General features: G+C 38.1%; 1 protein-coding gene across 1 annotated transcript; it reads left to right on the top strand.

The window, feature by feature from the left end:
• The first annotated feature begins 13,722 nt into the window (after positions 1-13,722).
• LOC108704677 (solute carrier family 12 member 9-like) lies at positions 13,723-128,420 on the top strand. Its single transcript, XM_018241357.2, has 13 exons — positions 13,723-14,006; positions 23,341-23,475; positions 30,676-30,813; positions 35,968-36,261; positions 38,376-38,483; positions 39,027-39,138; positions 68,468-68,625; positions 82,186-82,268; positions 93,565-93,689; positions 111,735-111,927; positions 118,935-119,109; positions 121,258-121,404; positions 123,671-128,420. The coding sequence occupies exons 1-13, from the start codon at positions 13,829-13,831 to the stop codon at positions 124,483-124,485; spliced, it is 2,661 nt and encodes an 886-aa protein (XP_018096846.1). The 5' UTR covers positions 13,723-13,828; the 3' UTR covers positions 124,486-128,420.
• Positions 128,421-133,167: the final 4,747 nt, after the last annotated feature.

The following is a 133,167-nucleotide window of genomic DNA, read 5'->3' as shown; positions in this document are numbered from 1 at the left end:
ATAGCATAGACTGTCTTGCCAATCAAACTTATGCACAGATTTCACATACTATAATTGTTTGAATATTCCACTGCTCACTATCTGAAACTTGGTTTAATGTACTTTGTAATATGCCATGGGTCATCACTAATTTGGTTAAGGCCTTCACTGCTTTTGGGACACAAAATGTATAGAAATGTATGTACTTATTGGCATCTCTTTGATGTCAGTCATCTACTTGACTATGTGGGCTTAAAACTTCATAATAAGGTCACAACTGAATGAAGATAATGATCACTACTGATGTGTCATATTGATCATACTGAGGGGATATAATAAGAAGCTTTTAACATTCAGCTTTATTTCCAAAAGATATTGGGTTTTGCAAATCTAAAATCATTAGCTACTGTAATGGTTACATTTACTGTAAGGGTTAACTTTTGTCTAGCAGGCCTGACTCAACAGAGCAAATTCATGTGCCTCTTCATTAGTCAGTACTGTTCTAAGTCGACTATCAAGGACACAGTGAAGCGGTTACAGATTACCTCTTCATTGCTGTACCACTGGTGTAATATCAAAAGAGCGGGGTCTTATCAGTACTATGTATTGTTTAATTGTTTCATGGTTGTGGGGCCCAATTGGTAGGTACAATTCCCTTCAAGGTTCCAATGTACAGCTCCCACACCATTGTTTCATCATCACTGTTTTTCTATCTTGTAACAGTGTGTTGTGTGTAGGGGTATAAATCCCCCACCTTGTTTTTTGTTCTGTATTCTGCCTCTTGCGAACACAGAATCCACGCAACTTGTGTCAATAAACTTCACTCTTTCCCTCAAGTGACCTCTTCTTTCTGGTGAATTCCCATGACACTGCCTAGCATTATCTCATAAATATGTAATATATGGCACTCCGATATTTAATATGCAATATAAATGGTGCAAAGGTCTAATGACCTATAGCAACCAATCAGCAGGTAGAATTTACTGGTCAGTTGTTTAAAAGCAAACATTATTTGTTGCTATGAGTTACTGGCCAAACATGATCCCTTTGATTACATATGGGGGACAGGGTTTCATATAGATGTAATGGAATGTCTCATAAATCTCTACCAATTACATATGTATAGATTCAACCTCAGATAGCTGAGGGTAAAAAAAAATACACAATGGCCACACCAACAACCCAGAAATGCCAACCACGATCAGAACTCATCCAGGGTTCAGGCTACAATGTCTGACTTCATCCCCCATCTGTGCTCCCTGCTCAGCTTCTCAGCTTCAGAGGATTTCATGTGATGTTTCTATGCATTTCAATGGAGTGGGTAGATAAGGATTTGGGTGCCTATTACTCATGAAAGGTAATAGGTCTGTTAGTGTGTGTGTGACTACTAGTGATGGGCGAATTTATTCGCCAGGCGCAAATTCACGGTGAATTCTCACGATTCACCGCCGGCGAATAAATTCTCGAAACCACATCGATAATTCGCCAGTGAAAAAAATGGACACTGGCGTCGAAAACGAGACCCTGGCGCCATTTCACCAAAATTTTGCAAAATGCCCCAAATTCGCCCATCGTTGATGACTACATGAGAGAGGATTAAATTGGGGTGACTCTGGGAAATGCCGGTGACTTGACATGCGTGACATCTGCTTGACCAAGTAAATCCTATGTAGCTTGCCGTTGACTTAGAGAAAAGTCTGAAAATGTTTAAAATTGCCACAGAAGTGAAAGGAAATTAATTCCTTATTAAAAAACGGCAGTCCCTGAATCATAAACTTTAAAAAGAGTAACTTTGTATTTCCTTACTTGCTAAAAGGCATCCCCCAGTTTTTTGCAACCATTCCATGAATCTTCCAGTAGAACCAATTCAGGGAGAGTAATCAGATTAAACCTCCTGCCTTCTCATTTCAAGAGATGCCGTTATGTCCTTTTGAAAGATCTGCTTGTGAATAAAGCATTTTTCCCATTAAACACTTTTTCTCCAGTGTAAACAATCACAATTTAGCCCACCTTTATTTATAACTAAGCTCTTCCATACCCTTTATCTACTTCTCTCAATTTTCTCTAGACACTCTCCATTTTGGTTTATATGAGTATGGTGCTCAGGGCCAGCTTTGAGGGTGGACAGTTTGCAGCAGAAATGCAAAGAAAGTACAGTGCATAGTATACATAAGGTGGAGACATCTCGTACTTATTTACTATACCCACAATGCAACAGGTGGGAGCATGGAAGATCAAGGTAATGATGTTTATTGAATACATGTGATTTTAAAGAATTATTGTTTGTTAGAAAATCAGTTTGGGAAGGAGTGTCCTGTCTTATAGTGTGTTTTGTGATTGTCTATGCAGGCTATAGCTGAATTGTGTAAACATGCAAATTTGCCAGGAGTTACAGCAGAATATGGGACCATATTATTAGTGTTGGAATGGGCCAGCAGGGCACCAGGAGAAAACCCGTAGGTCTGGCCCAGGACTGCATCCTGCACAGGAATGGGGATCAGATTTGCGGCAGCTATATTGGAGTGGTAGGTTGGGTGGGAGGGCTTGCTTCAGGTGTAGGAGGGGTTTGTAATGGGAGTAGGGGGGCCTCCTCCGCAGCTAGGGTGGTTGAACTCTAAGAAGATGGCCCCAGGACATACCCAGTCTGACACTGCATACTTTTCTTTTATTAATATGTGTAAAATTACACTGCATTTTTGAATGCATTTTTTAATTCTTTCTATAGTTACATAGTTACATAGTTACATAGTTAAATTGGGTTGAAAAAAGACAAAGTCCATCAAGTTCAACCCCTCCAAATGAAAACCCAGCATCCATACACACACCCCTCCCTACTTTTAATTAAAATTTTATATACCCATACCTATATTAACTATAGAGTTTAGTACCACAATAGCCTTTAATATTATGTCTGTCCAAAAAATCATCCAAGCCATTCTTAAAGGCATTAACTGAATCAGCCATCACAACATCACCCGGCAGTGCATTCCACAACCTCACTGTCCTGACTGTGAAGAACCCTCTACGTTGCTTCAAATGAAAGTTCTTTTCTTCTAGTCTAAAGGGGTGGCCTCTGGTACGGTGATCCACTTTATGGGTAAAAAGGTCCCCTGCCATTTGTCTATAATGTCCTCTAATGTACTTGTAAAGTGTAATCATGTCCCCTCGCAAGCGCCTTTTTTCCAGAGAAAACAGCCCCAACCTTGACAGTCTACCCTCATAATTTAAGTCTTCCGTCCCTCTAACCAATTTAGTTGCACGTCTCTGCACTCTCTCCAGCTCATTTATATCCTTCTTAAGGACTGGAGTCCAAAACTGAACTGCATACTCCAGATGAGGCCTTACCAGGGACCTATAAAGAGGCATAATTATGTTTTCATCCCTTGAGTTAATGCCCTTTTTTATGCAAGACAGAACTTTATTTGCTTTAGTAGCCACAGAATGACACTGGCCAGAAGTAGACAACGTGTTATCTACAAAGACCCCTAGATCCTTTTCATTTAAGGAAACTCCCAACACATTGCCATTTAGTGTATAACTTGCATTTATATTATTTTTATTTTTTTTAACCTTGCATTTATCAACATTGAACCTCATTTTCCAGTTTGCTGCCCAGTTTTCCAGTTTAGACAGATCACTTTGCAAAGTGGCAGCATCCTGCATGGAACCTATAGTTCTGCACAATTTAGTATCATCTGCAAAAATAGAAACAGTACTTTCAATGCCCACCTCCAGGTCATTAATAAACAAGTTGAAAAGCAAGGGACCTAGTACAGAGCCCTGCGGTACTCCACTAACAACACTGGTCCAATTAGAAAATGTTCCATTTACCACCACTCTTTGTAGTCTATCTTTTAGCCAGTTCTCTATCCAGGTACAAATACTATATTCCAGGCCAACATTCCTTAATTTAACCAGTAACCTTTTGTGTGGCACTGTATCAAATGCTTTAGCAAAGTCTAAGTAAATCACATCCACTGCCATCCCAGAATCTAGGTCTCTACTTACATTCTCGTAAAAAGAAATTAAGTTAGTCTGGCAAGATCTATTACGCATAAAACCATGCTGGCACAAACTCATAGTATTATGATTTGCTATGAAGTCCAGTATCTTATCCTTTATTAACCCTTCGAAAAGCTTTCCTAATACTGACGTCAGACTAACTGGCCTATAGTTTTGAGGCTGAGAACGGGATCCTTTTTTGAATAGAGGCACCACATTAGCAATTCGCCAGTCTCTCGGCACAATGCCAGATCTCAATGAATCCTGAAAAATTAAGTAAAGAGGTTTGGCAATCACAGAGCTAAGCTCGCTAATTACCCTGGGATGAATACCATCTGGCCCTGGACCTTTGTTAATCTTAACATGTTCAAGTCTCTTTTGAATTTCTTCATGTGTGAACCATGCATCATTAGTTGTATTACTAGAATTGGGAGTGTTAAGAAGGAAACCTTCACTTACTGGTTCTTCATTTGTGTAGACAGATGAAAAATACGAGTTCAGAATCTGCGCTTTTATTTTGTTTTCATCAACCAGCTGACCCCCCTCTGATAGTAAGGGTCCCACCCCTTCCTGCTTCATTTTTTTACTATTGACATATTTAAAAAATAATTTTGGATTATTTTTACTGCTTGCTGCAATATCCTTTTCTATAGCAATTTTAGCTTGCCTTATAGCTTCTTTGCATGATTTATTGGCCTCCTTGTACCTTATAAATGTTTCGGCTGTACCAGCTAACTTGAAAGCCTTAAAAGCACGTCTTTTCTTACCCACCTCAACACCAACGCTTCTATTGAACCGAAAAGGTTTTGCTTTGCAACGACGTTCCTTGCTTACAAGTGGAATATACTGACAAGTATATTTATTAAGCAGCATTTTAAAGACTTCCCATTTTTGTTCTGTGTTTAACCCTGTGAAAAGCATTTCCCACTTAATATGTTGCAGAGATGCCCTTATACTGTCAAAGTTTGCACGTCTGAAATTTAGTGTTTTAGTTACTCCCTTATAGAGTTGCTTCTGCAACAGAATCTCAAAGGAGACCATGTTATGATCACTATTCCCTAAATGCTCACCCACACAAATGTTAGAGATGAGTTCAGTATTGTTAGTTATTAGCTATGTTTATTTTATTTTTTGCAGTCTCCTGGCTTATGGATTTATACAGCTATGATGTCTGAATCACAGAGTAACAGTGATAACACAGCTGCCAGGGCGATGGATTGCAACACTTGGGTTGCCTGAAAAGAGGAAAAGAAAATGAGAACTAAAGTAAAAAATTGTATGATGAAATGCTAAACATTCCCTGCTTCTGATTTTCTGTGAACTTAAAAAGGAAATATTGGCATGTCAAGCATTTTAACATGTATTAATGAAATGACTGACCTTTAAGAGCTAGAAGAGTCACGAATAAAAAATCCCTGAAAATCTCCATTTCACATAATGCATTATATATAAAAATAATAATAATTACTTTTAACACTGTAGTCATGGGTCCAAGCCACAAATATATTTGTAACCCTGGCCTGAAAATCATGGTTTTGAGGAACACTATGATCCACGGGAAAAGCATACTTCAGCACCCTACTGCACTATGCTCTGTACCCCAGCATGTTGGGGCCAATAGGTTGGGGCTGCATACAGCTGCACTCTTTATGTTTTTTTATCCTTATTTTTCTTTTAACTCCTTTTGGAGTCACCTCGGCACTTGCACTTGTGGCCATTAGGCTCCTTCCCCACATGAAACCTGGTCCTGCCAAGGGCACATTATGTTGCCAGGATCTCTTTAGATTTCGACTGGTTTATCCAGACCCTTTATAAGTCTTCAGGCTGGAGGGGGAATGACAAAGGGACCCCTCCTAGCCTTGTGGCAAAGGGAGTCTGAAGACCCATGCTTCCTACGTAGGTTTGCCACCTGTCTGGTTTGGACCCGGACAGCCAGGTTTTTAGAAGGGCTGCCCAGGTCCAATCTGCCTGCCCGGTTTTCCAAATTAGGAAATCTGTTCACACCTGCCAACCCTACTCCTGTAAGCCTTTTGGCTGGGGAGGTTGGGGATAAAGGGGCTCTGGCGAAGTGGAGTCGGAAGACTTTTGATAATTTTTGTGCCTTTTGGTTAGGTGACCCAGAGTTTGGACTTAGCCATTTTTAAACATGGCAGCCCCCAACCTAAGTAGCTCTGCCTTTAAAACTGCCTATAATATAAAATTCTCTGCCTTTAAAATTCTGTATACATCTCCTTTAAATTATGCATTAGTGATTTTGAGGAGTGCAATAATAAAAATAAATCTACATGGTCGATGCAGGATTTGTCATTTTAGAAATCCCATAGAAATTTATATAGAGTGGCAGTTAGTGAACTGCGATGAGTTCTATTTTCATACTTTAATAAATATGCCTCTAAGTGGCAGATGATATTCAGTTTTGATTAATGAAAGGTTGTAAATGAAAGGATGAAGTAAAAATAAAACAAGTAACATGTACAACAAAGTCTGTTGTGTCTTGTTTTTCACTGGAGATTAAAATCAAGTAACCTGTGCCACCCCCTCGGCCACCTGTGCTGCTGTAAATGTATTCAGCTGCCAAACTGCACCTACAGCTTTTGTGTGATTGTAAATAAACAAGGGCTGGTAGCTATATTAATTTGAATAGGCAGGTATCCTGCTACGTATAGAGGTTACATGATTTCAATAGCCAATTAGAAAAGGGTAGATAATAAATATTCATTTGGTTGATTATCTACTCCATGGGAGGACAGGGGACATTCTGTTTAGAAAATGTAATATGCAAAACTGTAAAGGTGTCTTCTACTGGAAACTACAGAGAGAATGTTATTCTAAGCAGCTTTCCAATATTTATTTATTTATATAAGTTAATTACAATCCTTCAATGGTTTTAAAGTTATTTGTAAATGAAATTGTCAGTTTTTTCCAGGTCTGTTAATCAGCTGGCTTGTAGAAAATGGAAACAGCAAGACAGATAGTGCTTCCCATAGCAATTACACTTTTTAACCAGTGAAAAAAATGTTATGTATAGTTTTTTCAACCAGTGAAAAATATGTAATCCATATTGGAAAGTTGCATAGAATTACATTTTCTTTCCATTTGAAATTGATAGCCCTTTAAGTTGTTAATAAATGGTTGGGGGGCATTATTAAAGGAATTGTTTAGTATAAAAATAATAACTGAGTAAATAGAGAGGCTGTGCAAAATAAAAAAATGTTTCTTACAAAAATGTAAGCTATTAAGGCTGGAGTGACTGGATGTCTAACATAATTGCCAGAACACTACTTCTTGCAGTGGCGTAACGAGATGTTACTGGGCCCCACAGCAAAATAATTTTAGGGCTCCCAAAATATCCAGTGGTTGCCCTGTATTAACAATATATATTAAAATTCCTAATTAATTAGAGCATTATGGGGCCCCCTATGCCTCTTGGGCCCCCCTGCAGCCGCAGGGTCTGCTTCCTCTGTAGTTACGCCACTGACTTCTTGCTTTGCAGCTTTCTTGCTTTTGAATCTATCCTGCATGCTAAGGATCAATTGCAAACTCACTAAACAGTTATGTCCCATGTGGCCCCACTTAAAGTCTCTGACTAGTTAAAGAGCTAAAAAAGCAGGAAGTTGAGTTCTGTTCTGTTAGGGATGAAAGGCTATTTTGAGCACCAGGAAACAGAACAAGTTGGAATTGTGAAAGTGTGTTTCAATACTGTACGGCTCAGAGAATTGTTTTTGATATAAACCTGTGTTTGTTTGTTAGAAATCTTGGCAGTAAAGCAAATGCGGACTGTACAGGTCTTTTATCCCAAGTCCCAGATGCAAAGGTTTTGCAGTACAGACAGTCCCCGGGTTATGTTCAAGATAGGGTCTGTAGGTTTGTTCTTAAGTTGAATTTGTATGTAAGTTGAAACATATACATTTACTTATTAAATGCAACTTAGACAGATTGTCTTAACATAGTTTTTATTTTTACCTTTCTGTGCTCTGCAGTAGACAACACATGCCAGAGGGGATTGGGGCAGGTGGTTTATTAAAGCTAAATTCTAATAAAAGTCAAGCAAACCACGGTACATTACTGTAATTGCCTCTGTTTGTAAGTATGAGTTGTATGGAAGTCGGGTGTATGTAACTTGAGGAGTCCCTGTAATTCAGACATTGGAGGAGGACTTCCCATAGATTATTTTATGCTGAGTCAGGTATTTCATCCTCACTGTGATCCTAAGACAGGAGAATCTACCCTAAAGCACTATGTGCTAGGTAAACACAACTAATAACATGTCCTAAAGTTCATGAATATGCACCTTGGAACTACAAACTAGGTTATTTAACACCCATATGCAATAGCTGTGGCAGAGAAACACCCACAACTATAAACTACCAATATTGTGGAACAATTGCTTCTTGTTGTTCATGGTAGTAATTTATCACACTGTGTGAAATGATTCACACTGGAAAAACAGTCAAAACAGTGGTGCAATGAAATTGGCAGATTAATATTATAAAGGTTTGTATTTTATTTTACACAACCCTATCATTGTAGTTTGCATAATTATTGTACACTGAGTCCTATCTCATATAAACCATTACAGTCAATGGGAAATAAATCAGAGAAATCCTGTTTAACAAAAAGCAGCAATGGTGAACAAAGTTTTTTCAGAAAAGAAACCAAAATTTGACATGATTGCCTAAATAGGAACGTTTTAGAACAGCACCACAGAGTATTAGGGCATCACTGCAATGTTTCTGGCCATGTGGCCTTTAAAGCCTCTTGCCCTGAAACATTGCTGTGATGCCCTAATACTCTGTGGTGCTGTTCTAAAACGTTCCTATTTGTGATGGCAATGGAAAGTGGCCATTACCAAGAAGTTATAACCGTTGTGCTGACTGCTTGTTTGCCATACATGATTGCCTAAATCCAAGACACGACTTTGTAAATATGTTGTCTTTTAGACAACTAGGGGCAGATTTATTAAAGGTCCAGTTTTTTTTTCCATGAAAAATTTGAGTTTTCGATGGTGTTTTTGAGTCAAAAATATTTTGGGTCAAAAAAACTTGCATTTTTGGAGATTTATTATACCCCAACCTTGAAAATAACTCAAATCCAAAAAAACACCATCTAAAACCTGTTGAGGTCAATGGGGGAGGTCCCTTGAACCATTTCAAGATGTTAATAGCCTTCATGATGTTCAAGTTTTTTTCGGTGGGTTTCACTCAAAAACTCAATCAATTCGAGTGATTCAAGTTTTTTTCCACCAAAAACTCGATCAATTCAAGTTTATTGGATGTTAACCCCAATAAACTGATTTGAGTTTTTTACATTCAAGTTTTTTCTTAAATTAAAACCATTCGAGGTATAAAAAGGCTTACATAAAATGTGACCTTTGATAAATAACTGGCAATTTCAACTGGAGACTAGACAAAGCTAGAATTGGAAGGCTGATTCTTAAAAACCATAAAAAAATAATGACCATACTAAAATCGTATTATTCATTTTGTATTTTTGTATGGTAATTTTAGTTCCTCTTCCAACTATATTTTAGTTTCACTTGGACTAAATTGTGTTACTTCCTCATTTAATTGCAAACAAACCAGGGGAAAAACATTTTAAAGACATGCTATGTGGGTACTGTGAATTCTGTGAATTAATAGTACTAACTTTATTATGAGATTGTGTGCTTGTCTTTATGAACTATCGTTGGTTTCTAAGGTGTAGAAGAAGCAGACAGGGAATTGATTGCATCCATTAAATATGGAAAAGTCAGTGGTGTGCGAAAGATGTGATGTTACCAGCAACCCATTATCAATAAAAAAGCTCTGTATTATTGGATGGCCATCTCATTAGGGTTGACACCTTTTTAGCTTCTGAACTCTGGGCAGGGGCAGGTCAGTGAAATCATGGGGCAGGACTGTGACAACAGGGGTTAGGCTATGACGTGAAGATTGGCGATAACCAAATACAACGCAACCCTACATCTTCCATAGACTCAATTTTAATCAAATAATTCAAATTTTAAAAAAATATTTCCTTTTTCTCTATAGTAATAACAGTACCTTGTGCCATTACTGAGCAGAAGGAGCATCAGCAGCCCTGTACTTACTGCCTGCTAAGATATAATTAAGCTTTATTGGAGCCAGAACAATCCTATTGGGTTTAATTAGTGTTTAAATGATTTTTTTTAGTACATGGTATGGAGATCCAAATTATGGGACGATCTCTTACTCGGAAAACTCAAAGTCCTGATTTCAAATGCAAGGCTATGTACCAGGGGATACAAGGCTTTAAGCCTCCTGTTTTTAAAGCAGTAAAAAAGCAACCAGATAGCTACTGCCATTCCAAACGTGAGAGCTGCTTTAGAAAAAGCTAAATCATTTTTAAAAACTGCAAAAAATAAACTGCAGTTCCAACTTGTCTTTACATCATATTGGAAGATCATTTAAAGGTGAACTACCCTTTTACAAAGCCCAAAATAGCTAAGAAGAGACATGTTGAAGTGTCCTGTGTGCCATTACTTTAAAGCAGTGATCCCCAACCAGTGGCTTGTGAGCAACATGTTACTCACCAACCCCTTGGATGTTGCTCTCAGTGGCCTCAAAGCAGGTGCTAATTTTTGAATTCTTGCCTTGGAAGTAAGTCTTAATTGCATAAAAACCATGTGTACTGCTAAGTAGAGACTCTTTTAGGCTGCAAGTCTTCATAGGGGCTACCAAAAAGTCAATCAAAGCCCTAATTTAACATGCCATGGGACTTTTTTCATGCTTGTGTTGCTCCCCAACTCTTTTTGCATTTGAATGTGGCTCATGGGTAAAAAAAAGGTTGGGGACATCTGCCTTAAGGCTACAGATTCAGGGTGCAAGAAGTGTTAGTGCATTACTCTACATAACTCTGTCTGCTAAATTATGTCAGACTTTGATACTGCCTATTATTTTATTTTTGGGAGATATCGCTGGAAAAAAATGTGAAAAATCAGGAAGATAAAAGCGTATTCTTCAAATACTTAAAGGACCCATACATAGGAGTCATTTTGAAATGCAGCATTAAAGCGATACTGCCATCAGAAATGAAACCTTTTTTTTGTCTACCATAACATTGTATTTGCATGCTATTTATAATTTTGCTATAAAAGTATTTGCCCGATGCTTTCACATTGTCTATTTGATCCCTCAAGGACAGTCAGGCTGGCAAAACAGTCAGGATAGGAACTTTAAATAAAAATTACTTACAAAAGCAGCCCTATCAGTGAAAAGCCTTCATCATGACCTATAGGTTACTTTTATTGGACTTTTAATGAAGAATAGTTTTTTTAAATATCACTTTAATGTTACATTTTGGGGGGAGGCATTTGCATGGCCTATCTGATGCTTGACAAAGGGGTTTTATTCCCCGAAACGTTGCATTTGCATTCCGCTTTGAAATAAAATTTGGAATTCCTTCAGTCCTGTGTGCCAAGGATTTTGTTGTGTCATGGCCTATCTGTCACATGCAAAACCTAAAGCAATAAGTGATTTGTGCAGACTAATTAGAATTGACTATTTAAAGACAGAATCATGGCATAATATGCATCTGGCTAGTATTTCAGACCTCTTAATTGTATTAATTACAGAGCTGAAAACTTTCAATGCTCATTTCTAGGGGCATGCTGCCGAAAATATTCTGAACCCAGAAGTGACGTAGGCGAAATGACCTTTCCTGAAGCCAAAGATTCTGTGTTGTGCATGCACACATTGCTCCCGCTGACATCACTGAAATGTTCTGCGCATGCATACATCGTATTTTCACCACAAATCACCACAAATCGTGGAAAATCATCAGAAATCTGAATGCTTAAAAGTGAAGGGAGACAGAGCCCAAAATCTGCTAACTCCCAATAAAATAGGAGGGTTGACAGGTCTGTAATTATAATAAGAGGCCAAACAGCCAACATGACAAATACCCACTAAAATGCATTATAATGCATTATAAATATTTGGGACCACAAAAAAACATTGTAAAATGCATAAAAAGTTACAATCAGGGAACGTAACACTGAGGTTTCACTAAAGGGGTGGTTCACTTTTATGTTAACATTTCATTATTTATTTTTCATAGTTTTTGATATATTTTTAGTTTTGATATATATATATATATATATATATATATATATATATATAATTTTTCTAAACAGATCCTCTCCTATTCATATTCCAGTCTCGTATTCAAATCAGTGCATGGCTGCTAAGGTAATTACCCTAGCAACAGGGTTGCTGAAATTGTTAACTGGAGAGCTGCTGAATAAAGAACTAAACTCTAAAAATTGCAAATTGCCTCAGAATATCACTCTCTACGTCATACTAAAAGTTAATTTAAAGTTCAACAACCCCATTTAAACACTGTGAGGTTAGGACAAAGTGCTGAAACACTAGCGCAAGACATCTGTAGAACTCATGCAAACTGGTAGAATAGTCAGAAGAGAGTAAGGTGCTTTTTTAAGGTGCTGGTAAGGCAAATCAAAAACAAAAGTCAGGAGAGACCAACTGTTTGGTAAAAAAGTTTAAAAGTAAAAAATCTTTATTAGGACACTCATTAACCTAAAGGTGGCCATACACGGGCAGATAAAGCTGCCGATATCGGTCGTTTGGACCGATTTGACAGCTTATCTGCCCGTGTATGGGGGCTTCCGACGGGTCTTCCCGATCGATATCTGGCCACGATATCGATCAGGAAGGTTGGATTTTTACCCGACCGACCCGTCGGAGCCGCTTGGCGCATCGTAATTCGATCGTTCGGCCATACGCCCGAACGTTCGAATTACCCCCGATATAGCCACGCAGTTTAGTGGCATATCGGGGAAAGATCCGCTCGTTTGGCGATGTCGCCAAAGAGCGGAACCTTAACACGTTTTGTGCTGAGGTGGGCACTTACTCATAGGCTGTCCTATGACAGTAGGTCTCTCCCGACTTGTTTTTGATTTGCCTTATCAAAGAGAACAAACACACTGCTTGCCTCAGACCATGAATTGACAGGCACTGATTGTACAAAAGTTATGTCTGACAAATAGTAGTGACAGTCTCCTGATATTGTCAGATGGGCAATACATGCAGAGATCTGATTGGTAGCCGTTATAAATTTTTTAACCTGTTCAATGATCTGAATGACTGACTGATCTCTATGGTATGAAAAATGTGTGGACACACACGGTCCAAAATCATACAAACCTTCCTTTCGTACAATAGTATCTTTGCGTCTATAGCCAGCTTAAGATATGAGCACTGGTTTATTTTATATACTAAATACACTGTTAGTAATAAAATTGCCTCTATTTTGACCTGCAGGATGCCTGGGCATAATAGTCACGGAAATGGTATTGTATTTCATTCAACATAATCTCGGGCTATTATTTAGAATCTGCATTGTATTTATTCTGAAAGCATTTAATCCAGTTTCCTCCTACACCCCAAAGAAATACATACAGGTGGAAATATGTTAATGCTATATAACTAAATACTAAGACTTAAATGTGTCATTGTGCAGCATAAATGGAACTGGCAGTATATTTCTTCTGTCATAGAAGTTGGAAGGGGCTATTGGACCTGCATATATGCAATTTTCTTGGTCTTTAAGCAAAGAGTTAACACTGAATGTGCCACTTTTAGTTACTATATACAGAATATTGCTTTAACTTTCCTCTGTATACAAAAGAAATCTCCCTCCGCCTACGGGGATGTCCCAGCAAGAGGCAGGGCTCTGGTTACTCAAACATAGGAGGTGCAGGTTTTACTTTCAGAAGTACAGAAACCCAGTGAGACAGGCAAGTGCAGAAAGCAGCTCTTGCCTGAGAGGATTATTAGAATTGGAACCAAGTGGTGGGTGGGGTGGAACTATGTCTGAACGGAGCCCACTACTTACCTATCGTCTCAGCCTGTCAACAGAAGAGCCCCGTCAGAATGGGACCAAACGCAGTGGAAGGCGCCCGACTACCGGAAAACTCTCCACCTTCCTGGGGGTGGTTGTGCCCACCTTGCTGGCCATGTTCAGTGTGGTGCTCTTCCTTCGGATTGGTGAGTGCACACTCTGTCCCTTACTTCCTTATGTGAGGCGCCTCAGCTGTGGTTCTATGTACTAAGGTCGTGCTGGGACAGCCAGTGGCATGTAATCATCAGGGAAGATGTTCAGCCTGTACTAACTACCTCTGCATTACAGTTCATTGGATTCTGGGGGGAGTTATGTTACAACTGAAGGCTTGCAGGTTGGTCAGCCAAGGTTGCTCACCTTTAAATTAACTTTTAGGGTAAGTGCACACCTGGAAATTCGGGGAAATTTAGTCGCCTGGCGACAAATCGCCTCTTCTTTGGGGTGACTAACCTCCCCAAACGGCTTCCCCCTGTCTTGTGCCAGCCATAAACAAAAGTCGCCTGTGGCATGGCACTTGCGGCGATTCATTTTCCAAAGTTGCCCGAAGATTCCTCACGAGGAAACTTCGGAATATGAAGCCCCGCGTGTGGCATGCCTTTGACTTTTTATTATAGCCGGCGCAAGACAGGGGGAAGCTGTTCGAGGAGATTAGTCGCCCCAAAGAAGAGGCGATTAGTCTCCAGACGACTAAATCTCCCCGAATCACCATGTGTGCCCTTACCCCTAGTATGATGTAGAGACTGATATTTTAAGACAGTTTGCAATTGGTTTTCATTATTTATTATTTATGTTTTTTTTAAGTTATTTAGCTTTTTATTCAGCAGCTCTCCAGTCTGCAGTTTCAGCAACCTGGTTGCTAGGGCTCTAATTACCTTAGTAACCATGCACTGACTTCAATAAGAGACTGAGTTATGAATAGGAGAGTGCCTGCATTGAAAGAAAAGTAATAAAACTTATCAATATCAATAAATGTGAAGCTTTACAGAGTATTTCTTTTTATATGGGTTTAGTGACCCCGTTTGAAAGATGTAAATAGCCAGAAGAAGAAGGCAATTTATTAAAAAACTATAAAAAAAAAAAATGAATAATGAAAGCCAATTAACAAGCTGCTTAGAATCGACTATAACATAATAAAAGTTAACTTGGATTATGTTAACCCTCGATATTCGACCCAAAATAAATGTGCCCCTAAAAAGTTAACTTAAATGTGAACCGCTCCTTTAAAGGTGAACCACCCTTTTAACTTTTACATCTTCATTTTCTATTTTTAAAAGTTAATAGTTTGACAGTATGATTTGCCTTTTTCTTCTATGACTTTCCAGCTTTCAAATTGGGGCAACTGACCCCAGCACCCAAAAAACTATTGTTTTGAGCCTGCAATGTTATTGTCATTGTTACTTTGTATTACTTTTCTTTCTATTCAGCCCCTCTCCTATTTATAAATCGGTCTCTCATTCAAATCACTCCCTTGTTGCTCAGGTCATTTGAACCCTAATAACCGCTGAAATCCCAAACTGGAGTGCTGAAGAAAAAGTGAAATAATAAAAGACCACCAATGATAAAAAATAAAGGCTAATTGCAAATTGTCTTTGAATACACTCTCTACATCATCCAAAAAGTTAATTTACAGGTGAAAAACCCCTTTAATGATGTAACAAACTGACATGTTGTGCTCTGATGTTACTTTGATGCCGAGTGCTGGAAATGATGACTCCTGAGAATAAGAAATTTCAATGCACACTGCAATTTTGATGTTGAACGCTGGACGTGACATTACATCCCGACAACAAAAATTTTCTTTTTAATTGCATTCGATTTGTGGCATATGGCAACCTTTTGGCAACAATTCTACTGGAATTAAATATTGCGCTTGGAGATTAACCATTATGTCTCCCAGGCTTAGCATTTACATTCTGGGGCCTCAGTCCTGGGTTACAGGTGTATTTTCTTATTTCCTGGAGTTTCTTATTTTCCTGAATATTCTTTCTTATCCACCCCTCCTGTATTATCAGAATATGTTCTAATTGCTCCTGTGCAAATGAACTAAATAGAGGATCACATAAGCAAGTTCAGGGTCTTCACTTTATTGTATATCAGGGTCACTTTGCATTCAATATAAGTATAAAAAGATTACAGGACATGCGTACTGTTGTGTTTATCCTGCATTTGGGCCACATTGCATTTACACACCTTATTTACTAATGCAGAATAACCTATTGGAAGTTTAAAATGTTTTCCTTTTTACATTTTTTTACACATACGCCCAATTTAAGATTTCTTTTGTTGATGAGATGAATTGTCCTTCTGTTCCTCCAAATTTGAAGTAAGAGCATGTGCAGTGCAGGATACTTGATTCAAATCTGGCACTGACCCCAGGAGGGAACCTGATAGCTACTGTAACTGGATTGAAAACAGTTTGCAGACATGTAACCTAAATAGTATGTAAAGTATTACAGCTTTCCTTTTGATGTGTAAAATGAGTTGTTTTTTGTTTTTTCTTTATCCTTAACATTTTATTTCCACTTAGCAATAACAGGGTAGGGCAGCATGAATGAGTTTGTTGTTTGGCTCAGCAGGAGTTAAAATTGTCAAACAAGCAATTTGTATATCAGTGTGAGTACACATTGTTTCAGTCTGTACTGGTTGAGTTAATGGGATGATTTTATCACATGACTGGATGCTCCGCATTCTTAATGTATTTTACACAAATACACAACATACCATCATATGCTGCTATATATACTTGTGTTCACACATACACACACTGCAAAAATGGTATAAGACTGAAGCTTTTGTTTTCTGTGCTGCTGCTGATTTCCATGTGCAGTCACACTGTAAGAGCAGGGGCACGTGGGGTGATCTTAATTTGTTTTTTCTTTGTATTATTTCTTTCTTCTACAATTCATACAGTAAGGTTTACATATAGGCCTTTTGATTCAATAAATACAGGTTTACATGGTATTGACTGCTATATTAGGATTCGTTTTTAAGTTGACAGAGATTCTGGTAATGCTACCGTATCTTTTGAATAGCCTCCAACTACAGAAGCCAAATTCTTTCAAATATTGTGGTATTCCCCTGGCAAGGTACATCAAGTTGATCAATGGAAGCTAAACACAAGTCTAAAACACCCCAAATCACCTTTCTTTTCACTCTGCAATGATTTCCAGTTAAAGGACAAGGCACAATCCCAAAGTAGACACCTAACAGTGTTGTGCCACCATGTTCGGCTGCTTTTCAATGGCCCATGATTATGCACAAACTATACTGTGCAAGTGTGCAGACCCAGACAGCTGAAAGAGCCAGTGCTGCACTTTTTTACCCTCAGTATTTTTCACTCTCTTTGCCCTTTAACATGCTCTAAATACCATCTCAGTGCATCTTTTAGCAAAACATGGAAAACACCCTGCCTATGGCAGACACTGGCAGTGACATGTAGGCACTGCTCAGAAATGCTGATGCCCAGTGGTGCCCAGTGTCGGAACTAGGGGTAGGCAGAAGAGGCAGCTGCCTAGGGTGTAATGATAGGGGGCGCTGGGCAACTACCTTCTAATTCTTCTGCCTACCCCTAGTCCATGTTCGCACCCCTCAGTGTTACTCCCTTTCCTTCCATCTGTCACCCACCCCTCCATCTTTTACCCACCCCTCCATCATTCTCCCATCCATCCTGTCAACATCCCCTCCGTTTCATGCCGGGGAGGGTGTGGCCGACTGGGTTGCCTAGGGCGCCTGGTGGTCTGCCACTGGCAGAATCTGCTATAAAGGACTGCTATCACAAAATTTTGGGCCTTAGTCTACTTGATGGGCTGGAACTAGGGATAGGCTGACAGACGCATGTAGGGTTGCCACCTTTTTAAAATATTCTTACCGGCCAGTGGGGGTGGTGACCCAACAGGAGGCGGGGCAAAGAAGTAAAGGGGTCTGATGATGATGGTAAGGAGCAGGGCGATGACATCACCAGACATCTGAGAGAGTCTTTGAGAAGAATGAAGAGCAAGAGACAGGTACGATTTTACTGGATGAGGGGCTTAAGGGGGTGGGGCGGGGGCTTAAAGGAATGGATTGAGGGCAGACCAGGGGCTTCACTTCGGGGTGTTACAAATTTACCGGCAACTACATTGCTGGCAACTTGGTAATAGGGGCCCTGGTCCTGGCAGGTGTTTTTCCGGCTAGGCCAGTAAAATACCAGCCTGATGGCAACCCTAGGCTCATGCCTAGGGTGCAAAGGGGGGGGGGTCTGGTTGCCTCTAGTCTGTATCCCCCTCCTCCGAAGGATTATCACACACCCAACCTCATTGAAGGGCCCACCTGTGATTTGACCCAGCCCTGCATTACCTGCCCAGACTCACAGGGCTTTAGACTCTGCCAACTATGTATGGTAAGGCCAGAAGTAAAAAAAAAAATGGTGGCCTAAATATTGCTACATTCAACCAAGCCCCATCCATTCCACAAAAATCTCTTTTTATAGGCTTGAAAATCAGGATAAATCTGAGCACCTCGCTTGCACTTCACAGCTGATTTCGAGAATGCAAAGTCTGTTGTGTTTCTTTGCTGAAATCAGCCTTGTGTGCCTGCAACCGATCTGGTAGATCAAGAGACTAAAGTGCTACTGGAATACAGATTAAGCAAGTAATAACTTTGCTTGGTTCTAGTATCATTTAACCCTCCTATTTGCAAACTTTATATATTAAAAGAAGTCAGGAAGGAAATCTCACTGGCCCTCCTGACTTCACAGGTTATCCACATAAGGATAGGTAAGCTCCTGGTTGCGGGTATAGCTGTGGGTTTGCAGGTGTAAATAGAGGCCAAAACAGCCCAGTCCAATATATAGTGACTGTCTATGGAATTTTACAGCGGTAGCCCTGGCATTTTCCAAAATCTACAGATTGCCAGTCCAGGCCTGCTGACAGGGGGGCACCAGAAAACTTTAGGAAGTGTGTGGCCCAGGTCAGGTTCTTCAGTGGGCCATCCCTTGCACCAGATTTCGATAGGTGCAGGGCTCTGAATTCCCTTGAATTCCCTAAAGCTCCTTTCTTTGCTTTTAAATGTTGTGTCTGTGAGCAGCAGCCATAGGTAACATATAGGGGCATAGTAAGAAAAAATATGCCTCATCTTTTTTGCATTTTGCTCTTGCCCCTACAGCACATGAGACCTATAGTTTGTTGAGAGTGCTGAATATTTCTTCTCTGTATCAGATTTGGAAAAATAATTTTTCTGTTTTTCTGCAAATCACCCCATTCACACATGTTCACCCCTACTAAAGAACGAGTCTTCGTCTCCCTGTAATTTTGCAGTCAAGTCAGTATAAAACATTGCCATTGAAAAGGCTTCTGTATCCTCAGGCAGAGTTGGACAGAATCTGTGTGTGGCCAAGACTGAAAACTTCTTGGTTGGCATCTCTGTAATAATTTTTGGTTTGAGTGCTAGCCTGCCGATTAGAGATGTGATACTGTGAATAACAAGTTGGATAACCAGCAGCTGTATATCTTCTGATCTGTGCCAGGTAAAGGGTTACTACATCAAAGGTAATTAACACAACAGCTTCAATCCATATGAATAATATTAATATTAAAAAATACTCTGCAAACAATATGTTGCACGCATATACTGTTAATATTAAATATGAATGCAAGATAAATATTTTACATTTAGGTGTGTATTTGAATAAACTGAATATTAACCATATGCAGTCTAACCTGCTATACCGGGTGGTCTTTTAGCTTGCCTGTAAGTGCTGATCTGCAGAATGGTCTGCACCAAGAGACACTGCATTGGCCTGGGTGCACACACATGGAGTTGATTTCAGCATTTGTCTCTGTGCCTAAATCTGCACACTGTCTTTTGGTGCAGATGCTGAACTCTGCGGAGCGGAGGACTGGTTTCCTGGCCTGCACTTATACCCAGTCTGAGAAACTGTCCTGTGTAGCCAGGCCCAGATTTATTGAAAGGCCACCAAGGCCTGGGCCTAGGGCAGCAGGATTTTAGGGGGCGGCATGCTGCCTAACTACATCCACATTGGTTCAGAAACACTGGGGATGCACAGGAGATAAAACAGTTTTTTAGGTTTCCCATGGCCCCGATGATGAAACTCTCCACGAATAAAAGGGAGGGGATGGGGGCGACGAACGTCAGCAGGCCTAGGGGTGCCCATTATGTAAATCCAGACCTGCTTGTAGCTTAACTACTTTCAAAAACGAAGGGCTTATAGAATGAACTTATAGAAAAGATCCCAAGGTAAAAAACCTAGGTTTGTATCTCACCAGTAATATGTGGGGACTGGGTGCTCATGGAAAAGCGACTTTTACTGAGTTTAAAACACAGTTAAGATGTTTTGAGGACACTGAGAAATACAGTGTCAGCCCAAACACTGTTAATGTAATGCAGGTCAGCACCCCTGTTACAACAGTTAGGGAGAGAGGCAACATTAACCCTGTCTGCTACAACTACGACCAAAAGAGCCAGAAAGCTAACGCATGCCCAAGCAAACTAAATAAAAGAAGGTCACAGTGGTGTAATTATTGCAAGAGCCCGACACAGAAAGAGACATTTTGCAGATGTAAGGGGCGAGACAAAAAGCAAGCAGCTAATGGCACAGAGCAAACATTTACCTTCAATATACTGTAAGTGAGAGGCAGTCAAACAGTTTAACACCAAAGGGACTAATGGTGGATACAGGAGCCACATCACATATAATTACAAACATTAAAAAGTTTAAAAGATTTGATGAGACATTGCAATGTATCCCCCCACATATACACAGGACATTTTCTCTGTTGAAGCAGCAACAAACAACGGTGCATCTGTTCAATTTCAGCATGGTGGGAGTGAACTGATCCATAAAAACGGTTCCAAATTCACCATCAAGAAATATAATCGACTTTATTATCTGAACACTTTAGATGAGACTGGTGACAGTTGTCATGCTTGTTATAATATTCACACCTGGCATGAAATTCTCGGTCACTGTAATTATGATGATCTTATAAAAAACTACTAAAAGTGAAGTTGATGGAATGTAAATTACGGGTTGATATGTCTAATTTAAATTGTGAAATTTGTACCCAGGGAAAATTTGTTCAGAACTGAAACAGAGTCTGACACCCGTGCCAAACAATCACTTGAACTAATTTATCACTAATTTAACACTAATTTATCAGGCATCATAGAGCCAATAGCAAAAGATGGTTTTAGATATGCCATAGCATTTACTGATGATCAATCTGGTGCAGTATTTGTGTACTTTCTGAAAAATAAGAGTGATACAGTATTAGCCACAGAAAAGTTCATTGCTGATACTGCGCCCCTATGGGACTATCAAATGACAGAATTCCAGTAACTGCTCAGTAAGAAGAGCATAAGACATGAGACCTCAGCACCTTGCTCATCTCCTCAAAATGGGACCGCTGAGAGAAATTGGAGAACACTATTTAAGATGGCAAGGTGTATGTTACTTGAGAGTAAATTGACAAAAGAGATAGGTGTTTTAACAATTGTTTAAGGCAAACTCCATACTACATGCTAACTGAGAGAAAACCTAATCTATCAAAGATGAGAACTTTTGGGCCAGAATGCTTTGTATACCAGTACGACAGAAAGAAACTCGTAGTGTAAAAAAAGGGAATTTTTGTAGGATATGACAAAAATAGTCCTTCATACCTGGTGTATTACCCAAGCACTGGAAATTAATTTAAACACAGGCTATTTCAGTTTATCACAACGAGCGTGACTCAGAGGCAAACTCAAACTGATGTGTTAGATGCTGATGATAACATTTATAGGGAAAGGTACAGAAAATGTAAGGAGAACTTAAAACTTGAGGCATATAGTGAAGCTAATTGGGCCTCAGACCTAAATGACAGAAGCACAACATGATATTGTTTTAGTCTATCCACTAATGGTGCACTGATTTCTTGGAAGTCTGTGAGGCTGAATATATAGCACTGTCTGCTACCATACAGAAGAGTTTATACCTTGAGCAGTTACTCAAAGAAATGGACAGTGAATGTCAATATGAGACAGTAAAGATTTTTCAAGATAATCAAGGTTCAAACGCTCTCACAAAGAACCCAGTTTTCCGTCAATGGTGCAAACATGTTGATATCAAATACCATTTCCTTAGATCTGTACTAAGAGAGGGAAAAATAACTCTTGAGTATTGTGTCACAAATAAAATGGTAGCCAGTAACAAGGTTTAAACTGGGAGAATTTGTACATTACATATTTGGAGTATAAACCAGCGTACTATACATTTATGTTAAATATGTTTTTCTGTAATATGAGAGCAAATGGGAGTGTTAAGATATGTATTAATGTGTGTGCTCTTCTACAGATCCCATAGTAATCTGATATTGATACAGTATCACGTGACATGATCTTTGTCTACTAATGCAGAAGTGTTAATAAAGTTTTGTCTTCTTGAAGCAAGAGAAGCATGGTGTCTGTGTGCAGCTTCTCCTCTGTCTAAAGAAAGCTGCAGACTCAAGTGAGATTTAGCTACTGGTTATCTCATCTCTTAAGCAGAATGGTAACACATACACCCAAGCATAGTGAAAAGATGTGGCTGAATGGGGGGGGGGGCAAAGGGAGAGAAAATCTGGTTGGAAGAGGAGTGTTTGTAGCAGAACTAGTAAGGAAAGAGAAAATTGCAATGGCCATGTGAAAGACAGAAAAGTAGAGTAGAAAATTGGGAGAACAGGGTAGAATTTAAATTAAATTTTAAAGGGAAATATAACCACATTTTGAACCGTATTTGATATATTTTCTCCCAAAAGAAGTGTTCCACACCTGAAAAATAGGGTTTGTTCCAGTAAAATTCTTTGCTCTATGAACTGTATCATCAGCAGATAAAACATTTGTTTAAGTAGATAAGAGGTGTTACATACTTGTGTTACACACTTTGTGAGAGGCTCAGTTTAGGGTGCAAGAGATCAAAATGGACTATAGGACAACATGGTGCAATGTGTAATTTGCAAAAACCTGGTGCGATGGGAATTGGGAAGGCTTCACTTGAATTTACCACCACATGCAGGTTGCAGTAAGTTCAGGATTTCCATGTGGAGTGCACATGCGCACAATTCATCAGAGCAGGCTGGGCATTCTGTGAAGTACAAGAAGTGCGTTTGGGCTCAGATACCTTTTATAAATAAAGTCAATGCTTGATCAATTTTTTGTGCGTTTTAGTGCGCTGAGTTTGCATTTGCATTTTTAAATGGGCCCTTAGTCTGTATATAATCTTAGTGTGTTTCTGCGCATATATGCAGTGCTTAACATTCCTATGGAGGAAGCACACCCGCATTGATGTGGAGAAACAGGGCCTTGCTATGTATACATCTGTGCAGTTTTGTCCGATAATGCCCTTGATTTGTTACAACCATGACAAAATGTGGACAAAAATATTGTATTTACATAATGTAACACAACATCTGAAATGGTCTGCTTATTTTCCTGCTCTAGTTAAACTTTTTTTCCTGTCTCCTGCAGGATTCGTGGTAGGACAATCAGGACTCTACGAAACAGTGGGAATGCTTATACTGTCCTATTTTATCATCAGCATGACTGTTCTTTCAGTCTGTGCCATTTCTACCAACGGGGCACTGGATGCGGGTGGAGCTTACTGTATCCTTCCAGAGAATTCAGCTAATCAGTATGAAGTTATCTGTGTAGCATAACTGGCTGTATATACTACAGGTGCAAGTGTGTAAGCACTAATGTTGTAAGACTGCACTTCTTAGAACGCAAAGTGCAGAGATGTATTATGATGTACAAGCAAAGGGGTCTCCAAGGAGTTGTTACTCCCCAATTGACATAACCTAATATGGGCAACAAATAGTTGCAAAAATAGCTGTACACTTTTGCATTGCCTCTTTTTGTAAAAAGCAATTTCCTCCACTGTGTATATATGCCCTTAGGCATGCTGGAGGATTTCTTTTTCCCTCCGAAAATAGTTAAGAAACTCTGAGATTAACTGATCATCTTATTTTAGCTTTGTATTAATGGGATGAGGTAGGGCCATAAGATACAAAGTTTTTACCTATTCACTGTAACTTAGGGTTGTCAAACCACAAATGATATACTTTTATATCAATTTCTTCTAATTATGTAACACAGGCATAACAAGCTCCTCAGCAGCTCCTCATCTCGATGCAGAAATATATAGGTGTAATTTAACTACCATGGGGCATATTTTCTAAGATTGAGCGTTAGAAATTAGAGTATTTTCACCAGAAGTAGAAATGTGCCACCACATCGCCAATATACTAAAAGGAAATTATAAGAAGTTTTTGGCACATAATAAGTTTTGTTTGAATTGGCAAACATTCACATGCCAGGTTATATTCTGCCAGTGTGAAACTGTGACTATACGCCAATTTATCAAGTGCACAAGAATTCATTTTCACAAATAGAAATTTCACCAGGTTCAGGCTGGCAAACCATTATAATATATATATATATATATATATATATACAGTATATATATATAGATATATATATATATATATATATATAATAGAGTAGCCACTTTTAAATTTCATTATCTACATACTGTAACTCATTGCGCCACCCAGCCGAAGTGAATTCCATGATGTAATTTTCTTGTAGGGATGCACTGAATCCACTATTTTGGATTCGGCTGAACCCCTGAATTCTTCACAGAAAAAAACATGTACTGTAATCTATTATATAGCTTATGTATAAATACAGCCCTGAAATCACCACCTCCATGCTTATATCCAACTATGACATTTCTTTATGGCTTAACTTCTCTAGAGAATTTTCCCCACTACAACTGCATGGGAAAAATGTGTTATAAGAATTTTCACAGAATGTACGACAGCAACATTTCAGCACAATATGCATGCAATGGCTTTCTTTTGATTTTTAGTAAATATGAGATGTTGTGAATAGAAGCCTGGTGAAATTAGGTGAATTTATTAGGTGAGGAGAAAATTCACCCATTAGTAAATATGTCCCCATGTAGCTAGTGCTTCCTCTTAAAAAATAATTGAAGCCATTTTGTGGCAGTATTGTATTACTCCATTGTACCACTAGATGGGAATCTCCTCTTTGAAGTGAAGTTTGTGTTTCATGTTCAGGATTAAAAAATCCACCTTTCTGTGAGATTTTTAGTCTCTGCAAGTGCATTTTTAGAGCTGTTCATATGCATCTTTGCTTTGTAGGAGGCTCAAAACAGTATACTACAATACATTGTGATTTAAGTTGGGTTGACAGTTAAGTTGGGTTGAAAAAAGGCCAAAGTCCATCAAGTTCAACCCCTCCAAATGAATCCAAATGAATCCCAGCGCACATACATACACACACTCATAGCAACCCTCCATACACTCACATAAACTATGTATACCAATATCTATACTAACTGTAGATTTAAGTATCACAAAAGCTTATGGTATTATGCTTGTCCAAAGAATCATTCAAGCCCTGCTGTACTAAAGTTAGAAGAACTAAAGCAAAATTTAGATCAATTGCTATATGTCCCTGGGTTAAAGCCAGAGCTAAACTGCACATACAATGAACTTCTGCACTAAATGGATTCCCTAACTACCTGAATGAACCTTTTCTTATCTGACCAGTAGGGGACTCTAGTTGTTTGCATGCTTCAGTGATGAGGCCTGAGTAGACAGAGAATTTGTTCTATTACTGATTAATTTCAGCAATGTTTGATGTAATTTAGTACCTTATGCCTGTTTTGCTTCTCATTGGCAGCTTTATATTGCACTGTTTGTACAGGCTAGTTGTGGCCCCGCATGCAGTACACAGGTCCCACAGGTCTCCGTCCCTTAATAATTCTACCATTTATTCTTTATTCACAGCATGTGCCACAGCATCACAAAACATAACAACTTAGTGGTGGTTCGAAATTGGTTTTTGATCTGCACTTCCATATGTGAGCTGGTATAATCCTGTGTTCTAGCTTGCTTATAACTGATTTGGTTTGTTCTGTACATCAATCTAATGGCATGTAGGTTCACTTCCCTCTTACAGAATAAACAGGTCCTCTTAATGTGCAGTGCTAGCCTGCATCTTGGCCATTGAAAGAACACATTACTTAGGGGTAGATTTATCAAAATGTGATAAATCTAGAGTTTACCACCAAAAACTATCCACATTGAATTCATTCCATGTTGGATTTTAGAAGCGTATTCTCACATTAGGATAAATCTGCCAATTAGTATGTAGCTGGAGACATCAGCAGCATAAATGTGATGCTTGTATAAATGCAAAATATTCCTTAAATGTGTGTATATATATATATATATATATATATATATATATATATATATATATATATATATATATATATATATATATATATATATATATATACTGCTGCTAAGAAGTTTTCTCCACCCATTATCGCAAGCATTATTTTTTTTATGGTAATTCCCATTTATGACAAATGATGTGTGATATGGGACATTTTGACCCACCTCAGTTATGTGATACACATGTAGGGTTGCCACTCGGCCGGTAAAATACCTGCCAAGGCCGGGGCCGGTATTACAAATTTACCGGCAATGTAGCTGCCGGTAAATTTGTAATACGATCAAAAGGAGCCCTCGGCCTGCCCCCAATCCCCTGCAACTTACCTTTTTCTTTGCCTCTTCTAGCGTCCACGGGTCTCCGTCGCCCCGCCCATTTTGACGTCACGCCCGCCCCTTTTGAGGTCCCGCCCTCCAGCAGCCGGTAAAAAATTTTATAAAAGGTGGCAACCCTATACACATGGGATAACTGGATTCTCGTTCACTGTGATGGTTCTTGACCCAAGACTAAAGCTTGCCATAGACGCAAAGATTCGATCGTACGAATTCCCAATTCGTATGATTTTCAGATCATATGTGGAGTGTCCCGACATTTATCTTGCCATGCCGATCGGTCGATCAGACAGATTAAAAGATTTCTGTCGGCTGACGATCATATCTCTGCATGTATTGCCTATCTGACGATCTTCAGTGGGAGACTGTCACTGTCAGCTTTGTTGGACAAAAACTTTCCTACGATTGCTGTGAGGCAGAACATCGCCTGATCTGTTCTTTACTGCTTTGTTTGATCTGAATGGTTAGTGGCAGGTCTGGAGATGAGGACATACGATCGTTCGTCCGATATTGCAGGGAAATCTTTGCGTCTATGGCCAGCTTATAGGGACTTGGTAGAATAAAGTGCCTAAGGCAGGTGCCTTTTCTGCTTTTTTTAAGTCTTATAAAGAATATAAACTTTCTTTTCAGTTACATGTGCCAAGATAGGTAAATAGGCTAAAACTATTTCAGAATTATAAGTGTTGAAAAGAAAGAGCACAAATGGTTTTTGAATTACAGTGTTCACCACTCAAGTTATTAAATTGCACTGAATTATCAGCGTTGAGTTAAACCCTTTGCTATCAGCTGCAGATGATTGAAGTATAAAGGATGACAGGCGCAGAGTCCACAAACGGGTTAAGCTGTGTTTGTCTTTTAGTTAATCTTGTTCTATTATTTTCTTCCATGGTACATTTGAAGGAAAGCCACACACTAGCCTAGACAATAGGTCCCTTCATATCATATTCTCACTACAGTAATATGCAGAGGATTTATTTCCATGAAGCTCATTTTCCATTCTGCCTTTTAAGACGCGCCCCAGAGGGAATGGAACAAAGGAAACCCACGGTGTAAAAACCACACTGTGCTCTGTAAAATTGAATCATGAACAGAGATTTTTGCCCTGTACTTTAATAAGATAGAGCTGAGCCTTATACCTTTATTCTGGATTTAAGAATGAACTACCAACAGATTTTTAAGGCTACACGTCTCACAGATGTACTGAGATGACCATTCTGAAAGGCAGCTCACACACAGCAGTGTACTTTAGCAAGACAGATAAAGGCTTAAGTAGAAAGCAAGCTGAGCATTGTTTGTAAACATTTAATGCAGGAACTTTTTCTGTAAACATTCTTTTCCCTTTAATTTGTGATCTAATATTGAATTCCCTTGATGTACATTTATTATTTTATGATTAATTATTAAGTTAATTATTGACACCCTCCCTATTAAGGAGCATCACATTAGTGGTGATGCATAAAATCAGTTTAGGATGAAATGTGTGTTGTCCTGCACCATGCATTTTACATGTGCAGTATGTCCAACAATAAGATTAGTAGCAGCTACTTAGCGCTGGCTAGAAATGTTCATTATTTTCTGTAAGAAGCAGCCACTCGTTTCTTTGTGTGATGAAAACCTTGTGTTTCTGCTTTTTAGATATTTCTTTTCACACTTGCACTTTTCATAATACTTTTCCAGTACAATGCATACATTTTTTACATTTGGGTTTTTACTTTGCACTTAAAGTTTCTTAAATATGATTATAAAGGCAGAAGTAAAACAGAACTTACATAGGACGTGGTCAGAGAGAAGCGTGGCCCCTGTATGAGCATGAAGGGAGCCTGAAATAGCTGATGCCAAAAAAAATTGAGAAGAAAAGCTGTATGTTTTGGGATACTGGGGCTCATTTATCATCACTGGGCAAATTTGCCCATGGGCAGTTACCTATAGCAACCAATCAGTGATTAGCTTTTTAAAGCCAGCTGCAAGTAAAACAATCAATGCAGCAATTTGATTGGTTGCCATGGGTTACTGCCCATGGGCTAATTTGCCAAGTCTTGATAAATGATCCCCACTGTGTTTAGGGGAACCTTGTTCCACTAGAGATGACGTTGCATGATGCTGTGCTGGCTGTTTCTGCATGCACAGGATACATGCACATGTATAATTAACTGAGATGGCTGTCCATACACCAATATTAAAAAGAAAATCATTAATTCTCCCCTACACTTGAACAAAATGCAGATATGTTCCTTGATTGTTGTATGTTTTTTTTATCATTATAAAATACACTTTTATGTAAATAATTTAATCAAGGAAGGGCTTGTCACACTAGACCTTTTGTAAATGTTGAAAGAGAGCATATTCTGCATTATAGCCTTCCCTTTTTCCAGTTTCGAACCTAATATTATGTTAAAACAATTTATTCTAGCTGAAATGGTTAGTAATTCTTCAAATGGTATGCCTTGTGCTCATCCTCATACCTACTTTTCCCTTCCCATGCCATTCATCAGCAAAGATGATTGGTAAAAATATCCTCTAAATAAAGAAGCACATTATTCTCTAATAATTTTTTAATCAGCCTACAGTTGTACTTTCCAATCATCAGGAATCTGCAATTTTCTGAATTATCTGGCACTTCACAGATTTCTGAAATGTAACTCGCTTGGTTAATTAATTTGCACACACTATGCCATTTTGTACACAATTGTATTTCTATAGAATATTTCTTGAATTCAAGATAATAAATTGTGTAGCTCTGAAAATGCCTTTATGTTAATTAAATCATGTACATGAAGGACCAGCTTTTCAGCCTGTGTTTTAAAGCAGCATTATAAATATATGTGCTCTCCTGTTTTATAACTAGTAAAGGCATTCTGTAATCCCAATACCCACTAATGAGACACTACTAATCCAGTGGTAAGGTTAAAATCGGCAAATCTGCCTAACTACCCTGTATCTACTTATTTCAATATTTAGGGAATATTTTACAGTACTGTATAGAAACAACTGTAGCTCAGAGAAGGTATATTATTTGTTAAAGAAGTATCAGAATATGGGTTAAAGAATCCCCTTGGATTGCGGCTGCATCTGTTCATTTATGCGGTCCAGCGATCTGACCGCCCGTATTGGATGCATTATTGCCAAATGAGGAGATCTCTACGTCTATGGCCACCTTAAACTTCGGACGGAAAGGCCCACAAACAAACAGCAACTGAAAGCCGCTGCAGTAAAGGCCTGGCAGTGCATTAAAAGGAGGAAATCCAGATTCTGGTGATGCCCATGAGTTCAAGACTTCAGGCTGTCATTGCCAGCAATGGGTTTTCAACCAAGTATTAGAAATGGACAGTTTAATTTCAGTTTTTTCATTTGTCCAATTACTTTTGAACCCCTGAAATGAAGTGATTGTGTTAAAGGACCAGTAACATCAAAAACATTTTTAAAAAAATTTGTTACACGAAGACAAATTAAATTTTAAAATCCCAAAGCCTTTATTAAGAAATAACTAACCAAAACTCCTCTTCAGAAAAGGCGACACGGGGACAATCCATCGTGCGTCGCTCGATTTCTCCTCCCTGGCTATCTCCTATAAGGAAGGCAGAGAGTAGAAATGGAGCGTCGCACGATGGATCACCCAATTGCTTTCTGAAGAAGAGCGCAAGTGGAGTTTCTGTAAGTTAATTCTTAATTTCTTAAACTTTGCGATTTTAAAGTTAATTGGTGGTTTTTTTTCGATGTATACTAACGAATTTTTTTAATAAAAATGTTGATGTTACTAGTGCTTTAAAAAAAAAGCCTTTAGTTCCTCACATTTTTATGCAATCTTTTCGTTCAACCCATTGAATTAAAGCTGAAAATCTGCAGTTCAACTGCATTTGAGTTGTTTTATTTAAAATTCATTGTGGTAATGTACAGAACCAAAATTGGAAAAAGTTGTCTCTGTCCAAAGATTTATGGGCCTAACTGTATGTATATTTTTATTAAATAATAAAAAAAAATGCAGAAAAAAACTTTATTTTTTCTCAGGGGATAAAGAGGAAAAGGATTGAGATGTTTCTCTAAACTTTAGTAAATCATCAATAAAGTAACTCTAATACTTTGCATTCTTTAAGTGGATATCTGTAATTTTGATCTTTCTATTTATCTATACGTAATACAATTAATATACAAATATGTTAATATAATATACAAATATTTCTTGCAATTTCTTAACTACACTTTTTAGATATGATCAGCCGAGCTCTGGGTCCTGAATTTGGAGGTAGCATTGGAATTATGTTTTTCTTGGCCAATGTGTGCGGCAGTGCTTTATACATACTTGGTCTGGTGGAAGCCATTGTGGACATGTTTGGCTTCTCACCCGGTAAGAAATAGTACAGTTTTTATAAGACCCTGTTTCTTTCTAAAGCTTTGTGACCCAAAAATCGGTGTATAACTAGGCATGCTCCTTATATTAATTACTGTATTCTGTATGTGCTTCACAACTCACCAATATTTTTACCTAAATTGGTATTTGCACAGATTGAAGGGGGCAATCATTATTTAACTGGGGTAAGAAACACTCTAGATTTGCAAGGGCCAAATTGAAGGCCCCAGTTGAGGAGGGGGGCTTGGGTTTCCTGACCGTTATGTATATGGTGGTTCAATTACTGTATTCTGTAGGAAACTTCACGTTTAAAGGGATTGTGGGGATTGACCCACTCTAAATAGTATGGGGATGCATGCACAGTTCAAGAATCCTGTAAGCAGAGACATTATGAGCTGGTACATTAAGGGCCAGATTTGGTCGAGGTGAATTTTTGAATGAAAAAAATTCGAATTTCGAGCTATTTTTTTGTGTACTTCGACTAGGGAATAGTCCAAATTTGATTTTAATTTGAAAAAAATTCGAAAACTCGAATATCGTACTATCTCTTTAAAAATTCGACTTCGACCATTCGCCATCTAAAATTTTCCGAATTGCTGTTTTAGCCTATGGGGGGACCTGAGTCCTAGAACCCATTTGGAGTCAATTGTGGACTTTGAAAAATCGAAGGTTTTTTGGGGAAAAGCTTCTAATCGAATTCAATCGAATACGCTATTATTCGATTCGTACGAAAAACTTCGACTTTCGGTTGGTCTTTTTGAATTCAAGTTTTTTCAATTCAAAATTCGACCCTTGATAAATATGCCCCTAAACATTCAAACTTAATAACCAGTGTAAACAGTGGTGCTAACAAGTTGCTATGTCCCTATAATGGAGTTGATTTATTAAGGTGCACTGTCAGAGTTTCTCTATACGCTAAAGTGCTTTTGCATCAAAGTTACAAAATTTCTGTTGTCCTTTGGTTGCACTTCATCAATCATTTTTGTAAAATGTGTGATCAGGAGCTGCACAGAGTGGCCAGTATCAGCCTCAGCACTCATGGTGCTTGTATCTTGCAACTACATTACAGATATATAGTATCTAGTAAAATGAAGTCAAAGGCAACTGGACATTTAGCGGGTTACTTGCTAAAATCTGATTTTTATCTCATTTTAATAAAAAAAAGAAACTTCCATACCCGATTTTGCCTTATTTTTCATTAAAATAATTCAATTAAAACCGGATTGGGAAAAAACTCAAAATCAAGCGAAAATCGGAATCATATAATTACATTGGACTTTTCTCCCGAATCACTTGATTCTCCAGGATTTTTGCCTAAAATCCCTGAAATTTTCAGATTTTCGGTTATACCCAGCGCAGATCATGATGCCTTCAAATTGGTTTAGGGACATCACCTATTGACTTATATGTGACCTTGACAGGTTTGAGATGGCAGATTTTTGGATTCTGCCTTTTTGCAGCATTGGGGTATAATAAGTCTTGAAAATTTTAGGGTTTTTTTCCAAGAAAAATTTTAGTTTTTGACCCAAAAAGCCCAACCAGTTTTGTTTTCCTTGAAAAGGTTTCACTTTTTACTGAAGAAATGAAGAAGCCACTTGGATGAGTGGTGAAACGTGTTCAAGGGAAAAAAATAACTCCCAGTCCAGTTGCCTTTGACTTTATTTTACCAGATACAGTATATCATGACCTGGATAAATGAGAATCTTCATAGAGATATATTACAGATTTGAAGGTCAGGTTGCTCACTTAATACAACACTTGTTCACAGATTTATCATGCTTTGATGCCTTATTCATAAAGCTCATAAAAAACCCAGAACCTACACCATTTATTGTATAGCATGTGTTTTTTGTTTAGACTTTTCATACCAAGAATTGTTCAAACCTCCCCCTAGTGATGGGCGAATTTGCGCCGTTTCGCGAAAAAATTCGCGAAACGGCGCTGGCGTCTCGTTTTTTACGCCGGCGCCCGTTTTTGAATGCCGGCACACGTTTTTTCGACGCCAGCGCCCGTTTTTGACGCCGGTGCCCGTTTTTGACGGCAGCGTCCGTTTTTGCGGAAATTTTTTTTGACCCGGGCGTTTCGCGAATTTATTCGCTGGCGGCGAATTTATTCGCTGGTGGCGAATCGCGGAAATTTGCCGCAAATTCGCGCCTGGTGAATAAATTTGCACATCACTACTCCCCCCCCTTAGCTTATAACATGTCTAGTGATAAATAAAACATTGCTCCAGTGTATATCTAAAGCAGTGTTTATCCAAAGGCCAGATTCCCTCATCCACTGCTGCAAAGTTTTGGAACTTCTACTGTAAAGACTAGCAAGCAGTAGATAATAATGGTAGGATAGAGAATATGCTACTTTTCAACCAAATAATCGTGAACATTTTGCTATTTCCCAAGGGAACAGTGAAAGTGGCATATGTTGATCTAAGAGCTGAAGAATGGCTGCTGTTTTGTATAATAGTGCACTAGATCAGATATTTCCCATCCAGCAGCTCTATTTCATTGCCAGCTCAGTTTGTGGGCTCCCGGTTCTATACAATTTGCATGAACAGGAAAGTCTCCCTGAAGTGAAATTTTAGAAGTTGCTACTGCTACTGTTGCCCCTGCTCATCAGCGATTCCTACGCCTTGATGAAGATGCATGAGATAAACACACTCACTGCTTCTCTTCCCCAGAGACACAAGCACAGAGTGCTCTGATCTGCTCTCGGAAATCACGGCTCACTGTCCCTTCTTAAAAATGTTGTTTACTCTTAATTTTCCACTTATTTCACGCCAATCTAGAGGCGACCGCTCGCAATCATGAATAAGATGCTGAAATGCGAGCACTGATGGCTTTGCAGCTGTCAGACGCAGCTCTGCAGAGTGGCATATTAACGCCTTCTCTACTGAGCCTTCTATAGATGGACCTTACAAATGAAGTCATTTCCAAATAGATTAATATACTGTGGGCTCTTACATTGTATATGAAGACTGACTGCAAACCTTCACATCTGCTCTCCCTGTATGATGGCTGTAATGCATAACTAAAAAGAAAAGTGCCATTTGTTACATTACTTCTCCTTTTGCTTATGTTGTACATACAAAGACAGACCTGCTGCTTATGTCCAGCAATTGTGTGTGGTGAAGTACCCAGCTGCCACTACACAAATCACACACTGGTGCCCAATTTGTAACATAGTGGAACAGATAAAATCGTTCTCTCCTCTCTTTAGCCCAAGTGCTGCTATGTAACCGCCAAACAGAGAAATAAATTCTGCAGAACTGGCCTATGAAGTGGTTATTTATCACTGCTGCCATTACCTGCTTCTGCATTGCTAAAGTGATTATAGCTATAAATCTATTGATTCTGTACTTTATAATGGTTACTTCCCTTTCAATCCGCAAGTTAAAACAGGCACAGTTTATTAAAAGAAATTAAAATAATTTATTTTTTGTAACATGTTATCTTTGCAGGGTGTAAGGTGACGTGCTCCTTTGCATAACTTATTTTGATTTGTTTTTAGCTATAAGTCTGGTATGTCAAACTCACATAATTCAACTGCTGGGAAGTATTACTGGCATCCTAGGATGGTAGCCAGTACATGGCTGTGGGTACCGGGGATACCATTCTGGTAGTGTTGCATCCCTGTTTTACTAGATTACAGGGCCATCTAGTAGGTACAGGTATGGGATCTTTTATCTGGAAAGCCATTATCTAGAATGATCATATTCACTTGAAGGCCATCTCCTGTTGAATTTAAATGAACTTCTTGTACTTGATGCTTGAAGCTGCATAGATCCATATTTGTGGCAAAAGTTGTTTAAGCCTACAGTCTCAACAACCATAAATGAAACCTTACATGAGTTTGCTAGCTCACAATAGGCTTTGGACCCAATTTTCCTTTTTTGACTCAAGCAGGCTTTTTTAAGGGAAAAAAAAGTTGCCATTTTTTTTTTACTATAGCCAACCAATGGGGGAAAAATGAAAATTGCAGAGGGAATCTGGCCCAAAACCCAACATGAGTTAGGAAAGTTAAGCAAGGTTTCAATTATGATTGCTTGAGCCAGAAGGCTTGAGCAATCTTAAATGAGGCCCTTAATGTGTGGAGGTCCAAATTACAGAAACATCCCTTAACCGGAAAAGCCCAGGTCCCAAGCATAAATACCATACCTATAGTTAATGGAAAATGATTCCAGGTTGGTTGAATAAAATTCTATGTTTAATCGTCCACTTTCTGCTCTCCAGATGTTTTTAAAGGGGTATCTCACCTTAAAGTTAACCTTTAGTATGTTATAGAATGTCCTATTTCAACTGAGTTGTTTTTTTAATTATTTGCCCATTAAGGGCTCTTACACATGAGCGTTTTTACCTGCGCTCCCCTGCGTTCCGTTTTTCGGCGTTCAGCCGCAGGGGAGCGCAGGAATAGACGCATTTAATTATTTCAAATGGGGCTGTACTCACACAGGCGCATGTAGGCGCCGAACGCAGGAAAAATGCAGCATGTTGCGTCTCAACCTGCGTTCGGCGCCTACATGCGCCTGTGTGAGTACAGCCCCATTTGAAATAATTAAATGCGTCTATTCCTGCGCTCCCCTGTGGCTGAACGCCGAAAAACGGAACGCAGGGGAGCGCAGGCAAAAACGCTCATGTGTAAGAGCCCTCATGCTGCCTCTTTCCAGCATTTAAATGGGGGTCAGTGATCCCCGCAGCCAAAGAACTATTGCTACAAGTTTACAACTACAAGTTTATTGTTATTGGTCCTTAGTGCAAAATTGCTGGTGAAATTCTCAATTGGAGAACAAAAAAAACGAAACAATTCACAATCCACAAAAAATAAAGATCAGTTTACAACTTGTCATCATCTACATTATACTAAAGGTTAATTAACTAACTTTTTAAACTACAGATCTGTGCACCACAACTGTGAGTCCTGCTGTGAATGTTGCTTTAATTTAGTGTTGGTTTTCAAGATGTAATGCTTGAATTAATTTGGGCGTTTATACTAATGTGGTGAATTAACCCATACTGATAGATTGATGAATTACTGCACTGGAGTATTTTTGCTCAATATTAGTACATAAATGAAGCAGAGTAACTCCTAATACTGCAGTGATATATGCTATAAATTGAAATCTAAATACTGATTGCTAATATGTTGTTTTTCCAGACCATGCAGAGAAAAGTGGACTTCATGTTCTTCCCATAACGTACTGGTACGAGTTTCTCTATGGCACAGTTCTACTTTTGATCTGCCTTGTTGTGTGCCTGGTTGGAGCCAGCATCTACGCCAAGGCCACCTTCATCATTTTCCTGGTAGTCATGGTGGTTTTGATCAGTGTCTTTATTAGCTTTTTTGCTGTGAAAGAAACGGTAGTTCCACTCACATTTGGCAATAACACTATTCCAATCAATGGAACATTTACAGGCTTCAAGCTCTCCACCCTCAAGAACAATCTCTATCGTGAGTAGCTCTTAGATCTTGATCTTATATTAGTTGATCTTACAGTTTATATTGAGGTACAAAGATATTATATACTTAATATATAAATAATACAGACAAGGGAGCAGATTTTGAAGTCAAATATGTATATTATGAGAGAAAAAGGCAAAATCTGACATTATGGCAAAACTCAGGAATACATGAGAGCAGCTAAAAAATAGATATTTGTCGGCTGAAGCAATATTATAGCCTTTAGCTTTTCAGCCACTGCAAAACTACTGCTGTCAGCATGCTTGTACAGTCAGAAAGTATCAGGACATACTAGGAGTTGTAGTTCTACAGTAGAAGTATAGATGATTAGATACTGCTTTTGTTATGGTGAGGTTTATGGGCTTGACATTTGCTAAATGTGACATATTGCACAGTAAAGGTGAATGTGGCATTATACCTTTTACACAGCATTTTTCTGAAGCTTAAGATACCTAATGAAATGCTGTGTGGCACATTGCACTGAATGAGCAATCTGCAGCTTCTGCATAGCATTTGTGCAACACAGAGCTACATTTCATTTCCCCAATGGATCTTACATTATGACAGTGTAAAGGTCAGGAGAAAATGGAATTAGAAGAGTCCACAGAGGGATTCTGGCACAGAGTGGAAAGCTCCAGTAATCATCATTTTGTTAGAAAATAGGCTGCTATCACTTATCCAAAGAGTCGTTTTGACCCATGGAATGAGAACTTGATCTAAAGGCTGTGCAAGATGTATTTCAGGAATTCATGCCAGTAGAGGCTCCCTATGTTCTGGCAGAGCTGCCTTGGTATAAAACAATGTTCTCTAAATTAGCTGCACAATAACATCTTATAGTACAAGACACATTAGATTGGGTTAACGGGTTAGGGTTGCCACTTTGCCACCATAAAACTAAACACACAAAGGGGGGCAGATTTATTAAGCGTCTAATTGAAAATTTGAATTTTCAAATTTATTATTGGTCAAAACTCTTAAATTTGAATTGTGAATAATCCAAACTTGATTCGAATTTTAATTCAAATTCAAATTTCAAGATTTATCTAACCTTGCTCCCTTTTAAAACCTGCCGAGTTCATGTATAACTCAATGGGAGAGGTCCACTGACCAATTTGAAGAGGTTACTAGCCTTCCTAACATAGAAAAAACTTGATTCAAGTTTAGTAGAATTTTATTTGAGTTCAATTCGAGTTTTCGGGTCGGTTATATTAGTTTGAGTTTTAGCTATTCAATTTTTTTTATTAAATAAAGCCCCAATTAAATTTAGAGCATATTCAAGTTTAATAAAGTGACAGCCAGATTAACTAAGGGCTCTTACACATGGGCCTTTTTTATGCATTTACAAACCCTTGTGAAAAATATATGCAAAACATATATTATATATATATATTATTAATTTTTTTAATTTTATTTGCAGTTTCAGTAATCTGGTTGCTCATGCCCAAATTACCCTAGCAACCATGCATTGTTTAAATAAGAAACTAGAACAGGAATAGGAGATGACCTGAATAGAAATATGTGTAATACAAAGTAGCAATAACAATACATGTGTAGCCTTACAGTGCATTTGTTTTATAGATGGGGTCCGTGATCCCCATCTGAAAGCTGGAAAGATCCAGAAGGAAGAAGGCAAATAATTACAAAAACTATAAATGTGTAGCTTTACAGAGCATCTACTTTTAGATATTACTTTTAACTATAACAAATAAATAATGAAGACCAATTGTAAAGTTGCTTAGAATTGGCCATTCTTTAACATACTAAAACTTAATTTTAAAAACATGTTCATCAAACTTTAGTTTAGAAAATTCCTACATTCGCACCCTGCAATTAGTTCAGAGTTTGTGAGCATTATTCTTTCAAATAAAGTTACCGTTGTTATTTTTGAAGGATGTGTATCTGATCTTAAAGTAGGAAAGACACAAACCTACCTACATCTGTTATTGAACTATAATGTTAATCATCATTGGCCACGTCTTCCTTTGGGGCTTTTTGGGTTTGGCCAAGATATACACACTAGAATGTCCCACTTCTGCAAATGCATAGCTCAGTTCTGGTGGAATCTAGTTTCTAATCAATTATCTTTTATGTTGTCATCCCTGCAGCCGACTATTCAGTTGATTACACCACAGGAAAGATGATGAGTTTTACTACAGTCTTTGCTGTAATGTTCAATGGGTGCACAGGGATAATGGCTGGATCAAATATGTCTGGTAAGGCTATTATTTTCCAGTTTTCTGGGCTTTCCTTTTGTTAATGTTGTTTGTAAAGGAAATCTACCTCACCAACTTATCTGAGGCAATATTCCCCTTTAAATAATATATTGTAATTAAAAAGAATGGGATTATGCCAATTTTGCATTTACCAGGGCCATTATTTGGATCAATGGAACCCTCTATAGCTAGTCCAGATACCCTCTACACTAGGTCCTGAGTTCATTTTCATCTGAAGCAGTAGTTGCATGAAGATTGTACTCCATTAATTTCCCCTGATGAAATTCTGCATACTATAAATAAAGGAAGATGATTACATTATTACAGTTAAAGTCATGTTAGAAATGCGGTTTTGTTCAATACGTGCTATTGCTTTTTTGTACACAGTATTCATCATCTTGCAGTGACACCTATACTGTACTAACCTCAAATACTGATTTAGTGGTATGTGTTTTTCAGGTACCTTGTTTGTAATAATAAATGCCCCCTGTATTTTTTATATGCAACATATGCATGATAATATCTTGATTTCTTTTGTTTTAGGCGACCTGAAGAACCCAAGCTTCTCAATCCCTAGAGGAACAATCACTGCAGTGATTTTTACTTTTATTATCTACAATTTGTTGTCCCTGATGGTCTGTTGTACCTGTGAGAGGTAGGAAAGTTCTGAATATACAATAGTTATTATTTGTTAATGTGCTACCATTTCAAAAAGGGAGGTTTATCAGAGTTAGAGTTTGTCATGTTTTCCTGGCATGCTGGCTGTTCATTCTGTTATGGATACGCCCCAGTCGTAGAATGGTCCCTCTCATAAAGCTAAAACTATACATCTTTTTTTCATATAATAGCTCATGCGCACTTGGTACAGCTAGTAAAGCTAGCATTAGGAGGGTAACTGCATACCAATGGCTAACCCGCCCTGAAAAAATAAGCAAAGGTTCTCCCTGCTAGAAATAACCCATGTTGTGCCGGTGATTTTTCCTTCTTTCACGCTGAACTCGAGGTTGCCAACGCCTCCTTCACTGAGCACCGGGAATTCGCCTAGGACAGGACGGCCAGGGTGTGCAAGGGTAATTCTTTCTTCTTGCTCCTTTGAAACATTGTTTCTCCCCTTCTCATTTTACTTAAACACGGCACAGGTAGTATATTAGCAAAGCAGTAGTACCTGCACTGTCCCCTCCCAACCCGAACCCTGCCCAGCCCACTCTGTCTCCTCGCAGTGACATCACGAAAGGGGGGGCAGGTGCGAGTCTATAAATTGACAGGATGGAAGCAGCAGTGTGAGGGAGCGGAATTAATCGCTCAACTCAAACCCAACCACAGATTTTTTGCAGGCCATCCTGCACATCACTACAAAGGGTTTCTCCTGCTTGGGTGCTACTCTCACGTCTACCGCTAGGTAGGTAGGGAGCACTTTTAGCAATGCAAACTATTTCAGACATCATTTTGAACTGGACAATGCTCAAATCTTCTCTAGCCTTCAGGAAACCTGCTTTTTGGAAGGGTAAGGGGGTCTGGGAGGTCAGAAATCATTGTCTCTCATTGTATTTAAGATATTTCGGCCTAAAGTTCCCACTGCCTCTCAGTGTATAAATTGTAAATGGGGCTAACGTTCCTTGTGCCTCTCATTGTATTTTGGGTGCCACTACTTCTCCCCCTCATTGCATAATATATTTAAGATCTGGAGTTATTGTTCGTAGAAATCAGTGTACCATTATATACAAGTGGATGCTGTGTCTATGTATATCTATATCTCTAGCTGTACAAACTAAATAAAGCTAATGGTACATGGACCAGTTTTTCTATAGTGTATTTTAGCTGGAAGAGAAATGCCGGAAGCCACCCTAAGTTATTGGGAAGTAGTATAGACGGTTTTGCCTGTTCACCCACTCGCTAACATTTGGGACAGTAGCAGCAGTGCTGTTAGCCCATGGAGGAACTATCCGTTCAGGCAGCTGAATCCTTCAACAGAGGTGTCAAGGAGCTGCTATCTGGTTAGCTGCCCATTGTTCTGCTGATAGGCTGCTGGTGCAGGGGAAGGGGGTGATATGACTCTAAGGGCTAGTCCACACGAGGAGATTCAGGGAGTTTTTGTCGCCTGGCGACTAATCGCCTTGTCTTTTGAGCGACTATCTCCCCGAACTGCCTCAGCGTTTTTCCCCATAGGCTACAATGAAAAGTCGCCTGCGCTAATGCACACGCGGCGATGCATTTTCAATAGTTGCCCAAAGTTGCCTCAGTGATAGTGATCACCACAATCTTTTATTCTATATACTTTGGTAAGGATTGCTTTTTCCCTTATAATATAAAGCTGTTTTTTGAGAGAATATTACTGATACTAATTCTGGAAATAACCTGGCGCTAAAGGGCAGGGCACACAATTGTCACTAGTCCCTCTACATGAATGATTCTGCCTGGAAAATGTATGTTCTGAGGTATAATCACCCTTAATGTGTGACTAGTGGAGCTTCTCTATTGATGTGAATGGAAATTGACCCCACGGTGGGGCCAAATATAGCCGCACTCAAAATGTCATGTGTGTGTCCATTGCTCAAAGCCTTCATTTCACATTAAACAGGCGATGGTAGGACATTTGCATCCTAATCTCAGAAATGGGACATCTTTAGGTTTAACAATTTTATTTATAGGATATTGTCGTTATGCCTGTTCTTTAAAACAATAACAGAACTGTAATTCAAAATCTTGCTTGCCTGGCTTCTATACTGTATTTTATAGAACATATCCACATGACAATCCTACTTTGTTTGGAATAGAAAAGTTTAATCTACATATTGTACCAGTGAATGTGTTAATTTGGCAAATACCAGAGGACCCTGTTTTGTGCTTATGCACTGGGGTTTATAGATGTCCCTTTTCATGCAGAGCTGACATCCAGTTGCTGACTCATGCACACAATTCCTACATGGGCTTCATTTGAGAGCTGCCAATTCCTATCAGGTACTGCTGTCAACCTCATTCCCTGCCTATAATGTGACTTGATTATCAGTGCGTTGCTCGTGGGCAGGCATATGGAACAGGCATGGCAATTAAAACTTCACCATCGTTTAGCACCTGACTTGTCTTCTGATTGCATTACTTATGATCATTTCTATTCAGTTTTTTTTCTCTGTAAGGACAATATGAATTTGGAAAGATAGAAAGGCTCTTAAAAATCTGTAAAAGTTTGCAGTAAAGACATAAAGCAGTCATTTTTCAAAAATGGGGCAAACTGCCTGCTTTCAGCAGCACTGTATTTATTAGAAACAGATGGGGAGGGGTGCACGGTGTCTCCTGTCCTGCCCCCATAGTGCAGCAAGTGCCCAGAGATGCAAGTGCCTGTTGAACAAGCAAGATTTTCCTAACCTTACATAGAATTTAGTCAATAATTTACTTACACATACTTGAGATTTTTTTAACAAATGTTTTGCAATATACTAGTAACATACTACTACATCGGTAGTAGTGGAAATTAATTTGGTGGTAGTCATAACTGGATTCATAATGTTCAGCCCAAATAGCACTCTGTATATTGTGTTCTGTATCTGAAAATGAAGTCCCCCTACATAAAAATGTTTGATTAACCCTTAGTTGTATGCTTACATTAACAAACAGTGCGCGGTGAAGAGTAAGTGGAAACAGTAAAAAGCAGGGGGAATCTATTGATAGATAGGAGAGGATGTTGCTGGTAAATTTATCATGACAAATTAACAAACATACCATACCATTTGTGATAAAAGAACATCCCATGACAAATGTGTTAAGTGTGCATATTAGGCATGAGTTTCTATGAATTCCATTCAATGGTTAGCCCTTATCTATATTTTTGAAGTTGTTTTAAAGCCAACAAATTCATAAATATTATGTTATCGTCTGAGCAAAATGATGACTGTACAACAGGTGAAAGTCATATTAATGTATTACACTGGAAGGTAATAGCAGATATAATGCAGTAGATGGCAGATTGTTTCTTCAGGAGTAACATTTCGAACACGTTACCGGTAAATGTTGAAGGGCAAGCTTATATTTACCTAAACATTTTCAGTTTCCATCACATACTTTGCTCATGTCAAACAGGTTGTTGATTCTCCCATGTCTGGAAGAACCCTCCCATTGAAGTAAACTGAACTGTGTAACCAGACCCCCTTCTGCTTCACATGGTTGTTTGGTTGCCAGAAAAACTATTGGAATTATAATAAATGGTATGATTCTGTTAACCAGAATTTACACCTACTAAAAAATCAGTATGAGTAACGGGAAATTATTTTACTTTTAAATTCTGAAGTTCCGGTGTTTTAAATTGGAAGCCCTAATGTGCAGGGTCAACTCTTTTCTCCTGTATTGGTCGGTGTCTGTATGTAATTTGTAGGTCTCATATATACAGCATTCTGATGCAGCACTTCAGAATATATTGGCCCTGTACACATATATGGTAATAATATAAGGGAGCAATGACAGTCTGCCCAAAGATATTGAGAACCTTGGTGGTGGAGTTAGCTTTACTCTAGACCTAGTTAGTAGATTATTGGCTCACATAGGGGACTTTCTTGACACCCTGTCAATATCAGTTAGAAAATCTAGTTGAGAAAGGACTGTAAAAATATACTGTATATGAAATACCTATTTGCATTTTTTGAAATATATGTACTATTTGACAGAAAGCCAGATATAAAAGTACCATATGATTACCTTACGCTGGTGATATAGCCTCCCTTAATTAAACTCTGTAATCCCATTCATGAGATTGTTAAATAATATCTGTTTATTAGGCAATTAGGTAGTATGCATTTCAACAGAAGTTTATGAAGTTCCTGCCAAAGTAGGCCATTTCATTTTTTCCACGCTATTAAATCCAACCTGAATATTTGTGAATCATTATCCCAGAGGCCATACATTAGCAGTGGGTCATTTCTCCTCTACTGTAAGAATGGAAGTGAAGACTAATAAAATAATGTGTCTGTAGGAAGTACATTGCACGTGTGCTATTCTAATCAAGTTAAATGCCAATATGAAACATAATACTATAGTTAGAAGGCAAGATCCCAGCAGAAATAGGCACAATAAACATTTTTATTGGAAAACCATTTCTGTTTATATTTTGTTCTCTTCATGGTTGTACTTTTAAAATTGTTCAGATAGGGTTGTAGTTGTAGACATTTTCAATTTGGCATCATTATCAAATGAAAAGATAACACTTCATCCTTTAGAGACTATTTGATGTTTAATCCAGTTTACTTAGCCCTTCCTAAAACCCAAACACCTACTGACTGGCAGTTCTGAGGAGGCAGTGACTCAACTATAAAGAGTGCAAAATGTAATATGATTACAATCGCTGGCATGCCCCGGGGCAAAATTGGTTAGTTTTACCATATTTAACCAGTGAAGTAACACACAATAGCTGGTACTTTTATGAGAGGTCTCAGTTTTGTAATTACCAAGATATTCAGTCATTTAAATCCAATAAAGTATATTCTTACATATACTGTACAGTAATAGAGGTTGGGAATCACAAGCCAAGGCAGAATAAATGCTATTTAGGTTTTTATGGTGTGTCCACACAACATGTTGAACAAGACAAGAAGCTGCTGAAAGTTGGCGAATAGACCCAAAGAAGAGGAGAATGAAGAAGACCTTTAAAGGTAAGTTTCACTGAACACCAATGGTCCTTATTTTTATTTATTTATTTATTTTTACACCATGGCCACCAATGGTCTTTTTTTACTTTTATGGGAGACCCTGGCCGCTAAATTTTTTTTTCCGTACTTATAGGGGAACCCTGACCACCAATTTTGTTTTATAACTTGTAGGGGGGCTCTGCCCACCAATGATTTTTTTTTCACTCAAAATATTTTTGTATTTTGTTCCTGGTTCTGGGGTGGGGTTTGGGGGCAGGATCAGTGGTGGGGCTTGAGGGCAGAATCTGGGGTGGGTGGGGACCAGGGTGCTCAGAAAAATCTGCTGTACCGGGCCCCATGATTTCATTCTGCATTTCAATTGAAGTAGGTTTCAAGTAGGTTTCAGGGATGACAGCAGCAAACAGATCTGTTACTGCAGGAGACCAGGGGAGAGGTGCTTAAATCTGGGAGAATCTAGACAAATACCAGGAAGTTGACACGTTTAATATCAAAGGTAAAAAAATTGGGCACCCTTATGCAATGTTCCTTCATATTTTGTGCAATATTATTTAATGTTACCACATATTATTTTAGACACTGAATGCATCATTAACTTTTCAGGGACCTTTTGTGTTCTGGTTACAATACACTGGTCCCTCACCTGTAATTGCCATTCTGTCTATCTAACCAGTGAGATTTATGCATTATTGTGTAAAACCACTGAGCTTTAATCTGTTATTTTTTTTTCTCCAAATCACATACATGTGCATCTAACCAATTACATTGCACCATTCCACTCAGCAGCACACTGCGGCAAGAGAAGAAACATTTCATGTTTGCAGAGGTGCTAAGCTGCAACCAGGCTCCTGTTTTACCCCCAAATCACATGCCTGCACATCTGACCAATGAGATTGCACCATTCTGTTTTAAGTGCATTTTAGGATTGCTGAGGGTATCCATTAGAACCGGAACAAAATCATAAGGACTTTGTTAGCATTACATTGGTTATGTTTGGTTAGTATTAGCTGACCAAAATATCAGATAAAGCATGATTAGTTTGGTATTAGTTGTCCACAATTTTGTGCAACAGGCAACAGGCTACATACAGTACAAAGTTGTCCGACATCTGCTAGTTCATGTAATTATAATGACAAACAAACCACATCTAACAGGACAATTCCTGTTTTCTAATAGAGTGCTGGGCACTAATGCTATTGCATTAGTCTTTCTGGAGTCCAATAGTTGCTTTTGTATTTTTGTGATAGAAATAGTACTATTCTCCTATTGCTTTTCCAACCTTGTTTCAATTAAGGGTTTATTTCCTCAACATACAGTTTCAGCATTGCCTAGGCTGCTATTGCCTTAATTCTAGCTGGCCGCAAGTGATCCTCACCATACTACCAAACATCACCTCCAGAAGACATGCAGCTTACAGGCGATTTCATCCTAACAAGGACTGGCTGCTTCTGAAGTTGAGGCTGATTATCCTCTTGATCTACAGCTTCAGCCTGCCTCCCTTTTCTCCAAAACATAAAAACTACAGCTGAAGATGCAGATATAGCATCCACTGTAGGTCACACAGGAAAAAAAATTCCCATAACATGTTCTCCCTAGCTAAAATGATGTAGCAATCTGGTTTATGTGGGGTTATTTAATTTAATTGTAATTTAATTTTAATGTAATGTAATATGACAATTCTAGAGTGGTGCAGTGTGATGTAAATAAATGTACACACATATTTTCTCTTTGTACTGGATTATAACAAAGAAAATCTGAGCGCTTGTTGCTATTACATACAGCACACAGGTATATAATTTAATATAGCATGAAAGCCTAAGAGCGTTATGTAAATAGAGATACAAAACAATGTATTTTGCTTCAAAAACGTGCCATTGGTCAGCATATAACAAAGGGCCTACATTATAAGATTATGGTGTGTGAAAAATCCTATAGAGATAATCTTTTCTTGATCCTTGATCACATTAATCTTTAGATAAAGGAACAAGCAAAGAGGTAAACCATCTTAAACAATTTAAAATATGTTGTCATTGAGATAGTAAGGAACTACAAACAACAAATTCCATACTAGTTTATCCGGAGGCTGTATATTTACTAGATATACTATGGTATATTTTTTATTTTAGCATAACTAAATCTAAATTATATCTGGTTGGAGTTCTAATCAACAAACTGATTTTGTGCATCACATATAAAAAAATTCTTTTTCTCATTTCTCTCCTGCATTTACCTCATTGCCCACTGAATCAAACCTGGGCATAAGGTTAATAATCTGAGTGCAACTGAATGCAGAAAATCTTGTACAGTTTAATGCCATGTGGAAGGTGTACTTTTCTTGTGGACAATGACGTTGATTATTTCACAGCACAGCTTTACATATTTTGCTAATGGATTTTGTGTCTGCTTTGCTAGTACAGGAAAACATGAATATGCTCTTTCTAGCATGTCATGATTTGTAGGCATTTTATTTTCAAGTGTTATGCCATATGATTACAGGACTTGTTTTATCGCCACACTCACAACATGTTTTCTGTTGTTGTTACAAACATGTTAGAAATATATTTGATTGGTAAGACTTGTGCTCAAATATGTCTGTCTTGGATGCACCCAGGGTAGAATTTGGGTTATACTAGAGACGTTGACCCTTAAACTGAGTACAAAAGAAATCAATAATTGCATAGATATAGTAAGCAGGTAGTAAATACAGGGTTACTTAGTCCCTTGTGTCCCCAAGAGAGGGAGAGAGAGAGGGGGAGAGAGAGTGGCCCCCCACATCAAAGTCTGCCTGCTGTGACTGCTTTCCATATGTAAGCTTTAAAAGGTGTCATAATTGACTGACTGATTTTTTACTCACCCCACCGTGCAGATTCTGGCTTCGGAGTTCACGGCAGCCACCTTTTTCCTTCGGTCTTATTTGGAAGTTTTAGCGCAGTTGGAGTAAATTTCCGGTCCTGAACCACTGCGCATGCGCCGAAAGTCACAAAAATTTCCGTAATTTTTTTCAGACATTTTCGTGACTTGCGACGCATGCGCAGTTGTTCGGGACTGGAAATTTACTCCAACTGCGCATGTGCCGAAAATGCCATCAAGACACGAACATTCCCGGAGAAGAAGAAGATGGCTGCGTGAACTCTGAGGCCAGAATCTGCACAGAGGGGTGAGTAAAAAATTAGGGCATTTGCCCAGGGGGGCACGTAGGCTGGGGTGGAGGAGGGAGGGGGGTCTCACCAGGGTAGGGTTTTTTTTTATTACAGGTTGAATGCTGCTTTAAATGGGTGTGGTTTAAACACAGGGAGTGGCTAACACTGGGTTTCATTATTGGTCCTCCACCTTGTAGACCAGAAAAATTCCGGCCCTCTGTACCACAGAAGTTGAACAGTAATGTCTCACAGCATACTTATAGATTTCAATGGACATAAACCACTAATACTTACCTTGCTATCGAATTGAGTACTTCCCGAGTCAATATATTAAACTCTTACTTCATATCAATGCTACATTAAAAAAAATACACATATCATTATATGAGTTGGCTATACAAATTTCTACAATTAAAATGAGTCTATAAAGATTTTCATTCATATAGGTCTAGTATCTAGAAGAAATAAGTCTAAAGTAACTGGACTTTCTGAGTATTCTTGAAAATGCTTCACACTCATCCGAGCTGCTTCTTCAGTTCAACTGATTGGTAGGAAATCCCCCAGCATTTCAATACTTTCCAATCACAGTGGTTCCATTGAGCTTATTCAGGTAGATGGCAACTGAAAGTCACAAATGTGGAAGTGTGATCCAGTCACAATGGTCCCATGTTTTAGACATGATTTATTATATGTGACTGGAACTGTGAATTGTTGGGAACTGCCAGGGTAAGTAGCATTGTACGGTGCTTACAAGTGTTATTGCAGGCCCCTTCTATTTATAATGGCTTGGACCAGTTGCTTTAGACATATTTCTACTAGATACAACCTTCCAAAGGGAAGCCCACAAATAAATATTAGTATTCTTTATGGTAGAACATGCACTATATGGGTAAAGAAAACAAACAAAGGCGAATTACCAATCCTGTGCTTAGATACTAACTGTAAATCCGTAATATTTGACCTGGCAGCTGTGTGGCACCTTCCCAATCGTTCGATTCGAAGGATTTAATCGTTCGATCGAACGATTATTCCTTTGATCATCCGATCGTAGGAATAGCGCAAAATCCTTTAGACTTCGATATTTAACCCTCGATATTCGACCCTAGCTACTGTAAATGTGCCCCTTTCTGTCATTTGTAGCATGAAGATAATATTACGTCTAAATTGCCTCATATCATATGCCCTTTTAATGCCTATTTGCAATCTAAACATACATATGCTAAGATGTGGGAGGAGCAGTTGGTGAAAGAATTCTAGGAGGAACAAAGGGCCAAAGCATTTAGTGCTATAGAAAGTATTTCCCATTTCAATATATATATATATATATATGTAGGAACATTTTATATGCCAACTTGAACTATGTCCTGTCTAGATTACACAAAATCTACTATAATTCTGCTGAAAAATGTTGTAGAAATTATGGCAATAGAGCCAGTGTGTTGCTCTGTCTGGAAATTCAGCTTGACAGCTCTGCTTTTCATCATATCAGTATAGAACAAGCCAGGGAAAGAGAACATGTGCCATTCCCAATGACTAGTTGTATGGTGAAAGTTGCAGTTACAACTCTAAATCATCTTGAAATTGAAGGGTTCCTATCCAGAACCAATAGTATTTTTTAGAGCTCTGCAGACAAAAGAAATAACTGGCCATTTTTACTTTACAGTAGTTCCTTGGACCGATAGCTTGTTTTTATTGTTATACACCCTGGTCTATCTATTTTTACAGCCTGTTTGTAATGTAAAGCATGAATCTGTCCAATCTTTTTATACATTACAATCCTCTGCTTGGAAGGTAGGAAGTTTATTAACTGATAGCAACCAATCAGCAGGCTTCCAATTTTCGTGGAAGAGCAAGAAACAGCTTTGGAGTATCATTAAAGGACCAGTAACATAAAAAAAATTCGTTAGTACACATCAAAAAAAAACACCAACACAAATTATACTTTAAAATCACAAAGCCTTTATTATGGCAAAAAAATGCCCAATAACAAATACCAAAAGTTGCACAACCACAACTGAATTTTTTATCTAAAACAATCAGTTTAGTATTGCTCTGCCGGCATATTTCAGCTGATGGACAAACACTTGCATATCATTCATATGAGATAGATTGGTGGGTTTGCAGCCCAATGTGTGCTTTGTGCTTTTTTGGGCTGAAAACCACCTGCCAATATCTATACTAAAATCTACTACTAGTTTAGATATTGGTGTATGTGTAATTTGGCAGAATGACCAAAGAAACATGTAAAATGGTGAGTTTTGCCTTTTATTTCTCCCCAGTAGGAGATGTAAGATGCAAAGGAGATGTTACTAAACAGTGTAAAGGATTTTTCTGTCTGGCACTGGAAGATGTAGTGTTCTGGAAGGAACAGGCAAGCCAGAAAATCCATTCCAGTGGTCAAGTTTGCATATTGGAGATCACTTGCTACAGGAAGGTTGTCCTGTGGAAAGGTATTTAATTGTAGTGAAAATGTTAGGAAGGTCTCAGAGCAAGTCACTGAACAGGAAGGTTACCTGTCTGAGTTAGGAACTTCCAGAGGGGTTGGGGGTGCTGCCTGCAACTGCAAGGAGCAGAGAGAGATGTGAACAGGTGACTGAGCGTCAAAAATGATAGAGAAAAGCTGGAAGGTGAGACAGGCCAGAGGCTGGTGAGCTGATAACCCAGGACAGCAGGGCTTACTGAGAAGCCTGGAACATTCCAGATTGGGGAAGGTACCCTTTATGTTGAGAACCCCAGAGTGGGCAAAAATAGCTAATTTTGCGTGTACAGGCAGTCCACTTGTCACAATAGTTTAAGTGAATGTATGGAGGGGTGAATGAGTGTGTGTATATGTATGGACAATGGGTTTCGTTTGGAGGGATTGAACTTGATGGACCCAACCCAACTTAACTATGTAACTATGTCAATACTAATTTCATTGATAGGTGGCACAAAGATTCTGTCATAATGCTGTGAAGTTCAAAGAAGGGGGATAAGCATTGAATGAAACTTTCTTCAACCTTGGGTGAGGGAATACCTTGATCCATCTGTTTGATAAAAAATAGATTTGCTGTAATTCAGAAAAAAAAGAACATTACCAACACAGGCCCTAGTTATTACACTGTCATAAATTGCATGGTTTTCACACTTGGATACTGAGAAAATAGTGCAAGCAAATAAATGAATATTAATAAAAGAAGAAAATGTGGTTTTATTCACATTGAAGGGATTCTCGGGGGCCCAACACAAGCCTTTTGCTGGGAGAGTCTTGCCTTGTGGCTGCATATGCCTAACAAGATAATGTCAGCGATTCTTTTAGTAATATATGATTGAAAAAGAACTAGCTACATTACAGAGCTGCTCATTGGGGAGGCACTCATGGTTAGCCCCTTGTCCCCCTGTTCATGGGGAGGCACACCAGGATAACTCCCCATCCCATTAAGCATCTAGTTCTCATATTGCTGTAGTGAAGGATTCTGACACCTTGCTTTAGGAAGATGTATTGGTCATTGCAATGGGCACTCACAGCAATTTTAAGCAAGCTTTTAGAGCTCTGATTAAATATTCAGCATACCCATCGCTGACTCCTATTAATACAAACGACATCTTATTTAATGGGGTTTGCTGTTCTGAAGATTTTTCCAAGAAGGAATTGTGTTGCGGCCTTTTTGTTAATCACAATGGACAAGTCCTACGTCTGCTGCACTTTACAATGTCATTCATTTTAGGAGTGATTGTATTCCCTGTACCCAGCTTGCTCAGATTTCCCTACTCCCATGGAGTTTGGCTCCTTTTCTCTCTTCTGAACTACTTTGTCATGAAGCAGCTGTCAGCATCCTGTGTCCTATATATTACTGTTATTTTTTAGTTTATAAAGTGCCAGCATCTTCTAGAGCAATTATTTCTCACAATGAGAACCATTGAGCACTTACTGTTTGCACTGAGCCAGCAAAGCATTCCTTGCTACTTCTAGTTAGTTTTAAGATCCCTGTCACTAAATAAAGGAAAACGTGGCAAAAGACCTTATTGTTCCTATGTGAGCAGCTTTTACTATTCATACATATTTATTGCAATACACCTGTACTTTTGCTGAACGTTGGATATTTAATTCATATGTGCTGCTTTTAACTAGATAGTCGAGTTTTCGTTGAGACTGTACACAAGCAGTGGTAATTGCCCACCGAAGGAAATCTCTACTACAGTAACATGTTAGCAGGGATTTCCAGGTAATAGACAAAGTTGTATAACATATTTACACTGGTGTACACAGTGGTGTGACTACCATTGGTTCATGGCAGGCCAATGCATCAGGGCCTGCTTCCCTGGTCGGGGTGTCTGTAGTCCTGCACACCTGTAGGTAGAATCCACTGTAGCCCAACCAGTCCCGTTGCACTGCAGAGTCTGGTAGGTAGGGCCTTGGTGCAAATTCTGCCCAGTGGCCTGTAATCCTTTCATCATGCCACTGTTTATCTAGGACACTTACAGGCAAGTTGTGCTTCTGATTTAGGTGGGCAGGGCTAGCTGGAAAGTGGGTGAGACTTCAGGGGTATCATTGATGCAAGTGGGTGTGGTCAAGGTGGATGAGAGCATAAATTGTCATGAGGGCATGACCATTTGTGGATGAGGGCATAAATTTTGATGTTCAAATGTTGGGAGGTATATTTTTTCTACATGGTGCATCTAAATAAGTTAGTTATTCCCAAACTATGGTGCTGCCCCCCCTTTGGATCAGTAGCAGGGTGGGCTCATTTAGATACTGGCAGGCAGGGGGCGTGGACAAAATAGTCTGTCCAGTGATGTGGAAGTGGTGGGATAATTACACAGAAATGTGGGGAGATTATTCAAGGGTCTACCGGCAGCTCCTGTATGGAAAAGAGAAGAGAAAAGTTACTTTATCAGCTGATCTGGGGCAGATCAGGGGATCAAGTGATCAGGCTAGGGGCTGAACTGAACAATTTAAGACTGAGATTTGAAGTAATTATGTTTTTGCTCTGCTACATATTCTGGGAATTATGACAGAATTACTGATACCGCGGCATATTTCCTATATATGATATTTCATAGGCAAACAGGACACTGAGCAGAGGTTGGCCCTTCAAGTGGAACCCTGACTAAAGTTGGAACTTTTGGAAAGCTTGAACCTAAAATGTGTGACAGTCATAGAAAGTTGTGTGTGTGTATATATATATATATATATATATATATACACAAGAGCCATGAATATCCTGTAAATTATATTTTAATGGTGCTTAGTGATGTCATCATGTCACCCCCCCCTATGAGGATATTAGAAGTCACCTTGAAGTTCCATTATATTTGTCAATAGGAGGTACTTTATTTACTATATATATCATTTTTATGTATTATATAAACTCTGCCTAGAGTTCCCTTGCATGACTGTCAGGTCAGTTTGATATTCAGAACATTATTGCTCTGCTGAATTCTCCATGCCTCATTTCTAAATGCCAAAAGGTTAAGAGAACTCTCCAGCTCCTCTGGTAGTACATCAGTCTCTGTGTCTCTCTAGCTGTGCCATATTCCTCAGTTTAGTAGAAACAGATGGCAGTGATTAAAACTCAGAGGGGCTTTACCTTGCCTTAGGCTGAGGAACGTGTGCAGGGGGTACAATGATGACTGATTTTTCTATTCTAAAATTAAAAACACCACAAGAGGGTAAAAACAGTAAGAAAATGCTCATGAATGCGAGAAACCTCTCTTTGACCCCTCATCCCTTTGTTAAAGCCAGTGCTGGGGGGCCTAGGAGTACAAATAACTCAAGTTAGGTCTTCACAAAGTTATAGAGGGGTTTCTAAATTTGTTTTGATATAGGGGCAGTAACGCATGGTCGTACCACTGGTAACCCTTGTTTGCAAATACTATATTATTTATAATAGATGTATTTTAATTGTATTGTACTGAATTTATAGCAAAAAGTACGGCACATATAATTTAAAGAGTATATTCATTTTAGAAGGTATTTTCTTTTACTTATGTGTTGTATGTTAAAGGTCTACTCTCATCTTAAATACACCTTACAGAGAAAGGACAATAGCTCTGCTGCTTAATTAAGCAATACAAATACCACATGGAGTCATATGCTCACAGTGTCATAAATCTACCATTGGCAGTCTGCAGAGCCGAGAAGGGTTAAAGGGGTGTTCACCGTCAAGTTAACGTTTAGTATGTTATAGAGTGGCTAATTCTAAGCAATTTTTCAATTAGTTTCAAATGTCATTGACCCCATCTAAAATTAAATGCTCTGTAAGGCTACAAATGTATTGTTATTGCACCTTTTTATTTCTCATCTTTCTATCTAGGTCCTAGCATTGTTGCTAGGGTAATTTGGACCCTAGCAACCAGATTGCAGGCATTGCAAACTGGAGAGCTGTTGTATATAAAGATAAATAACTCAAAAACTGCAAATAGTAAACATGAAAAACAGTTGCAAATTGACTTAGAATATCACTCTCTACATCATATTAAAAGTTCATTTAAAAGGGCATCTGTTGCTACAAAAATGTTATCCCCCAACCAAAGGAGCTGGCTAAGAGTGCCTATACTCCAGTTTTAAATTGCGCCCGTACCAATTCAAGGCCACTCGGTGTGAGCAGCCATGTTGGAGCACATCAATGCACATAATGAGCGAATGCTGCAACTGGCTCATCATGCGCGTGATGTCATAAGCTATTTATGCGCATGTGCTCTCACCAACATGGCGGCTCACACAAGGAGCTCCCTCCTGGTGTGAGTGTTCTAGTGCTGGCGGGGAGCATTTTTTTTAAAAAAAAAAAAAAAGCTACTGTTACCCCAGCCAGAGTGTAGGTTTTTATTAGCCTGCACCTTTGGTTGAGAATAACAGTTTTTTACAACAGGTGCCATTTAAAGGTGAACAATTCCTTTAAGGTATTCAGGTTTTTGAGATTCAGCAAGTCTAATTTAGTAAGAGGACTAATGGCAAAGAGCCAAACAGTTTGCAGTCCTACAGAGTTAAAGGAACAGCAACACCAAAAATGAAAGTGTTTTAAAGTAATGAAAGTATCATGTATTTTTGCCCTGCACTGGTAAAACTGATCTGTTTGCTTCAAACACAACTATAGTTCATCTAAACAAGCTACTGTGTAACAATGACGGAAATTGAAAAAAAGTCTATATGGCACAGGTTAAATAGTGGATAACAGATAACATCATTATGTTCTACAGAGCTTATCTGCTATCTGCTGTGTAACCTGAGCCTTTTCTCATTTGAATGGCTGCCTCCATTGCTACACAGCAGCTTATTTATATAAACAATAGTAGTGTTTCTGAAGCAACCACAGCAGTATTACCAATGCAGGGCAACATTACATTATATTTCTATTACTTTAAAACTCTTTCATTTTTTGATGTTACTGTTCCTTTAGATTGAACTCTACTCAATTATTTTGCATAATGAAGGAAAATGTAATTTTAAGAAACTTTCTAGCATACATTAATGAGAAAATGTTAATCAGCTGGCTTTTGTTACATTGTTTTAATGAGTCAGAACCAGCAATGCAGAGAATAGAAGAGTCAGATATTACTATGGGCAACATTTAGCCTGGAGAGTTAAATATAAAAGTTTTATTGCCAGCCAGTCTTTCATTAGTCAGTACACAACAAGCATGTACAACAGCCATTGAGATATTAATTCTACAAGTTCAGTTTATTCAGCAGGCTTCATGCTGTGCTGGGACAGACAGAGTCAATATGAGCAAGAAAAAAAACAGCTCCATTTTAAATTGAATTCACTGGCAATTTAGAATAAGTAATTTTGGCCTCCATATGAGTTTGCCTGTGCACTCACCTTCTAAATACTCTCCCACGGATTCGGCTATCCTTTTGCTTGTTTTGGTTATTATTCTGTAGATTGAAATCCGACGACGCTGTCAAACATAGCATCTGCAGGCTGGCTGAGCAAAGAATTAATTAGGGGGGAATTAGGCTCCTTGGGCAGAGCTGACTAAAGAGGCTGATAAACCAAGATTCACTCTTGTGCACAGAAATACATTTTTGAAATTGCGACAAATGCATTGTCTCATGTTATAAAGAATATTTTTGCCCAGGGATGTCAACCCTCACTCCACAGTGTACAATTCTACATTATAAGTTTCACTTTGTAAAAATGCAATAGTAAAAATCATTATGTGACTTCTTAAATCAGAAACTAGAAAATGGATGAAACTTTTATCCTTTTAAAGATCTGATGGGATTTGTGCAATATCGTTTGCGCAATAATCAAGTGATAATAAAACATTGCAAAGGACAAATGAGGATAAAGGGCATTTTCTTTTAGCACATGCAGAGCTAGGTCCAAACTACCACAGGTAAAGCATGCACACCTATGTTTTCTGTGCACCGTTTACTGTGAAATGACAAAAAGAACACTGTACTGCAGTTTCCTTCACTCATTGCATCCATGCTGGATGATTAGATTGCACCAGCTAAATTGTACTCGGTTGAAAGGATTGAAATTAATGCCCCAATTACATTATGCCCTTATTGACATTGTGGTATCATTTAATCTTCATACCCTTTTCAAGGGGCTCCATACCTTCCTAATTGCACCCTGGTAGGTATTGGAAATATTAAAAGTCTTATGTTTTGCATCAGGGTTATACTAAAATGAAAGCTCGAGTTTACAAAAATGGAGATTTTACTTACCAGTTATCAGTTTAGAAAACAATGCATGGTTATTCCATTGTCTTTTTATTACACATTCTTCAGTGATTGTCCATTATTGATATCAATCTTTTTCCCAGTTGTGATAACTGCTTAATTTTATGCATTTATATGTGTATAATAGAGAGGAAACTGTTGTTACATTTCTTTTTTATTTAGGCACTAGGGGGAAGCAAGCCCTAAGTTTGGGTCTTGGTAAGAATTACTTTGGAAGGTTTTCATGGTGGGAATGTCCAAAAGCTTAGAGCCTACATAAGGGGGGTTGGAGAAAGGCCATCTTGAATGGAGACACCAGGATATTAGAAGCAAGAGGCTTCCAAGGCAAGGCCTTGTGGGTTTAAACTGTCTAGTAACTCTAGCTAGTGGCAGGTGAGTCTTGTTATTGCTTACCTCTGATGTGAGAGGCAGTTAGCTTAGCTAGCAAGGGCATATATGGCCCTAGGGATGATAATAGTGGGGTAGGAACACATATCCATCTAGAGTAGCAGCTGTAAGCCCAGCTTAGTCCCAGGAACATGAAGCATACAGAACAGGAGCATAGATACAAGCATTTAGCCCTGTTTAAAGACAATCTGATCTAAATTTAATTTAGCCACTAAAATCCATTATATAAACTATTATGAAAAAGTTCTGCTACGATCGGTGAACAGGAGAATGCAAATTGAAGGCCAGGCTCAAGTGAGCTTTCAGTGTTGGTGATCACAACATTGGATGTATTTCAGGCACAGTTTTAGGGGTGAAGGCCCTTTTGGTTGTCTGGTGAAGAGTTCATTTTCTGCATTTTTCATGCTAAAAGACATTTCTATTTTCAGCAGTCTTTAAACATGGTAAAAAATTAGAGCACTGCAGCTACAATGCTGAAGGGAATCACACTGTAATATAGCCAGTGATTTATATAGTATATGTGACACATGCCAATAAGGCATTGCTCTCAATGATTTTCATTCTTCACCCCCCCCCCAAAGAAAGTGCAGCAACATATTCATTAAATGGAAAATAGCAGACTTCTATAAAAATGTCTGATATTTTAATTTAGCACAGGCAGTGTATAAAAGGGGAATCTAAGGAAAGATTGCCTACAGTACAAGCATTCCTGTCACATCTCTCCAAGGCTGACTGACTGTCATGCAGATAATCATGGGCTGTTTAACAGCCCTGGGTCGATAAAATTCCTTTACTGGCAGGGACATTTCGACATGGAGAAGCAGCAGCATAGTCCGCTGGTACCAGAGGTATAACAAAAGTATCACACATATACCATGAGTGGGAAGTAAAAAGAAAAGATTACAGTGAAGTTCTGCAGATACAATTAGGGACATGTCACCTACAGCTTTCTGCTCCTACGTAACAGGTATCATCATCATCTTGCTGAAGATAACAGCTCTTGTAGTTCACTTCAGATTTATAGTATGGTAGCCCTTTTGAAGGGCAGAACATTAACATTAGGAGCAAAAAAGAATTCAGATCAATTTGTGAAAATGGCATAGGCTATTGTAAAGTTAATCTTATTAAATGTATATATCTGTATGCTAAACTTGGGAGGCTACATGTAACCTGCAGAAGGCAAGCAGCACTTGTGACAGCTACAATCAGAATGGCGTTATGTGGAGTTAAACTTTCCATGCAAAATTTACTCCTAAGGGAAATCAGAGCTGCAAATGACTCCAATGAATAAATCATAAAGCTCTCACTTCAGGCATATTTTATATGTTGGGAGATGTATAAAAATCTGACCGTGTCATATGGAAAATGACTTCAACATTTCAGAATAGAATGCAGAGTATTTAAAGAGACTTCATATGTGACAATGCATTTTGTGGCCAGTCATTCCCTAAACCTTACCTTGCTGCTGGGAACAGTTTTGTGAATTTAGATGTGTACTGGCACAAAACCATAGTAATTGGGCATACATTTTACCCCCATCAATTCAAAGTCTGAAATCCAAAATACCTGTTTTCTTGGCATTCAGAGTTGGTGCCGTATTGACAGGAACCTTGTGCATGTACATCACGTATTCACAAAGTTGACTTTATTCAAGATGGTCCTTTTTTTTAGAAAAAGAGTGGCGACAGATAAATTAAATGTTAGAACATAGCAAACGGCATGACAACTAGCTGGGGGATTGAAGAGTAAAATGATAGGAATCAACAGGTAATCTCCTGCTCACTTGTGCAGGATTGGGAAAATCTTTGCTCAGGTAGAAAAATGATGCATTTTTCAGATCTTTCAGAACATTTTCCAGGACTAACAGACAGTCTGTAAAATGAGTAGAATTGGGCTCTAAAGGGCATCCGAGTGCTTACTGAATCTCCTATTGCAGTGTATTATATGTAATTTGGAAGCCGTGCACACCTCAGACTCTGTAAAGAAACACATTTCTGCCGTCCTGTGGTATTTAGGTTAAACCTGTAGACTGATAGAATAACCTGTCCTGTATGGCAGGATATGTTTTCTCTCTCCTCCAGGAACTAGTCAATGCTGTGTTCTATTGTAAAAAATTAAACAATCATAATTATATGTGACACAATGGGGTATATTTATCAAAGAGTGAAGTTAGAGATCGCAAAAGTCCGCTAGAGTAAAATTTTGCCACTTTCCACTAATTTCTATGGTATTTTGAAAGACACATTTATCAAAGGGTGAACTTTCACTCTTTGGTAAAAACACTTTTAAAAATCCCATAGAAATGAATGGAGAGTGATGGAATTTCACTCAGAAATCAGAATGTGGCAACCTATAACTTCACTCTTTGATAAATATACCCCCATATTAGGAGCAAACACATTCCCAAATTATTCTTATATATAGACAGCCTCCAAAAAGTACTGCCAATGTAAAGTATAACATCACTGTTGTAGTGTACTAACTTAACTATGTCATAAGTTGCTAGACACCGACAGCGTTTGTAGTATGCATATCTATTACCTACTTGCACCTCCTTTTGTGGCCACTTTGCCTTAGCAGGAGACCACAGGCAACTGTCATAAAGAGTGCATTAACCACAGCAAGTCATTTTGGGGTTCTTTGTGCAGGTACTTTGATGGTACAAAATGTGACCTTGAGTTTGTATTATAAGGCATTGGGTAGGTGTGCAGGGTGTTCTGCCCCAGGAAGAATTAGAAAGCTATTTTTTGGGCTGCTTTTCTTGGAGTAATTTTAAAGTGTGCCATGTTGTCTGTCCACTTTACTTGCATGGGTTTTTAAAGATAACAGCACAGCTGCTGGCAGGTTTAAAATGTCATGACTGGATAATGCAATCTGATGCAAATGTTCCCTTTCCTATTATCCAGCAGAAAATGACATTGGTCTGTAATATAAGCTACATGGCTGATTATTAAATTCTGATGCTAGTTGCACTGGTTTCTGTGCGGCCATGTATTAATTATCTGTATTAATTACTAATCAGCCTTATATTGTGACATGTATATTCTGAAAAAAATATATATTGTGAGTTGTTCCCTGAGCTCAGTAAGTGACAGCAGCACAGAGCATGTGCAGTGAATAAGTAGAAAAGAAGAGGAGCTACTGGGGTATCAGATCTTCCCTGCTAAAGGGCGGTGGATGCCTTGGGCTGATAGCCCAAGACGAAGGGGCACATTTACTTAGTTCGAGTGAAGGAATAGAATAAAAAAAACTTTGAATTTCTGATGATTTTTTTGGCTACTTCGACCATTGAATTGGCTACTTCGACCTTCGACTACGACTTCGACTTCAAATTGAAGATTCAAACTAAAAATTGTTCAACTATTCGACCATTCGATAGTCGAAATACTGTCTCTTTAAAAAAAACTTCGACCCCCTACTTCGGCAAGTAAAACCTACCGAGGTGCCATGTTAGCCTATGGGAAAGGTCCCCATAGGCTTTCTAACAATTTTCTGGTCGAAGAAAAATCGTTCGATCGATGGATTAAAATCCTTCGAATCGTTCGATCGATGGATTAAAATCCTTCGAATCGTTCGATTCAAAGGATTTAATCGTTCGATCGAAGGATTTTTCGTTCGATATTCAAAGTCAAAGGATTTAACTTCGACAGTCGAATATCGAGGTTTAATTAACCCTCGATATTCGACCCTAAGTAAATGTGCCCCATAATGTACAACATTTGTAGCCTTCTTTAGTAAAGCTTTAACTCTCTTTTAAAGGGGCAATAAACAATTTTCTTAATGAAAACTGATGTAATTCTAATTAACTTTCCAATTTAATTTAAGGGGCAGATTTACAAAATTAGAGTGAAGAATTCGAATGTAAAAACTTCGAATTTCGAAGTATTTTTTGGGTACTTCGACCATCAAATCGTTCGACTATTCGACCATTCAAAGTACTGTCTCTTTAAAAAATACTTCGACCACCTACTTCGGTAGATAAAACCTACCGAAGTCAATGTTAGCCTATGGGGAAGGTCCCCATAGGCTTGCTGTGATTTTTTGATCGAAGGATTTTCCTTCGATCGTTGGATTAAAATCCTTCGAATCGTTCGATCGCAGGATTTGCGCAAAATCGTTCGACTTCGATATTCGAAGTCGAACGATTTTAGTTCCCAGTCGAATATCGAGGGTTAATTAACCCTCGATATTCGACTATTGATGAATCGGCCCCATAGTGTTCAATTAGTTTAAAATTATTTGTAAATGCACTTTCTATCTAAAGCAGTATCAGAAGGTAACAGATATATTTGCTGACAATGTTGCAGCACTTCTCTTCCCTCCAGCAAAGATTTACACAATACCTTGACCATAGAAAGTTGCCAAGCATTATGTATAAAATACCAGTTGGGAGACTTGCACTGCTTCTGTCAGCAGACAGAAAGGAGTGCTACAGATTCTAATGTGGAGTAAATATAAAATAAAATAGCACTATATATATATATATATATATATATATATATATATATATATATATATATATATATATATATATATATATGCATATATTTATATATATACTGTATATTTTTTAAACTTACTGTTTATTCAAGTTTAGTATTTTGCACAAAATTAAGAAAAAAATAGAAATAAAGTGAAATAATATGTCATAACACAATAAAATAATATGAAATAAAATATTAACTTTTTTTGCATAAAGTTTCTGTTGTCATTCTTACTGATTACTTTACAAGGGATACAATTTATATTATTTTTTTAATGATCATATGTGTAGTTACAATCAATTAATTGGTTCCATCAATCAGTTTTTCTGTATAGGTGCTTTTCTGTAGGTGCTGCTGTGCTGCACAACCCCTTATATTATCACATGTCATCATTACCCATTGTTATAAATGGTAAATAAGGGGAATCTAAATTCCCATCCCACTAATAGGTGGTAAGTATCTACATGACAGGGAATTTGGTGTAGGGCCTGTGAACATATATTTTTTACTTATTCATTGTTAGGCCACTGACTTTGCTGTCATTCTAGTGGTCTGGCATTATTTCTTTCTGATTCCTAAGTAGTGGCTGATGTGACTCTCATAATGTCAGGGAGGGAGGGCTAAAGGGGGCGGCATTGCCCCCCCCCCACTGGTTTCTATCTCTGCAGAGTGCACTCATAAATAACATTTATTTCTGCACTTTTGATTAACAAGAAAGGGACCAAAATGGGTTACAATTATAGCTGTCACATCCTAATATCTTAATGCACAGCAATAATTCTCCAGCATGCAGGAACCTGAGTGTGTCATTCATATTTATATTTGTGTTATGAGTAAAAGGTTTCATGTATTCTTGGTTTTAACCTATTAAACCCTATAGGGACCTTGAATCTCTCTTAATCTTAGAGTAATCCAGAGCTTTTATTTTTGTTTTACCGGTAATGCTGAGAATTTTATTGCTGGCATAAAATGAAATCTTGTTTCGCTCCTCACATTACTGTTAATAGAAGCAAATGCACCTTGGAGTCCTGCAATGTACATATGACTTGTCCATCAAACAGAGCAGATTTAACTCACTGTATGACAGGATATGAATGTTTTTCTGCATTTCTAGGTGCAAATGATTTTCTTTTCAGCAGATTATGGTTACCAAATATCTGATTCCCTAGATACAGATTGGACAACAAGGGCTTCCACGTTTGCTGTTGGAACCTTAAAACTCTCAGCATAACACAATAGAATCTAGTTGTAGAAAATCTGGATTGTCACCTATTTTTATTCTATTCTATGCAACAAAGTAGATATATCATTGCAGGACAGATATCAGCCCTGCATGTTTCAGGCCATGAAAATCTATAACATTATAATGCACTGTAAACAGCATTACCATTAGGAGAAGGTATGTAGCTCAAGGAAAGCAGAGGGAAGTATAGCCTGTTCTGTTGGTTTGCTAATAATATAGTGTAAGGATATGAAATATTTACAGTTCTATTTAGGATGTCTCCTTAAAGTTTAATACAGCTCAGGGTTGGGCTAATTCACAGTTGGGGTTTCCCTTTCCAGGTTAAAGTTCCCTGGCAGTTTCTCTATTGGGGTGTCAAGTGTCCTTAGTCTTTAAAAGTAGATTTCCCATTTGAATGTCTCTCTTCGTATTCCAACTTTTGGAGGAGATGCTCAATATCATGAGGTAGAAATATGCCTCAGTTGGAGTATCTAGCGTTAGGACATCCATTGTTATAACTCACTCTACTAGTGAAAGTTAGGTTTAGGGAAGCTTGAGGCTCCAATGGTGAAAACATAAGAATTATTCTGCCCAGAAAAGTATGCATTCAGAGGGTAATGTAATAAATAAATGGTCTTAAGTTTGCTACTTGTCTAGTAACCCATAGTAACCAGTAGGTAGCATCTACTGGTCAGTTGTTTGAAAACAAGCATTTAGGGTTGCTAAATGTGGGCCAATGTAAAACACTTTTTTTTAACACTGTATTTGTACAGATTTGTAATAGAGATGTGGTTGTAACAAATATCCTGCCTGCAGTACAGTTTTGAGTTCCAGTTCTTAAAGGAGAACTCAACGTCCCCCCTAAGCTTCCAGGAATTGCCCCCCTCTCCCTCCCTGCAATGTGCTTTAATGTAAAAAAAAAAAAGCCTTTAAAGAATTTTCACCCTTAAATGCAGAGAAGCACAGCGGAGCTTCCTGTCACCATTTTGCGACTCTTTGTGTAGTCGTCGGGGGCTCCTCGTCGCCACAAAGCCTGCCGGTGCATGCACAGTTGGGCCAAGCCAGGAATCGGCTTCAGCTGCGCATGCGCACATCGGCGTCATAACCGAAGGCTACACAAAGATCCGCAAGATAGCGACTGGGAGCTGCGATTCTCCACATTTAAGGGTGAGAAATTTTTAAAGGGGTTTTTTTTTTCACTAAATCACATTGCGGGGATGGGGTAATGCCTAGAAGCTTAGGGGGGGATTATGGTGAGGGGTTGAGCTATCCTTTAAGAAGGATATTAATGAGCTGGAGAGAGAGATGTACAACTAAACTGGGAAAGGGTACCAATGGGAGAAATATAATGGAAGACTGTCAAGGTTAGGGTTGTTTTCTCTGGAGAAGAGGCACTTGCGAAGGGTGATTATTTATAATACATTAGAGGGCATTATAGACAGATAGGGGGGATCTTTTTTCCTATAGAAAAGATCAACAAAATCTGATTCCCCCTGTTTAGAATTTAGGAATTGAGCATTCCTTTTGGAGTAGGTTGTTCTTCATGGTGAGGGCAGTGAGGTTGTGGAATATCCCACTGGGCAGATTCTATGAATGCCTTTAAGAGTGGCTTGGTGATTACTGTAACAAGCATAATATCTAATGTTAAAATCACTAGCTAATTAGTATAGATATTGATATATTTATGTGAGTGCATGGAGGGGTCGGTATGTATATATGTGCACTGTGGTTTGTTTGGAGGGGTTGAACTTGACAGACTTTGGTCTTTTTTTTTAAGCCAAATGAACCATTCTCACATTATACCTCTACACTAGTCCCAGTACAGGAGAGGTGGGCACACAGAGTGAAGTGGGCATTATCAGGTCTGTGGTTTAGGCAACAGGAGGTGCTTGTGAATGGCTGCTTATTGTTGGAGACAATTAACAGATTACACAGTATTTTGTTTGAATTTGCATTTGCAGTTTCCATAGACAGTTACCCAGTATCAGGATACAGAAACAAAACTTATTATTCAAGCTCATAATTTTCCCGAAAATATAAGATTAATTCTGTGCATCTGGTAGTAGACATAATTCAGGCTCACTGAATGAAGTAGAAAGAATTCTTGAAAAAAACGTATTTCTAGCTCAACGTATTAGCATAACAGCCACTATGCTGTTACATAACGAAAATACACAAATCACAAACAAAAAGACAGTTTCAACACATACATTTTCATTTCAATATTGTGTTTCCACTTATGCACAGCGATGTTCTTCCAGTATATTTATTTCCAAAGTAAAGTGCAGAATGTTTACTGTAGGAGCAACACAGTTATGATAAGCCAAAGTTTGGTTGCAATGTATACAGTATGTGGATGGGAAGGTTTTGTAAAACTGACAGATACTGAACGTTTGTGTTACTTTATTATTTTTATATTATACTTTTAATATATAGCATATACACACTCTTATTTTTCCTTTCAAAATATGAATAACACAAATAAGTCGCTGTCTTTTGTACCACCAGCTGTTAGAGGTGTAGGGTGTTGTAGTTGAACAACAGCTGGAGGGCCAGAGCTTGGACTTGGACATCCCTTGGGTATAAACTTTGAATATATATATATATATATATCAATTACTGTTTTACACATTATGGGGGTTATTTATCAAAGTTCAAATTTTAGAGTTTTTTAACTCAATGGTTTCTTATTTAAAAAAAAAAACTTGAATGGAAAAAACTCAATTCAGCAAGTTCAAATTGTGAAACCCGAAAACTCAAATGAATCGAGTTTTTGGTGAAAAAGAACTCGAATTGCTCAAATTGATCTAGTTTTGGGCAAATCCCTCTAAAAAAGCTTGAAAATCATGAAGGCTATTAACTTCTTCATATAGTTCAAGGTACCAGTGCCCAGGGCCAGAACTAGAGGTAGACAGAGTAGGCACGTGCCTAGGGTGCAAAGTTGGGGGGGCGCCAGGCACGTACCTGCTCTGTCACCTACCCTGTGTCTGGTCCCGTCTCTCCCCGACAGCTGCTGGTATCTTTCGCGTTAATCCGCTTCTGTGCATGCGCGCATGACATTTCGCACATGCGCGCTGGAGCAAAGTTTTGCGCATGAGCAGTCGAGCGCGCACTGTGACCCGCCAGGTTGCCTAGGGCGCCTGGCCGGGTTGGCCCGGCTTTGCCTGTGCCATTGACTGCTACATGACCTTGACAGGTTTTAGGTGTATTATTGGATTCAAGCTATTTCCAGGTCCGGGGTATAATAAATTTAAAAAAGATTCTAGGTTTTTTTTTTTACCCGACATGTGAGTTTAGTTGTGATATAGTTGGACATCTATGCAGAAATGTTACAGCATCAGAATGACCTAACTGTAGACAAAAGAGGTCTCTATGATTGCGAGGGTATGCAGTTTCACTCATGTCAGACTGAATTTTCACTATGTGTTCCAACTACCTTCTGTGATCACTTATCCATAAAGAGGGTTATACATATATGCTGCAGTTATCCTATTTGCTACTTATGCAGTAATATTTTTCACCCCAATAATATTAATAAGTTTTCACTGGGCCCTCCAGAAACTATTAGAATCTGTACTAAATAAGAAAAAGCATTAGGGAGAATTTATTACTTTGTTGTCTAAACATGTTGTTGTGATGTTCTGAGATAATTTGCAATTGATTTTCATTTTTTATTATTTGTGGCTTTTGAGTTATTTAGCTGTTTATTCAACAGCTCTCCAATTTGTAATTTGGGCAATCTGGTGGCTAGGGTCCAAATTACTTTAGCAACCATGCATTGATTTGAACGAGAGACTGGAATATGAATAGTAGAGGCCTGAATAGCGAGATGTGTAATATAAAATAGCAGTAACGATATATGTGTAGCCTTACAGAACATGTTGTTTTTTAGATGGGCCACTGACCCCCATTTGAAAGCTGGAGAGTGTCAGAGGAAGAAGACAATTGAACCCCTTTGGATTTTGAATGTTTTCCCTGTGGGTTTCCTTTGGGTACTCTAGTTACCTCTTGCACTCCAAAAACTTACAGGAAAGTTAGCAGGCTCTAATTAACCTGACTTTAGTGTGTGTGTGATTTTGTGATGTAACAAAAGAATTTAAACTGTAAGCTGCATTGTGGCAGGGACTTATATGAAAGTTGTTGGTACAATAATAATAATAAAATAAAGTTTAAAAAATAAAATCAGTGCAGTCCAGAAACCTGCATTTGTTAAAAGTGATTCTGATTTTTCAAGTGCCCTGGTAACCATAGTATAACAAGAGTAGTTGTAGCAATTGTGCAATATTAGCAGGTAATGTTAGTAAGTGAAAGCAGATAAACTTCACCGTGGAATGTAATTAGGGTTAGGCAAGAGACATTATCACTTTGAATAAATGCTTTATTTTGTAGTTTCAGTGGGAGAAAGTGGGTTAAAATTGTGCAAATTCAAGGTGCAAAGGTATTGCTTTGCCCAGTCTAAAATATCTTAAATCACAACAAGGTCAGAAGAATTAATTGCAGGATTAGCACACGTCCTTGTATATATGAAGCTAAATGTGTCTGTCTGGGAATATCTCTAATTTTACTGATGCTGGTATAAATGAGAATTTGTGAAATGTCTTTCTACTACGTGGCTTCTTTTTTAACCCTAGATTTCAGCATATACAGTCATATGAAATAGTTTGGGAACCCCTCTCAGTCTGCATAATAATTACTCTACATTCAACAAAAAAAGATAACAGTGGTATGTCTTTCATTTCCCAGGAACATCTGAGTACTGGGGTGTTTTCTGAACAAAGATTTTTAGTGAAGCAGTATTCAGTTGTATGAAATTAATGCAAATGTGAAAAACTTGGGTACCCTTGTAATTTTGGTAATTTGAAGGCATATAACTGCTCAATACTGATTACTGGCAACACCAAATTGGTTGGAGTCGCTTGTTAAGCCTTGAACTTCATAGGCAGATGTGTCCAATCATGAGAAACGGTATTTAAGGTGACCAATTGCAAGTTGTGCTTCTGTTTGACTCTCCTCTGAAAAGTGACAGCATGGGATCTCTAAAGATCTGAAAAGATTGTTCAGTATCATAGTTTAGGGGAAGGCTACAAAAAGCTATTTCAGAGGTTTAAACTGTCAGTTTCAACTGTAAGGAGTGTAATCAGGAAATCAGGAAATGGAAGGCCACAGGCACAGTTGCTGTAAAACCCAGGTCTAGCAGGCCAATGAAAATAGAGGCGAGGCATATAAGGAGGATTGTGAGAATGGTTACAGACATCCCAAAGATCACCTCCAAAGACCTTCCAGAACATCTTGCTGCATACGATGTGTCTGTACATTGTTCTACAATTCAGTACAATTTGCACAAAGAACATCTGTATGGCAGGGTGATGAGAAAGAAGCCCTTTCTGCACTCACGCCACGAATAGTCACTTGTATGCAAAAGCTCATTTAGGCAAGCCACAGTCATTTGCTTTGGAAGATGGTGGAAGAAGAACACCGTATTCCAAGAAAACACATGCTATCTACTGTCAAATTTGGTGGAGTTTCCATCATGCTGTGCGGCTCTGTGGCCAGTTCAGGGACTGGGGCCCTTGTTAAAGTCGAGGGTCATATGAATTCAACCCAATATCAACCAATTCTTCAGGATAATGTTCAAGCATCAGTCACGAAGCTGAAGTTAAGGAGGGGTTGGATATTCCAAGAAGACAATGGGGCTCATTTATCAAAACTGGGCAAATTTGCCCACGGGCAGTTACCTATAGCAACCAATCAGTGATTAGCTTTTTAAAGCCAGCTGCAAGCAGTACAATGAATGCAGCAATCTGATTGGTTGCCATGGGTAAATTTGCCCAGTGTTGATAAATGACCCCCAATGACCCTAAACACACTTTGAAATCTACAAAGGCATTTATGCAGAGGGAGAAGTATAATATTCTGGAATGTCACAGTCCCCCGACTTGAATAACATTGAAAATCTATGGGATGATTTGAAGCAGGATGTCCATGCTGGGCAGCCATCAAATATAACTGAACTGGAGAGATTTTGTATGTACAAATGGTCATAAATACCGCCATCCAGAATCCAGACACTCATCAAAGGCTATAGGAGGTGTCTAGAGGCTTTTACATTTGCAAAGGGAGGCTCAACTAAGTATTGTAATATCTCTGTTGGGGTGGCCAATTTATGCACCTGTCTAATTTTGTTATGATACATATTGCATATTTTCTGTTAATCCAATAAACTTTATGTCACTGCTTAAATACTACTGTTTCCATAAGGCATGTTATATATTAAAAGGAAATTGCTACTTTGAAAGCTCAGCCAACGATAAACAAAACTCCAAAGAATTAAGAGGGGTTCCCAAACGTTTTCATATGACTGCACACTAGGCAATATATAGCAATAAAAAATGTCAGCTGCATGGGTAAAATTTGTTTATGATAAGTATGGCATCTTATTTATCCACAGAACCCTTCTGAAGTATGATTATGGCTTCTTACGGGACATCAATATCTGGCATCCTTTTGTCACCATAGGAATTTATTGTTCCACCCTGTCAGCTTCAATGAGCAATCTAATTGGAGCTTCACGTATTCTCTATGCCATGGCAAAAGATGAACTTTTTGGTAAGTCATTTATATAGCCCATAGTATAATGATATTTGGCCTTCCAGCCAAAAATGCCTTACAAAATGTCATACTACTCACCTGAACCATGTAAATAACAATTCTGTTTCCTATATTTCTATATAATATGTAAATAGTTTTTATGTTTGCATATAACGTGTGTGCTTATAGCATGCTTCAGTTGTTTAGGCAAGCATATTACTCTTACTGCAGTACTATATAATGTATTTTGTGTCTGTTGGAGTAGCTAATGGGTGTCAGTATGAATGGGCAGATTTCTGGTGCAAAGATAAGAAAAATGTATTACTTAGAAATGATTGGTGCACTTTTAGTATTATCTCCAACTGTATGTCAGCATTATTTATAGAATTCTGTCTGCACAATTTATTTGGTAGCAGTGACATTTACTTTAGTCAATGATATTCAACTTTTAATATACCTTAAGTCTTATTCTGGGTCTGACAAGCAATACCAAATCAATATCATTCATTTCTTTGTTATTCCAAGTCTTGGAAGGGCAGAAAGCAATGGCCAGTAGCTGTATGTGTAGCATGCATAAAAGTCAGATGTCAATGATCGGTTAAGTACCAGCACACAAGCATCACTTTTTAATTATTATCTTATTCTGCTGCAGTATACAGCAGGGGACAGACGTTAACCAATAAAAATGGTCACAAATTATTTGGTCACAATAGAAATCAACCGAAATATTATCCAAGTCCAAAATGCATACATACAAGCCAGAATTTATTTAATTCATTGCATTACATAATTTAGAATTTCATATGTTATCTTGTTGCTAGAGTGTAATTATATTTATCTATTTTTTTGTTGTTGTTGGTTTCATCCCAACAACAAGATTTCAGCTGCAGAAAAAAAACAGAACAATAGAAATATAAAATAAATAATGTAGACCAGTTGAAAAGTTGCTTAGACTATGTCCCTTTCTAAAATACTAATTGGTAGTACAAAGGTGAACATTCCCTATAAAGGGTGCCCAGACGTCCAGAAAATGTTTTTAGGGGAACATGATTAGATTTTATTTATATACATATATATATAATTGTTTTTTATTTACATTTTTCAGTCTACTCAACATCATAGCAAAGCAACAGGAAAGCACAAAAAAAAGTTAGATTTTTTGAAAATAAATATTTTTACTGCTTTATATTCTTCAGCAAGAAAGAAAGATAATCAGAAATTGAAGGCTATTAGTAATTCATAATTTATGTTAATTTATAATAAAATGTAAACACTTTCTGCTTTTCAAAGTAACATTCTGTTTGAATAAAAGTTTCAATCCAAAAATCCACAATGAGAGCAAGTTTAAGTTTAAGCTGTCTTTGTGCAGCCAAGTACTCTAAAGCCCCTGCCAGCGCAGGCGTCCTTAATAACTCAGCGCTGCTTCTTAGCATCTTCAGAACTCTTGTTCTGATTGGAGTACCCTTAGAAAGATTACTGCCAAGGGTTACTTTTTTTCTATGGTCATTATCATACATTTTATATATTTACATTTTACTAGAGCATGAATTCAGAGATCATGATGTCCAGACTATTCTGAAAAATATTACTGCATTAACCTGTTCAGTAAACACTATGGGGTTATATACCAAACGTCGAGTGTGAGGTTTGGGCGTTTTTTTCTACCTCGAATAAACTCACAATGCAAATGTTTGCTTATTTATAAAAAAAAACTCAAATGCATGCAAATGGAGGGGTAACTGGAATACGCTAATTGGTCAAGTTATCGGCAAGAAAAACTCGTAATAGTTTGAATTGAGTGAGTTTTTCAGTGCAAACCACCCAAAAACACCCAAAAATCATGAAGGCTAAAGACATCTTCAAATGGTTAAAGAGACATCTGCCATTGGCTTCTACATGACCTCGACCAGTTTTAGCTGGGTTTTTTTGGAGATTCGAGCTCTTTGCAGCTTTGGGGCATAAAAAATTCGAGTTGCATTATTTTAACCTGAAAATTTTTTTCTTACTGAAAATACCCTCAAAACTCAGATAAAACCTTTTTTATATTTGAATAGATTGTGTGTACATGCAAATTTTGAATTCATGTGAATTTTTTTTAATTCGAATATACTCACAATTTGACTGGGAGGTTATTTAAGAAAAAATTTCAATTTCTATTTGATCGAATGGTTCCGACCTGAAAATACGAATCATGTTCGATTCGTACCAATCGAGTTTTTCTCCAAAAAAAACCCCTCAAATGTCAGGAAGGCTATTAACATCTCCAAATGGCTCAATGGACCTCTGCCATTGACTTGTACATAAACTCAGCAGGTTTCAGGTGGCGAATATTCTAATTAGGACTGTTTCCATGGTCGAGGTGTGATAAATCTCACATTCAAATTAATATTCAAATATCGGGATTAAAATATAAATATTAAAATTTTGACACCAAAAAAATTTACTATTCAACCCTTAATAAGTCTGCCCTGTAGTGTGTTTATCAATACATTTGAAAACATTTGAAACTAACTGACATTTCACATCCATGCATTTTATCGCTTAGAGAGAAAATCATATTTGCTTTTTCATAACAATGAGGATTTGTCCAGTAGATAAATCATCCTGCATACTGTAAATCCCATTGCAGTGTAAATATGGGAAAACACTGAAGCAACTAAAAGCCTCCCAAAGCCGCCCCAGCCCGGCAAACCTTAGTAAAGGCGACCCTGTTAAATCTTCTTCCTGAGTTGTTTCAGTCACGCTGGGCTGGGGGAGGCACGATCCCTCCATAGGCTGGAGTCCTGTTTTCATTTGTAATTAGCCCATGGAAGGATTGCGCCGCCCCCAGCCCAGCATGAATGAAACAACTCAGGAAGATGATTTAATTGTGTCGGAGGGTCGTCTGGGCTGGGAGCGGCTTTGGGAGGCTTTTAGCTGCTTATATTTCTCGTGCAGCTTCTTTTCACTGATATAGGAACGTGTCAGTATCATTTTAATGAGCACTATTCAAAAAGAACATGATTCCTCAGTGGTGGGTAACCAAAAGACTGGCGTTTTTAAGTTCTCAGTGTGAGTGTGTAATTTTCCTTTGGGTATTCTGGTTTCTTCCTACCATCCAAAAACCCTGTTGGAAGGTTATTTGGGTTCTAAAACACTAGGGCATGCTTGGGCATAGGGGGTTAAACAAGCTTCTGTTTGACCATGATGGAACTCCTTCAGCCTATGAGCACATTGTTGACTGGAACAACAGTTAGGGGAAGATTTATCAAGGGTTGAAATGAAAATGAGAATTTTCTAATTTCAAATTTAAATTTTCAAGTTTATTTTAGTGTAATTCGACTAGGGAATAGTTAAGCCCTTTAAGAATTCAAATTCAACTAATTGCCACTTTAAACCTGTGAATTGCTGTTTTAGGTTATGGGGCACATCCTGGAATCAATGCGGAGTTGTTTGGTGGCATCTGGAAAATCGTTTTTTAAAATTGATTTAGATTCGAATTTGAGGGTCGATCCTATTCACCCAAATTGAAAAAATTTAATTTTTTTTAACTCAAAAATCAAGTTTATGGGCGTTTTTATAAACGCCCATAAAATCTAAATTCAAGCCTTGATAAATCTGCCCCTAAGTATACTATCAATAACTCCAAGCAAGAAGATACTAGAAATAGTTGTTCTTTATCACCTGCTCCATTATTTTTTTTCTTTACCCTCGCAAGGTCCTTCCACTGTTATGACAAAATGGTAATGAAAAAAACAACAAAGGTTTCTTAGTGGTTTGTATAAAAGTGGAGATGGTGTGTCATTTTGGTATAAAGTGATTGCTCCACATTTATATTTTGTTTACTTGAATGGAAATTGTTTTTTTATATAAATGGAATAATCACTTTGCAACAGATTTTCTCCAGCTCTGCCTGTATATGTATTTTATTGCCCATATGCATATTGCCCATAGTTATTTATCTGAAAATGAAATTTCACAAAATCACACATTGCATTAAAGGGGGAAAAATGATTTCTCCCATGAAAATTAAAATTTGTTCTGGATCAGTGTTCCAAATGGTTGAATGGATTATTTCTACCATGAATATTACATTATGTGCCCAAGAAGATTTTAATCCTTTTAAATGCATTATTATTGTATTCGGTGTACATAGTAAGGTTTGTAAGATTGCTACCAAGTAGGAATGCAGCTTTCTAGCTTTCTAGCTAACTCTGTGGCTTTTATTACATATTACATTTTAAGATACTAAACTGCCCTCCCCTTTAAACAAAACAGTTATTGTTTGTCCATATATTGCAATATGTTTAAGCTGGCCAACTACATTCCTAGTCTGGCCAGTCCTACACTCATTTTCATGTGATTCAATTCTACTGCTTCATTATTTATTTTACATAGGGACTAAGTTTTACCTGCAACTTGCTTGTTTTCAAGGTTAAAACTCCCATATGGCTGCCCTTTTATTGGCCACCACTAGGATCTCCTGACTGTAGCTGGGAGCTAAAACATGGAGCTGGCCACTGCTCCAGTATAAACTATAGCAAAAAAAGGGAACGTTGTGCTCAACACTAAATTTTAAACCATTATGCGGGGGCTTGCAGACATATGATTTTTTACAGAGTGCCTTAAGACAGACAATGTTTGCATGCATGAAGATAGGCAGGTAGGCGCTAGGACTGTGCAGCCTAGGGGCGCCACATGCAGGAAATCTGGACTTGAAAATATGAAGAGAGAAACAGGTTCCAGTGCTTGCAAATCTTATGCTCCATATAAACAATACATCATCATACACAAAAGTGTACAATGGTGGAGCCAATTTGTATTTTGCTGGATCCCCTTGAACTCTGCATAAATGCACCATACTGCTTGTATATTTTTTCATTATACATATTTCTACTTGAATTTGTTTACACTCAGTTACACTCACAGCACTGAGTGTTACTGTAGTAAGTACAATGTTATTTTTTTTAATAACTTACAGGGGCCCTGGCCACCAATTGTTTTATATAACTTGTAGGGGCCCTGCCACCATATTTTTTAAATATAACTTATAGGGACCCTGGACACCATTTTTTCTTATATAACTTGTAGGGGCCCTGGCCACCAATGTTCTTTTTTTTGTAGGGGCCCTGGCCACAAATGTTTTTTTCTTTATCTTGTAGGGGACCAAAACCTATAGGGTCAGTCCATGGCCATCATTTCTTTGTTTTACTTGTAGGGGGGTCCTTAATGGTTTAGCACTTTTGCTTTTGTTGGTTTGTACTGATGGGTGGGGGAGGGTCGTCAAGGTGGGGCCTAGAAAATGTTGTTGTGTGGGGCCTGTGATTTCAGATGGCAGCCCTGAGTTCAGCCAAGGGTAAGAACCAGAAAGATTCTACTTTGGCTATGTTTGTCTCTGCAGAGTTAACTATTGCCCCTTTTTCAAGTAAATTAAGGCAAGGCACTGATTAGTGAGGGAGAGAGATTTTATATTTACCTTTTTAATCTACATAGTTACATAGTTACATAGTTAAATTGGGTTGAAAAAAGACAAAGTCCATCAAGTTCAACCCCTCCAAATGAAAACCCAGCATCCATACACACACCCCTCCCTACTTTTAATTAAAATTCTATATACCCATACCTATATTAACTATAGAGTTTAGTATCACAATAGCCTTTAATATTATGTCTGTCCAAAAAATCATCCAAGCCAATCTTAAAGGCATTAACTGAATCAGCCATCACAACATCACCCGGCAGTGCATTCCACAACCTCACTGTCCTGACTGTGAAGAACCCTCTACGTTGCTTCAAATGAAAGTTCTTTTCTTCTAGTCTAAAGGGGTGGCCTCTGGTACGGTGATCCACTTTATGGGTAAAAAGGTCCCCTGCCATTTGTCTATATCCAATCTATCCAAACTTTATCAATAATCCAAATAAAATAAACCTTCATTTTGTCAATAATAGATGTGGAACACCTATGTATAAACATGCACCACAAGAATGAAATGGAAACTAAAAAAGGATTTCCACTTCTTCTGTTTCATCAAGCTTCTTTCATGATATCACCCTACCATAAACTTTAAGCTACTACTATCTCACCCACATTCATCTTGTTAAACAACTAATCAGAGACAATACCCTGCAAAGCACCAAATATTGAAACCTCACTGGCAAAGCAATTTATACTTGATATTATTTCTGTTTATGTAATATAGCCACAATAGCTTCCTTGTAATGAGAAACACGAATGTTATGAAAGCTTGCTGAGATTATCTTCATAGCCAATACAGATACGTTTACAAACAATTTTTGTTATGTTGCATTTTAACTTAATCTGAAGCACTAGAAACAGAATGTTACAATATTACACCCCTGACTTGAGATAGGGTTTTTTTTCAAAGCACAGATATCTAATACCTTATCTGGAAACCCGTTATCCACAAAGATTTGAATTACAGAAAGTCAATTTTGAGCAAATATTACCCTTTTTGTCCTTGCTGGTAACTATGCTTCATGAATCCATATTGGTGGCTAAACAACCCTGTTGCACTTTGGTCTGCTGTGATTCTATCTCAGGAGCCTGAGGTGGCTCCTGCATTGCTGCCTGCCTCCCCAGCACTTACCTTTCATGCAACGGCGGGGACTGGCACAGTATAATCCAGGAGCAGGACCAGTGGAGTAACTAGATATTACTGGGCCCCACATCAAATTATTTTTCAGGCACCCAAAATGTTTAGAGGTTTACTTGTTTTACCAATATTTATTAAAACTGTATATAAATTAGGGCCTCATGTGGCCTCTATACCTCCTGGTCCCCCCTGCAGCCACAGGGTCTGCTTCCTCTATAGTTACCCCTGAGCAGGACAGTTAAATCTCCAGCATGTTTCCTAAAGTTAAAAAATATATGTACTGTATATGAAACTTGTATTTAATTTGAGTTTCATTATACATTTATTACATTTCTCTTATTAGTCTTTTTAATTAAAAAGAATACTATAGAAATGCAACCTATGGTTATATTGGCATAAACTAGCTTTACGTTAGTTCCTAGTGATTTTATAGGTGGGGTAGTGAAAATATGAAGCAAAGCGCATACTGTCTCTTGAATTCAGTACACAGGTCATCACGACATTTTTCCCTTAGATGAAAGAGTTGATGTGCCTGTCTTTTTGCAGTTTTCTTATCTGTGTTTAGCACCAATATCTGTCATTGTCATCTAAAAGATAACATCTTATTGTTTAGCTAGCATTGGCAACTCCAAGCAAATTAATGACCCAGAAGCACTGTTCCTGTTGGCCGTGAAAACCCTTTTCTTAAATTATTCAGCCCTGCATATAGGCAGAAAGGGATTTTTTTGGTGTGGGGGGGGCAGCTAAAGGTGTCTATACATGGGCTACATTATTGCATGCTTTGCCATCCACATGTCCATGCCCCTGAGCACCCCAAAATGTTGCCTACCCCATGTTGGCTACATAAAACTAGACTATTGGAAGGTAGGCAATCTCTGCTGTGTACTCCAACCATTGCTACAGTACCGGTATTCATTTAAAGGAACATACTACACAGCGAACAAGTTCAGCCAAGGGAAAGAAGATCCTGCTGAGTCTATGTGGGTATCTCTGCAGAATTAGTTACAGCCCTTTCTTCAAGTAAGCTAAGTTTAAGGTGACGGTGCTAGCCATAACGGATGCTGTGATATATGTGATGTCCCATCAGCATCCGGTGAACCTAACCACTTACACCTCCCCAAGACCTATTGAATGTCCACCTAATTGTTTGAGCAATTTGGTCCCTCCATGGAGCCGAATTTTCAATCTTTCTCATAGGGGATCATACCCAGGTTCTTGTGCTTAATAAATGAGCACTAAGGGTCACACTCTTGCTCTTGCACTTGCATATAGGATAAAAGTAAATGACCCCCTCATTTGTGAATTGAAATGGTAGCTAATTAAGCATTATATGTAATGAATGCTGAAAAAGCACTGCAATACAATTCAGATTGCAAATGTTATGGAGCCGTGAGATTTTTACTTAAAAAAAATCTCTTAAGTCACATAGCCTGCTTATGATGCCAGCTATCTTATATTTCAGTCACATTGCACTTTACACAGAGTTATACAGAGTCAGTGAGATGGATCTTAACCTTTCAGTGTCCAGCTTTGTTAATATTGCTATATAGATATCATGTGTATCATTTTTAACAGAGAAAGGAGAAGTGTGTTAGTTGTTGCTTGAAAGTTTCCTTCACTTCTTCTGACAATTCCTAATTAAAGTTTCCTCCTTATCTGTTCTTCCATTTGAATTAATTTCCCAACCCACCCGCCCCTATCCGTACCAAGTGCAGCTCACTCATTCTGTTGGACGTCCTTGTCAAGTCCTTTCTATCTTTGGCAGGCCTTCCCAACTATCACTCGAGCAGATAGGAATATCAATGCCTTCCCTGACTGGGTTTTGAATACCAGCTTTATGCAGCAGTGTCCAGCTTTTGTCTATCTCTCTGATGCTTTCTTATAGAAATTCAGCTTTTTCTTTCTGTTATAATGCGAAAGAATAAATGATACAATACTGAGCAAAGGCATAACCAGAGGTTATATTCATTTAAGGCAATAAACCCATAGGCAATATAATCTGATTTACACACATATATATAGGTATGGGATCTGTTGTCCAGAAACCCGTAACAAGTAATATTTATTGGAGGCAAAACCAACCTATTGGACTTATTTAATTACCTCTTTTTGGTAAACAGAAGGAAAATAAGAGTTCAATCTGAAGGTGTAAACATCCCTCTTAGCCATTAATTGAGACATTATACAAATCCATTTCATTTAATCTCATTGTAGGTTATTGGCTTTTTGTGGCCATTTGATCAGATGCAAATAGAATAACCTATTTATGTAATTTGTCACTAATGGAGAATGAAAAGCAACCCTAGATACCATGCTGATTTCTCTGCATCCTCCTCCTGCGTGAGTGCTTTTTCCCCCCAAACAGAAAACATTACTTCAGAGTACTCTGTATTTTGCTAAGGGGAAAAAAAACAGTTGCTCATTTTTGCTACTCGACTAGGATTCTATTTTACATGATGAGGTTGCTACATATTAATGTGCATTCCAGTAAAATAAGGACTAAAATACATATGTATTAAGCAGGATCCGATGCACAATCCTAAGAGAGCGACATCAGGCTGAAAAACAGACATGCCTTTCGCAAATTCCTGCAGCTGGGGATGGAGGATTCCTGTTTGATCGGATCATTAACTCCGCTGATTTTGTTTCTTTATTTCTGAGGAAATATGACTTGAAAAGTATAATACAATGGTTTTGCACATTATACTGTCATTTAGGTTAAAAAGCACGGATATAAAAGCCAGACGAGCAGAACATTGAATCAGGGCTGTGAATGGCTGCAAGAAGTGTACTTTTGGTAATTTATTAGGGAAGAAATAAAGTCCCCTTTTGTATCCAGATTCACCTGGCTCTTCGGCTCTATTTCTGCATAACATATCAGAGATTCCCATTTTCTGCTTACTGAATTCTTGCAATTTCAATTATCTTATGATGTGCGTGTGTACATTGCCATTCAGGGTTCGATATTAGTAGCAAAGCAGTTAAAATAAGTGCCATATTTGCTCATGGAAATGTCCTACACATCTCCAGCTCAGAGTCTCTTTTCAAGATAAGGGAATTTATCAGTCAGAAATCCTGAACCCGAGTTATACTGGCTTTCTGTAGCAAGTGCTCATTTGGGGTTGGTTAGCAGCAAGCAGAATATAAAAAATACAAACAAATGGTTACAAAGCTGTAAAAACCAACCTTGCTCAGAATCCTAAATATGCTGGGTAACAGTATATACAGGTACGAGCATGGGATCCCTTATATGGAAACCCGTTATCCAGAAAGCTCCAAACTATGGAAAGGCTGTCTCCCATAGACTCAATTTTATCCAAATAATCCAAATGTTTAAAAATGATTTCCTTTTTTCTCTGAAATAATAAAACAGTACCTTGTATTTGGCCCAAACTAAAATATAATTAATCCTTATTGGAGGCGAAACCAACCTATTGAGTTTCTTTAATGTTTACATGATTTCTAGTAGACTTAAGATATGGAGATCCAAATTAAGGAAAGATCCACTTCCCGAGCATTCTGGATAACAGGTCCCATGCCTGTATATTGTATCTGGAAAGTTATTATCCAGAAAGCTCCAAAATACGAGAATGTGCCTTTACATTGAGTCCCATATAAGCCAACAGCTCAATCCGTAAGTCAATAAATCAATGTGCTGATGTAATATGTACCTAATGTGTTCCTAAATAACAAATGTGTGTTTTCTGGAATAAGGAGCCTATTTGTATTTAATGTGAGTGTGGAGTGGTCAAAACTATATGAAACATAAACACGGGTGATGAAAGATTAAAGCGGAGCTCACCCTTCCTTGTGGCGTCTCGGCCGCAGCTCTCGCGATACTCCGGCAACTCCAAGCCGGCATCTGCAGTACAAAATCTGTGTATCGCTGTTCAGCGCTGGCCCGTCCACATCAAGACTCGCCACACTTCATCTTTGAAAAAGCGGCTTTATTCAGATTGCAAAAAGTGATAACAGGCAGTGGGTAAGTGGTGCGAACTAACGCGTTTCGTGCCCTCTCTATTGGCACTTCATCAGAGTGGTCAAAACTATAACCAACCTTACTGCAGTGGCTAAAGCATTCTAGATCATAGATGGTTCCAATGAAATGTAATTGCAAAAATAAAAGAGCGCCAATAACAGAACAACCAAATGCTATTGGTTGGTCTTGCTTATGTATTCTGAATTAACCTATCTGTGACTAGCTTATATAAGTGATAGATTAAAGAAGAAATAAAGTGTGACAAACACTATATATATATTACTGTCTCTTAGCATGCATTAACTGATTTTACTTTTTAAAGGACTAATATTCTAGCTTTTAGTGAAATGATAGGATAAGGATTTAAGCATCAGATGAAACTAATACTGTCCTGTCATTTAAAAGTATTATAGTAGGGTTGACCTATGAGAGCGCATCTACTAAAGCATTGCTGTATACAAAGAAGACACAGTTTGTCACAGTTTGCCCTGTTTGTTACCTGCAATGCAGTGTTTTACCCAGCATTGCAGTGTAATTTCTCTATCACAAACAATTTAGCATGATGCAACGTGTGCCAGATTTGTCAAAACAAAAGCATTGTGGGTGTTCCAGAACATATAGGCTCAAAGATTTGTGCAGTATAGTTGGCAATAGGAGCACATGTTGGAGCAACAAACAATGTGTAAACTACAGGGCATCTTTATGCAAAAATGTGCTGCACATAGTGCCCTATAGTGCAAAGGAAGCATAGTGGTGCTTACTGGTGTTTTGACTGGTGCAAGTTAGCACAAATGTGTACACCTAGTTGCACCTTGCAATTGTAAGTATGCCCTGTAATGTAATATTCTCTCAAATGTCAGTAGTTTTTCATTAAATGAATTACAACATATTGCATAGATTGTATACCAAGTAATAATTCTCAGTATTTCTAATATATAGGGCTGTTTTTAATTTTACTGATTTACAGCAGTTGTATTAAATATCATGGGACCCAATAACTGGTGGCAGCAGCAGAGAGTTTTTTGCTAGGCAAAATTTGTAAAGGCATCTTCATTGTACAACCCCTTACAGCTTAGACTGTCACAAAGAAAAGGAATATCAAGAAGCTTTTAAAGTTCATCTTGCTGTCCCTTCTGGTGTCAGTCTATGAAATATGGACCACTTTACACACTTAATGCACGACATTTCCACTTATTCACAGTCATTTAACTATTTACATATCTGCCTACAGCTTACACCAGAAAAAAAGTGAATAGGAAATTAATGAATGCAACTCCTACTTTGCATTTACAAAATGCAGATATATCACAACATTCCCTTGTAAATTACACATCAAACATACTGTGCATCATTATAATTAAGAAGATTACGCTTTGACTTTATTATATAGCTGGGCAAACTAGTAATTTCCGCTTTTATTAGTTCCTTGGTCCTATTATGTGTTCTTGTTGCTGCTGAGCTCACTACAAGCTAATCACAGACAATGCTGCCTTCTATTAGTAAACGGCCGTGCTGTATGCTGTGCTATCTGCTTTTGGTATACATATTTATAGGTAAATATTCATAGCATTTAGCTGTAACAGGAACATAAAAACATGTGAATATTTTGTGTATATGCACTGGTGATGTACTATATTCAGGATTCAGTTCAGAATTCGACTATATCCTGAAATCCTGACTCAATTAAATACAATCATTTAATATCATGTCCTAATATTTGTGATTATTAGTCCAATGGCAAAGTTTTTTTTTAATGCAATTTTGAGTTAAATCTTATAATTTGCAAATACAAATTAGGGTTCATATTCAGTTCAAGATATGGCTGCCTTTTGTGGTGGATTAGTTAATTGGTCAAACTAAACAAATTGTGGATTTGGTGAGTTCATATTACACAGTACATTTCCTTCTAACCTCTATATTTATGGGAGGGACCTACCTCTCCCCTAACTTGCATGTCAGTCAGACACCCAAGTTAGGGGACAGGTTATTATAGACAAGAAAAGTAAAGTGTAGTTTGCTGCACAATTTTAGCAAGCATTTGTACCACTTAGAGCAATCAGCACAACCGCACTTACAAATTATATTTAGTGCAAAGCCTCAGTAGTGGTAATTTTTGAGAAAATGCAGATGAAAGTAGTAAATAGGAAGAAAAGGAAAAGCTGTGTGCAATTTTTTGTGTGACTTTCAGTCTTTATGGATATGAAATAACATTTTTCCATTTTCAAATTTGATAAATACAACATTTATTGTGCATGTCTTCTGCTGGCACCATTATTGATTTAGGTATACACCTTCTTAGTTTTTTTTCTTCTTTCTGAAACATGTTTATTCATTTGAATAAAAAATTCAACAATAAGACATTACATTAACAATATTCCAATTTAAAGAAAAAATCTGGATCAGAACAAAGTGACACATGTTATTCATCCCAGAAGAACAAAAAAAAAACTTGATCAAAGCTTAAGGTTGAAAATCAATTCGAACAGAACTTTAATTACCTATATCAGAGAAAAAAGAGTACAGAATTAAAACTAAAAGCACTTAGAAATGAGATACAAAAGTAAAGTTAGTTTCAACAAAATAATTGGTTTTTGAATCCCTTGTACATACTTTTTTTGTAAAACCTTAACTTAACAAATAGATCCTTCTTGGACCAGTCAAATAAATCTATATACCGAGACGTAAGACAATTCTTCGTTTTCAAGCAGGCAAGTAGTCAAATGTATTTTACCAATAACTATTACAACAACCATCCAAAAGCTGAGGCTCCAAGCATCCAAACTACAGTCCTTCGTATACATAAGGCATATATGAACCTTGCAGTGATATACCTCCCAGAACCTTATCATAGGGGTTAATCAAATGTAGAAAACCTTTACTTTTCAGCATCATTTTCATGTTAATCCATTGTCTTCTTCTTTACATACAAGCACACATTACAGAAATGACCCATAATAAATCCAGAAAAAGTCATTCCTTACCAGTACGGTTTTTTGTGTCTAACAGGGAAACTCTTGATGCCAGCAAAGAAGACATCCCGAGGCGGAAATCCCTGGGTATCTGTTATTATGTCTTGGTTTATCGTTCAGGTAATAACAGTAATATTATGTGATATTAATATTGTTACTGTATACGATGTTTCACTAATAGTGTACACTGGTGTGAAATAAGAACTTTGCTCCAGCATACAGAGCCGAGCCACGCTGGCCAGGCGCCCTAGGCAAGCTGGCAAGTCGCGACGCCTGCTTAGTGTGCGCATGCGCGAATCTGCACTCATGTGCACATGCGCGAAGCTGTGCTTGTGTGCGCATGTGCGAAATGGAGTTTGTGCGCATGCGATAATAAGCAGAGAGTCGTGCAGAGAAGGGAACCGGACTTGGGGTAGGTGACAGAGGAGGTACGTACCTGGCACCCCCCACAGCTTTGCGCCCTAGGCACTTGCCTACTCTGCCTACCCCTAGTTCTGGCCCTGCCAGCATACTAAATGCAAACTAATATTTGGTACCGGAGGTACAGAAATATGGCATCTAAGCAGTTTATTGGTTAAAATAAGGCAATGACAATGAGAATTGTGTAGCACACCCTTGAGTGCACTTTAGCCGTGGGGTCTGTGTATTGTTCCACTGACCCAGAGGTACCTGAGCAACTCCTAGTACCTTGTGTTCTTCTGTGTAGCAAAGGATCCAGTCACAGAGAGGTTTTCTTGCAGCAAAATAACAGGTTTTTTAACAGTGAACAGTTCGAATGAAGTGATTTACAGGCACTTTGATATAATTCAGCGTAATAGCAGCAGAATCCCTGCCAGAGGTGAAATAAGCAAGATATAGGTTACCACACTTATGGGGCAAGCCCTCCTGTAGAGTATTGCTTTGTGCCTAGGGATCCTCAGCATGTGGTCTTGTATCTCGGCACCCTACCTGGTCCTCAACTCAACAACATAAGTCCCTGCACTAGTGGATGACTCACCAGGGGGTCTCAACCCCACTATTCCTCCTCATTGGAGTGGAAGCTGCTCATTATCTTCCCTGACATTTCCTCTTCCTCCTAGAGCAACTATAACAAAACTAACTATTACTAGCTAATCCTATACAAACTTCATCAGACTGTAGCCCTGGGCCTGTTACAACCTCCCATAGAGATTAGGTCTCAGGAAAGACCTTGGGCACATGATCCTAAACCCATTTATACTTTTACATGATGCCACCTAGTGGGCAAACCTTGAAATAATATGGACCCAGGAAAAGGGACATAGCTGCCTGGGTTAATTAAAGAATCAACAGGACCACTTTAGGTGGCCAAATATTTGGGAGATTGCCTGAGTATAACATAACCAAATCTCAGGATCGTACAGTTACTACTTGACTAGAGCAAGCCTATGCTTCAAGTAAACTGGCTAATTTGAAAAAGTATAGGCAACCAGATGTATTACTTTCAACTGAATTAGCTTTCACTTTTCATGTTTGGCTAGTCATTTGGAACACCTTTCATGGGTGGATCCTGTAGATCAAAAATCCTATTATTAATTGCTCTCTTTTGCAGTTATTTTAAGTTTTTGACCAAAAGGATATGACAAGATGAGCTTCCCTCATGGATTTCATGCAAACTAATTGTTCGACTCACTGGCAGGTTCCTGTTGCAGAAAATTTTGTTCCTTTTGCAGTCAGATATAAGATGTTACAGAAATGGAAATCCAGTCATTCTGTTTATCATGACAAAATGAATGCAGGTTCATACGTGAAAATACTTTCCCCTGGTATTTTATGGAGAAATAAAGTTTCCCAGAATTGCCAGTTTTGTGTTAGGATGAATATGACCCTATGTTTTAGCAGCAATGAGGGAATTGTTTCTAATTGAGAGCACCCAATAATACAATATTTCTATTCACAGGAAAAGATCCACTATTTTAGTTGTTTGGTAACTAAAATCACTTCAAGTGTGTCATTAAAAAGAAAACTACACTGAAGATAAATGAATCTGTTAAATAGTAATTAGATCTGATTACCGTTAGGCTGGAAATTCCTTTAGAAATATGCCTTGTCTTATTCTAGAAGATGTGTGCCCAGAATGTCTTCATCACATTCCTTGTTCATCATTTACCTCCGACACAGCAACATCGATTGCCTTGATCTGTGATTTGCAGTCAGGGTGTTCTGACAAACTGGTGGTCACTATGTCGACAGAGCAAATTTATAGGGGGAAAATTTAGAGGGCTAAAAACAGCTTACAGAATAATGTGCTGAAATTGGGCTGGTGATGGACTACAGCTCAAACTACTACAGCTCAAACTGGAAGCTGGCTGGAGAGACGTTTTGCATCGAAATACAGAATATGTTCTAAAGGAATATGTACTAAATGCCACTTTAGCAATAAACAGTCCTATACTATTGATGTATATCATCCATTGACTGTTAGTGTGATGAGACAATCAACTGTTAGATTTTTTTCCTAGTTCAGAAATGTTCATTATTGTTTTTATATTTCATTACAACATTAGATTCCATAGCACGTAGCCTGTATGAGTATTTGATAGCAGCAAAATGGTGTGTACTTGCACTGTATGTATATGCAAGAGAGCACATATAAAAGTCCTATTATGGAACCATATAATTAACCATCAATTTGAGATGTGTAGTTAAGACTTATCATTATATATTGGCACATGTCAGCTGCTGCTTACAGGATACAAGTGCTGCCATGATTACTCTAGAGCAGATAAGGCTGACAGAAAACAGACATTGGGGCTAACATACTAGGGGTTGTTTACTTAATGCAAGTTCAGTGTGCAAAGTGCAATTTCGGACACAATCCCCAAGTGTCACAAGGTGATGCACCTGGTGTAATTACGGCTTAAATAAATGCATTTATGAATTGCGCTTTAGTGAGAATCAGATCCAAAATTTTGTTGATACACTTTGGATGCACATACTGGAAGTAAAGAGTAGAGGCGTTCGAAGGGAGCTCAAGTTTCTGAGTTCTTAAATTATAGGCTTGATTGAAAAGGTGGGTTTTAAGTGATCATTTGAGAGCATGGATTGTCTAATGGAGTGGGGCACAGTGTTCCAAAGGATGGGTGCAGAACATGAAAAGTCTTGGATGCAGGAGTGAAAAGAAATAATGAGTGAGGAGGAGACCAAAGGTTATATTTGGGGTGTTCATGGTAATTTGGATGGTTATTTATATTTTTGCATGGCACTGGTAAATGCTTTGTAATGAAGTACAAGAATAAAATTAAATTCTGTATATCAGTGCTGTCCAGCTGGCGGCCAGCGACTCCCCCTCCCCCTTGTTTAGCGTCCCATATGAAAGTTTGCCTGCTTTGTCTCCTTACCGTGTGTAAACTTTAAAAGATATCAGTACGGAGATTAACTGGCCCCTGCATTGTTTACAAATGTAACACCTCTATTGTTTACACCCCTAAAGCCCTGTACTGTTCAGACCTAGACCCAGACTAAAGCTGTCTGCCCTATGCTCCCTGTATGGGAAATGTTCTGCCTGCCCTATGCTCCCTGTGTGCACCATACTCTTCCTACCCTACGCTACCTGTGTGTGCCATACTCTGCCTACCCTACGCTACCTGTGTGTGCCATACTCTGCCTACCCTACGCTACCTGTGTGTGCCATACTCTGCCTACCCTACGCTACCTGTGTGTGCCATACTCTGCCTACCCTACGCTACCTGTGGGACGTGAGACTGGTAAGGTTTGTTCTGGGGGTTTGTTAGCATTTGGAAATTGTTGTTAGGGGCCCCTTAGGTGTTTAAGCATGTGCTGGAGGGAGGCTGTGTTATTCACAGGGGAGGAGAAGGCAAATTGATTTAAGGGTATGTTTTGATATAATTTATATCCCTGCAATAAGCTCAATTCATTTGGATTTTTGGTGTGCTACCTTGCATTAATGTGGACATGTTATTAAAAGTTCTTGTAGTAACATGGGCTTGGTTTAAACTAGGTGTGGTTTAAAAAGGGGAGTGGTTAACACTGGCTTCCATTATAGGCCTTCAACCACAGAGACCAAAAAAATTCCGGTCCTGTGTACCACCGAAGTTGGACAGCACTGGTGTAAATGATAAGTAGCCAGTGCATGGACCTGCAGAGAAGGGCAGAACTTGTGGAGTGGGAGGAGAGGTTTAGGAGTCTGGCAGCAGTGTTCCTGAATCAGTTGGGTGGGGTCATTTTAGACAGTGGAGTCATATTATGATAGTCAAATGAGATATTGATATTGCCATGGAAGAGAAGTCTATTGTTTAAAGAAGGGTTGAATGTGTAAGATGTTCCTTAGGTGAAAGCAGCACAATTTAGTAAGCTTTTGAATGTGTGGAATGAACGAGAGGGCACAGTCAAATGTGACCCCTAGGCAGTGAACTTGTGGAACTAGGGTTATATTGTTATATCAGGCAGGGAAACAGAAGTGGAAGGTGAGAAGATGACCCGTTCAGTTTTGTCCATGTTGAGTTTTGTCCATGAGAGGACATAAATGTCACAAGCTAAAACCAATGTCAGATATGGAAAAAAGATAGAGGTAGATTTGAAACCCAAATGAGCTGATGAGCTGGCCAAGACCAGTAGTTTAGATTGAAAATAAGATCATAGAGCCAATGTGTATTGTACTTTGCACCTTTCTTGAGAAATTCTAATTAATAAATAACAAAAGTTTGTACATTCAGTGGCATATCAAATGTACTTTCACCAACGTCACATAGAACAATACCATAGAAAAATATAAACCTTAGGAATAACATCCTGTTCCATGTCACCATAAGTGATTTTATTACTACTAATCGTGTTAAAAGTAAACACATTTTTTTACGTTGCTGCTTTACTCAGACATCTGCATTTTAGCTCCAGATTTACAAATGTGTTTTTACCGCTAATTTTAATCAAATTCTTTGTACTTGTCCCGGTTACTGTTTCCTCTTGTGTGTGTGTGTGTGTGTGTGTATGTATGTGTGTATAATATATATACACAGTATATAATATAGTCCACTAATCAAGAATGTTTTTTTTTGCCACACACCTGTTATTATTTATTCCCAATTTCTCAGGGAATGAGGTATTAACCAGATCATTGAGCAAGTGTAAAATGTTCCAAGTAGGTTATAGGTGAATCAGATCAAAACGGGCAGAGAGACGGGATGAAGTAGAATACAATATGGAAAGAAAGAATGAGATAGAGGAGTACTCAGAAATTAGTTTTCTACCCTTTCAAAGGAGCCAGCAAAATTATTGTTCCCATTAGCAGAAGAAGGGTTAAGAAAGGTTAATAGCTTAGTGGGGATGTAACAGAAGATGAAAGAGGGTTTAAAGTAAAATTATGATTGGAAATGGAATTGCACAAAGCATAGGGAGTGGGATAGCACCCGAGTGGTTATAGGAAAGTGTTGATGAATGGGGGAATGATAGAGCAGGTTAATAACCTGAAGATCACCCAGAGTGAAGCTGCTCCTCTGCATCTGGGAGGAGTTGTATCCCTTCCAGTGTTATATACAGATGCTCTGTTATTTGTCACCTAGCCTCTATTAACTGACCACAAGTGACAGTAGAATGAGGACCTGTAACAATGGGGTTAGATTTTATATCGATAGAAGTAAAGGCAAAGGACATCCTCATATTTTACAGTTTTTATCATATTTATTACCAGAGAACAAACCAACAACGATGATCATTTGCATGCTAATGATAACTGATTGAAGCATTATATTAGATTCTGTGCTTACACCCCCGTATTCCATGAGCCTCATAAAATAAAGTGTATTTCTTCCCATTAGAATTGGATGTAAAGATTTCAGCACGGTGACTTACTGAACAACTTCACAGCTGGTGTGACATTTAAATGTCTCCCCTTTGAGACATGTTTAGGAGCAGGAGTTGTCTGAGAGGAGCAGTGAGTCAAAATATGAAGAAATTAAAATAGACTTTTCCATCCTATTAACTCCAATTCATCTGCCATTTGCCAGTGTCAGATGATGGACAACTGTAATGAATGAATGTCAGGCAGTCCCTGACTATTACCCTCTCCTGGTGACACCTCCTAAGCCAGTTCTTGCAGCTCACTGAGACATTTATTCAGCAGTCTGTGGGGTGGCCTTGCCGTAATAGATGGCACTTTTTTGTTTTTCATTTAGCTGTGTTTATGAATGCACGCTGACACTAATGCAAGTGGTAGGAAATGCAGAAACAATTGTTAAAAATGTATGCATAAGGATATCCATTTTAATACTTATTGTATCTGTATGGAGCATTATATTGAAATGTTTTGGGAGCCATCTGCACCACATTCAAGCGTGTCCCTGTATCAGTAATAACTGAAAACTCCATTAAAAGAGAACTAAACCCATAAAAATTAATATGGTTAATAATGCCATATTTTACATACTGAACTTATTGCACCAGCCTAAAGTTTCAGCTTCTCAATAGCAGCAATGATCCAGGATATCAAACTTGTCACAGGGGGTCACCATCTTGAAATGTGTCTGCGACACTCACATGCTCAGTGGGCTCTGAACAGCTGTTGAGAAGCTAAATTCGCTGTAAATCTTGAAGCAGAAAATGAGGTTGGTCTGTAATAAAAGCTGATGCTACAAGGCTGATTATTAAATTCTAGGGATGCACCAAATCCAGTATTCGGTTCGGGATTCGGCCAGGATTCGGCATTTTTAAGCAGGATTCGGATTCAGTTATTCAGTCTTTATTAGTGAGTGTTGGCGAAATTGCTGGAAGTGGCTACTTGTTAAAAATGTCCAAGGAAGCAAAATAAAGATAAAAAAGATCCTTTATTGGCCTAGACATGAGCCCTCCCTAAAACAAATGTGGCATGACCTTCAAATGTTACATTTTTGAAAAAAAAAACATATATGTAACAGTTGCAACTTTAAAACAGACAGTAATACCACTTAAAAATATGAAAAAACACCAGTGTTTTGTCTTATTTTCTGACTTTTCGGCATACAGGATTTGATGTCATTGGCATAAGATTGTTGAGGATGTAGCTTCATCTTTTCAATGCGCCGGGTATAACCTACTGAAAACAGACTCTGGTGAAAAGGGTAACGTAGTGGAAAGTTCGCAGTTTGATAAATTTGCGGAGTAGCGATCATTTGCCTGAGCAAAAATTCGCCTGCTTTTTTTTGCTAGCAAATTGTCCTCTTTGCCTTTTAGTAAATTGGCAAATTGTTTTTTTTTGGGCCAATTTTCGCTAGAAAAGCCCACTTTGCCCTTTGGTAAATTTGCCCCTATTTGTACAGATGTATCTCCCATATGAAATCACTGCATACTTGTATACAGAGGGGTTATTACTAGTCTCTTTTATAACTCAAGGTACAAATACACCTTTAATGTAGATCAAATCCCTATTTAACCCTTGTGGGCTGAATGCCTATTTAACCTCTGTATCCATTGTACATGGCTAAGGCAAGTACCTGATCTCTACTCCTACATAGTGGGGGGAATATGTTCAATGACACAAAACCCAATGTCATCTACCTCATGTCCCATTTGAAGAAGATGTCTGGAGACTGACAAAATAATTTTTGATATTTATAGTTCATCTATGTTAGGAATTCCTTCTCTTCACCTTTTGGACTGTTTACCCAACATACACAAAACAAAATTAGCCTCACATGTTACAACCCCTAATTTTGAACTCCCTGTTTGTAATAATTGAAGACTAGTGAAGACAAATATACACCAGGCACAGCCCTTACAGTGAATCATACCCTAATCTCAGCACATACTCTGAGTTTGCTAAATTGGATTTTCTACTACAACTAGGATTCATTTGTATATTTTCCAATATTTTGTACCAGTGTGTGTGTGATAGTATGGCACTATTGTGCCATCTGTACTTACAGTGGTTAAAATAAACTATAGATGGAAGGCCATTGGTGGGCCTGGGGTAATGAGGATGACATACTGCATATGAATCTCTGGTGCCTGCAGCCCAGCACAAATGTGAATAGTAAAGATTCATAGCTGTGGCAGTGGAAAGGTATTCAATAGTGCTTACAATTTATTTTTGGCGGGGGCTTAATTTTGTATATTGTCTAAAGCAAATGCACAGGGTTCCACTGACTATTTTAGCTGCATGTATTTGTACCTTCTATTGCAGAAAGCAGCGACTGGTCACATGTAAAATGTAATGTCTGCATGTGAAGCTGCACTCAATGCACAGGCTGATACATTAGATGGCTTTAAGAAGAGGTTGGATGGCTTCTTAGCAAGTGAGGGAATACAGGGTTATGGAAGATAGCTCATAGTACAAGTTGTTGGGTGTGATCTAGTGGCTTTTGAGCAATATGTTGCCTACCACCCCCCTTTGATGGCCTCAAAGCATGTGCTCACTTTTAAGTTCAAGGTATAGAGGCACATTTTGAAGGCATAAAGACACTAATGTACTTCAAACAGAGCCTCCTGCCTGTTGGCTGTCCTCATGTGGCCAGCAAATAGCCAATCACATTTCTTATTTGGCAACACCAAGAAACTTTTTTTCATGCTTGTGTGGCTCCCCAACACTTTTTACATTTTAGTATGACAAGTAAAAATGGTTGGGGATCTTTGTATAAGGACAGCCTTGCTGAGAACTGTTTTCACACTGACATGAAATAGACTATTTCTATTCATCAGTGTCAAAGAAATTAATTCCACTGTGATTCTATGTTCTATGACAATAAAACATGACATTTTCCAAAAGGATGGATACATTTCTAGGCATTATTTAACTTGCATGGCTACTACAATTGCTATGCAGCAGCTTATTTATATAAACTATAGTAGTGTCCAAACATACAATTTTTGCCGGTGCAACAGGCTAACAGCAAATTACATTTGAATGCATATAAACCACTTTAATTTTTTTTACTGTGACTGGTCGTTCAATCGTACACTGAAGCAAAACTTTAATAGGGGATATATAACAATCCTCTTTCCTAGGCAATATGCATCTATTTGTTAACCAGAACAATCACAAATGCCTTCTTGAAGAAAACAATTCTATGTCCCCTGCTCCCAGTGCTCACCGTGTTAGTTAACATCCTCTGTGAGAGGGAAAGTCGGCTTTATTCTGATGGATGGTGTCTGTTTGTTATTCTCTGTTATTAAGTTAAAAAAAAATCAAGATCCATGGCAATGCTGCGAGACCGAGGGCCAGAGTCTAGGGGTGATGGGTCAGGGACAAAAGCTTCTCTGATAAATCAAATTAAGTTAAACAAATGCACCCCACCAAAGAGAAAGTGACACTGCTATCTTTTTTCATTGATGTGGTTATTTATAACAGCATTTTCCTCCTGCATTCTTACCAACTGAAAATCCTTGCTGTGCAACCCTGCAAATGGTGTGCCACATTTTATTTGTTTAGGCCACTGTTAATAAACGTCTAATAAAAGATAAAAATATCATTAATTAACACTAAGGGGCCGATTTATTAAGGGTCGTATTGAAAATAAGAATTTTCAAATTTTTTTTATGGTCAAAACTGTCAAATTTGACTAGAGAATTATCCAAACTTGATTCGAGTTTTTTAATAAATTTGAATTCGATTTTTGAAGGTTTATCATACTCTGGCCCTTTAAGAAATCGACTATTCGCCACCTAAAACCTGTCGAATTACTGTTCAAGTCAATGGGAGGGGTACAGGGATTAATGTGGTGATGTTTGAATCGAGTTTGGTCCAATTAGATTTAAATTTGATTCTAGTTTTCTAGTCAGTAAAATTCGTCACAGTTTTACATATTTGATTTTGTTAATAAATGGTTGAATATTCAAATTTCGAGTAAAATCAAATTCATGTGAGTTAAAAAAAACTCACTTGAATTCGAAATTTGACCCTTGATAAATGTGCCTCCCCGAGTAATTGCAAGCAGGGGTGAATTGCAGAAATGCATTGCCCCTTACTCAATCCCATGCATCATAATCAGCCTCTAAAGTTATTTAATAGGGTGGGATATATTGCTTTAGAAATATCCGTTAATACCTAAAGCCGTTGCATTGTTGGAAAGTATCGTTATATAGAGTCTGTAATGATCTGAAAAGAGCGGATATTGAACATGTTAATTCTCAACACTGCACTTTCCTCCTCACACTGGTGAATGCTATAAATTAGAATTTACTATATATTATTGGATCTGTCACTCATCCAAATAACAGATTTGTATATAATTATCAACTGCATAAAATCCCTGCATAATACCATGTGAATGAAGCAGATTTGGCTTGATACCAGGTATCTTTACTTTCAGCTTCTTATGAAATCACCTTGACTTTGCTTTTGTTTTTCTTATTTCAAGTCCTATCAACTCCACTGCTTGTGTTTGTCTTATTTCTGGTCCTGTGAACTCCACTCACTTCCCTGTAATTGTACCTTAACTCTATCTGCGCATTATAACAAGCATGTATTCTATCAGCACTACCTTTTCATAGGAAGAGCCCTCCCATGACAAGAGCTATTGACATTGCAACTCACTTCCTTTCAGCTGTCATGAAACAGCTACTTAACATCAATTTCTAGCAGCTTTGCTTGCATTTAGAGGAGAAATGTTTAATAACATTATTTTTATCTGCCCTTAAATAAATAATGCATTGAATGCTGTTTCATAAGTGCTCTAGTTTAATTAAGCTTTTTCTTTCCCCTTCTTTTAATTAATCTGCATTGCTATTCTTACCTCATCCTTTCTACTGAATAATTCAAGTAGCGTGATCTTACAGCTATACAAGATCAATTTACAGCAACTTTGCCGAATAGAAAAGGCTGCCAATGGGCACACACAATGGCATTATGGATCACTCCGAAACTTAGAAATCAGTGTTCATAAGCTACACTAAATGGATAGTCACTTGTTGCCAGGGCTACCATTCAGTAAGGGGGCACCAAGATACAAATATGGGGAATCACAAGTTATTAAGGGGGCAACACAAAGGAGTAGGCAGGATTTGGACAGATCATAGACAGGAGGTTGGTATTGTGCCCATGGTTGGTCAAGGGTGTGACTGGGCACATGGCATTATTAGGGCCCCTGAATAGTGGGCCCAGGGCCCACTATTCAGGGGTTCAGGTGACAGATGGAATATTTGGGGCCCCCTATATGGAAGGCCCAACCTAACTTAGTGGTATAGGGTGCCCCATCATCACTGATGGCAGCCCTGCTTGTGCCACAGAACAGACATGTTTAATTCACCAGAATACAAATCAGCAGCCAATGTCGTTCTCCATTGCCCATGTGCCAGGTTCAATGCAGTTGCCAATACAGCAGAGGGTTTTCAGGCAAATTCTTTGTTAAACTTATATGTTATTCATTTTCTTCTCGTTTTTTATTATTTCTATCAAGGGGTACTGAATCAGATGTTATCTGAAAGGACCGAATATACATTTAAGCCATTTCTGCTCTTTTTATTTCAGTTGGTGCTGTTTACAGGAAAGCTAAACACTATTGCTGCCATTGTGACAATTTTCTTCCTGTTGGTGTATGCAGCAGTAGGACTAGCCTGCCTCGCACTGGAATGGGCATCTGCCCCAAACTTCAGGTAAGCAAGAACATTTAGGAAAGTGGTACAGTTATGTTTAAAGGGGAACTAAAGTCTAAAATAGAATAATGCTAGAAATGCTGTATTTTGTATACTAAACATAAACATGAACTTACTGAACCAGAAGCCGAATTAAGCAAATGATTTAATTTTTCAAAGTTGGCAACAGGGGATCATCATCTTGTAACTATGTCAAACATCTTTGCAAGTCAAAGACTGTGCACATTCTCAGTGTGGTCTGGGCTTCAGTTGGGAGGTTAAACTTTGGGATCATCGTAAATTATCAAAACAGCATATCAGCCATCATATTGCCAAGGGTTGGGGTCTGGTGTCATTTGGGGTGGGGGCAACTGAATGGCCAGTAATGAGTAAGTCCAATTAATGTTCGTGGACTCTGTGTTGAAATAGATAACTTTTGCCAGTGCGTCAGCACAAGAATGCTAAAAACTTGTGGAGGGCCACATGTTTACCCATTGAGTTTTATTAGGTAATGACCAGTTAGAGAAAAGATGAGCAAATTGGGATCATTTACCTTTACCCAAGTAGTAGATGTATTTGATAAATGAAAATAATAATTTCTGCCATTAAAATCCAGCTCACATTTTCTCCATTACAGTTCTTCTCTTTGTTACTATGCAGTTTGTTCATTTACACTTGCCCTTCAAACAACATCTTCATATACATTCTTCTCCTGTCGCAGGCAGCATTGAAATTGATACTTACAATAAATTTATGAAACTTTTTCTAACGTGCAACTGATTTCTATGGCAGACTGCCAGTGATTCCTTCCATTCCATTAGTGGTAATTAACTAAAAGGGAGTGAGGGACAGAGAGGCTCAAGGGTGGCAGCTACAGCAAATGAATTGCCTGAGCACTGCATCCTTGAACACAGGGATGTGCAACATGCTGCCTTTCAGCTGCTGAAGGCTGCTGGGAATTGTAGTTCAATGGCAACTGGAGAGCAGCAGGCTAAACGCCATGTTTTAACACATATTTTTCAGTGTTTGGGACCATTGATTGTTGCCTGATCGATGGCAGATTTTGATGTTTTTTAATACTTTGCAGTTAATACTGTTCGGTATAAAAATAATGTTGATAAACAGAGGGGCTTCAACCACCCCCAGTAAAACAAAGATCAGTGGTTTGGTCGCTTAGCCTGATGGGCAGTTAGAATGAGATTTAAAGACTTTTGAATTGAAACCTTTGCATTCTAATATAATTAAAGGGCTCCCTTACTTTTTATTTACACATTTAGTATGATGTAAACAATGCTATTCAGATGAAATTTGCAATTGTTCTTTATTTTTTGAGGATGAACAGATGAGGGGATAAACAGACTATGAACAATTATGTAATAAAAAGTAACAATAAAATGGTACTTGTATGAACAGGAAGTAGAATGTGACTTTACTCCACATTTCACCCTGCTCAGTGCAAGAAATTTATAAAAAATATTTCACAATTAAAACAATAAGCATTTTAAGTATTTTAAGATCAAACCCTATTCATTAAACTAATCTTGAATGGGGGGGGTTACCTAAACGTGAACAAGTGTGGATTTCTGGCATGGGAAGGCACCGTGCTTTCCAGGAAATGGGATTAATCAGATGGTTGTGATTTCTCCATCAGAAGGACAGTTTTTCTTTGAGGAGTGGGGGTTTAAAGAACATTTATTTTAAAAAGTAATTTCACAAAATAATTCTAAAAATGTAAAATTCTCCTCTGCTCGTAGCAAGCTATAGCATTATAGCTTTGATGTGCAATCCACATGTTACATCAGTATAGATAACCATATTGCCATATTTTTTTTTTTTACATCCACTTTTTGTATGATTTCTTTTGTGGACAATATGTCTCCATTAAGTAAAGTTATCATTAGTAAGGGTTCACTACTGTGCCTCTTTCCTGCTGTAAAAATAAAATTCCAGCATCTCTTAGTAGTGTACGTAGATAGTGTACGTAGAGTAGTGTGAGCTCTCGTGGTTGCAGAATTGAAGCAGTTAATGGGAGTTACTTTGATATCTAAATGCGCAGCTCTATAATATTGAATTCAGCAAACAGCATAATGTATAGATTTGTATTGATCCACACTAAATCATCTAAAGAGTCAGGATTTCAATACCATAACAATATTATGAATGCAATTCCATCAACATTATAACCCCCGAGGCATGCTATAATATCAATAAATAAAGGTCATTCAATTTTAATATGTATGAATTGACAAGCAGTCCTGCTGACCACAGCTGTGATAGTTTCTGTGTGTTTTTTCTTATTACAAAGTGCAAAGTGCTTTCCCTCTAATTTAATAATCTAGTGCAGAACAAAGCCTTACCTGCAGGAATTTTGGTGACAAAAAAATATATTGCCAAGCTCTGACATGTAAACTCATGGGTTCTGCACATAATACAGGTCTGGGACCTATTATCCAGAATGCTCAGGACCTAGGGTTTTCCAGATAAGGGATTTTTCCCTAATTTGGATTACCATATTAATTTAATCCAAATTAATTTAAACATTTAGTAAACCCAATAGGCTTGTTTTGTCACCAGTAAGAATTTATTATATCTTAGTTGGGATCTAAGGATTTCTAAGATTAAGATTAAGCAGTACGTATATTTAAAGGGGTTGTTCACCTTCCAACACTTTTTTCAGTTCAGTTGCTTTCAGATACAGTAGTTCACCAGAAATAAAGACTTTTTCCAATTACTTTATATGTGTGACTGTTTTTTTCTCCTTTCTAAAGCCTTTCTGGGAGGAGCTAAAACTGTTCTAAATTGATACATTTAGTTGATACATTTCTTATCTTTGTCGCTATGAGTAGAATGCCTGGTTTTCATTAAAGGCAGCTGTTAGAATTGATACAACAGTTGCCAAAACTCCAGAGATGCTGCTGAGAAATGTATCAACTAAATGTTGCAAAATTGTAACAGTTCAGAATCTGGGCCTGAATTACTGAGCTGCCAGACTCAAGCACCAGAGACAGGAACATTCAACTTTAAACTTAGATTTTGGAAAAAACTGTGAAAAAAAATGGAAAGCAATTAGTGATGGGCGAATTTGGGGCGTTTCGCTTCGCTGAAAAATTAGCAAAATTTTCGCATCGGTCTTTCGAATTTATTCACTGCCGGCGGAAATTTGCCGCGAATTCACGTCTGGCGAATAAATTCGCCCATCACTAAAAGCAATTGAATAAAGTCTTTATTTCTGGAGAACAATCTAAAAACAACTGACCTGAGAAAGTGTTTGGAAGCCATACAACCCCTTTAAAGTGAATGCAGTTTACATGTAAAAAAAATTGTAGTATTGTAAACAGACTTTTATAGAATATTAATTAGTAAGATCTGAGTATAAGGGTGAAAGTATGCTAAAAAACAAAAAAAAAAACCCACAAACATTATAATAAATCTATCAGTGCCCATGAGTATCTATATAAAACATGTAGTTATGGCATAAAGGTAGATGGAGTCTTTATATGCTTGAGACAACCTAAAAATCACGCAAATGAAAATGAGTGAATTTTCTTCTATAAACTGCTAACCGGATGGGCTAAATGGGCCAATTTGGATTTCATTTGGTGGCAAATGCTGTAAATTTGTGTATATGTATTCCCTCTGGCAAAGTTGCTTGTAAAATGTTGAATTATTCATTGCGTTTTGGGTGCCATTAGTTTTGATGCACCCAAGACTAGTTTGTACAGGAAAACTATTTGTAAAAAAAAAGCAGAGCTGGGGGGTAGCACTGTCTGTAAGTGTTTGTGCCAGTCTCCCCCACTGGGCAGCACATTGTTACTGGCTGAGCCTCATTCCATTCCAGCGCTGCAGTCTTTGACGTGTGAAATAAAAAGGATTTTAATTACCTTTCAGCAAAAACAACAATTAGAGAAAATAACAGTGTTTACTCCCTTGCTCACACAGCCCGCCTCCTCCTCCGTACCCACCAGCCATGCTCATCTTTAATGCCTCCAGCCTTTCAGGAGCTAATCAGAGCCCTGACACAATGCTAATACTCGGATGCATTACAAAGTGGAACAGTCTCATTTTTACTGCTTTCCTGGCAGCAGAGGACTGCAATATATGCAAAGCGCTTAAAAACATGTCCATTTCACTCACTGATGTACAGTAAAATGAGTTCTGCAGTTGTTAGTGATACCTTTATTCCTGGGCTAACGTCTCACTTTAACAGATCAGCCCTCTGAAATAAATGTCTGTTTTCTCTCAGTGCTGATTGAATTATAATCTTTTTTTTTTCTTTAAACATTACTGCAGGAATAACAAAGTCCATTAAAGTCTTTTTTAAAAAAAAAATTGCATTAGAGTTTCTATGCAACACCTCCAGTCTGCTTTAACTCATTAGTTCCCCTATTAAAATCCCCAGGTGTTATGTGCTTCCAGTCCATATATACTCCATGGCAATTTAGTAGCATTAGGAAAAGTTCCTGGCATTTTGCAGACCCAATGACAATCAGGATTGCTAGTGTAGAGAGAGTATTTGAACTCTCCAACATTAAGGGGCAGATTTATTAAGATTAGAGTTGTGTTTTCTATGAAAAATTAAAGTTTTCGAGGTTATTTTTGAGTAAAAAAAAAAAGAATCCTCAAATTTTTCAACATTTATTATACCCGGACTCTGGAAATAGCTTGAATCCGAAAATACATCTTAAACCTGTCCAGGTCATTTAGAAGTCAATTGCACAGATCCCTTAAACCATTTGAAGATGATAATAGCCTTCATGATGTTCAAGTTTTTTTCAGTGGGTTTTGCTTAAAAACTCTAGCAATTCGAGTTTTTTTGCGTGGAAAACTCGGTCAATTTGAGTATTTGGGTTGTTGATTCCGAACTCACTGATTTGAGTTTTTCCCATTCAAGTTTTTTCTTAAATTAGAAACCATTTGAGTTGTGAGTTCATTTGAGGTCTAAAAAAGCTCACAAAGCTCTAAAATTCGACCTTTGATAACTAACCCCCTAAGGCTAGTGCCACATGGGGCCTAAAATCAACCTGATGAAAAAGGCCGATTTCAGCACCTACGTGGGCAGTAGTCTCCTTTTTCTTTTGCATCCAGAACCATTGTGTTGGCTCCGGCGTGAACACTGTTGGCCAATTTTGGCAATAAACCATTAGACTTTGCATTTCACACCATAATCAGTCAAATGTGTTTTGAATACAAAAGAAAAAAGAGGTTACTGCCCACATATGGGCTGAAATCACCTTGTGTATTTTAGCAGACTGATTTAGGCTCCCATGTGGCGCTAGCTTAATGGAGTAGAATTAAACATGGTCAGTAAAGCAGCAAAGGAGAGGTTCTCACTTTGGGGCACATTTACTCAAGAGATTTTTTGACGAATATTACATACCTCCCAACATCCCAACACATAGAGCGAGGCAAACATTTTTGACCACACCCATTTGTGTGGCCACACCCCCTAATTACCATGTTTATTTTACAAAATTTGGCAGGTTATGAAAGTTTTACATACTGTAAGATACAGATATTAGCAGCCACCCAAGTTTCATGCCCTGTATTTGATGATTTTGCCCCTTTCATTTGACTTCTTTCTGCTCCATGTTGGATCAAGTGATCATATAATAATAGCAAAAAAACAAGTCACTACTAGGGATGGGCGAATTTGACCCGTTTCGTTTCGCCAAAAATTCGCCGCCGGCAAAATGTCGCAGACGCCCATTAAAGTCTATGGGCGTCAAAACAATTTGTCGCGCGGCGAAATTATTTTGTCGCGCGTCTTTTTTTTGACGCACGTCTCCATACAAGTCTATGGGTGTCATTTTTTCGGCGAAACGAGGCGAAAAAATTCGCCCATACCTAGTCACTACTGCAATTTGGTATTGTGGTATATGCATTTTTTAAATAGAACGTTCTGTACCCAACCCAATGTTATAATACAGTCTTTATTTACCACCATTATATATGTGCCTTTGTGTATAATATTAAGTGCCTCCCTTAGCTGTAACACCTGTTTTTGACCATTTCCAGTTGGGACTTATATAGATAGGGTTTTTTAGTATAGGAATATTTAAGAAAAATATTTTTGTTTTCTAGAGTAGACTTAAGGTGGCCATACACGGATAGATCCGCTCGTTTGGCGATGTCGCCAAACGAGCGGATCTCCCTCCGATATGCCCACCTTGAGGTGGGCAATATCGGGCTGATCCGATCGTGGGCCCTAGGGCCCAACGATCGGATCCTAGCGTTCGCCAAACGGGCGGTCGGATCGCGGGACCGCATCAACGAACAGATGCGGCCGCGATCCGACGGGATTTTTAACCCCATCCGATCGAGATCTGGCCGACTTTCGGCCAGATCTCGATCGGGGAAGCCCGTCGGGGGCCCCCATACACGGGCCAATAAGCTGCCGACTTGGTCTGTCGGCAGCTTTTATCGGCCCGTGTATGGCCACCTTTAGTCCACACATACATGTGATTCCTTTTGTTCTGTATGAGAACGATTCAGTGATTATAAATATACAGTTCTCAGTCTGTAAGTGGATCATTGTACAGCAGCCATTTCCTCTGGGTAGTTGGTTCTTAAGTGTAAATTATGAGATTCATCTCTGCCTCTGTTCAATACATTGGTTCCATTTTTCAGTACAGTGATTCTTTTTCTTCTTGATAACTCATGGGCCCCTACAGTTTTTTTGTGATTACTTGGTTCACTATTATGCATTGAATAAATAGGAGAAGCAGATGAATAATATCTGTACTTACCAAAGAGGGTTTTTATTATTATTATTGTTCACAAATATTTATAAAGTGCCAATACATATCACAACAGTGGCAATACAGAAGTACAATAAATAGGTGTATACACTGAACATACAGATTACATACAAAAACAACCAATAACCTATACAAGAGGTAGAGCAAACTCTTTTTTTTCTTTTTTCTCTCTGATATTCTTTTTTTTCCAATGTGTTTTTTGTTTGTAAGGCAATTGAGCTGTGCAGTTAGAAGGTAAGAAGGATTACAACACATCCATAATAGACATGCTTTTAATATAATTACTCCTAGCCCTTTGTGAAATATATCCCAATAGATACCTTTTTCTTTCTCCTTCCTGTGTATTGCCCTATAGGGGTCCTTATTATAACTAAATAGCACAGCACTCCTGTCTTCTGTGTACTCTGCATAACACGCCCGTTTTTCCATTTCATGCCTGGTTTTGAAAACATAATAAGTTAGCTCTAAGTTTGTAGTGAATTTCAAATTCCAAATAAATTACTCTGGTGATATACAACAGTAAACTTTAATAACTTCTACATTCTACATATATGCAATTCTATAACAGAAAGGGATGTATGCTGCATATGATTTTTTGGACACCTATATTGTCTTTTCCCCTTTATTTTCTCTCTCCACTATCTATTTGATGGAGGGCAGATTTAAGCAGGAGAGAAATCTGGTTTCTAAAAAGCATGCACATTTTCTCAGCTGGATGCATTAATGATAGAGGGGCTGTTGATTGGAATGGTAATTACTAGCTCTGGGCCCTGCCTGCTGGATGTTATGATTAGGACATATTAGCAAGGAAGGTACATATTCAAAATGAGGGGGAAGTTTCCACCAGCTGTGGAAAAATCTATTATAGCATTATACTGTTTCGTTGAAAATGTCCAGAATTATAGAAGAGGGGGGCCTCCAGGCAAATGTTGAAATGCAGGGGCCACAGTGTCAAAGAAAAACATGAATCGAGGATGTGCAACCTGCTGCCCTCCATCTGTTCATGAACACAAAACGATCTTACAATTGCTACACAATATCATCCTGAGTTTTGTAATGTGAACTCAGAAAGTGGCCTGTGAGAGGTGAGACGCTATGATGCATTAACACTTTGATGATTTCCTGGTGCCTTTTAATACACTGGTAGTTGTAGAGGTACAATAAAACATTTAGCACAAGACTTATTTATTAAACTTGTGTTGTAAAGGGGTGTGCACATTAGTTCTTGGGGCTTTTTGCTGTGAAAAGGCAGTGGCATCTTTCCCAGCTGCCAAAACTAGCAGTAGTCCCAGGGCCGGATTTACATAGCGGACACCCCTAGGCAGGTCTGGACTGAGAATTTAAATAGGCCCTGGCATTTCAGGTACACAGTACTCAATCAGCCCACATAGAGGCCCAAACAGCCCCCACCAGCCCAGCCCTTTATTCATGCACATTTTCATTATCGGGACCAGAGTAATAGGGATTGGAGTACTGGGAATGTAGGAAATTATTGTATCTCCAGCACTTGAACCAATGAGGGTGTGGTTTAGCAGAATGCCGCCCCCTAAAATCCTGCTGCCCTAGGCCCGGGCCTTGGTGGCCTTTCCACAAATCCTGAGTAGTCCTGTTGGCTAGACGCACTAAAGGACACATCAAGACAAATTTGTAACTATACAGAAAATGTGCATATGAAATTTGCATTTCCATATTTTCCAAGGTCCTGTAGCCATTAGGCTGCCACCCCAAAAAGTCCTCTTTATAATCTGCCACTGACATGAACCTTTGCCAAACTAAGGTTCACGCATATGTAATAAAAGGCAATACGTTTGCCCAGGCATATTTAGTGTCTTTTATTACATAACCCCAAAAGGATGATGGAAGTGTTGTTTTTCAATGATATTGTGGGTTGCTTGTTCTGATTTAACCATATAGTATAATATACATCAATATTTGCTCTGCCATATCATTTGCTTTGTTTTACTTTTTCTGGATCTCTCTTCTTTTGATGTATGTGACTTTATAGACTATTAATTGACTGCAATGGGATCAAAAGAGTTAAATGTATGCATTAGACCCTGTGATTTTTTTTTCTCCATCACTTTCACCTGTAAAAGAGACCTTGTTCACAGTGCTAACAATGCCACTTCCCTGCTCTGCAATTATATTTCTAATAGTCAGCCTGTGCTTGTCACCCATCACAGGCTCCAGCTGAGGTGTCACACAGCAGAATAATAGCCGTCCATAAAGCAACATGAAGGAAATATAATAGACTGTATATTATTCCCCTGCATCATTGTTCTAAAGACGACAATTAATAACAAAAATAATAATAATTTGCATTTGCAAGGAACTTTAGTCGTAAACTGTATTGGGTAAGCATAATGTTGGCATGCAACCTTTCTGCAGAGGGGGTGGAGACTAGACCTGCTACATGATGGTGAGAAGCAAAAAGTTAATATTGGAGGTGTTTTTCTGCAGATGAGGAGCCCAGTATGTAATACATTGCAGTAAAATAATTGTCTCCTATCTAGATACACAGTCATAATGTATGCAAGATACAATACACTATAAATATCCCAATGTCTATATCTAAAGTACAACAATATCAGACAGTAAAATATGAAGTTATGATTCCGAAGAGTCAATGTCCCACATACAGTATATGGAATGATTACTTTCTGGTCAGCAGCAAACTTTTCAGGTCCCCTATGAAGGACAGCCGACAAAACGCAGACTTCTACAGGGCATGTAAAATAACAACAGCATCGTTGTTATCCATAATAATCATGTACTAATAGTTCTAATGGGGGGGTCAGATTGATTTGACTGAATAGTTTGGGGTAGATTTATACATTTTTGTGGTTGCACTTGAATTGAAGCAATAGGCGAACTAGAAAATGAATACATCTGAGCCTAAAAAAATGCACAGTGACGATGATAAGTAAATATGTCAGGGGATGTACAGTAGATGAAATTAATAAGGAAGAGGATCCTAAAGGCATCAATGTGGCGGGCTATTAAGAAAGTTGGTGACTAGACAAACCTGCTATTTTTTTTTTGTAAAAAATTTTGTTGTTTTTCTTACAAAATATATCTCATCAGGTTTAGATGCCTCTGAAGGGATAAAGCAATGTTATGATAAACCCAATGGCTGTCATGTGCTCCCAGTGATATGACTGCTATTTGCAATGGAGTAATTTCTAGCCCCATCACACTTAAAAGTGTCTCCAAGCCTCCATAACAATTCCACCCAGTGTCCCCATCACACACCTTTACAAGTAACTATCAGCATCCATAGCACTGCCTTTCAGTGGTCCACACCATACAGTATAGCCATCCTTTTGGCCACCATCTAGCCTTGTTTAATAGATAGATTTTATAATGCACATCCTAGTCTCTCCAGCCATAAACTCCAGCAGCCAGATAAAAATATGTCCTGTACTATAGCTCTTAAACTACACTTCCTGACAAACCCCATCTTCCTTTTTTAAGCTGAGCTCAAACAAGAAAGAAATAGATTTCTTATTTTTATTTGCAAAAAAGTTTGATACAATACTATGTTCATGACCTCAATAACTCTTTGGCGATTTGGTGAAGGATTCCAAAACATTTCTGTGGCATTATGGTTTTTTTTTTTACAAAGAACATTCTTATTTCCATAATAACATTTAGCAGTTCATTTGTATTTTTCCTTTAGGCTAAAAAAATTATGACAATGAAAACCCACACAGATGTTGGAGCTTGTACAAATTTGTGCAAGAAGTGACTGGAACAGGAAGAGAAGAGTTTTCTGTTCAGTTGGACTTTCAATTAAGATTGGAGAATGGAAATAAAATATGAAGCGTGTTTATTGGCACAGTGATCAGCCTGGAAAAAAGAGATATTTGAGATTAGATTTCGGTAGCTGGTTGAGGTTTGTGTATTATTTATTGTAGAAACAGAAGGCTTTATGCTAAAAGACTAACTGTACGTATCCCAAAATAGATTTATTACAAAACATGTGAGGGATGGGGGGTGTGGAAGGAATTATGAAAGAAGAGGTGCAACTGAAGGCATGAATGTGAAGGCAGTATTGTTGAATAGGAGATTGTTGGTAGGGTGTAAGGAGAAGTTAAAAAGTTGTGTTGAGATGTTTAAAATGCAATTTGGATTCTGTGGACAGTTCTTTTTCATTTATTTTTTTAGCAATGACGGCAGTGGCTAGAGTAGTCATTGGTAAGAAATATGCTACTGATTAGTAGAATGGGCAGCTTTATTATGGAGAAAATGTAGGGATAGTTACACATGTTTTTTTAAGAAAAAATTGTGCTACAGACCTCCATTTTTAAAAACCCCCTATTGTGTTTTGTATGGTTGTGTCTGCAAAACCTTTTCCACTCCTTGAACTGCCCCTCTCACAATAACAATAGAAAAAGCTTCACCTGCATAAAATAACATACATATGTAACGCATATATTTTACAGATTTTCGACTATTTTATTGAACTTGTAATTTCCAGCTGGTTTGTTTTCTTACGCAGTTTGTTCAGCAGTGTTACATTACATGGCACATTACAATGATATTGTTCTTGCTAAAAAGACCTGTACCTTTTAGACGTATGGTAATGCAGGTATGGGATCCATTATCCAGAAACCTGATATCCAGAATGCTCCAAATTACTGTCTTTCCTAGACTCTGTTTTAGCCAAATAATCCAAATTCTGTAATAATAAAACAGTAGCCTTTGCTTGATTATTGCCAAGATACAATACATGCTTATTGGCAGCCAAACCAGCCTATTGGGTTTTTTTCATGTTTAAGAGGCAGATTTACTAAGGTTCGAGTGAATGTTCGAAGTTAAAAAAGTTCGAATTTCGAAGTAATTTTTTGAATACTTAGACCATCGAATAGGATACTACGACTTCGAATTTACTTCGACTTTGATTCGAAGTAAAAATCGTTTGAATATTCGACCATTCGATAATCGAAGTGCTGTCTCTTTAAAAAAACTTTGACTTCAATACTTCGCCAAATTAAACCTGCCGAAGTGCTATGTTAGCCTATGGGGACCTTCTACAACCATTTTCTACGTTTTTTTACATCGAAGGAAAATCCTTCGATCGTACGCTTAAATTGTTCGAAATGTTCGATTCGAAGGATTTAATCGTTCAAACGCTAAATTTGGTGAAAAATTCTTCGAAAAATCCTTTAGTAAATCTGCCCCTTAATAATTTTCTAGTACAGTAGACTAAAACCCCAGGTCCTGGGCATTCTGGATAACATGTGTTTACACATGTGTTTAACATGTGATAACATTCTGGAAAAAAGTGTTTGGAAGGTGAACCACTCCTTTAAGGGGTGGCTCACCTTTCAGTTAATTTTTAGTGTGTTATAGAATGTCCAATTCTAAACAACTTTACAACTATGTTTTATTTTCTATAGTTTTTAAAAAAAAAATCCTTGACTATTTCTAGCTTTGAAATGGGGGTCTCTGACCCCATCCAAAAACAAATGCTCTGTCGGGCTACACATTTGTTATTGCTACTTTTTATTAGTCATCTTTGTAACCTGGGCTGTACAAACCAAATTACTGAAATTGCTAAATGGAGAGCTGCTAAATAAAAAAAACAAACTCAAAAGGCACACATAATAATAATAAATGAAAACAAATTGCAAATTATCTCAGAATATCACTACATCACGGTAAAAGTTAACTCAAAGATGAAAAGCCCTTTAAAAAATGTATTTACAGTATATATGATGGATATCTTTTTCTACTAAGGGCTCTAAGACTTGTTTAGATTATTTGATCAATTGTATTTAATGGACTTACTTATTGTTTTGAAGAGTGTGATGGGTATCCATTTCATGATTGGCTATAGGTACTTCCCATATTTAACTTATTTTTACCTAAATACTTTGTTCAGGGCCTGTATACAGTAAATGTGGTTCTCTGCTTTAGCCTTGCACCCTACAATATTCTTTTTTACTTGCTTATCTTGGATTACATTGCTGAGATGCCATAACTTGCACATACGACTTGCTAGCTGGATTGGTCTGCAGATTAATACAGGATAAGGGATATAGTTTTACAGCTAAAGTGTTCAAAGAGTGCCACAGAGATTGAGGCTTTGACAATATGTCTGTGAGTACTTATATTGACTGTTCTTTATTGTTTATTTATATACAATGATGCCTTGTTGTAATAATGGCATCACCTAGACTATTATATCATCCCTCAGTATTATATGTAAGTGTGAGGGGGTCTGAAATAATTCTTGCTCTACTAATAGGCAGGCCAAGTGGTATTGAGAGCGTTCTGCTAGATGTAGTATTATACTTTCTTTACAAAACTACCAACCTAAAATCACCTTGACGTCAGCCAGTGTTGGGATTGTGTAGTTAGCCAGCCTTATATTAACGGAGATAAATTATATGGCTCCCTTAGCATCTGAAATTTTGTCTCCTCTTTCCCTTAAATTATTCCTCAGGTAGTCTGCATCCACTCCTATGATTGGTGGGAAGATGCCACCTTCTAGCTGAACTGCTTAGCATCCCCATTGATGTTCTGATTATTAGCAGGTTACAGCCACAGGGAGCAAGCATTTTAAAAGCCTTTTGCAATTTTTCACTCTATCTCTGGTATCTGTGCCACACTGTTCACCTAAGTACAGCTCAGTGATTGGAAGGCAAAGGCTATTTCTATTCATTTTACTTGCAACTACTTAAGGGATTAACACATTCAGGCCTGGTGTACAAACAGTTTCCTGTGTAGAAAAAATACACTTAACCACTTTACTGCTATGGACTTCACAATCCTCAGAGACAGTTAAAAATAATTCAGAAATTGAAAGTCAAATATCTACAACTCACCTCCTTTGAGATAGATGCTGGCCACCAAAGTTCTACTAGTATGCAGTATGCATATAAGTTTTTATAAATAGTTTACAAGCTCAGCCCTTGCTAAAAGCTCCAAAAGAAGTTAAACAAAAACCCCCCAAAACAGATTCCAGAATGCAAATCATCCTAACTTATGATAAATACATTTCCCCTAAATTCCAGACAAATCTCTGGAGCAATACCTGATGATTTTATTTTATAATTGTAGCAAAACAAATCTATGCTCGGCAGAAAGCCATACAATTAATGGCAAAGCAAAACCAGTGGATCATCACAAGCTCCCTAAATAAGGTTTTGGTTTAGTAAGAAAACCTAATGCTAATTATGAGATCTCCATTCCATCGCTCCTCTTAGTCCCCTTGGTATTAATCAAAACTGTATATTACATTAAAGAAAAACTGTATCTTCAGAATACTTTACCAATAGAAAGTGCAGATCATAATAAATGACCTAGCCCTTTTACATCTTTAACCTCGAGCCACCATTTTGTGATTTTTCGTGTGGCTCTCTGATATTGGTGTGTAGGCCCAGTGGATCAGGCACCTATGGTATTTACTAAAACTAAAACTTCTAATTTTTTTTAATTAAAATAAAGTTGACCTAACGTCCATCCACGAATTTAACGCATTTATCAAATAATCAGCTCAAAATCGTCTGTGTGGGAAAAGTCATGATAAAATTGAACAAAAATTCAAATCTTACGACTTTTTCGGATTTGACGCCCGAATCGTTCGTTTTTTTTTTTCAAGTTGCCACCTGAAAACTCAGTATTTCAAACCCCAGCGCAGATCACAATATCTTCAATTGTAAAAGGGACATCTGCCATTGACTTCTACATGAAGAAGTTAGCTGGAGTATTTTCAGAATTTTAGCAGCTTTGGGGTATAATAAATCTCTGAAAATTTTTGTTTTTTTTTTCCTCTAAAAAATGGAGTTTTTCCCTTTAAAAACTCGCCAGAAAAAATTGAGGTTTAATAAATAGGCCCTTAAGTGTGGGTTGAGGGCAGGCCCAGAACACTCACCACCTTTCCAGTTAAAATCCTCTCCAATGTATTTTTATGTTTTTGTGTTCCCCCCTCCACTGACGTCAGAGATGGTCAGGACGGCCACAGGTATAAGTAATTGCTGTTTTTTAGAAATGGTCTAACCACTTGGTTTATCACTAAGCAGTCTGTCTTAATAACAAGATTGAGAGAGATGTTTTCTATTTCCTAGTTACTTGACTTGACTTCTATTCTACCATGGCCCCTCAGTTAAACTCATTTGCCAAGTCAGTTAGCAGACAGTCTGGAGGCCTAGCTGTTTTAAACCAGAAAAATAGCTAGTAACCCTTTGAATGATGTCTAGCCATGGTAAGAACAGCACCTGAAACCTCACATGATTTATCAGCCTTATCTGGAAAACCCATTATCCAAAAAGCTCCAATTTACTGGAAGGCCATCTGATTTCCTTTTTCTGTGTTATAATAAAACAGTACCTTGTTCTTGATCCAAACTAATAAATAATAATCAAGAACTGTAGGCAAAACAAGCTTATTGGGTTAAATTAGTGTTTAAATGATTTGTAGTAGCCTTAAAGTATGAAAAGACCCCTTATCCGGAAAACCCACGGTCCCAAGCATTCCTCATAACAGGTTCCATGCCTGTATATGTAATTTCCTTTTACAGTACATAAGTGTTAATAGTGTGCATGTTTCATTGTTACTCATAAGCTTTGCTTTGTTTCTGGAAACACCAGATAAAAGAATATGTAAAATGTTAGCATATTTTTTTCAATTGTCCCCCTTTAAGTGGCCCACAATGTTACTGCTTGAGTTCTTTATCATGTACTGTATATACTCTCTTACTCTCCTTGGCACGGTTTCTGTGTTATAATTATTTCCTTTGTAACCAATGTTATTCTTTTATGTTAAGTTACACAGTGGCACCTTTTCTTCTGCTTTTTAAAAGTGACACAATGTCTTTTCTATTTTGAATGTTTCCGGTACCATAAGTTACATAGATTTTTGCCTATATTTTGCTCTTTAAAGCGTAGAATATGTTATATTTAGAAGCACTGCCTTGTATCAGGATGATGATACATTAACATTTTCCTCTCTGTTTTTATTTTATAAAGAATAACAATACAATGAAGAGTCAAATTATGAGAGCTGACTTCAACAGGGCAACATAAAAAAAAAGAACACTTGCTTTTACTCTCCTTTGCTTTGCATGTGTTCTATCAGTATCAGATGAAGTTGTGCTTTTTTGCATAATTTCAAAAAGCATTTTATTCTATGTATGTCTTCAGAGAACATTAAGAGCAATGCCGAAACAGTTACGGAAACTAGTGATTTCAATTCATCTCTTTTCCATTATGTCTGAAACATTTTAGCTCGGATTCTTTAGGAGCCAACCACTTACTGGGAAGAAGACTAGAAGTACCCTTGTAATTTCTTAAACATTTTTAAATACAATTGCACCCGTTTTCCAGCTGAGAGAGAACAGACAGAAAGGTCAAATCTTATCCATGTTTAAATAGAGAAAAAGAGTGAAGGAACCTACGTTATACATAGATATACATTATAAATAGATATCATTAAGAGGTTATTGCAAGCCATACTGCTTTTAAATTATGAATATTACTAGAGGAAAGATGCTTAGGTTGTATTGCATGTGCATCAGTCTGTTTGGGAGCAGGTCTCATGTTGTACACAATTGGGGAATTTTCTTACTGCCCCTGCTACAAGAGCTGGAAGTACTTAAAGGGGAAAATGTAATATAAGCTTCATCTCAATGAAGGCACTTTCTAAATACAATTAGTTAAAAATTGTGTACCGTTTAAGAAATAATCAAGTTAGTCTTCAGTATCTCACTCTCCACAACCTGTCACTCTTCATGCTTCTTCATGCTGAGGTCTGGGTCAGGTTTTTATAGACAGGTAGGTCTAATACGTCTTTTAGGGAGGCTCCCTTTCTTAGCAGAATTACTCAAATAACCAACTCTAACACAAACAAAAGGTAACAAAATAACAGACTCTGACAGACACTGTGCACACAGAGAAAGAGTGAGCACCTAGGTTAAGGGTGCAACGCCCCCAAAGGATGTATTAGACCTAACTGTCAGTCAAAAACTGACTCCACCTACTGCGTGAAGACAGAATGAAGAGAGACAGGTTGCTCAGAGCGGGAGAGTGAAGAGTAACCTGATTATTTCATAAATGGTACAGCATTTTTAATTATATTTAGAAAGTTTCTTATTTCCGCAAGATGAAGCATATATTCAGCATTTTAAATTTCGCTATAGATACCCTTTAAAGGAGCAGAAGTACTAAATTGGGCACAAGGAGAACAGTGTGTGAGAACACAAGGCCTATCCTTACCTCGTGCCATGGGGCCTGTTCCCACTGGAGCTCCCTAATTTGCACCTACGTGCTTTTCTCTGCCCGCCCATCATGAATACAGTGCTGCTGAACACAGGCAGCACTTATACTGAGAACCCAGGTCTTTGTGGGGTTTTTTTTTGCAGGGCAGGGTGCAATGTGCAGAAAATATAGTGGATTTTTTCACTTTTCACTATGTCCTGCATTTCATAAATGTGCCTGACTTTACGGCCTAAGAAGTATACTAAATAGTTTAAAAAATGCCCTACATAGGCATGTGGTGCTGATAAATGCTTGATATTTCATATTGAGTTGTAACAATGGTTGCTGCTCAGTAAACACTTATTGACCATTTTACATTTACCAGTTGTATAAATCCTTAATCCCTGCTTGCTACTTGCATTGCTAATTATTTATTCAGAGGAATGTTAGAGCTCAGTGCTGCTGCTGATTTCTAACACCTCATAGATCAAAATAGAGTTCAGCTGCTCAAAGCAGTCAATGCATTGTGTGGCATGTACCTGCACTGATATATGAGACGATATGTTTGGCTTGGTTAGCGTTTGTTTCTGATTCTCTTATTCGGGAGCCTGTGATTAGAGAGGATAAAAACCACATTTCTTTTCTGTTCTCCTCTATACTTCCCCCCTTTTTTTGGTACATCTAATTTGGTTGACAGTTGTGGGATGCCGATAGGCTAGATTCCAGGCTGGCTTCTGCTCTAAAAAAACGAATTGCCATTTATTAGTAATTGCATATGCCCTGTTCAACCACAAATACACAAAGTTTGGCTATCGTGCAGTTTACAGCATAATATCCCAACAAGCATTTGTGCAACACACTGCATTCACAGCATATCATTGTAATAAAAGGGTAGTTTTTATAAATGACTAAATTTGAAAGATAATACCAGATGGTCCTTTAAGGCATTTTTCAGACAATAGTTTTAAAAGAACAACAGCGGACAGTGAAGGTGATATTTTCAACTGTGAGATGAATCATCTGTGTCGTGGGACTTGCAATATCATGTTATTAATTATGCAGAACAAATGACTTTCTTACGTTATCTCTCCTTTCTTCATACACAGGCCCACATTCCGCTACTTTACGTGGTATACGTGTATCCTGGGGATCTTGGGTTGTTTAGTCATGATATTCCTTATTCAACCAATCTATGGCTCTGCAAGTGTGGTCTTTATGCTGCTACTTCTCCTGTGTCTGCATTACCTTACACCCAACCATAGCTGGGGCTTCATCAGTCAGGCCCTCATCTTCCATCAGGTAAGTCGATCACCTGGCTTTCAAAACGAGAAAAATTCAGGGAGCAGAGTATACATATGACAAGGTCGGTTAACAAATTGAGCTAATCCAATCATTAAATTCTCATGCCAACAATAGGATCAAAAGAGGGTCCCATGCATCAGCTGCAGGCTGCATCCATGGACTGATACAGTATTTTACTGATTGGGTTTTCCAACCTGCCCAAACAGTTTCTGAATTATCCCCAGTCAGATGGGCAGGCACAGTTTTGACCCTTACATGGACCTGTTCTCATCTAGGGCAAGACCTACTGTAACTCCAGTGTGTGCCAATGTATCTATACCTTTATATTAATTCCTCGACCTAGGGCTCGCTGTGATAAAAATTTTGTCCCACTTTCCCTCTCAAGGCAAGGATGGGTAATGAGATAAGATAGTAACTTAAAATTGTATTTGCAGTTTAGAATTATTTGGATCATACAGATTGATTCAGGCCTAGTCATGCTGAAAAGCTAGTGAAATTAAATGTGTGAATCAATTTCCTGATTTAGACACATTCTGAATTCTGATTAATCGGCTTCTCCATTAAAGTGTATGCTTCTTGTGCGCTTGTATGTCATAAATATGAGTTTTAAATACAGAGAACTCTCCCACTGTGGGCTTTGTTTATTCATTATGACAAAAAGTGTAAAAATACTTGCAGTGCATGCACGGGCCCTTAGGGACAAAGTTTTGCACCTATTAGTGTTGGAGAACGTGTTCCCTTGTTAATACTAAATGAGCCCTCATACCTCTGCACATTGCAGCTTTGCTTGCCATCTCTTCTGGAAAAGAAAGATACAGCCCTTCCTATATTTTAATCACATTTCCCTATTGATAATTTTGGCAAAAGCATTATTTTTTCAAGGCAGGCCTATAAAATACCAGCCGAGTGGCAACTCTAATTACAGGGGCATGGAGCACAAAACACTATATGATTAATTTGCAAATTCAAAACAAGACACTTTTTTATTTTCAAAGATAGAATGCATGTTTATTCACCTGCATTACTTGTTAAACAAGTAGAAATGGGGTTTGATTTTCCCCTTTTCCATAAATACAGTATATATATATTATAATCCTGTGCAGGATGTGCAGGCAACAAATGCTTTTTCTACCTCACTAACAGATCCATTGGGGAATAATTTCTTCTTCTTTTCTCTGATGCTGATGGAAGGTTCCCATTGTGCAGACACAAAGCTAACTATCCATACCACTCTCCTGCAAAATCACCCATATTAAACTGTTATGTAATAATATTACCAGGCTCACTTATCTTCCCATGTCTGACACTTACCTGAGAGAATTCTGTTTTAACATAGCTCGTTAGCTGTCCTTTTAAGCTGAATTCATTTTCTAACCCACCGATATTAAAGGAAAGCTGAAGTCAGTCACAGACAAAAGACAATCACACCTTTGATGAAGGACACTTTCTGCATTGTCTGTTGCTGTTTTATTAAAGGAACAGTAAAACCAAAAAAAGAAAATGTTTTAAATGAATTCAAATACAATGTACTGTTGCTCTGCACTGGTAAAACTGGTGCGTTTGCTACAGACACTCTACTATAGTTTATATAAACAAGCTGCTTTGTAGCCATGTAGGCAGCCATTCAAAGATGGAAAAGGCACCTGAAGATACAGTAACAGATAAGCTCTATAGTAAACAGTAGGATTCTACAGGGCTTATCTGGTATCTGCTGTGTAGCCTGTGCTTGAATGGCTGCCCCCATGGCTACAGCGCAGCATGTTTATATAAGTTAAAGTAGAGTTTCCAGCTCTCAGCCTCGCAAGACCTGCCCTTATGTGTGCGCACAATTAATTACACACTTAAGACCCAATGGCGAGAGCTGGTCAGAGAATACCCTGGAATTGGTGAGGAGACAAGGCCTGGAACATGGATAAGTGGCAAAAAGAAACGTGCCTAGCATCCCAATGCCACTGTGCCCTAGACACGTGTATCTTCTGCATATAGGGTTGCCACCTGGCCTTATTTTACCGGCCTGCCCGGTAAAAATTATGGTTGATCCCAATGTTATTAATAGGGAAAAAAGATAAATATATAGGAAGGCTGGTATTTTTTTCCAGAAAAGGTGGCAACCCTATCTGCATACCCCTAGTTTTGACCCTGCTATTTTGACATGGACCTCTGAGAAATATAAAATTGGGGTTCTGCTGTATTTCTAAAAATGCATCTGCTAGATGATAAACATTAGGTATTAACAGAATAGATATAAGTGCTCATTTGCCATTGGCACTGGCACAAGCCTTGAGGACTGAGGGGTGCAGCAGAGATTTTTTTTTTTGCATTTTATTCTAGGAGCGCAAAAAGTTGAGCCTCAGCATGCAACCCATGGACCTTGCCTTGACTTTTGTGTCAAACATGTTGACAGAAATACCTTTTGCGAGACCATCTCATATAATTTTAGAGTAAAACAAGACATAGTTTTGCACTTTATAACAAAACATGGCCAAGAGGAACACCCTGGTACTTAGATACTTTATCTGTGACACCGTGTTCCTCTTGGCCATGATTTTTTATAAAGTGCAAAACTATGTCTTGTTTTACTCCCAAATTATATGAGATGGTCTTGTGTAAGGTATTTCTGTCAACATGTTTGCCTGGCCACAAAGTTTTTTTATAAAGTCTAAGAGCACATGGACATTTGGGTGATTGATGTTAAAAAATTAGAAAGAAAATTAAATGAAAATTAGGAGAGCCATCACATTAAATCATCTGTGAAAGTTTAAAACTTTTTATTTAGAGAGATTTTATTTACAATTTCTTTCTCACTAACATATAAATTAGATTTATTTACACTTTGTACTTCTTAGACAGTTAATTAAAAAAGTTTGGGAGAATGCTCATCCGGCAGGGAAGCAGCAGTGAAGTACTCAACTAGCCAATGGCTCCAGTTATGCAGAATATGTTTTTGCCAGCCAATTCAACCTAGTTTTGTAAAGTCACTAAGCAGTGGAGTTACAGGAAAGTCTGCAGTTTTCCTCAGAAGAGAAAAAAATTATGTTTATTTGCAAGCTCAATCAACTCCTCCTAAAATGGTACCTTAAGTCTAATGCCACACGGGGCAGATTCATGGCCTGTTGATAAACCCAGGTCATGAACCAGCCTCTCTACTTACATAAGCCCTCTCATGTGTCTGCAGCTAGAGCCACTCGGCAGAATGCCACGTCGGGCAGAATGCAGGCACATGGAGCAAATTTTGGAGGCAAAATGCATACTCACAGTTGCCAGCACCCATGACACATAAGAGGGCTGATTCTGCACCTGCCTTTATCCACAGGCCATAACTCAGACCCATGTGGTAGAGACCTGCATGGGTCTGTTTTTTAAAACTCTCATCCAAAGCGTACCAGCTTTCCCCAAGTCTGACCTGGACCCGCTTACCTGCCATCGTAACCATGGATTTTCACCCGACCTGCGCTGCACAGTCACGCCGGTCAGTTTTCACCATTTTGAAAACTTCAATTTTCTAGCGACCTGCACACTGAGCAAATAAAGAATAATCTGTCCGAGTCCCAATCATATTGCTGGTATTCCTGATGATGGACACTACCATGTGACATTAGACTTAAGTTACCATTTTAAGAAGGAAGTTGTTGCTGGAGTTCACACATAAATATAATTCTTCTTATATCTATAAGTCAAAACAACTGGACTTGCTGCATTTTCTTTTTCCTTGAAGACGTTTTGCTATTCATCCGACTGGCTTTCTTCAAGGAAAAAGAATATACAGCAAGTCCAGCTGATTTGAATACCAGAGATCCCCAACCTTTTTCACATGTGAGCAACACAAGCATGAAAAATGTCCCTGGATGGAACCAAAGGGCTGTGATTGGCTATTGGTAGCCCCTATGTCTCTGTTTAGCAGTACATCTGTTTTTTTATGCAATCAAAACTTGCCTCCTAACCAGGAATTAAAAAATAAGCAGCTGCTTTTTGGCCACTGAGAGCAACATCCAAGGGTTTGGGGAGCAACATGTTGCTCATAAGCTACTGGGCATCACTGCTATATACCATGACCTGGATGAATGAGAACCTTTACAGGCATCATTTTTCTTATTCTGAGGAACAATGCATAGTTTGCGTCTATCCTCAGGCTGAGAAACAGCTTGTGTGGCAGTAAGGCTAAGTGAACATCAGATTAGTCACCACAGCCACTAGAATGGTACAGATCAGGCCAGTAGGCACATTTTGCTGCCTTGTGATCATTTGCTATAGACAGCAATGAACAATGGAAAAAATCACAGACCCAAATGTCACATTCACTGCTATCACTTGCTCTAATAAGTCCCACGTTGTTTTGAGTACATTTGTGAACTGGTGTCACCAGCAATTTTCTGACCCACAACCCATTTCCAATAAACTGCTTTCTTTGCTCTCTCATTTCACTTCTTCCCACAGCTTACACATGACCTTTATTAATAGCTCATCATTGCAGCTAAGTGACTGCACCTATAATCAAGTATAAAGGAAACTGCTACTTATAAAATGGTAATTATATCTGTATGGCTGAGCTCACCAATACCCGAGAGAGAGAGAGAGGAAAGTTCCTGTACATGCTATGACTTTCATTACAAGTCCTCGCTATTATAGTATAAAAGCCCTGCTTCATATTTACCACAATATAATACAACAAACAGTTAAAATTGTTAATTATATGAAATATTCCTGTTATATTGTTTTTACTTTCCTTGCCATCTACTCAGGGTCAGACAAAGCCATGATGAGACCTTTCCATGGGTCCAGAATACTTTGGTGTCTGTACCACAACCTCTATATACTCAATGGGATTGAACCAATCAGCTACTTTACTTAGCCTTTTTGACTATTTTAGAACGTTATGAAGACATATTGTAGCAATATTGCACTAGGTTGCACTGAGGTGTCCTCCTCGCTTATTAAAGAGAAGAATAGCAATTTGCTCTATATCTTGGAAAAAGCATGTACAGGAATGGGACTTGTTATTTGGAATGCACGGAACTTGGAGTTTTGTAATTAAGTCTACCAAAAAATTATTTAAACAATAAATAAACCTTAGTTGGCATCAAGAACAAGGTACTGTTTTATTGTTACAGAGAAAAATAATTTTTAAAAATTAGAATTATCTGCATAATCTATGGGAGATGGCCTTCCTGTAATTTATTTTTTATGGATAATGGGTTTCCGGATAGCAGATCCCCTACCTGGACTTCAAAATATTTATTCCATCTCTGAAGCTGCCAAGGCCAGTTTCTAGTATTTCTTTCAATCTAGCTGTTTACATAGGTTTATTTAAAGGAGATTTTACCTTGTTTATTAGTGTTTACGTTTACATTCTTTTTATTAAACCAACCTAGGAAGCCACCTTTTTGGATGTCAGGATGACAATTGAAGGAATGGATGTTTACCTTTTACAACACTGCATTATTTTACTTCATGATAGCCTCAGACTAAATCCAAAAAAAAAACTGGTGCAAAGTTGGCAATTTTTTTACCCACCAAAGAAGAAAGGGGCACAGGACATAAAGTTTGTTGATCACTCACCACGTAGAACAGGTAGTCCAGGTGCACCAGCCCCAGACCCTCAGCTTAGGGAGAGGATAAACCAGCTCTTGGAGGGCACAAAACGCGTTAGGCCAATGGAAATGTTGCTCCTTTTTTATGAATCTACAATAAATATTATATTTTTGACTAATTTTTAATTGATTTTGGCGGCCCTTGTGGACATTTTCTAAGTGCCCGATACCCATTCTTTGTATGCTGCAAATTTTTTTGAACCCACTAGTAATTTGTGGTTGCCTTTAACCTCAAGATGTGCAAACGCGCTTTTATTGCTTCCACCATAGCAGTCACAGCATTATTGTTTTCATACAGTCAAGGTATGCACCTCCTATTATGCCATGGTTTCATAGGTGTGAACCCTGTATTTATGCTTTGTCAAAGGCAGGTGTTGAGTGCAGGATTCCCTTGAGCCTTAGGTAATGGCACATAGTAAGATTTGTTGCATGTGGTTAAATCTGTGCTACAGTGGGTGATAAGTGTCACGATTAAGTCAGTCAGCAATCTTACTGTGTGCTATTAACAGTATAGCTATGCTATGCAACTTACAGTGTTTATTCTTGAGACAGTTTAACTTCAGGATGTCTTAAAGCATACCTCCCAACTGTCTCTTTTTCGGAGGGACAGTCCCTCTTTTGACAGCTCAAGCTGCATTCCCTCATTTGTACTGGAAAGTCCCTATTTTCTCTGCACTGAACAGCCAGAAAAAGAAACAAAGTTTCTCACTTAATTCTCACTTAATTGGCTTTTAGCAGAGAGCCCAGAACAGGTGCAAATAAGATACTTTGTAACAAGTTTGAGACACAAAAAAACAGTTTAGATAAGGACTAAACCTGACAAATTTTGTAAAATCAACATGGTAATTAGGGGGGGTGGCCACAGAAAGGGGCATGGTCAAAAAATGTTGCTGTTCTACGTGCGATAAAAAATGTTGTCCCTCTTTTTACTTCCAAAATGTTGGGAGGTATGCTTAAAGGGGTGGCTCACCTTTAAGTTTATTTTTAGTATGTTATAAAATGGCTAATCCTAAGCAATTTTTCTGTTGGCCTTCATTTTTTTTTTAATACAGTAGTTTTTGAATTATTTGCCTTCTTCTTCTTCTAAATCTTTCCAGCTTTCAAACGGGGATCACTGACCCCATCTAAAAAAGCAAATGCTCTGTAAGGCTACACATATATTGTTTTTACTCATCTAAATATTTAGGCCCTCTCCTATTCCAGTCTGTTGTTTCTATCAGTGCATGTTTACTAGGGTCATTTGGAAATGACAAACTTGAGAGCTGCTGAATAATCATGGTTCTCATGACTACTTCTTGTTGTTAGTTCCTAACTGTGCATAATATGTATAGCCTTCATATCTTTTCTGACATGGAAAACAGACAAGACAATGTTGCATCTCAGAATGAGAATAAATAGTTACATTTCATCCCCTAGGTTAGGAAGTACCTTCTCATGCTGGATGTGCGTAAGGATCATGTCAAGTTCTGGCGCCCCCAAATTCTTCTGATGGTCTCCAATCCTCACAACCACAAAAGCCTTATCGCATTTGCAAATGACCTGAAAAAGAGTGGACTATTTGTACTGGGGCACGTGGATCTGGATGAACTCGGTAAGAACAGTGAAAACACAAATGTTTACCTCTGTTTTGCATCAAGCGGAGCAGTTTAAGTATGATGTAGGAATGCCCCATCAAGTTTGTAACTAATCATGGATAATGCAAGGCATGAATGAAATACTTTTACACTAAGATACATAAAGTAATGTAGTTCAACATGCATTGCACTTTACAACAACAATACCTATGGCAATTAGAAATTAATCCTTAATTTCTGTTTTGAATTTGTCTTATGTAAATACTATGGGGCATGTTTACTAAGATTGGAGATGGGCAACATCTCAGGAGATATTTATCTCCAGTATTAGCAACTATACCCCTAAGGTTCAGATTTATAATACCCAGGATTTTACATTGAGCAAATTTCATTATCCAAGGCTGCCACCTCAAGGGCCTACCACCATGGAGGCTCCCACACCATCATGAACCGCCCGCACTCCCTTCCCATTGTGTACCTCCAAGCTACCCCAAACCTCCCCCCTGCTCTATATACTTGCTCTGCCTACATGTGGCTTTTCTGAATAAGCCAAATAAATACTAAAATAAATCTCCCAATTTTTGCATTTTTTATTGAAGCGTTAAACCTTAAAAGTTTCAATTTGATCATATAACATATATTACAGCTTTATGCCGTTACATTAATTTCCAAGTTCTTGTGTCGAAGTCCTGCAATTTTGTGTGAACATTAGAAATGCTGGTTTGCGTTAGAACAGTGTCTAACAATATTTACCATTCTGATACATTGAAATGGACTCTGAGTACATTTTATACTAACAGTTTTCCAGAGTTCTGGGGTTGCCATAGTGACCATGTACAGAAGCATAACTTGTGCATTAAATGTTATAATCAGATTCCATAAACTGAATCAGTTGTTGCCATTGTCCATACACAAGCAGATTATGTGTTCCATTTAATGGAGGCAATCCCAAGACCCTATTGGAAAGACAGGGAGATTCATAGGTTCAGAGTATCCTTCCAGCAAATGCACGTTCTTTTGTAAAGGGCAACTGTACCCTGTAGGATTGGAGACATTTTGATTAAAGTGGCAAATATGGCAGGTGTCCTTGGGTCTTTTTACTCACAGCAAGAAGAGCTGAGATTATTTGACATTGCCCTAGCTTAGATAAAGACAAATGCTCAGATAAAGGAAAGCTTAAGGTACAAACAGGTATATATTCCCTCCTGAGAGGCACTGCTGTAATGTATAATGCCTGAGAGAGAGAAATAGACGCTAGACTGGGAGAAGGAGCAACAAAAAAAACCATGAAAAGCTCCATATTTATTGGAGGGATAGTTCATTCCCTTCATGTCCTGTTTATCACTTTGATACCAAGATGGTAGCACATATTTCCAAGCCTTAAAGGGGATGCTCAACCTCAGATAAATGTCCAAAAATGAACAGCCACTGTTTAGCCACTTTTCTCAATAGATCTAATTCTTTTGTATCTACTATAAGAAAAGTTTCACTGAAGCAGCTCATCTCATTTCTCAAAAGCCACTCGACTGTTGCTCCTGAACCTGCCTGTGCTAAAAAAGAAATCAGGCATAATTCGTTACTGTGCGCGCCCCTTTCCATTTTGCCGAATTTACATATCTTTCATATGATCGGCTGGCACAATTCATGAAGCCGAATAAAGCTATAGAGCTTCATATCTAAATGTCCCTCTTTGACTTACTGTTTGTTGATATAGTTATGGGGTTGGTGTGAACAACTTTTACGATTCCAATGTGCTGCTTCAGTGGTATTGATCATGACAGCATATTTTTTCTTCTTTATAAATAAAATAATCGATTGGGAAAAGTTTAATGGCAAGAGCTGGGCATATTCACCACATGTCCAAAGGTGAACATTCCCTTTAAGAACAATTTTCGCAAGAAGATCAAAAGTGTACTTATTTAATATTTTTCGGTAACCTTATTATTATTTGTTTTTATAACTACTTATATTATACTCTAATATTCCACTTGGGCGTAAGTGCATGTCCATCTGATGAGACACCGCCTACAGCATTTGCAGAACAGATGTTTTTTTTTATTTTAGTTTCCTGGGATGTATATTTACTATCCATAGGTGCTAAATGTAGCAATGCAATTAACAATGGCAACAATAGTAGATTACTAATTACCATTCCCTTTCCTCAGATGTACTGCCATCAGATCCTCTGCAAACACAAAAAGACATATGGCTGCAGCTGGTGGATGAACTCAACATCAAGGCCTTTGTCAACCTAACTCTTTCTGATTCTGTCAGACATGGTGTTCAGCAGCTGCTCTTCATCTCTGGACTGGGTGATTTCCTGTTCTAATATCCCATTTTTAGTACATGCAGACGGGCAGTAGCAGGGTCCTTACCAACCTCCAGTGGACAGAGCCTGGAACAGGGGAAAAACCAATTCACTCCAACATGACTCCTAGGGGCAGATTTATCAAGGGTCGAATTTTGAAAATTGAAATAGAAAAAGCTTCTAATTCGACCATCGAATTGGAATACTTCGACTTCGAATATCGAAGTAGAAGTTTCTTTACATCGAATTTGGCCATTTGCGGTCAAAGTGAAATCATTTGATCGAACAATGAAATCCTTCGAATCGAATGGTTCGAAGGATTTCATCCATCGATCTAACGATTTTTCTTCGACTTCAAAAAACTTAGAAAAATGCTCTAGAAGGTCCCAATAGGCTAACATAGCACTTCGGCAGGTTTAATTTGGCGAAGTATTGAAATCAAGTTTTTTTAAAGAGACAGTACTTATCGAATGGTCGAATATTAGAACTATTAAATTTAATTAAATTAAAGTCAAAGTTTAATTAAATTAAAGTCAAAGTTTAATTAAATTAAAGTCAAAGTCTCAGTATCCTATTATATGGTGGAAGTATCCAAAAAATTACTTTGAATTTCTTTCTTGAATTTTTTTACTTCACTTTGACCCTTGATAAATCTGCCCCGTATTGTTAGAAGTCTTAGGGGGTATTTTTTAGGGATGCACCGAATCCAGGATTCGGTTTGGGATTCGGCCAGGATTCTGCATTTTTCAGCAGAATTCGTATTCGGCTGAATCCTTGTGCCCGGCCGAACCGAATCCGAGTACTAATTTGCATATGCAAATTAGGCGCGGGGAGGGAAATTGTGTGAGTTTTTCTCACAAAACAAGGAAGTAAAACATTTTTCCCCTTCCCACCCCCAATTTGCATATGCAGATTACGATTCGGATTCGGTTCGGCATTCGGACGAATCTTTCACAAAGGATTCAGGGTTTCGGCCGAATCCAAAATAGTGGATTCCGTGCATCCCTAGTATTTTTACATGAGTAAAATATGTTTTTAATAAATAAATAAAACAAAAAATAATGTGACAAAGATCTCTAGACAGTTTCATATATTGCGAACATTTTATGTTTTTTTAAATGAACATGTTCAGTCATCAGTTGTATATTCCTAAAATAGCAGTATATATGTTTAGAATGACCCTATGAGTTTAACTTTAACTTTACAATTTAAAAAAATAGAAGAACATTGGTATCAAGAAACAAAATAAAGATAAAAAGAAAAGGAAAAAGAAAAAACTAAACCAACCAGTGCCTTTCTCTTATGCTGAAATGTTCTCCATTTACAATTTGTATTTGCAGTAATTCTGCCACGGGGGACCATATTTCTGTATGCTTATCCATTTGGTCTGTTAAGAAAGCATTTAAGTTTTTTGTGCATTTTTAAGGCTTCTTGCAAAAGTGCAAAATTCACTACTTTCTGGCACAAATAAGAAAATACACATTTTTTTGTGTTGCAAAGCATATTTTGTTCTGCATATTTTTTCCGTTAGCCTGTTTATTGCATTCCCCCTGTTGTGTCTTATTATTGCACAGAATTCATGATATGCATCAAGTGAGTACTGAATTATGTGCTACATTTTATAGGAGCTTGCCACTGTGTAATCTGCAGGTTTCTCTGAATGCTTCAAGTTTTTCTTCCACTGCAAGTACTCCCTCTCACTACCAGCACACTCTCACTCACTCTCTCTCACTCACTGCCAGCACACTCTCACTCACTTTCTCTCACTCACTGCCAGCACACTCTCACTCACTTTCTCTCACTCTGACAGAATTCTCTTTGACACATTGCAAGCACTGTCACTACCAGCACTCTCTCTCACTCACTACCAGCACTCTCTCTCACTCACTGCCAGCACACTCTCTTTCTCACTGCCGGCACACTCTCTTTCTCACTGCCAGTACACTCACACTCACTGGCAGCACTTTCTCTCACTCACTGGCAGCACTCTCTCTCACTCACTGCCAGCATTCTCTCTCACACATGGCAAGCACTCTCATTGCATTGTTCACCTTAAACAGACCACATCTTATGTGCATGTTGCATATCTATCAGTAAATTAAATCTGAATTGAGGTTCGACACTCTTGCACTTGTGTGTTTTGTCTCCATTTAAAAAAAATGTATACAATTAAAAGCAATACGTAAGGTAATTAATTAATTAAGATAGATAGTTGACGATGGATGTTGAGTCCAGGAGGTATCATAACCCACATTATTTTTGTTTTGCAGGTGGGATGAGGCCAAATACTGTTGTTCTTGGGTTCTACAGCCGATCAGCTCCTCAGGACTTGCAAAAGAATGAACAAGAATTGGACACAGAAGATTCTTTTATGTTTTCCTCAGCTGGCAGAAGGCCTTCTACAACCAACTTTTCACCCTGGGAATATGTGGCTATTATTTCAGATACCGTCAAGATGTCTAAAAATGTGGTGCTAGCAAGATACTTCTCTGATTTTGACAAGTCTTCTGTGTGTAACCCTCGTGGGAAAGAAGCATACATTGATGTATGGCCACTTAACCTTCTGCGTCCAGACAGCACAGCTTATGTGGACACCAGCAGTTTGTTTTTATTGCAAATGGCTTCTGTGCTGAACATGGTGAGGACTTGGAAAAAAGCTAAAATGCGCCTGTTTTTATGCGTTGAGGAAAACAGTGGCTTACAGGGCCAAGAGGTCAAACTAAAGCAGTTACTTAAAGACCTTCGAATCAAGGCTTCCATCTATACAGTTGCATGGGACCCTGTAGTTGCTTTGCACTGGCACAAGCAGGTCACTGTAGACTCGGAAGTGGCAGAGGAGGTCTACCTGAACTTTCCCAATAACTCTATACAGGTTTCTGAAGAATATTTGGAGGCTGTAAACCAAATGATCTTGGCGCAGAATCCCATGTCTCCTCCAGCTGTGAGATTTCTTTACCTCCCACGTCCTCCGGCAGACACATCAGTCTACAGTAGATTTCTTCACCAGCTGGAAACATTAACCCGAAACCTAGGTCCCACTTTGCTCATCCATGGAGTTACTGCTGTCACAAGCACTGAATTATAAAAAATATAAGGAAATAAATAGTGATTACATTTTTAAGCAATGGTATACTGCTCTAGACTGAGTACATACCAAAGAAAACCAAACTGGAAATGCCTTGATTATCCAAGCATGTCTGATATATGATATCAGCTTGTTACACTTTAATTTAGAAACCAAAGAACCAATAGCCATCTCTATGGTGCAGGTAGCATACAGTACATTATCCTCATTGAAAGTGTACATGATGCAATCTTTGATGCATTGGGTCATTACTGGGTTTTATTCTGACTCCTTAGTTGACACATAAAAGTATTTCATTACTGTTTTGGGGTTTTTTTGGAATCAGAATGTACTCCTTGATTTCATTTAAAGAATGTACCTATGCTGTACTATTTCTGAACTTTATTATGTTAAGACACTGATTATTTTATCTTGGACTTCAAAACTGAATGTTTTTGATAAACAAAACTGATTTAACTAGTTAAATATCAAACAGGTTTACTATATTTATCACAGGTCTTCAACCTGACACTTGAGTGGAATTTTCACCTGGATATGCTGATAAAAAAGTGGAAGAGTTCGAAAATTTGCTGTTGGAATTGTTTACCCATTTGAAATTGACCCGGTAGTAAGATTTGGGGGACTATTTCTACTTATTATAACTGTTAGTGTGACATTGATCTATATAGACAGTAGCAACTCTGCAGAGCACTGAACACTCATGTGATTCCAGCATTTCTGAACCATCTATGAATTAGGAGGTCTTCCATGCCCATGAGACTAACTCATCTCCCCATAACCTTGTGCTGGATTGATGTGCAATAGTAGTTTGGGCAATGCCTGGAACAGAGACATTTTTTTCCAAAAGTGATGGTATTACTGCCTCCTTACAGTCTAATTACAATCTCATTTGAGCCTGAGCACTAAGCTCTCTTAGTTTCATTAATTTCTCTTGTGTCCTCGGTTAAATCGCCGTTAACATTGAAAACGTAAGAATTAAATTGCATTTGCTTTAAATGCATAACACCTAAATAGTCTGATCACTTTAACTCCTCACTGACTCTTAGGGAAATTACTGATTCCCTGTATCGTGTACAAAAACCGAACCATAGAAATAAACATGGCGTGTCTGTAATTAAGTCTGCATGTCATAAAATTGCTTGAATATTTTCCTGCCAATTTTACAATTTATTTTTCCTTGCTACCTTTGAAGTTAATAATAGGGGATCGGCTAGAGTGATTTTCCTCCCATGAACCAGCTCCCAATGGCCAGGCTTCTCCCTGGGGTGGCAGTATTATTAATCTGTCCTGTTATATGCTTATTTATACCTCATTGCCATCTTGCTAGCCCATAAAGAGCTATGTATTCTGCAATGATTACATTTTTTCTATTATCATTGTGAAATGACAATCATTTTAGATGTTCATGAGCTATAGCCCCACTGTACTTACAAATACAGTATGTACAATATAAACATTACTAAGTGGCAGACCTTAGTTGCATATAAGTCATTGGTGCTTGGATCACCAGTCACCCCTCCCCTTCATGCTTCCAAGAGGGTTGACCTGGCACACTTCCAGCAGCTTGAATATTTTTGGGAAATGTTTTTCCTAGAAGCTAGTGGGGCACAAATCGGCCTTACTAAAGAAACCTTTAAGTGTATCAAATCACAGGGAGCACGAAATAAATGTATTATATTAGTTCTCTGTTGCAAAGATTTTACAAGTTATGCAGAGATTGCTTTAAAAATTTAGAAATGTGAGAAAAAATGTTACAGTAAATAAAATAACAGATTAGAGAAAGTGGCGCTTCACTCCTTGCTTTTAACAAAAGCACGCATTTGAAATGCTTACATTAGCATTAGCAATAAGGGCTAATATTTTGTATGCCTAGTAGTACCAGTAAAAAAAAAAAAGCCAGAAGTTCCTGCAGTAAAATGGGTTCCTTTTTATAGTGCTATTTTTCTATTTTAATTTATCTTCAGAGGCGTAATTGCTTTATTTTAAATCTTTTTCTCCCCATTTCCCAATGCAGCTGTCTTTTGAAGCAGATTTGCCTGATGCTAAGAGCCAGAATTACAAATAGGATCTGCTGTTCCCACTAATTCATCTGACATATTTTAAGCGGAGAATGTGTTGCAAAGTCGTTTAGACACTTTAAAAAGAACTCTCCCTTGCAGCACTGTGATGTCCACAACGTGTGTTATACTCCTCTTGAAACTGAATCTCCCCAGCTTGCAGTATACTTTACGTGAAACTGGAACTTTACAACGCATAAGGGGTAATTTACAACTACAACAAAAATGTGAGCATGAAGGGGCGCAAAAGTTCACCCTTTTGTGCTCATTTTAAGAGTACTTCTGACTGCTCTCACACCATGTGAAGGATACAAAATCTGGTGCGAGATACAAGCAAAGCCTTGGTGGGTGCAAGCCAGCACTGTCCTTGGATATATAGGCACCCCCAGTGAATTGCACTTTTCCTTTAATAAGGCACTGGGGAGTTATATATTTAAACATAGTGATCTTAATCCCAATGTGGCCAGTCTGAATGCTGAAACTGAAATCCTCCATACCCTTTGTAAGCACAGTGGCTCTTTCGTGCACTGTATTTCAGTAAATGATTTTGTTGGCTACTAAAGACCAAAGCAAGAGTGCATACTGTAGATGGAGCAACACAAATATATATTGCTGTCCCTCTCTGTTGCTTACTAGTATTGCTTCCTATGAATACATTTATTATTCCAAGTAAACTAAGGTCCTTTTTCATCAGTGTTTCACCATTCCATCTTTTTATTTTTCTACAATGATGCAGTACACAAAATTATAAGATGTATCATTGACAAACACTCTGTAGATTTCTCTAATCACATACAATGCTAATCTCCAAAATGGACAGGTCGGAAACCAAACATGTTGATGGCACAAAATGTACAGTATTTAATTTCTGGGCCGTGCCTTCTTTTTGGTTATTGTATCTGGTCTCATTTATTGTAATGCCTTTGTTAGATATCACGTACATGTTTGCTTGTCAGTTAATGGTCATATTACTGTAACAATCTGTACATTTTTGATGTACCCATGGGCTGTTAAGCCATGTTAATCTTTTTTCCTTAAACTCATTGTGTGGCGCTGCTAGATGTGAAGAGGTTACAAGAACATCCCATTGTGATTGTGACAGTAGCTTGTCAGCTGAGCTGGACCTTGTGTCCAATTGTAAGTAACATTGATCAATTCAATTTAAAGTGCCATTGTGTCACAACTGCCTTTCTTTCTTCTGGGGATTCACTTCCCCGACCATCCTTTTTAATTGCTCCTGACATCCCGCTGTATTACAATGCTCTTCAGAGCTCAGATACAGTATATTAACGTTCCTCTGAACTTGTCCTCTGGCAGTAGTGAGCAATATCTCCCTCGAAAGACATGCATATTAAATTCCGAGCTGTAATTGGGGCTAATCGCAGAGCAAATTCCCTTTAGAACTTGCTCTAGAAAAGAGGAAATTTTCAGCTCTACGAATCTGTCACCATTAATGGCATCTTGTGTGCTATTTTATTTAGGGGTTAAATAGTTTTAGAATTGCCGCTTTTTACCGTTATTCAGCAAGAGAGCGAAATTTAATGTGAATTTTCATTAACCAAGAGGCCAGTACATCATAGCTTGTTTCTGGCAGCAATTATTCATCAAAAAGGTGTTCTAACAAGTAAGCAGTATTTTTTATAGACACAAAATGATTCTCTTATGACCAAAAGACAATATATGTTACCTAAGGGCTGCCATTTTCAAGGTTTTTGTCTTGAGACTCTATTGTAGTTTACACAAAAACTTAAAGGAATAATACGTCACAATATCCCTTTTTAACCTTAGCATTCTCATTTTCTGTGCATATTTACTTGTGGTGTAAAATTTTGTTTAGAAGTAATTTTTTTATAAAATTTCATTGTTATGGGCTGGCAACCACTTTCTATTTTTTTTGTATATTGTAAAAAGCCCTGTCTATTGTGCACAATATTAAGAAAACTCAGGTATAGGATCCGTTATCCAAAAAGCTCCAAATTACGGGAAGGCCATCTGCTATAGACTCTATTCCAGATAATTTTGCCTGGTCATGTGGTTTCAAAAAGCGTCAGCACTTCATAGTGGAAGTACTTTCAGATAACCTATTATTTTTCCAACTCAGTGTAACTGAAGGAGTCACAGTGGGACCTGGATTTCTATTATTGAGTACTATTCTTATATATAGATATTGATCAGTGAAGCGCACTCCAATGTACCAACAGTGTAAAGAAAGATTGAGTTAACGTCAGGTAGAATAGGCCCAGCAAATGCCCCCATACAAGGCAGAGCAATTAACTATATCCTATACAAATGGCTTGCACACCGAATAAATAGACCAAGTGATATTGCAAAAAATATATATTTACAAGATTATAAGAAATCACAAAAAAAGATTATATACATATATACAAAGTAAGACAAAACTGTCAGCAAAATGCACAATTTAAGCATGCATATATGCCACTCAAATAAGGTCACAAACAGATAATCAGAAAAAGGAAGCAGATACCTTTGCCACAGAATCAGACTTACCCCGACGTTTCAGCTATAAGCTTTTCTTAAGGGAATCAATGTGTTTTATCCAAAAGCTTGAGCATGGGAGATTCCGGGGCTTTCAAGGTCAATAGGATGGCTTTTCTGGCATAGTACAAAAGTTGTTGTCACTGAAAGACAATGTAAGCCCTTCAAAGTAGCCCAGAAGGCAAAATGCGGGTGTCCGTATGTTGGGAAGTCATTTATATACGAAAGTATTTATGGCCCAAAATTGCTTGATCTTGGGGCACTCCCAAACCACGTGAAGGTAAGTACCATTATCGAGATTACATTTGAAACAGATATCCGGATAACCTTGATATATTCATGCCAGCCGGTGTGAAAGTTAAGTACTCTCTATTTAAGAATTTAATATGAATAAAACGGTCTTTAACTTAGTGTCTGGAATTGTTTCAGGTATGTCATTCCAGGCTTCCTCATCCAAAGATGTGAAGTCCTAGGCCCATTTTTGACATACATGTGTAATGGGATCAATCTGCCCCTGTAACAAAATGGCTTGGTCAACTCAGGTCTTTGGATATCACATTCCATTTGATTCAGCTACTCGTGGAGCCCCCTCAGGGAACTGGGCATGAAATACATGTTGCAATTGCAAAAATCGAAATAACATCTGATTGTGTAGCTCAAATTCCGCCTTCTACTGAGCAAATAACTTAAGCGCACCTGACCCTACACTATCACCCAGGTACTTTATTTTGATGTTATTCCCCCATAGTGGGGTCCATTTTGACCAAGCATTTGATTTCCTGTGATTCCTGCGACTTTATGTTCACATCTATGGCCACCTTTAGACTTGTGTTGAAGTGAATAGACCATGCCAGCCAAAAATATCCATATGCCATGTGCCAGATAGTGCAGCACAGCCATAGTGCAACATGATGACCTTTTTCATTGTGGTGAATAGTGCCCACCCACCATATATTTCACAGACAAAAAATTTTCTTTCCAATAATTCCAGCATAATTGCAGCCACCAGAATTAGGCACTGAAATGTGCACCAGTTAATAAATTGCACAAACATATATAAGATTCAAAGATAACCCTGCACTTACCGATTACCAAGTCAGGTATTAAGTTAAGTACAGGGGTTCTTTGCCACTGAGCTGAGCTGGTGCTTATTAATGTGCACAATTCTGTGCCTATTTTTGTATGCCTGGCAATGCACATAACAGTTGCAAACAACACCTATACTGAACCATTATTTCCTGTTTTATCAACATGTACTGGGATATTGTAGTCATACTGTATATGATGCACTATGTAAGTTAAATGGAACAAATAAGAAATACTGAGTGTGAGTTCTGGTACTGTTACTCTGTCACATGATGGGAGTTCCCTCAATAAATGGCTATTCGCAAAAACATACATAATTTCTATAACAGTCTTAAGGTTAAACTGGCATGGCAGGCAATCTTGGTATTCATGTATGGAAACCATGTCTGCATTGCTAATGATAACTTGATGTTTGCATATTCACTGCTGGCAATTGTCCAGGGAAATGTCTGTACCTCTTATTCTGTCCCTTCCACTCTCCATTTTTGTGCCTGTCCTCCGCCCCTCCTTCCTCATCTCTACTTAAATGGGTGAAAGCCAACCATCAATCATAGCTTCCTTTTACAATTCATTTTTTTCCAATTAAAAATCCATTCATACTAATGAATTAAAGATAGAAGGGACATGCTTGTATAAAGCTAGCCCCAGTGAGTACTTGTCACTCATTTTCCAAAGTGTCACCATAAGCTGCATCTTGGTCATTCCAGGGACACGGTGATGACAGCCCCTTCTCCTTCTGCAAGTTCCCCTCAAATAACTCCTGTCATTAGTATTTACTCCCAAAAGCATAATAAAAGTAAGTTCAAAGAGGAAAAGTTTTTAAAAATATCTGATCCGGTTTGGAGCTGTTTTGCCGCTGGTAAAGGGGATGTCCTTTAACCCTTTAGAATGCAAGCGGCTCTCTGGGAAGTCCTTTCTAACTCCCATATTAGTACATGGGAAACCTTTACAATGTTCTATGTCCCTCATTTCGGTTTAGATAAAAGGTTGCTTGCCCAAGACCCAAAAGGGCACCATTAGACCCATGGCCCACTAAATGAAATGTATTAAAATCTAGAAGCGCAACCTGGAGGTTGCAAATCTTTCTGAACTTGTACCCCTTTTTTCTACTGGGAGAAAACACAGATCTCTTTGTCATCTTCTTCTTGAATGGTAGAAATAAATATCGGGCAGAATAAAGGGTAGGCACAGGAGAATGCTAAATATAGAATAACATCACTGATGCCTTGTACACTCAGCTCACATTCTTCTCTTAATATTTTATTTCCTCCTGTTGTTCTTAGATAGTTGTTCTTGGTTGATGACCTTAGATTCCATTTAAGAAGAAAAAGGAGCCTACTATTAAATTTAAAACAGTGTCAAAATTAAAGGCTTTTACATTTCATGTTTGATCATAGTGTTGCTTGAAAAAATATTGAAGTCCAGAATAATTTTGCTGAAAAAAGTGTGAAATTGAATTTGTCACATACTTTTGTATTGGTGCACTGAACAAACCAGGGCAGATCCACTGAATCTTTAGGGCAAAGGCAGATGGGACACTTTGTCACCAACAGGAAATCTCTTCTCCCATGGGCAACGAAACCCACTGAAATGACATTCCCCTGTGGAATTGTACAAAAATGCCTTTTACACCGTATCTGTCTTTGCCCTAATAAGGGATATAAGAGGGTATAAGAGGCTGAGGGTGCAAGTAGTAGTGAAGTACAGTATGGTGCATGCTAATATTTAAAAGATGTATTACCACGTTTCCACTCCTATTTAAAGAAGAAGGAAAGCTACAGAGGCATTTTATTGCCAATAGATTAGCTGCAATAGTGCAAGCCAGAATGCTATATTTATTCTGTAGAATGTTTTACCATACCTAAGTAAAAAGCTCTAGAAGCTCTCTTTTTGTTTAGGATAGCAGCTGCAGTATTAGCTTGGTGTGACATCACTTCCTGCCTGAGTCTCTCCCTGCTCACTTATAGCACTGGGCTCAGATTACAGCAGAAAAGGGGGGGGAAGAGGAGCACACTGAGCATGCTCATGCCCGGGGCAAAGAGGTTGAAGCTGAAGGCAGGAAGTCTGATACAGAAGCCCATGAGTTCACAATAGAAGGAAAGAAATGTGGTGTTTCTTTTGACAGAGGACTCAGAGCAGCATTACTTTGAGGGTTTACTGGTATATTTAGGTGGACCTTTCTGATAAGGCTTACTTAGTTTTAACCTTTCCATTTCCCTTAATATCATTAAACCAGGACATATAGGTGAGGGAGCCACGCTGAACTACAAATGCTCTGTTATTTAGCAGCAATATGTGTTAAACTTTAAATAGGATCCTTTTATAGGATACAATAGAATGAAACAGAAAACCAACCTTCATATATAAAATTGTGATCCTGGCTCAGCTGCCCTCAGTGTTTAGGGTGACAGGGTCATAAGGTAATGGACAGTACATAAATCTTTGTATGGGTCACTGATCTGTAACACTTTCCAGGCATATTGTATGTGTAATGCTTACTGCTCAAATAAAGGCCCAACGTGAGTTAAGAAATTACCAAACAATACAAGAAGTGACAATAATCTTGCCAGCCAATCATATATAGACAGATGGGCAGGATTAAGCACATTTTTTTTTAGAAATAACACTGAATGAACACATTAAAACAAAGATGTGTTTTTGGGAATATGAAATATTTAATTGTGAAAAGGCAAGTTGTACTTAGCAACAAACATATGTGAATATTAAAGTAGGGGTGCAATGAAGGTGGGATCACATCACTTTATGTATGCAGAATAAGAGATCCTCTGCACTGACCCCTACCAAAAGGCCAAACATTTGGCAGTCTTAACCATGAAACTATAAGTTACAGCCAAAACCTAATCCATAGAATCACCGATATCACTGGCCAGCACAACCCCCTTTTTGGGTACCAAAGAGTTCATGTTCTTAGTTACATGTTCCACAAAATGTGTTAATAAAGCAGATTACTGTTGCAAGGTGCAAGTTAAAAGTGGGAAAACTGATTAAAAATTTTGTAATTCAAAGATGTCAGCTTGTG

This window comes from Xenopus laevis, chromosome 5L, assembly GCF_017654675.1.
Source record: "Xenopus laevis strain J_2021 chromosome 5L, Xenopus_laevis_v10.1, whole genome shotgun sequence".
NCBI classification, from domain to species: domain Eukaryota; kingdom Metazoa; phylum Chordata; class Amphibia; order Anura; family Pipidae; genus Xenopus; species Xenopus laevis.
This window is presented reverse-complemented; position numbering and strand designations above follow the sequence as displayed.

Excerpts from the sequence above, each read along its gene's own strand:
- LOC108704677 (XM_018241357.2), top strand. The coding sequence starts at position 13,829 with ATGTCTGAACGGAGCCCACTACTTACCTATCGTCTCAGCCTGTCAACA. Across the intron at positions 39,139-68,467 it reads GTCTGTTGTACCTGTGAGAG|AACCCTTCTGAAGTATGATT; the intron begins GTAGGAAAGTTC and ends ATTTATCCACAG. Across the intron at positions 93,690-111,734 it reads GCATCTGCCCCAAACTTCAG|GCCCACATTCCGCTACTTTA; the intron begins GTAAGCAAGAAC and ends CTTCATACACAG.